General features: G+C 47.8%; 5 protein-coding genes and 1 long non-coding RNA gene across 7 annotated transcripts; 2 read left to right on the top strand and 4 right to left on the bottom strand.

Annotated features, from left to right (window-relative positions):
- Positions 1-1,070: 1,070 nt before the first annotated feature.
- LOC135828783 (ribonuclease P/MRP protein subunit POP5-like) lies at positions 1,071-6,295 on the bottom strand. Its single transcript, XM_065341219.1, has 5 exons — positions 6,159-6,295; positions 4,776-4,939; positions 4,299-4,436; positions 2,770-2,853; positions 1,071-2,278 (listed from the first exon to the last, which is right to left on the bottom strand). The coding sequence occupies exons 1-5, from the start codon at positions 6,176-6,178 to the stop codon at positions 2,241-2,243; spliced, it is 444 nt and encodes a 147-aa protein (XP_065197291.1). The 5' UTR covers positions 6,179-6,295; the 3' UTR covers positions 1,071-2,240.
- A 4,523-nt stretch (positions 6,296-10,818) lies between these two features.
- Positions 10,819-25,991, top strand: LOC135804869 (uncharacterized). Its single transcript, XM_065318844.1, has 5 exons — positions 10,819-10,888; positions 14,936-16,070; positions 19,650-19,763; positions 21,544-22,353; positions 22,694-25,991. Exons 1-5 carry the CDS (start codon positions 10,819-10,821, stop codon positions 25,098-25,100), a joined length of 4,536 nt encoding a protein of 1,511 aa, XP_065174916.1. The 3' UTR covers positions 25,101-25,991.
- Positions 25,992-26,608: 617 nt separating this feature from the next.
- On the bottom strand, positions 26,609-42,867 carry LOC135828776 (hemicentin-2-like). Its single transcript, XM_065341207.1, has 13 exons — positions 42,414-42,867; positions 42,002-42,283; positions 41,485-41,584; positions 38,940-39,350; positions 38,007-38,264; positions 36,341-36,649; positions 35,574-35,641; positions 34,605-34,743; positions 33,737-33,865; positions 32,453-32,608; positions 30,428-30,473; positions 28,753-28,884; positions 26,609-27,612 (listed from the first exon to the last, which is right to left on the bottom strand). The coding sequence occupies exons 2-13, from the start codon at positions 42,005-42,007 to the stop codon at positions 27,609-27,611; spliced, it is 1,758 nt and encodes a 585-aa protein (XP_065197279.1). The 5' UTR covers positions 42,008-42,283; positions 42,414-42,867; the 3' UTR covers positions 26,609-27,608.
- Positions 42,868-44,944: 2,077 nt separating this feature from the next.
- On the top strand, positions 44,945-76,639 carry LOC135828768 (uncharacterized). 2 transcript variants are annotated; one of them, XR_010555747.1, is made up of 4 exons: positions 44,945-45,599; positions 46,099-46,262; positions 58,104-58,333; positions 73,975-76,639. It is a non-coding gene; the product is annotated as an uncharacterized LOC135828768 (long non-coding RNA). The 2 variants fall into 2 exon arrangements; XR_010555746.1 differs by having other exon boundaries at positions 58,101-58,333.
- Positions 76,640-77,250: 611 nt separating this feature from the next.
- Positions 77,251-79,903, bottom strand: LOC135828758 (dual specificity protein phosphatase 2-like). Its single transcript, XM_065341187.1, has 3 exons — positions 79,429-79,903; positions 78,475-78,957; positions 77,251-78,285 (listed from the first exon to the last, which is right to left on the bottom strand). Exons 1-3 carry the CDS (start codon positions 79,787-79,789, stop codon positions 78,017-78,019), a joined length of 1,113 nt encoding a protein of 370 aa, XP_065197259.1. The 5' UTR covers positions 79,790-79,903; the 3' UTR covers positions 77,251-78,016.
- Positions 79,904-90,341: 10,438 nt separating this feature from the next.
- Positions 90,342-108,596, bottom strand: LOC135828750 (protein lin-54 homolog). Its single transcript, XM_065341176.1, has 12 exons — positions 108,109-108,596; positions 106,574-106,993; positions 105,415-105,497; positions 105,092-105,166; positions 104,488-104,590; positions 104,203-104,287; positions 100,452-100,504; positions 100,002-100,101; positions 97,985-98,087; positions 97,310-97,394; positions 96,859-96,956; positions 90,342-91,075 (listed from the first exon to the last, which is right to left on the bottom strand). The coding sequence occupies exons 1-12, from the start codon at positions 108,379-108,381 to the stop codon at positions 91,069-91,071; spliced, it is 1,485 nt and encodes a 494-aa protein (XP_065197248.1). The 5' UTR covers positions 108,382-108,596; the 3' UTR covers positions 90,342-91,068.
- Positions 108,597-119,750: the final 11,154 nt, after the last annotated feature.

Below are 119,750 nucleotides of genomic sequence, written 5' to 3'. Positions count from 1 at the left end.
AAGCCTTGGAAGTGCACAAATACAGCCACGACCGCCACAAAAATTGGACGACCGCCACAAAAAAATTCTCATTGCTCTACCTCCTTGAAGGGTGAAAGTTACCAGTTATCCTATAGCGATGTCAGTTTATGCCTGTTGGAACCCCCCACAGCCCGCACGAAATACCTTTCAAATAATTCCAGGATGCAATTGCAGCTCCAGACAGGAGGAAGAAGAACACAGTGAAAAATAACGGCAACGATGCCCAAACTCTCGGGAAACGGCTGAAGTCTTCCTGAAGATGTTAACATTGAATAGCCATCGATTACCAGCGTGGTTTGGTGACTTTAGAACTGTTTTGAGACTTAGAACGAAGCGATATCTCAAATTTGATGGAATTGTTACCTGTCAAATGCGTGGGCGAGCAGGCCAGCTGACTGCTTATGCATGAACAATGCATGAGCATGCATTGATTTTTCATGGTTCACGTGCAGAAAACTAAGTTGCCGCGATCCAAGTGCAGCTAACAGCCGTGCTTGGTGACCATCCCGGTCCGATATGCCAGCGATTCATAATACTGATGCTGGTTATTCATGATACAGGCATAACTAGCAATTAGCATGGGGAAAAACTGCCCTTGTTTCTATGGTGGGTATCCATGGATACAAGGGACTACAAAAGGAGACAGAGCTTCACTGGCTTCAGTCAGACACGAGTCAGAGACTGAGCTATGATGACAGACTGAGAGGAAGAGAGATATGGAGAGGGGGGGGGGGGGGGGGGGGCACGAGAGAGAGAGCAGCAGCAGGGTCTGATCATTGGCACACACATACACCCACACACACCGAGCATTTCAGCAATGTAGTGAAATGCATGATTGTATTGAAATCCGATCGCATGAGTCAAGTTTGTGTCCGTCCTGCACTACAAAGTAACTCACTACTAATACTACTAACGTAGTGCTACAGATCTGGGCTGCACAGTGCAGAGCACGCGGCATGACATTGAGTCATTGACTCACATGATCGGATTTCATTCAGCTGCACTGTCCATTTTGCACACATTCTCTAGTATAGGTGGGAACAGCAGGGTTGAATGGAAATGAAAATTGTCATCCAGTTACAGTGACCAGTGATGTGGTTGTCGTTGCTGCTGCTGCTGTTGTTGTTTGTTGTTGTCGTTGTTTGTTGTTGTTGGTGTTGTTCGTGATGGTGGAGGGGAGCAGTGAAAACAAACAAAAAGCGGGTAAACCGTAGCTAAAAGTTACAGCAATGCACAAGTATTTCATAGAAGAAAAGGGTGACCCTGTAACTAAGTAATTTGCAGAGAATAACTATTATAGCCACACATGCAAGAGAGGTCGGTCCAATGTTATAGTATAATAAGTATAGTCATGGGTGCGCCTTAGATACTGCCCATAGCTGTATTTAAAAAAACCTGCTGCAATCCCGTTTTCATCACTCTATAATTCGTCATCTGCGTAAATGTCGGCTTCCATGATGGGATTCACCGGAACTTCCGTAAGATAGCCATTTATAAACTCAATAAAATGTCCAGTCAACGTTCGGCTGAGAACCATGATATTGTTTGCTAATACAGATAATTCGGCAAAAGCACTGAGATACAGTGTGCACGGTCATGTATGGCATGGCTTCAAGCAATTCGGTGGTGCACAGAGCCAGTGATCACGGTCATGGTGAGTTGTGCACTGATACACTGCTACACTGTCTGCTGCAGTCAATGATGGATAGCAGTAACAACACACGGTCCCTGCTCACCGAAACAACAACACAACAGCGGTGACAATCCACATACACTTCTTGTACATGGCTGCATCATGTCTCCCGTACGCCTACTTCAAGGCGAATCCCGGCCGGCGGCAGGTGGCACATTCATACAGTGTCGGCACACAGGAGTTCAGCACCGACAAACGGGAGTTCATCACATGCCCGCAGCACTTAGCAGTGATGAGTTCAGCTGCATCGCCGCCACTCATTCTCAAACTCATCCAGAGCCGGTAGTGAGGCCTAGCCATGTAGGATGCATAGCCTGCTCAAGATTGCCCATTGATTGTCAGCAAGCAGGGCAATTCCAACCAACTCTGCAAGGGCCTGCCTTTTTTATACTTGCTAGCCATTGGGTGAGTCTCACCACATTCGACTTGTGCTTCACGGGCACTCCCAGCCTTTCGATACGGCAGTTGATTGGAGTCATTGACTGGGTACAGATTCACGTCTCTGAGCCCAGAGTGAGGTGAGGTACTACGCAGCAATCAGATCCATCAACTCTGCACGTTCAACTGCAAAACAAAAAGGGAAAAAAGAAGGGCATAACCGACCACAAGTTACACTAACGCACTGCTAGCTTGTCCTATATTCTCCAGCACAACCAGCAGGCAGCTTCTCGTATCCACTTGGCCAAGTTTCTCACTGTTTACACAGCATGGCTAACAAAAACGAAAACTCCAAACAGATTTCTCTCCATCACCTGATTACCTGACAACAGTTTCCACACCGGAGAGTGGACATCAATGTTCAGAGCATGAAAATTCAAGTAGAATCGCATCTGAAAGATTCCAATATGTGCACATACGATTATCCGAACATCAAGTACACGTATCCGAACGCAACCTGCAGCACCTTTCAAATGGTGTACTGGATGCATGGCGGGTTGTTGTCAAAACGTCTCTCTCTCTCTCTCTCTCTCTCTCTCTCACACACGCACTCACACACTTACACACGCACGCACGCACACACACACGTACATATTCAAGTGCAATGGCTATCATACCAGGTGTAGTCGCTGTTTTCAAGCATTCCTGAAGGTATTTGCGATTGTGAGCAATGAGAAAGCGCTGGCAGCTACGAATAGTACCTGCAAGAAAAAGCAAGACATTACGGATTAAGGGTTAGTCACTTTGACACACACACACACACACACACACACACACACACACACACACACACACACACACACACACACACACACACACACACACACACACACACACACACCATTGGACGCCCATCGCCGGAGGCGATGATAGCGATGCTACAGCAGAAGCCATAGCAACTTGTGCTGGGATTGCACCATTCAACAGCTTGCAAGATTGAAGAATTGGCCGCCACTATTCAGCCTGGTCTACACCACACAGCTATGAAGTGGCTTTTTCTGGCCAGTGAATCCCTACTTTTTGGTCTCTTTTTTTTCCCGCACACACATCACACCACATACTCCGGCATGCACTGGCTGTTGGTAACCACCCAGGAGAATGAAAGAAAAGTCAGGAAGAGTCTGAGAAAGAGAAGAAAGGCGTGTGTGACCATAATCGTCGGGAATCGAACCCGCAACCTGTCGATTGGAAATCGCTGCACATACCACTGCACCATATGGGACACACACACACACACACACACACACACACACACACACACACACACACACACACACACACACACACCATTGGACGCCCATCGCCGGAGGCGATGATAGCGATGCTACAGCAGAAGCCATAGCAACTTGTGCTGGGATTGCACCATTCAACAGCTTGCAAGGCTGAAGAATTGGCCGCCACTATTCAGCCTGGTCTACGCCACACAGATATGAAGGGGCTTTTCCTGGCCAGTGAATCCCTACTTTTTGGTCTTTTTTTCCCGCACACACATCACACCACATACTCCGGCATGCACTGGCTGTTGGTAACCACCCAGAAGAATGAAAGAAAAGTCAGGAAGAGTCTGAGAAAGAGAAGAAAGACGTGTGTGACCATAATCGTCGGGAATCGAACCCGCGACCTGTCGATTGGAAATCGCTGCACATACCACTGAACCATATGGGACACACACACATACACACACACACACACACACACACACACACACACACACACACCACACACACACACACACACACACACACACACACACACACACTAACACACACACTAACACGCACACCTGGGATGTCACAGGGTGATACGAAGTGGTTCGACCAAAGGGAGCCATACTTCAGAGGGTGTCAGGGGAAACTTCCCCTTTAAAGTTTAAAAGTTGGTTTCACCAGAGCAGCTCCCAGGGCATCTCAATCAAGCTGTGATTTAGATGAATAGGGTGGACTACCTCGGACAAAAGGTGGTATGACCATGGTCGTACCGTCTGTGACACACCCCCCCCCCCCCCCCCCGCGGTGACACGCAACAAGCTATTCTTGTGAGTAAAGGTGGAGGGGGAGCACAGGGGAAAGAGAGAGAGAGAGAGAGAGAGAGTGAGAGAGAGAGAGAGGGGAGGGGGGAGGGAGGGAGCAGACAAAGAGAACCATACCTCCCAGATGTAACACCTTGATGCTGCACTCAATATCCCGGAGTTTCTTCATCAACGGAAGAGCAGAGAGCAGGAGCTTGTAGTAGCCGCGAGAAATACGGATTATGGCAATGTTTGTTTGTACATTCAGGTATTTCACTGCAAGGGAGTGCAACACGACAAGAGGAACCCGCATCAAACAGCGCTGATGAGTGTCAGCTTTTGAAACTGCCCAGCATTGGGGAACAGTACACAAGAAACATAACAATCTTGCTACGGACAACAAGCATGCCTTGACACAAAGAAGACATTTACTGGCGGCGGCTGTCATCATTCAATACAAGTGCTACACACTATTAGTATTAGAGTACACGCTGGCATAGAGCACACCATGATTATTCAATACAAGCATTACACACTATTAGTGCAGTACACGCTGGCATAGAGCACACCATGATTATTCAATACAAGTACTACACACTACAGTATAGAGCATACCATGCAGGGATCTCAAGACGCATCCCAGACCATAATCACCGTGAAGACATTGCACTGCCTTGCGCAGCTCCTCCACCATGCGCTTGCTGCTCAGCTGTTCGTCGTGCTGGCGGCCACCACCACTGTCACTGTCGCCGCTGTAGCTCAGCTCCACGGTTGCATACCTACATGTACACGTACACACACACACGTACACACACACACGTACACACACATGATTGTACAACCACACACACACAGATCATACACACATGAAGTGGAAGAGCGGAGTAAAACACCACATCCCAACATGACACAAGCTATCAAGGGAACTAGGCTGAAGTGTATGTTGACACTCAGAGTTTCATGGCTATCCACCAATCCTCAGACAACAAACGATTGATTGAATATGATGTACAAGACACATTGGTGGGAGCAAAAGGAGGCACCCTGTGTGTCAAGCATGCCTCTTGTGCTGATTCTGTACACAGTACTACGATCCTGGGACCATTCTAAAAGCTGCTTCCATGCTAATAGTGCGTGCATGGACTTCAAGGCCGTACAAGAACATGTTTGTGTGGGACAACCCAACCGTTCAGAAATCTCAGGGATTGAATTCATGCGGGTGTCATTTGACCGACCCGTTATAAGGACATGTACCTTACGGAAGCTCGAATGTGAGCACACTTGCTATGAATACACAATCATCCAGGTCAAATTGGCTCTGGCAGCCCCACACCTAAAGTAGCACATGTAGATCTGCCACTGACTAACTGACTACATGTCCCAAGCAAACAAATTGTTCTATGGCATAACCTACGAATCGCCATTGTCTTTCTATTGCGCCGCGATGTGGCAATTTCAAGGAATCCAAAGGCTACACTACACATGCGGTACGTCTGTGCTCAAACTGTGACATATGCGGAGTGATCAGGGCACTACACTATATTCCCAACAACTAGCTTTCAGTGTTTCAGCCTGATGAGGGGCTCTGCCAGGAAATTTGGTGAATGTTGAAGTTCTTGCAGTGAACAGACCACTCTGTGTGTGATAAATGGAGAGGCTGTTGTGATGTACGCCATATTGCCTAATGCTATCAATGCATCAAAAAAAGTTTTTTTAGTAGTCTGTTGTCGTCGCTTGATCTCTCATTAGCCGTGTGCTTCCTTGTTATCTCCTTTTCACCTCCCTCTCTTCATTTCATACCCACCGCCCCAGTAAAATATCGAATCAGGATCCATCTACTATCGGGGGGCTTCAAATAAAAATTAATATGAATCAATGGATGAATTCATTATGGTAGTTTGAGGGAGTTGAAAAGTAAAAGAAAGTATTATGTTTCGTTTTTCTGTAAATGTTTCACTCGTCTCGCACGCACATTCAAAATCCCCTACTGTTCCTTACCTGTGCTTCAGTCGAACCATTTCGGATCATCCACGAACAACACTACTCTCCGAGTGCTGATAATTTGGCTACTGAGCTCCGCTTTCAGCAAATGAATAATTAATAATTTATATTTTGAAAACTGTGAAAACCGGCCCAGCTATGCGCTATAGCGCTAGCTCAGATCATGTTTATCACATGCAGGAAACCTCTTTTTTGCGTTGATGACGTCACAACTCGAGGCCCTCCCGTAGATCCTGTACAAGGCTGTAGACCACAGTCAGTGTAGTGTTTGGGAGATCTTCCTCCATGCCTCCAGCCATGCGCCAGTCCAGGCTCCACCTTCACGCACGGTCGGTATTACACAAACTTCTCTCGCCAGTACAGTGGATACGGATGTCAACTCGCTGTCGGAAAAGTTTGTTCATCGCCGAGTTTGTAGAGAGTACAACAGGGAGTCGACAATAATATTTAGTACCAAATAAATGTACTGCGACCGCACTCAATAGGACAAGTAAAGCGGAATCGACATGGAAACTTCATTCGTGCAGTATCAAAACAGTGTGGAAACTAAGTGTAATAACAACGATGAAAAGTAAGAAGGAATGGTGAAGAGAACTATAAGTATGGATCTCTTCACCATTCCTGCTCTTCAATATGTCGATTCAGCTTGTCCTTTTGATTGCTGTCATAAAATTGTTGTCTCCTCGCCGTCTCACCAAAATACTACACTGATGTTTGCTCACAGGCATTGAACTGAATACTAAGTTTAACAAAATAAGCGGCAACGAGCTGAACACAAGCTACATTCCGGAATTCCCATGCTCCATGGAATGCTGGCTTTGTAGTAATTGTACTATAACGGGACGGTAAGACCATTGGACAATGCGGCGGTCTAACCACGCAACAAGTTCACAATAACCACCCAACTTGTGAGGCTCAATTTTATCAAGGATAAGAAATAAATGGGAAGCTGAAGCCTGGGAATGTAGCTTGTGTTCGGCTCGATGAATCGATGACGCTCACCGGCCTCTGTGGAATTATCACTAATATCCACGAACCTTCCAAGTAAGTTGGAAGGCCGTTGGTTAGCGCTATCGAGCAATGCTCAAGCTCACTTTCATGCCATGGAATGCCTCAGTACTCCTTGTCAGCCTGGCCAGTGCTAAATTGTCTACGTCTGACTGTTCAAAATCTGGTCTAGTTGGTGGACTCTAGCACATACATGTAACTAACTTGTGCTCCACTGTTTCCATGTTTTCACTTTAGTATTTCCTTGGCTCACCATCTGAGTTCCTATTGGATTCGTCAATGGATATCACCAAGACTTCATAACCATGATAACCCCGGGTTGCAGCCAACAGGAAACTACAACTTGTACAATATGTAGCTTCCAGTGCACCGTACCTGAGCTGAACGGTCCGGTGGACCTCCAACCGTCCAGGATAATCATACTTCATGCTGTCAGAAAGCAAGTACACTGTGCATGGATACAATTACACTGTATAACGGCCTTGTTAATATGCCGTGTTATACAATCACCCCGGTCACTAAGTGTATTCCTAAGCCTATGGTGTTCATGCATGATCAGATTGTTACTTCAGCAAAAATAAATAAAGGGCAGCTGTTCTACAATGCCAGACTTGGAAGGTGAAACACAAACTGGGAAGGCGAGGAGAGCAATGCATGCTTTAAAAAAAGAACTCTCCAAATCAGGTATTGGAATGATGTCCATGGAGGTGAGAAAGAGGAGGGAAGGCTTCCCTGTCAGAACAATAACTGTTTCTCTGTAATCACTACATTTGTGTCTTGTATTAACAAGAGTACATAACCCCCCGTACTCTTGGTATTAATAAGAGGTAACTACATTGTAACTGTTAGGCTAGCGGTGACTGGTAGTTGTACGAGTCCGGTAGACGCAGTGTACATGGTATCGATGGCTCACATTAGCACCTCATTATGTCCAGGATAATGTACAAATTGGCACCAAAATCATGATTTCCACTGAAAATGAAAACTATACAAGAGAGAGAGAGAGAGAGAGAAAGAGAGAGAGAGAGAGAGAGAGAGAGAGAGGGGGGGGGGGGGGAGGAAGCTGTGTTACAACTCCGAGTTTCACGTAGTCACGATCATCAACCACCTGCTCTTGATATTCGAGCAGTGGAGCACGCTACTTGTATGATTACGGAAAGTGAAAACTCAACGAGGATTGCTTCCTGAAAACTTACAAGGTAACATTCGCCTACCGGTACGCGGTATCACCGTTACCAGTGAAGTCAGTTGAAGAAACCCTCATAGCCCGCACCATAATTGCACGTTGTGTACGTGTATCTATTCTTGGTAAATGGGGAGGAGGGGGGGGGGGGGGGGAGGTACTTTGTAGACAGTATAGTCATGTACCTAGTATAGTAGTAATCCCGAAACAGCTAGCATGGTTGTCCGGAAATGATAATTTAGTTTATCTACAAGTACAGTCATGTAACTTCGAGAGTTCGAGTATACATGTATGTACATGTACATGTATACAGTGTACATGCATTTTTAACCATGTCGTGGCAAGAGTAAAGATCCCGGGAGCTTACGTGTACATGAGTCAATTGTACACACGCATGTACGTGTACGTGACTGTACATTTACATGTACAATGTACACTACATGTACAGTGTATCTTACTGATAAAAGCCACGTACACGTACATGTACATGTACGTGTACGTGGGCAAGGGACAGGCTATGAATCAAAGAAAAAAGACGAATAAAAGCTCTAACTCTGTTCCCTCCTCCATTCACTTCGTTGACTCTCTCATAACCTTTTATTGTGCATACTTTTCCCCGTAATCCCCAGTTATCTACCCCCCCCCCCCCCCTGCGTATTTTCCGTAATCTTTTGTTTTTGTGGAGCGCTTGGGTTGCAATGAAGCCGAGACCCTATGGTCGGTCAAGCTGCCCCTGCCTCTCCCCCACTGTGACTCCTGCCATTCCATATGTCTCATCGCTGCCTTGCTGCTTTGTGCCGTCAAATGGTGTGTGTTTTTTTGTAAAAAAAATAAATAAATAAATAAACCATGTACATGTATGCGAAACATCGGCAGCCATATGTTTCTCGACACCCTCATAATTATCATTAGATTTTTGAGCAATCCCAAATCTTTCTAGTACTCCAATGGTACTATTGGTAGGTGAAAGATGAGTGGGAAATGCTGGCGAGCAGACAGTTCTTCCCTAGCACTGCACAGTCAAAACTCATTTGCTTTCGCTTGTAAGAGCAACAATCATCAAGTTCATTGGACAGTTGGTGCAGTGCCAGGGGAAACAAAAAGTATGTCTGTTCGCCAACGCCCACTACTGACCTACGATGTTGGAGGACACCTCACCCCTCTTATACATGTACAGTACCTGCATACTAACTACACTGTAGTAACTACATTGTACTTCTGAAGTAGTTAGTAGACAAAAGGAAAGACAGCCCATAGTAAATTCTGGTGGTGGGGCAGGAGGTGTGGGAAGAGGTCTCTTTTTTCATTCAGCTCGACATATGACTGCAGTGCTCATCTACTCTCCTCAATCGCCTTCTTGCCTCCCCACTCAAAAGCTGGGACTCCTGGGATGTCGGGAAATGATCTTCGCTCAAATTGAAATCGAACCCGAAACCGCATGTTTTGAAGGCCAACACTTTTTAAAAATAACCATTCCGCCAACACCGTACCCCATTCACATGCAATACGAGGCAAACACATTGTGTACACGAGTCATGACTCAGTAGGTAATACCTGTTCAGTTAGGGGTGACTAATCCGTTGGTCCCTCAGCTTCCAAGAGTGCTGAATATCATAGGCAGAGAATAGAACTACGTATTAGCAGACTCAGCGGAGGACGTTCGGGTTCGTTGTAACTCGCAAAGCAATTCAGACCACTTCAGATATCTGACGATTGCCTCGCGGCGTGAAACTCGGAGTTACAACGAACCTGAACGTCCTCCGCTGAGCTTGCTGACAGTTCTATACTCTGTCTATAAGAGTATGTACTCCTTTCGGTATTGTGATGAGGTTGGCCTTGCGATTGACCGCAGTTCTTTGCCACTCTGAACTTCATGAAAACTCTCATTGCTGGATCAGATGATTGTCAGGCTCGCATTCCTGGGGGGGGGGGGGGGGGGGGGGGTAATAGTCAAAGTGTACATCGCACATGAGTTCCAATTCATCAAAACCAGCAATAGCACCCTACAGATGTACTTGCTACACAAGAAGGTACGTCCGCCACGTCACCGCTAAGCAAGTTGTTTCTCCACTTCTGCCTGTCGCGGTGTCAGCGTAAGCGATCAACTTTGTTGAAGGATGGCGATCAGTCAGGACCGGGAAGCTTCCCATTATGTCAACTCCATTTTAAAGGCATTAAGCTGCATGGTCGGAGGAAGTCGTGGGAAGCTTCCCTCCGGTGTTTCGCATTCTCCTCCAGATTGATAAGCATGCGTCCTTTGCTTGGTGGCCTGGAGTAGGATGTGCCCAGGCAGCTGTCATATCGTTCAATTCGCCGTACGCCCCAAACCCGTATAGGCTATCTTACAATGTGCATTTTGGTTCTAGCATTTCAGCGATGCACTATTTCCGGCGGTTTTCACAACACACCTGCTTCTCCTGAAGAGGACAAAAGCAGCTCGCATGCCACATGTACCACCTTTTGGCAATGAAAGCTGGTGGCGGCACACACCGAACGTGTCGTTTCAGTGCATTGATCGTGGTCGTGCTTGCTGAGGGTTAGGCGTTGGGGGCTACCAGAAGGAATGGTGAATTTCGAGTCGACTCCAGGCGCTGTCTAGTTAGTAGTACCCTCACCGACAACAACATTTTGATACGAAAAATCGAGACTTGATGGAAACAGATCAGATCGTAGGCTTGGTTCAATCGTGCCTGGCATACAAAAACCAAAATCTTGACAAGAATTAGATAAGATAGACTCCATCCACAAAAAAGGTTTCTGACTTAGCGATTATCGCTCGTGTGCGTAATTTCTAGTTCAGCAAAGATGTTCTGTCAAAGGTGGTTGGACGTTGACTTGAGCACCCGGGTCTACTCCCGAGTGAATACCGCCAGATAAGGCCTGCATTGATTATCAGTCCGATGTGTACATGTATTTAATTAAACTGTAGTATGTTGTTACTCTCCATTCCATACTTTCCACATTCCGAAGTGTTATTTGAGTGCCATATTGTTACCAGGAAAGAACGGCTGGTCGCGAGGCTCAAAGGGAAAGAAAGCGTGCTGCTGACCAACCGCCCCAAAATACTCCAGAAGTAATTATTCAGCAGAATTGCAAAGGACCGGAATGATGTACAATCATGTACATGGCATTGCGATGCTTGCATGCCACTAACGGACTTATGGTGCATTCTCTCTGAGGTGATTTCATTTAATAGTATTTACGTTATTTACCAAGACAGCGTTTGCCTAGCATACATACATGTACATGTACATGTACATGTACAATCATGATATAATCCAAAACTGGTAAACCAGTATTAGATAAACCTTGTTGTAGTTCACGCAATTGTTAGATTGACAGCATGAAACAAGGAGGAGGACACTGTGTTCGAAAACAGTGACCTTACTACAACATTCCGCGGTTGGCAGAGCCCCGGTCCCTGCGGACCATTTGAACCATTATGGGTATCGCACCCGGTTCTGACCCTCGTTATGCTAGGGGGTTAGGAGACTACTCCTGATGTCGTCTTGTTGTCTTCGCTCTTTTTTAACTTCTATAAAAACTTCTTTTTCTTTTTCTGTTTACAGCTGACGAGCTGAGAGAAGGACGCCATGGGCGGAAGTTGGAAAGAAAAAGAAAAAGAAGTTTTCATAGTTATAGAAAAGAGCGAAGAAAACAAGACGACATCAGGAGTAGTCTCCTAACCCCCTAGCATAATGAGGGTCAGAACCGGGTGCGATACCCATATTATGGTTCAAATGGTCCGCAGGACCGGGGTTCTGCCAACCGTGGAAGGTTGTAGTAAGGTCACTGTTTTCGAACACAGTGTCCTCCACCTTGTTTCATGCTGTCAATGTAACAATTGCATGTACAATCATGTACATGTATGTATGCAACAGTAAATTTCAAAGTCAAGAACTGCAATTTTCACAGGAAGGTGGCCAAATGCACTGTCTGCATGCACGTATGCTTCTAAATAATTATAATACAGTCATGTACATGTACAATGTACAACCCATGGCAAGCCGATATTTTAGCTATTTATCTTTAAAAGTACATGTACTTTGTTTGTCAATGGTCAGGTACAATCCGAGCATTCTCACAAAACGACACAGTAACAGTGCGCAGGCGTGTACATGTGTGTGTGTGTGTGTGTGTGTGTGTGCGTGCGTGTGTGTGTGTGTCAGTGTATGTGTGTGTGTGTCAGTGTGTGTGTGTGTGTGTCTGACTGTGTCACGTGTATGTGTGTGTGTGTGTGTGTGTGTGTGCGCGTGTGTATGTGTGTGTGTGTGTGTGTGTGTGTGTGCGCGTATATGTGTGTGTGTTGATCACTGTCTGCAGTGATGGATCCTCGTCACTCGGTAGGGTCGATCCGAGAGAGCTGTACCCCTCCCCCCCCCCCCCCCCCCCCCGATGCGGAGACTGGCGGGTTCACATCCCTGTGTAGGGCAACTTCCCCGTGTCATGTCTCGTGCACTGCCAAGGACACCGTCAACTCCACCTCACCATCATGATACCACTGGATCACCATCGTCAAGCCTCAAGGTCCAATGCTGCAAAGTGCTTCCAACCGTTACATGGGAACGGACACACATTCGCTTCTGCGACTCCGGACACGCGAATGCGACATACATTTATACAGCAGCCTCAGGCAAACGTCTTTGCGATGGCATGATCAGTCTGTGCCCCGGAAACTGGACACGGGACAGAGCTAGAGCATCGTCGGCGATGGCATAATTATTCCTTTTTGGCAATAACGTTAGAAGCTGATATATCCCTGTACTAAGTTGAGCACCACGCTTTTCCTGGTTAGCACAGCTAGGTTCCGCCGAGAGTTGAGAGTTGACACTGCTGTTCTGCACTTGTTCACATCTATCTACATGTATGTACTAATGATAGTAATGACTATTGTAGTCTCCTGGTCTCCCTGACCAGTCACCTGGTTCCTCATGTCCCAGTGACACTTTCATCAAAAGTCAGGCACAATCAAAAGCTTTATACCTGCCGTCCCAGAAAAGGCTGCATCCGCACCATCATTCTCACAGTCCGGCTCACCCTGCATCTGTACGAGCTCGTACTACGCAGTTTCGCAGATGTTGCCTGGCCCAAGGCAGTGCAACGCAAAGCGGGTCTCTGTCTCCTAGTCTCTGTCTCCGAAGTCCAGGTCTGCCAGGCATAACTAGTATGACTACATCATGTAGTACAGTGATGATGTCTGACTGGCGATGACCCTGCACTGTCTTTGTCTACTACATGTAGATCTACATGATATTCTGGGCTACTCGGGTCGGGACTCGGGTGGCCTGCGTCGCAAGCCCAGCCCTAATTGCTAACGGTACACCGTTCCATTTCCGTGTTATCATTTTGAGGAATGCGTGTCCTCATATTCATAACATAAGTGCGAGATACGATCGCTCAATTATTATTTCCAATGCTAGCTGCTGCTGAGTGCTGGTGCCACAGTGCGTCACGTGAACCGACGTTGAAGAGGGATTTATCGCCCGACTCCTGTCGTCCTGAGACTGAGTCTGATCTGCATCTGACATCGACACAGCACACGCGGACACATGTCCAGGGTGCTGGAGAAGGTCCCGATTCGGACTCAGTTTTGCATAGTGTCGTTGCATTGACCTCGTTTGTGCGTCACTGCATCATTCTGCCTTCTGCCAGTTCTGGTCTTGTCAAGCTTCATGGATGTTCTGACCTGATGCATCGGCATGCTGGGTGATGGGATTTATTGACTTTATTCCGGCTGCAGCAGTGCAGGCGCATGTGATCATGGTGATACACATGTCCCACTACTACTGCCGGACTGGTGCTAGTGGCGTAGATCTACCTGCCACTACTGCACTGTAGTCTGGCTGCTGAGCTGTGTGAGTCTGTGACTATGCATTATTGCATATGCATGCAAGTGGCGACCCATTCAAGCAGCGTCACCAGACCCGGACCAAAGGCATCGTGGTCCTGCATTACTGCGTCTGCACCGGAGCAACACTAGTCACTAGCAAGGGTAGACTTACTGTACTGGCTGCCTGCGCCGGAACAGCACGAGAGTTCCGATCAAGGATCGGCCTACAGTCCGCTGCCACGCTAAGGCCTGGCGGATAAACTCAAGGAAGTCAACACAGCTGTCCCTAGGTCCCTGCTCTCGCTCCCTTCACTACATTAATAATAGTCACTCGGCAGGCAGCAGTACCGGCCATGATTCTGTCATAGCACTCCAAATCTAAGAAAACCAGCGGCAGAAAGGTGTCCCTGACGTACCCCCGTGTAGACCTACAAGCTAGTATTGACTATTGCATCTGACCGAGCTAGAAATTGTCAACCAGTTCGCAGGAGTTGCGAGAAAAACGTAGTAGTACTGCTAGTTCCTTGCTCGATGAGAGGAAGGTCCTTGTAAAGACCTCGTCTTCCCTTCCTGACCAATGTTCCGAAATCCGCACAAGCAATTGTGCTGAGCCGGTGGATGCACGGACGAGCCGGGTTCACACCTAGAGCACTGTGAAGTGCACCCACACCCAAAGTCTTGGACTGCAGCTTTGTGGCACAACCCGCGTAGGCTGAGTCGTCGCTATTTGGCGGCGCTCAGCCACCTGAGCAGCACCGAGCAAGCTGGCTCGCCGAGTTGCCATCGGCGTGGTGGTGATCGGGCTGTCCGGCAGGGACGCTGGTGAGGAAGGTGTAGGAAAGTCGTGCCTGTGCACGCGTCTCGTCAACCCAGGTGTTGATCAGTACGACGCAGTGGGTGAAGCACATTCGTCCGTGTACACGCATCGCGAATTTCAGCAGAACATCATCAATGGAGATCATTTCCTCTTCTATGGGACAGGTGAGCGAAGGCTGCCTGGTGTGACGGTGGATTTGCAGGTCGTTGAGCACACGGAGATACTGGATGGGGGAAAGGATGGCAAGGTGGCTAGCCCCAAACCCTTCTCTCCACCAGGCCTCAGACGCTACAGCGACCGGGCGCTGGCGACGAAGCTGAGCTCGGCGGGGAAGAAAGTCTACTCCAACCATGCCCGCACATCACGGGGCATCACACAGCAGCCGCACGCCAGCTTCCCGGGCGAGTTTCGCCCCACGCACTACATTCTGGTCATGGACCCGACGGCGTCGTCGAACAGTCAGCAACGGCAGCGTGCGCTGATAGCTCTGCTGTGCAGCTCGCTGGGCAGTAACACGCGTAAGGCCGTGATAGCCGTGAGCAAGTGTGACCGGCTGAGCGCGGACAAGATAGCCACCATGGAGCGCGAGAACGAGCACCTGAGCAAGATGCTGCAAGTGCCGGTGATGTGTGTGTCGGCGAGCAAGAACATCAACATCAACGAACTGGTGCTGCTCCTGTCCACGCGCGGCCGCGGCAGAACCTTCCGCGGTGGACCGCCGTATGCCGACACGGAGCTTGCCATGAAACGGCAAACTGACGACGCCAAGGTGGCACTGACGAGTTTGCTAAGGCAGCGGGTCACCGTATTCGAGGTGGAATGGAAGTCCGTGCAAGCCGAGCTCAATCAAGAGCAGCCGTTCTACGTGACGTGCTATTTGGCCGGTGTGCAAACAGCACGCACTCTCTTCCAGGAACGCCTGCTGGAGATCAAACTGGACGCGGTCAAGGCCATTGTCAAGGAAGAAGCACGGCAGAGCAACAACAGCGAGTACGGTGCTCTGGCCGCCAGCCTCCTGATGGAGAAAGCAAGAGACATTGAGCAGTCACTCAGTTCCCATCCGGAGTTTGCGTAAGTCATGAGAATAATATGTGTATAAGTGGGAGGATCAGGAGCGGAGGGGGGGGGGGGGGGGGGCACAGTGAGAACAAGGAACATGGCTTACAGTTTCACATAGATTCTTCCAAATGTTATCATGTTGTAGAAAGCCCGTCATCGTGGCCGTGATGTTCGTATTCTCCTTGAATGGAGCTGGGTATGTGTGTCTTGAGGCATGGTGTGTGCTGGTGTGGTGTCAGTGTTCTCACTGAGCCTATTCACACTACCAGCAAGTGATATCCTAAAACTGAGTCTTTTTATCGTCAAATTGGTACTTGAGGCTAACATGGCTTTTCAGGTGATATGAGTTCATATGGTCGGAGATTTACATGGCCACGAACCCACTGACTGTATGGCACAATGCTCTTGACTACAGGCAGAAACCAGCTGGTGCATGGCCCCCGGTCTTGCAACGGTATGAACAGATGAGACCATGGGTTTGCAGGATGTAGGGTACCAACTTGTACAGGGGCGTAGCACCCGCTACGACTGGTACGACCATGGCCGTACCACTTTTCGAAAAGTGTGGTCCGTCCGGAACGTGCAAAACCGTAATAAAAAATCAGGATCCATCGATGCATATGCGCATCATCAGACTTTGACCTTTTTCTAGACTCGTAGGTCTACGCTCGTACTCGTACTCGTAGATCTGCCATGCATCTGTGCATGTCCATGCACGTCTCTTCTGACCGTGAAATAATTCTATGACTATATAAACTGTGCCAGAAGTGTGCCAGAAGTTCCCAGAACGCAGAATTTTGTGTCTTTTTTTACAAAATTTTCCCGCGGGAAGTCCCCCGTACCCCCTCCAAAACGGCCTTCAGTCGTACCACTTCCCAAACCCCTCCTACGCCCCTGTTGTACTACTGAAAGTCTTGTCACGGCGGTGACTTACATGTGCCCAGGGTTATACAACTCGGAGTACTCAGTAGCATAACCAACTTACAGTAAATACTGCTAAGCCTGGCACCAGTGGGATACTCATGTTGTGGTAAAGTCCCGTTGCCTCCCCGATTGGCGGCACTTAGCCGAAAGCAGAAACAAATCGTCTGATGATATGCTGTGGATATGTCATAATCATTGTAAGATTGGTAGTTGACTCATGTCTGGTAGGAGTCGAGAAGCTACCAGTATATGGCTATGATGGCATGGTACTCAGCACTCATTACACAGAGCCTCAACAGCACCAATACACACATCCACACACACGTGATTATGGCCAGATCACCCCAGCACTAGCACTGAGTTGTGGGGGTACCAACACAAATCAGGCTGCAAGCAGTCTTAGCTCACATCGACTGCACAATTTGTTGAAGTGCTCATGCCCCTAATCATTCAGCATCATGCTCCTTGCAGCATCTTCCTTTGCATCAAATGTCCGTGCGTGGTGGTGATCTGCGGGTTATTAGCATTAGAAACTACACCTGCATGACTACTACTTGTCGTCAAGTGGCCTGACACGTGTGACAGATGCAATGTTGAGATGTGCAGTCCAGCAATGAGCAGCATCGCAGTGCACCTGTTCATACATCACGTAGACTACTGTTTAGAAAATCCCCACCCGTTTCCTTGAATACATGTACCAGCATGACCAATACTATTCGTATACCAAATATGTTGCCTGATGATTACATTTTGAATTTTTGGGCGTGAACATCCGAGTTGCAACAAACTAGCCGGCTTGACCTACTGTTTCATCGCATGCACAAGTGCATGACTGCACAATGTTCTACTGTTTCATCGCATGCACTCGCGCATGACTGCACAATGTCCACGTCACCTTTATTTCAGGCAAGGCACACTGATGATTCTGAGCACTGAGTTCAGTACAGGATGCTGAGTATTACGACTCGTATACTGAAATTCCTACACGTGTAGGCAAGCACACCCCTCACCGGATTGTTTGCTACCATGCATGTAGCGATTCACGCTTGTGAGGCTTTTAATTTGTCACGGTTGCATTCAAAAACTTGCCCATGGCGTACTCCGAGTGGCACTGACAATCTCAGTAAACAATGAAAGTAGTTGTGATACTAAGCACCTGCTGCCAGTAGTGAACCGACTTTCCTGAAACTCAGAGTTGCCACAAGCTAGTCTTGGTCCACTGCTGTAGCCCATACACTAATGGCACATGACTGCACAAATGATAATGTCACGTTTCTTTCAAGCAAAGCAATACTGAGCACTCAGTGAGCACTGAGCTTACAGGATACTGAGTACTGGCATGCTGCACTTGCTACAAGTGTAAACAAGCACACCACTCATCTGATAGATTGCTACACTGCATGTGGTCACTCACACTCAGTGGGAATTTTAAGTTTGTTGCAGTCCAAAACATGCCCGTACCGGGCTCACTCACTGGCACTCTAGACAATGGTAGTCATCATGATGTTAAGCACCTGCTGCCAGTAGTGAACCCCTTTGAGTCCCTAACTGTCATGACTTTTCTGTGTGTTTGGTTAGCCTGCATAATGGTGATATTCAAGTTTTTGCTGTATACAGTTTCAGAAGTGTGTTGGCGGGGCAGTGTTCTAGTATGTACTACTGTACCAGGCGATGGTGAACCTATGAAAGTGAATGTTTGCAGTTATGTCCAGTCGAAGCGGGAAAAAGAAAGTTTGTGTGTCGTTGTGATAGTACTCCGAGTGTTCTTACCCATGCTCAATCACCAGCCAGCTGATAGGTCAGTGTGAGAGAAACCCACCAAGCAAAAGAATAACAACTAGTGAAGGCATGTGAAGGCAGCCATCAAGGCTGAGGCGGCGATAACCACAATTGTATATGACATTATAGTGTACGAGATACTTACAGTACATTGGGTGTGAAGGAGTGGATGATCCGGAGTAGCAACGCAGTTTCTCTCTCTTCCTTCTACGGTGTGCGCAAACTCTACCTGAAGAACGTGGTGTGATCAAGTTCCACTGGCATACCATGACAGTCTTGTTGCAGGTGCAGGTGCAGGTGTACGTTATATAGTGTGCATGTATAGTGGAGCGGCATACCAATTATATGGGCTTCAGGATGCCATGGGCAGCGCATTCCAGACCAGAAGTAACTTGCAATTGGTAGGGCAGAGAAAACTAAAAGGGGAGTTGTGTGATTCTCCCAGAAAGTTGAAGAATAGAAGCAAAACTGTGCATTCTGGACGTAATCAAACCTTAGTGCACAGCTACGCTTGTGATTTTCAAAGGGGTGGCTGAAACATGAAATGGGTTCGGTGTGTGGGGGGTGGGGGGTAGGAGCTGGTGTGAATGTTGTCATGATTATGTACCAGCACTGCTGTGATGGAATCACTTCAGTGTGCTGACTGTGGGTGGGAAACCAAAAATGAAGAAAAACGGGTAGAGACTGTCAAAGTGCTTCAAGTATAGTTTGTCTGTATAAGATGTACCGGCAGATAGTATCATTCTATACATTCTACCGGGACACATATGTACACGGGTGCATGCAGTTCACGTGTAGCATGAACTCACATAGTATGACACCACATACGTAGCAAACATGCTGCGACTTGAGAATATCTCTGTTTTCATTTCGTTTGGTCTACTGCAGCAACGCCAAGGAAGACATCATTAGCCCGTACATGAAAGTGTCGCGAGATCAGTTGACGGAAACCCTGGGCCTCGACCCCAGTACCATCAACACTGTAGAAGAAGGAGGTTATGTGTAAGTCATTCCAAACTGACAACTCTCTCTCTCTCTCTCTCTCTCTCTCTCTCTCTCCACTACTTTACACGGACACAGGTGTCAATCCACGCGTGGACCGTCACACTTCATTTGCCACCAAAAGGTTGCTTTAAAAGAATATGTACATGTCTCCACAACCACAAGCAAGTTAGGCAAGGGAACAGGACAAGCGACCAAACCATGTGACTGTATGGTATTCATGAACACAGGAGACATGAACACAGGAGACATGAACACAGGAGACATGAATACAGGAGACAAGAGTGCATGGTGCTGTAAGTATACAAATTTTCGGCCCATTCAAATTTCGGCCTCCCAGGACTAAAACCCATTTGGGCCGCATCAATTTTTCGGCCTGTACTGCTGCCGCCTGTATACACCGTCACACTGAACGTTGCAAAACAAAATTTCGGCCGCAACCAATTTCGGCCAAACATGACCAGGCTGACAATAGCCGAAAATAAATAAATATGCGCCGAATATTTGTTGACTTACAGGAATACAGTAGGCAAGATGCTGTTTTCCTGTAGCTTTGAAGTTACGGGGAAACAGCCTCTTGTCTCCTGAAAATATTCACGCACCGGGCGATCACCGGACAGAATACCGTATTTCCACAAATAGTAGGCCGGTCTACTATTTTTTCAACCTCGTCCTAACCCGGCCTTATAATCGAGGACGGTCTTGTATTCGAGGACGGTCTTTTATTCTTTCAACCCAGTTTGACCCCCGGTCTTCTATTTCTCGCCACACAGTTTTACCCCCGTTCTTCCATTTTCTTCTACACAGTTTGAGCACGGTCTTCTATTTTTTCCCACAGTTTGAGCACGGTCTTCTATTTTTAACACAAGAACAAAGACTCATTTAGTAGGCCCGGTCTTCTAATCGGAGACGGTCTTTTATTTTTTCAATCGCCCCCTGCCCCGGCCTTGTATACGAGGAAGGCGTTGTATACGAGGACGGCCTTTTATTTGCGGAAATACGGTATGTATACCACTCTGGACCCGGGTGCGTAGAGCTATTCATCAGCGGCGAGTCTGTCCAGACTGGCATAGCCTTGATCGTGTTGTACGGTATCATAGTTAATGTCCCAAGCATTTATAGAAAACCTGCTTCAAGCAGATTCAGTTGGATCATGAGAGAACTGGATTAACGAGGAGAGGATAGGCAAGGTCTCGCTCTTACTGTACTATGATGCTAAGTTTCTCCGGGAACAATCATTTCACTGTCATTGGGGTTGGCTTGAGTGTTGCACGCTTGCACTATCCAGGGTCAACACAATTTACACAATTTACACAATTTACACAATTTACACAGTTTACACAATTTACACAATTTACACAATTTACACAATTTACACAATTTACACAATTTACACAATTTACACAGTTTACACAATTTACACAATTTACACAATTTACACAATTTACACAATTTACACAGTTTACACTATTTACAAAAAAAAAGAAAAAAAGTTTACACTATTTACACAATTTACACAATTTACACAGTTTACACAGTTTACACAATTTACACAATTTACACAATTTACACAATTTACACAGTTTACACAATTTACACAATTTACATCTCACTTTGTACATGTATAGTGTGGTGTCCAGAATCAAACAGTGACCAGAGCTTTCACTCCTAGATGTTGTGTGTGTGTGTGTGTGTGCGCGTGTGTGTGTGCGTGTGTGTGTGCGTGCGTGCGTGCACGTATGTGTATGTGTGTGCTATCTGCTCTTTATATCTTCCATAGGCAATTTGTTCGGAATGGCTCTGACCCCAAGAACAGGCCGGGCAGGAAGACGTCTACTGCGACTACTTCTCTCCACTCAGAGCCTATCCCGCCTCGTCGTTCTCCATACGAAATGCGACGTCCGCATGCTCCTCCTCAAATGCCCGGCAATACTGGTGGCGGAAATACCAGGAATATTGAGACAAGCCCACCAAGTCACTCCCTGACCAGCATGAACCTTGACTCGCCGCGCCCGGAGTTACGTGGCGGTCCCAGCTACGAACAGCACCACCGAACACTGTCCAGTAGTAGTAGCAGCGGTGCTTCCACCGTCGACCGCGCACCGAGTCCAAACACCTACAGGGCTAGCGAGAACACACGGCAGTCGCCGGAGATGACGGCTCTGTACGGTGGCAGTGGTGGCAACACGGCGGCGGGAGCTAGTACAGCCAGCACAGCTACCTATGGCAGTGCAGCGAGTCCAGCTACCTATGGCAGTGCAGCGAGTCCAGCTACCTATGGCAGTACAGCGAGTCCAGCTACCTATGGCAGTGCAGCGAGTCCAGCTACCTATGGCAGTGCAGCCAGCACAGCTACCTATGGCAGTACAGCGAGTTCAGCTACATATGGCAGTGCAACGAGTCCAGCTGCCCCAGATAGCCACTCACGCACTCATTCCCTGAGCAGCACCTCACAACCGTCACAGCCGCCCTCAACCATGTATGGCTCATCTAGCACTCCGGGCAAGATGCCAAGAAGCGCACCCAAGAACAGCTGGGGCTCAGCTACACTTCCTGCTAATATGCACGGTCCAGGCAGCAAGCCTGCAAGGTAGTTGAGCTCTTGTCCATTCACTCATAGCCACATGTACTGGCACAACTGTACACTCATGTTTCCTCATGTTTGTAAGGTGGTCATGCCTGTGGTTCATCCAACAGGCGGCAGGTGATCATTGAGATATTGTCTTCAACTCTGGAGAGCTACCATCGGTCTTGTGTTTTGCGTTCGACAGTCGCAAGAACATGGATGAGGTCACATACGTAACTTTCCGACTACAGCACACGATGCATGATGCGTAAATTATACTTTATTGTGATAGCCAGTGTGAAATACGAAAGTTCTAATTCAGATTATCCTCCTGCTGTTGCTGCTGTTTTTTTCTATTTTCCAGGTTTACTGGATCTTTACCAAGGCCAAGGTCACCGAGTGCTGCTAGTGATAATAAAAAGAGACCTATGCCATATGAAAACAGGACACTGCCACGGTCCCTAGCGTCTGGGCCCAACCAGGAATCAACACGCCCCATGCCCAGTCCCCGTCCTTCTGTAGAGGACGAGGTGAGACAGCAGCAAGAGAAGGATGCGGAAGACCACTACATAGAGTTCACAGGTGAAGGCAAGGCCAGGGAGCCTGACGGCTACGATGACGACAGCAAGATCTACGAGGATGTCAGCGACGAGGAGGGCGTCATGAATAAAGACGTGGAGGCGGAGACCGAGGATGGAAACTGTGTTTACATTGTGCCCAACAGTGCGAGGCGAGGGGAAGCTACGCGTTCAGGACATGACAGTGACATCTACGATGACTTAGATTTTGCCGAGGAGCAACTGGCCATCGATCCTTACAGTGAGTTCAGCAAAACACTTGCCGAGTGTGATGAAGAAGACGATGGCAGTGATCCGTATGCGCGCTGCAAGATCCGAGGACCGTCCCTCAGGAAGCAGACATTAAGTGCTGGTTACTCGACAGTAATTACACAGCCGGTGCCAAGCAGCCAATATGGAACTACGAACCGAAGCAATAGTGAAGCAGATGATGTCCATCATGACAGTGACGAGTTTGAAGGTGACTATAGCGTTCCTGGGGAGCTTTCGTCGCCGTACGACACACCACTCCCGTTCGATCAAACTGAAAGTCAGTATGGGCAGCCTGTGCCAGGCTACAGCACAACTCGGCAAGACGGTGAAGTAGCTACGCTAGCCAGGCGCTTACCTCTGTCAAGCACAGGCTCAGCAGAGCGCAATTCTAGCGGATATGACAATCGGGAGCTGGTCTTGGCAGAGGCAAGAGCCAGACATCATGCTCTTGCCAGCGAACAACAGGCTGCCGCTGCTGGTGTTCTGCCAGTTAACTACTCAGCCGATCAGGCAGCTATCACCAACGTGGCTGAAGACGTAGGTGGAGAGGAGGAGGAAACTCCATACGATGACGTTGAATTTGATGCCGAGAGCCTGTACATGAATGTGACTGAATGGATCGAGTCCGGTGGTGGTGCACTGCATACCGAGAGGGGAAATCCCCCTGTCTTGCCCAATGCCGTCCCCAGGTATCCCAAACCTGCTCCGCGTGGTTCAACTATGCCCGGCAGGAAAACTACGTCTGGTGGTCTTAAGTCTCCACCGCCACTGCCTGGTGAGGGAGATGCCATGTCCCCCAGCACACAAAGTCCCCCGCTGCCGGGTGAGGGTAATGCCTCGATATCTATGTCACCACCAAACAGATCGGGTGAATATGGAGAAGAATGCCCGCCACCTCTGCCAGATAACACTGCTGCTGGTGTGCCTCCACCGCTGCCACCCGATGGCCAGCATGGTGAGGAGGAGAGTTGGCCTCGCACTCAGTCGCAACGAAGACCAAAGGGCCCGCCACCTCTGCCAGGAGACGAGAGGCTACCACACGAACGCGTGATGTCCTCACCGCCACCGTTGCCTGAACAAGATAGTGACGGAAGTAGCATGCCGCTGCCACCACCACCGCCACCACTGCTACCTGAACAAGAAGACTTTCCACCGCCTCCACCTCCACCGGATGATGGTGACACAGTGCACCAGCAGCAATGGCTCAGCAATGCAGCAGTACCCCCACCTCTGCCTTGTGACACCAATGCTCCACCTCCTCTACCAGATGACTGCAATGCTCCCCCTCTACTACCAGCTGCCTCCTCTGGTCCTCCACCTCTGCCCGGGGAGGACTATCACGGACCACCACCACTTCCTGGAGAAGACAACAAGGCTCCACTATTGCCTCCAGATCCTGACAACAATCAATCCACACTGCAAGTTAGTGCAAGTGACGGCTCCCAATCTAAAGCAAGACCGATCGCACCTAGTGCAAGGCTTCAACAGCCACTTCTTGCCACAGCTCCCAGACGAAGACCACGAGCAGCAACATCACCACCACCATTACCCCCCAGCGAAGATGGCCGACCCGCAACGGTCGCTGCTGCTGCTGCTGCTGCAGGGAGACGGACAGCCGGACCACCAGTGCGCCTCCGACACACAACACCAGAAATCAGCGCAGTTCCTCCGCCATTGCCCGGCGAGAATGGAACGGACAGAGTGCACCCAAGGAGCGCTTCGGTGAGTGAGGCTCCGCAATCCATGGGCCATTCTACATCTTCTCTGCCGGCCAGCAAAAGGCTTCCCATTCGCAGTACACCTCGGGGAGGAGGAAGTGCTGGTGGCCCACCACCACTACCTGGTGAAGAGCAGCCTCAAATACCGGCATTACCCAGGGGAAGGGATAGTCAGCCACCCAAAGCTAGACCGGGAACACTGCCTAGGTCTAGAGCGAGCTAACACGTTGATGAAACCAGTTGTAACGCCGACCGCATCCATCTACTTGTCAGTGGCATACAGTGACCTCATCCTCTGCTTGTCACTGCACATTTTGTAGGAGCGGAACTGGATATCAATGCACGCTCGTGTGATGATGCGGCGGCCATTCTTCGAGAAAGGGAGAGATTGGTCACGGCAACCATTCACCACTGACTGCAGTGCTTGTTTAATAACAGTTAATGCTTACCACGTGCAGTGCAGTAGCACTGCCACAGCTGGCCTTGTCTGCACCGTGTGCTTTGTGCTACGTGACTTTCATCAAATTGTCAACGAACCGTTTATGCCTGCCATTGTATCCATCAATGCAACAACTGTCTTCTGTTTATTTGGCATTTTCGTTTCTATGTTTTAAAGCACCACAATCATGAGTCACCCTTGACACATCAGAACTGATAGATTTACAGTGGCTTGATAAATTACACACCGTTCGCACTCGCTGTAACCATGAACTACTAATAAGATTGTCCTGCATTTGGACTGGCAAGTCAGCATTGCTCGTTTACCGTTTCGACGTGATAACTCACAGTGACAAACACGCACACACACACACACACACACGCACACGCACACACACAAACACACACGAACACACACGCACACACACACGCACACACACACACACGCACACACCAGCAATTCACTTGCTTAGTGTTAACTCGGGCCACAACCCTGGCCGACTGTACCTGTACGTCTATCACCACTTCTCTATGCCGGATATACTGCAAACTGCCAGATTATCTTTTATTTTACCTGGCAAGCTTCTGCCAACAAAACGCACTGTCAAATGTCAGACTGCACATTCAAATGTCAAAACGCAATAATGAGGTTCTGTTCTACGTGGAACGTAGAGAACATGTGTCTGAGTTTAATAGAGGCTACGGCTTCACATGTTTTGAGTCCAGATTTCTATGCGAAGATGAGGTTCTCTACGTTGTGGCCCATGGAAAAGATATGCACGCGCAGATCTGCTTCGTATCAGGCATGCAGTGGTGAAATAATGGTATTCTACTACTCCCTAGCCCTGCTTGGTACCATTCTATCTACCGGTACCGCGGTATAGAGTTGTCTCCCATATTTGTCATATGACCAAATTTGTGCTGAAAGTAATCATGTTATGTGGACAGCGGGACCAACATGACCGACCGGCATCATGTGACCTGAACATGCAGGTGTTGCCGTAGAAGTGGAAGCAACATGGCTGCCCTGCCAGGTCCTGTGGCAGGTGTGAAACCATTCTAGAGTTAGAAAATTGCCAAATTTGGAACTGCAAATTCTCAAAAAATATTCCACGCAATTTCTTTCCGCAAACGTAGAGCAGAACAGATTTCCTTTACGTTACGGGAACGCAAAGAGTGTTCCCAAGATTCTTTGCGTCACATTCCTGTGAGCAAGCTTTCAGCTCACTTCAACCCAACACAACCGCAAGGCTTGTTTAGGACTCACGGTTTCCCTCTCATGCCCGGTTCAGACAATATTGGCACAAGAACCACTGAGAACATTGCTACTTTCAAATGTTAGCCGGGTCTGATATCTGTTCTGTGACGAGAAGCACTCTTCCAAGTAGTAGTACATGTAGTACAGGATAATAGTTTGTTTTGTATGACTGTGTGGATAATGCACGACGTATAAATGGTGTAAATTGTGATCAGCAAATTAGTTCGACAAGACGGATTTAAAGTTGGGGTATAAACATTTTGCATTTTCAGAAGATGCTTCTAGCTGAGCAAGGCCATGTAGAATTCCTTCCATGCACTCCATGCATCCATGTGGAAGACTATGCGGCAAGGTAATAGAAATAATTATTCAAAATGGCAGCAGGAGAGATAGAATATAGGGCAGAGGCAGTATAGGTACACGACTGGGCAGTGAAGCTTTGAAGACAAAACAGGCAGCAACGCAACAATCGAGACGGAGAGGAAGCTATAGTACAGCAAACAGGTTATCACACAAATAGCCACATGCACACATGCACATGCACACATGCACACATGCACATGCACATGCACAATTCACCCAGATCCGGCTACAGCAGGCAGTAGGTGATAGAGATCATAAGACAATGCTGTACACATGTAGAGATGAGTAGAATGCAACTGATACAATACCCTTACTTACTTTTTTTCAACCGACCAGGACATCACTGTACATCTGTACACGTTTGTGAGAACATTTTACGGGACTTTTGCGGCTTAGCGGCACACTTCAAAGATGGACCGGGCCAGTGACTGACAGAGTAGGATGCCCGGTGTGGGTTGGCTATCTGAACACACACAACCAGCCGAGCCCACACTTGCAGCAGCTAGAGCACCGTCAAATATACTCTGTACCGTATTGGGCTAGGCTCAGCTGGAGGACATCCACACTCCGATACAGACAGCCCGGTCATGAGAAGAGGATAAAGTTCTACTACAATACTGCTCGTCTTCTAATCCACTCTGCCCACTATGTATGCAGCATCTTACTTGCCAATTACCTGCAGAGTGAGACAGAACAGGCACATGGAAACCTTGATCCGTGTTCAGGCGCGTAGTGCCCCCGTTGGAGGTGGTCCGGTTGGAGGGGGGGGGGGCGGGAAAATTGAAATTAGGGTGCAAAATCCTGCATTCTGGGCACTTCTGGGCGAAAAAGTGGTCCGGCCTAAGCCGGACCGGCTGGACTGGCTGCTACGCCCCTGGTGTTCCTGAAGTGATGCCGTCACACGTGCTCAACACTGCAGGACCAACAACAATCTGGTTGCAAAAGAACTAAGCGTCTTCTTTTTTTTCCAGAGCATCAGTCTTTTGATAGTTTGAGGTTTCTCATTGATACTGCAATTGCTTGTGGCCAGCCTGAGCTTTCCTACCTGACTGAGAGTGATGCAAGTTAGAAGCCAGCATGGCGGTTGTAGCTATACCAGTTTTGGGAATTTCCAAGGTGGAACAAAGCAGGCGCAATAAAATGGCACTCGTTTTACAACTCTGATGAGCGTCAATTTCCATCTCACTCGGTATCTTTATCCCGGACCAAACAGAGGAAAAATCAGATACCCAAACCAAAGTAACCATGGAGATCACAGCCTGTAGAAACACCACCATCATCATCATCAACAGGAAATATGACCTGCACAAGTAAATCGATCCTGGGGCAGGGAGCTAGGATTGTTTGCACCCAATTGCCTGGCAGGCCTGGATGACCTGACTTCTTAGCCCTATCTAGCTACGAGCACATCTGCATGACTAGATATACCTGGCAAGCTGCACACGATGCCCGCAAAGGCGAGGACTCAGTTCGCACGTGTGGTTTGCATGTGGCAAATAATGTAAACTGCCTAATATTCGCTGCGGATTAATGTTCGCTATATTTTTTGCGAGAAGAGCATAACGCGAATATTAATCAGCATGAAATCAAACTTCAACAGTGGGTGTATGTAAGTAGCCATAGTGCTTAGCGACCTTTTGCCCTCGCAAACTCGCCGGGTCCTAAGAAATCATGAAAATTTGGTGACGCGCACATTGGGCGGTTTACAGAACTACATTTAGGACTGTGGTGCCTTAAGACACGGCATGGTATACCAGTGTGGTAGTGGTACCTTAAGACACAGCATGGTATAGCAGTGTGCCAGTAATCCACTTACACAGTGATGCCGAGTGGTCTACACAAAGTACTGTTGTCATAGTCTTCCATTTGAGAGTATGGAGGGGTCCGAGATACTGGCCTTGGAAGTGGCTCTGCGACCATTTTCATGGCAGACTTCAGCATAGGATTGCTGTGAGAACAAGGACACAAGCAACGCCAACAGTAGTATGGGGTCCTTGAGACAATGCCATGATTGTGATCATGTGATTCTTGAAGCGATGTAAAAGACGTTATGTTAGTAGTGCCTGGCGCTAGCCAGGGTCCACAGCTCTTATATGTGTGTGTGTGTGTGTGTGTGTGTGTGTGTGTGTGTGTGTGGTGTGTGTGTGTGTGTGTGTGTGTGTGTGTGTGTGTAACTGTGCTTGAAGGGGACGGTTGCACTTTCTGTAGCTCCGTTTTATCTGAGTTTTCAGTCGTTCCTCTTACTAGTCTTGGGCCACGGGGTGGCTCTGGGTCCACCAGAGTCGCCCCTGGCGTGTTTCTGACTTTTCATTCGCGGTGGTGTAGCTGACCCCCGAATGGTTTCAAACTGCGAAGCTCGGAGTACAGTGGTGGCAGAGACATGAGCTGCGAGTGGAGACGGTTGCTGGATATGGATGGTGATGCAGGGAGAAGAGTTATGCTGCCTGACGACGCGTGGGAAATTGTTTGATCCTGCAATTTCAGTTCGAGCGCGGTGGACTTCTAGACTTCATGGCTGTTTTTCAACGCTTGGCCTACCGCTGATATCCCTGCATGGAATATTCTTCCAGTGGAGTCCAGGTGGGACTTCGGGTGCCCACACTCCATCACCTGGTTGATTGTTTCGGAACTGCAATAATACAGGTTCAAACAATTATTGTTTCCTTTTTGTGCATATCTCTTGTCATCTCTCTTTTCTTTTTGATACGTCGCACACCAGATGTACTACTATCGCTGTCTTTCTCCTGCTATCTCTCTCTGCTTGCAGTTTTTTTGCTTTTGTTGCCACTGCCCCTCATCATACCCATGCTTTGGTGGAGGGCGGCGTGACCCGTTAGGGTAGCTGTCAATACAGTACAGTACAGTACAGTGTGTGTGTGTGTGTGTGTGTGTGTGTGTGTGTGTGTGTGTGTGTGTGTGTGTGTGTGTGTGGGTGTGTGGAGGAGGGGGGGGGTCATCACGTGATGCGCCATGCCTGGCGCGCCCCGTATATCTCCCGTACCGTACAATCTGCTAGGCCACCAGCGTTCTTGCATTTTTTTACTAGCAAAATTGCAGACGTTTCTGTAAGTAATGACCTAGTTGAGAACAAAGCATAGCGAGGACCTCGAGCTTGGAAGCTCTCTCAGTATCCCTATGCTTATTATACTAAGCCAAGGATTCGCCTATCTAGGGGGTCAAGGATTCGCCTATCTAGGGGGTATCCAGGTATGACAATACGCCAGATACGTAAAGGGCACTGACATCCTTGATTGATTGATGCCTGAGAGAGAGAGATTGAGACAGTGAGAAATGCATGCATGTGACTACACAAACCACTGTACGTGAGAAGTGGCAAAACCAGAGACCACACATGCAGAGCTTATCAGTAACATTGGGACTGGGGCCCGTGTCACGGCCAGTGGCATTTGACTCATTGCAACATCTCAAGGCTACCGTACTCGACAGTGCAGCCAAACAGTGTTGTTTGGTTTTAAAAATGCAGTTCTTACTTCTGCTTTGCATTTCCAGTCCCCGGTGGCTTGTGCGCTGGGATGGCTACAAACACACAGGAACAGAAAGGCGAATACATTTCTCAATGAGTCCATATGAGACCGTTCTGTATCACTTGCACACTTCCTAGGACTGGCGGTAGTGACATTGACCTTATTCGAGCATCTGCTCTACGTCTGCGCTAAGAATCACGTAGTCCAGTATTATATGCGCATACAAGAACACAGTCGTAGAACTAAAATATTCTGGTGTTGGCCCTTTGTTTATTTTATCACAATCATTAACTCACGTACTTTGCCGAAAAATGCCAGTCAGTTCACCATAGGGACCATAAGGATTTGAGATTTCCGAGCCTTTGCCGAAAAAGGCCAGTTTACCAAAGAGAGCTTGTCAGTGCAGCACATTGCTACTACCAGCGTTCTTCTGCATGATTGTGTTAATTAACTGGTTTGGGGATTGGTACAGAAGCCATGGCTTGATGGCAATGATATTGTAGAACTCACATACAAAGGGAGTGAGCAAGAATTACCTGCTCCATGCACTACAGGCTGCACACACCTTGACCTCGAACCCGGTCATGGTGGTGTTGTGAGTTCATAGCATATGCCATTAGAATTGGAGGTGGTTGTATAATCGAGAACAGGAAGATGGGTTGTATGCATGAGGTTACAGCGTTAGTCTTAATGCCTACAAAAACGGGAATTGGACTAAGAAGAGCTAACTAACAAAATCAGGAACTCTTGGGACTTCTCCGAGTCTCTGTAAAATTGAGATATTCAATATTATGCGGCTACATACTATGAGATGATACCTTCTAAAACCACTACAGTCAGACCTCGCTTAAAGGGGAAGTATACCCTAAAATCAAATTTTCACCAGTTGTAGTCTTCGGGGTGCTGAGTCGAATGGTCTTGGTCCGAGGAAGCTGAGACGAATGGTCTTGGTCCGAGGAAGCTGAGACGCTCCCTTCCTACTTGAATCCCAATCAAACTCGCGCACTTCCACCGAAACTGGGTGACTGCGCCCTACTAGATGGGGATTTGTATGCAAAATGTCACTAAAAGCGCCATTTCGTTCTTATAAAAGCACGGATGACCGCGATTGGCCCATATGTTGTAGTCTTTTTGACGCTGAGTCGACTGGTTTTGGTCCGAAAAGGCTGCGATGCAGCGTTCCTCCTTTATTCCCAATCGAACATGGTTGAACAAGCGGTCACGTGCTCCTGCGTACACCAGTCACCTGGTCACCGTGCCTGCAGGGTACAACTTACTAGCCTGTTTGACCTTTTTTGGGTGCAGTCCTGTCACTCGAGTTGAACTCGAGTTGAACCTTGGTGTGAAAGTTGTCGCCTGCTGGCGCGGTGACCAGGTGATTTGGGCACCCAGGAGCACGTGACCGCTTGTTCAACCATGTTCGATTGGGAATAAAGGAGGAACGCTGCATCGCAGCCTTTTCGGACCAAAACCAGTCGACTCAGCATCCAAACGACTACAATATATGGGCCAATCGCGGTCATCCTTGCTTTTATAAGAACGAAATGGCGCTTTTAGTGACATTTTGCATACAAATCCCCATCTAGTAGGGCGCAGTCACCCAGTTTCGGTGGAAGTGCGCGAGTTCGATTGGGATTCAAGTAGGAAGGGAGCGTCGCAGCTTCCTCGGACCAAGACCATTCGACTCAGCACCCAGAAGACTACAACTGGTGAAAATTTGATTTTAGGGTATACTTCCCCTTTAACCGCACACATCCGTTTCCACAAAAATATCCGGATAGGCGAGGGAACCGGATAACCGAACACCGGTTATGTTGGATGCACTATGCGTACTGTAAATCTGTAAGCAGCTATGTTCTTCCGGATGGCGAGGGATCCGGATAAAAGAGGACCGGATAAGCGAGGTCTGACGGTACAATTGGTCGTCACTTATTGCTTGCCTAGCGCATCCATGTTGTATCGTTTAGGGTAAAGAACAGACCAACTTTCGGACAAATTACTTGTTCTTGGGCTACTTTACTAATGCCATACCTTGCAATTTATACCGCTTTCGGTGGCACGGCATCCGGTGACGCATCCTCCACAGGATCGCCGTGCCAACAATGAGCACAAGCGCCAGGATGCACAGCGGGATGATCAGTGCAAGGTTAGTGGAAGACTTGCCCTTGCGTACGTTGCTGACGATGGCTGCAAGCCGGGGTTGAAGAAAACAAATGAATGGAAGCACCAATGCATTGCAATGATATCTATGCATTAAACATAGCCGCATGTTTTTAGTGGAAAGTGCTCTCATCCCTACCATTACATTTTGTTATTGCAGGGCCCTCATCCATATCTGAATATAGCATGCATTGCCTCTTGTAGCGCATGAGCATCCCATGCGTATGATCTCGCATATTCTGTGGACCTTGCTGCCACAGTCTAGTTATGTCGGCGACGGTGTGTGGAATAGCAAAGCTCCACCTCCAGCAAACCCTCATCCAGGAATAGACCTATTATCCTTCATACACTATACAGGTACGTCACAGTTCAGTATGTGAAGTATTCCAGGAGAATCGTATGTGCATCAGGAATTTGATTCAGAGCAGACCTAGCAATCATCCAATCATGCAGTCAATTGTTTAACTTTGCAGATCTGCGTATGCTTGTTGCGATCCCAATAGGGATTTGTCATGGTTACTAAACATACTCTCTCACCGTTGCTGTAATCTTCTTCAAATCCGTGCATAAACTCTCAGTGCTCACAATGCGCTCCGATCGGGGAGTCGTATCACTGATGGTAGGTCCGGGTGCAAATTCATGTAGGTCTCGTTTGTTGGCTGCTCGGTACAGTTGCCCCAAGGCCAGGGCCAGATTGCATGTACGCCCAGCCCAGTCATCTGCTAGTATGCTCAGATGGTTATGATTTTGACCGTGGTGATGGTGAAGTGATTTTTCAGGGACCCAGAGGATCTCGTGGAAATGGAAATTCGTACAATTGAAACAGACCACCGGTTGAGATACACACATTATTCTCCAAGCCCCTGGATGAGATCACCACCAATGTACACAAACACATGTACAGTAAAGCCTGTGACTAACGACCACCCCTTGGGGCCTGAGAAAGCGGTCTTTAGTGGCAGGTGGTCCTTAGTTAGAGGTTTGCACCGCACAACCATATTACGTGAATGTGAGACCGTCCATGCGTGGCGAAGTGGCCTGTAGTACCAGGCTGGTCACTAGTCATGGTGGTCTTTAGTTACAGGTCTTACTGTGCATGTATGAACGTATGCAAAACGTTTACGATGTTTGACAGTAGCACAGAGAAGTCCGTACCATTGCTGTTCGTGGTACCCAGTACCGATGCCGGCCGCCCATAACCTGCAGCATTGATAGCTTGCACTAGAAGCGTGTAGGTTGTATCAGCCTTAAGATCCATTATAACACCTCTCATTTGTGTCGAGCCTATGGCATGGAAATTGAAATTGAAATTGAACAGCACATACCCAATTGATTAAAGTAGTTGATGAGAAGACCCTACCTGGACGGTATACCAGTGGAACATTATAAATTCAAAGTACAAGGGACTTTTCACACTTTCTTATGTGCAAGAGATAAGCACAGGTTGTATAATATGCTCATTCGTAATCAGATTCTGACCTTTAGCTTATCTGTAAGAGCTCTGTTGAAAGCCTATCCTATACAATCGGATGGTTCTTCACTCAAAGCCTATCCTATACAATCGGATGGTTCTTCACTCAAAGCCTATCTTATACAATCGGATGGCTCTTCACCCGTTTGCTGCTCAGAGTTGGATTCATCTCGTACTCGTTTTGTCTCCACAGTTGGGGAACTGCTCGCAATGCACTGCAGAGAATTACTGTCTGTTCATCATTAGGTATGCTAGGCAATGTAGTAGCAGACTGTCCTTATTCTGTAGCTTTCTTAGGCATGTCGTGTGCAATCCGGTGGCAATTTTGACTATTGACTTGACTAGTATGTGCAGCAGACCTTCAATCTTGTTACTGAGTCTTGCTACTGAGTCTTGTTACTGAGTCTTGCTGCTGTGGATTCCGCTTAAATCGTTTCCCTGGGTCAAATCCGGTTAGAGGGCCTTTTACGAATGTCCGCACTACACAGGAAGATTCAAATGATGAATAGAAAACATCAAGAACCTGGTGTTTAGAGGCAGCAGCAGACATACCGGTATTCGTGATAGTTTGGTTTCCCAGGTAATTCTTCGGCAGGCATGGACAGTCAGCTGTGTTGTTGCAGCCGGCTGACTCACAGTAGTACACTCGGTAGCCACTGATCACTCCAAACGAGGAATTCTCTGCTGGTGCCTGCAGCGCAAAGGCAAGAAAAGAATAAGAATAAGACAATACATTGTTTGTGCAGTTGCAGCAATCCGTTAACGATGTATACGACATTACGACATCATCTTTGTTCGTTTTATACGAGTATATCGTATTCAGTAGACTTGGGATAGAAGTACAATATACAAAATTAATAGTCTGTCCTATAGTTGAAGGGAGCTGATAATTATACCCGGGACGGTGGACACAATTTGTTCCGTCGCATTTCATATATTGCTAGACTATCTGGTTTCTGTGTGTGAGCCGACAATAGGCGGTTGTGCGATGACAGTCTGGTTCTTTTCATTACCTTCGTAATCTGTGTCACGCTCACTTGGTTGCGGTTTCATTCATGTCTGTCATGCTAGTGTTAGTAGCCGCTGAACTAGTATCGTACGCTGCACATATCTAGAGTGCAAGAGTTCATAGTGCGTACGGGATCTTTCCATGCCTGCTGCTTTGGCTTCCTTTGTTTCGCTGCTTTTCAGGATATGTTCTGTGCATAAATTAGCTGGTTTTAGTTGATAGTACTTTAGTGTGTGTGTAAGGATTTGTAGAGAACAGGAGCTGTTATTGTATCGTCTTGCAAGAACGTTGTAAGACAGATCAAGCCCCACAGTTTGTGTGATGATTCGAGTGTATGAGCACTCGAGTGCATGAATATACAGTCTTCGAAGGGTTCGTGTGCGTGTGAGTAGAAAATACGAACACAATTGATTGACTGCCTTGCCTAAGACATACACAGCACTTTCTGTAACTTGTCAGGCCTTGACCAAGCAACTGAATTGTGAGATACATGAAGTTGCTCTATCGGTTACCTGGAACTGGAAGTCAATAGTCAAAGGCGACACGGATGCAATTTCGAGTGACGTCGGTGGATCAGAAACTGAAGGAACAGAAACAAAGTACAAAACCAGGATTGAGTTCCGGCCGCTATCTCATTCCACTGCAGTGATACGTGTTATTGTGATAAAGATACTGCCCACTAAAAATCTACTGGTGAAAAAATCATACTGGGAGACGAAATTCGTCTGGATTTTCTGCATCCATCGGAACACCACTCTCAAGCCTTCGGATCAAGGCGGAGATGCAGCCCCTAAGGTGGCACGGTGGGAAGTGAGTAGATCAGACCCACCACCAAAGTGGTCAAAGGCCGAAAATTCTATCCAGTGCATCCATTTTCCCTCGTGCCAGGCCTCGGGTTCCCAATTAACTGTGCGTCGCGGCACGGCTGGAAAACTCCTTCAGCTTCCAAGAGGACTTGAACCTGGTACTCTCAGTTTCTCAATCATGATCTCAGACCATCCCAATATGCCGGTCTGCACACAGGTGTTACATTAGCTGTTGATAGGAAGTTCAGCTTGTTGTTCCCTCATCTGGAACTAAACTATCAGACAGCTGTATCCTCAGCCACATGGCAACATTGAAGGGACTTGATAACCTCAAATTGTTATCTTCAAGAGTTTGTAAAACGTTTCACACTTCCGAAATGCAATTGACTTTCAGCAAGTACATGCAGTGGAATTATAGTAGTTGTACAGAACAGCATCTGCACAAAGCAGTCTACTAGCAGGGATCAACTTACTGCTTTCGGCTGTACATATTCTCAGGGGTGAGCTCAGCCTGCTGTGACCAACTGCGTTGAGGACTCTGTATGCGCACATATACTCCACGCCGGGATGCAGACCACTCACTGTGACTGTCTGCGAGGTTGCCACCGCGGTGCGTGCTTTGGCGTACGCATACATAGAGGTGGGAGTGCAGGTGATGCTGTAGTGGATCACGGTGGCATTGCCGTTCGATGCAACGTCCGGCAGGCTGAAGTTAGCACTGGTCGATGTGAGAGCGCTGCTGATCAACGCTGGAGTGGATCCAGCTCGAAGCACTGGAACCTCTGCACAAGAGTAGAAGAATGTTTGCAGGAAACATGCACTGTTGTGAATATGATTACGTTCAACATGCCGAACAGCAAGAGTAGATAAACAAGAGTGTGCAACTCCGGATCTCTCCTGCACAATCTGCAGATATCCCGCCCACGGCGGAATTTTTTGTTGACGTCACCTTTTTTCAGAAAAATGCACATCTTGCCGCTGAACAGCGTGAGAGCACGTGCTGGGCACTGACCTTGTAATGTAAAGCCAGACCAAGTGCATGAGGCAAAACTTTCCAAAAGACTCGCAGCGCGTGGGTCGTAGAAAAGATTATGTCAACAAAATTTCCACCGTGGGCCAGCCGATCCGGGAGTTGCACACTCTTGTTTATCTACTCTTGCTAACAGTTATCAACCTACGCCTGGCTGTTGATCAGCACAATAATCCTGCCACTACCAGCTCCACCCTCTTGCCCTACAAAAACATGTCAGTCTTGATCATGGTTCGGAAAACTGTGGAGAGACTTGCACCACAGAGCATGGCATACTCATAAGAACTTAGACGCAGCTTTATTACTTCAAAGTGCTTTAGAGAAGCTTAGCATCACGATTGCCAGGACAATTTCATCATCATTGGACACACAACCCAGTAATAGCTTGATGAAAAGATACTGCTGGCCAAATAACCAGGCCAATGTGCACAAGTGATACTAAGTAAGCGTTTGGTAATCCTCTGCATGTGGGTGCTTATTACGTGAATACAGCTTGCGTGATCAGCCATTGAGGGCGAGCCGCTGAATCAGTCCAATTGGGGACACTGCGCTAGGCATGCAGTAGATAGAATGTTCAGTGTTGCTAAGCAACATCACTGACATAGTGCACAGCCAGTATACTGTAGTAGCTGGTATGTGGTGCGATTGTCATTAGGCCATTTGCCTGTAGTCTGGTTGCCATTCTAAACTATCACTATCATCATATTTTCAACTGACGTTACCTCATAGCCTCATATAATCACCATTATTAATTGCATCTCTCTTATTGGCCAACGGCCACCGTGAGAAATAATAATAATAAGAAATAAATATGACCGTGATTGGTCCCCTGGGGGAGGGAAAAAGACCCAAGTGCCATCAGTATGTGTGGCACGTGTTGTGAGCTGCCTTTGGAGTGAAAAACTTGTCAGCGCCTTCTAGATTCAGCCTGGTCCCATAGCTCAGTGGTTAGAGCATTGCTCATGACAAACAAGGTCCCGGGGTCGAGTCCTGGTGGGTCTGGCGTTTTTTTCTCTTTTCAGGCAGTTCACTTCCCAGACTGATCCTTTGAATAAATAAATACAAAATACAATATACATGTACACAGCACACAGGCACTGCCATCTCACCTTGAACAAAGATCACCAGGTCACGTGACTCGTTGCCATAGAGATTGGAAGCAACGCAGCGGTACGTGCCGCGGTGCTGCGCGCTCACGTTGTCCAGCACCAGCTGAAGAGAATGGGAAGTGGCCGACATGATCTCCGCTCCGTCCCTATACCAGGACATGTGCACGGGTGATTCGCCTTCCGCCGTGCAGAGCAGAGTTGCACTGCTACCAGCCAAGAGGGCCGTGCTGGAGTTCACAAACAGTATCCTGGCGGGGACTGGAGTTCAATGGGTTGGAGAAACAGAACACGACCCGCATACTGTATGATGCAGGATACAAGCCATGCATTGAGATACCATTCAATTCACCCAGGCGTCCGACTCAAAGCAATTACAATTACACCTTTTCACCATAATTTATTTGGCTCACCATCCGAGTTCAAGTATGGATTACATTTGAGCATGTCAAAACAATATGCGTGTCATTCGTTAGTGGATATCCTTTGTTCCATCAGCGGGCATGTTGCCACAACTGTGAAGTTTTGTGTTGATCATTTATTTCGGAGCAAAGGCACAAAGCTCAGTTCAATACAATCCTTTAGCACCGTGATATAGTCACCGCTCAATGGTCAGGGTTGTTGCCAGCAGAAAGCAGAAGAAGCTAGGGAACGTGTACTTGCGCATGGGTGTACTTCAAAGTACACATGTCTGCACCCTTCCCCACACGGAGTACACCAAGACAATGTGGGTTAGTTGCCATGTATTACTCGACCACTTCCCTGGAACATCACCACGCTATGCCAGTATAGCAACAACCAAGATGGTGGTGCTACTAGGACTGGAGCAGCCGATTATCCACATGAACGAGTCAGAGAGACTGTAAAACATGTATTCACTTCACAGAACCGTCCGCTAATGCATATTTCAATAAGACAAAAGTATAAGAAACTCACCGACCACATTCAGGAAGAACGACTCTGATTCATTGCAAACGCGGCATGAATAGACGCCTTGCTGAGACTCGGTGATGGTGTCTGGCCAGGTTATTGCCGTGGATGCAAACAGCCGCTGGACACCGTCAACTGTGTCCTGATACAAGCTGGCCGTGATGGAATAGTGAGCCCTGAGCGATTCAATGGGCACACCATTGAACAGCCACCAGGTGAACAGCTCGCTGATGGTGACATGTGTGGCGACTTGAACAAGGCAGCGCGGGGTGCTGATACTTGCCGCTGAAGAGGAATTGTTGATCACGGTGATATTCTTGTCAGCTTGAATACCTGCAGGCTGAGACCCTGGACCTGTAGCTGTGCTACCCAGTGATCGCAGCATTGGAACGCCCATCGACGAGCAAGAAGCGGCATCTGCAACAGTACAGGAATAACGCACGTTATGCATCTACTTTTAACTGCTTTTTAAAAGTCTTTAAATGGATACGTTCACACTGATCAGCCCCTCCCTAGCCATCCTCTTCTCTCGTCCATTGAACAGACAGCAGGACACGTAGTCGGCAAACCGGAGGGCTTCTCAGGCAGCAAAGCCTCACTCGCGCCAGTACATCCCGGCCCAAGGTGGCAAGTGCTGTTCTGTGGAACCATTCTGCTGGACATCGCAGGGACCATCTCTTGGCTCGCTACAGTCCATTCAGAAAACGATACTTCTAGCTTTTGGCCATAAGTGGGTCAAACGTTGAGTTTTTTAGAATTTTTTCTGCAATCCCCTATGGAATCCTCTTCCAATTATATTTCTGAAGTCTATTTGTCCAAAAAGCAAGCCGTTGCAAGAGTAGGATTTCGGCCAGGTTTTGCCCCAAGAGTACTGAATTGGGAAAAAACATCAAAATCCAGCCGGTTTGACCCTGCGGTTCGAACCCCAGTTCAGGTACCCTTTTTGGCCCCTTTTTCAAATTTCGCAGCACTGCACTGTGTACGATAAAATCTCGAAAAATCGCCAAATACGGGAGCTCGCCAAAGCCAGGGCCCATCTTTTTGTGAATGGACTGTAGGCTAAAACTAATTTGCCTGCCATATTGTTGCAATGTATGACTATACTGCATTCCTGAATAATGTCTGGTCGACTCTTCTGTGATACTACTACTAGGGCTTGAAAGTGATGACGTCAAAAACGGCCAGGGAGTACTGAAGTAGTAAGTTCACATCAGATTTCTATTTAGGATCCACTAAGGTGACTTTGCTATTGCCTCAGTGTGTGGGTACATATCAACCCGCTCATGTTGTATGCAGGTGTGACTTTTACTTCGCCACCAGTTGTCATCCCACCCCCATTAGCCAAATCAGTCAATTTCATCGGCTATATCACCGTGCTGTGAGTAAGACCGCTTGAAATGTGCTTGGATCCATACAAAAACTGGATCCAAGTGATTCCAGTTTTTGAATTTTTTGAAATTGTTGCCGCTATGCTGTGACGTAGTACTTTCAAGCCCTCTTACCATCACTACCCAGTCAGAGTGCATACAGACACAACAGTGATACACCTTGCCTACTTTTTTGTTTTGTTTAGTCTTCTGCCCATGCCTCTGCTCTTTTATCCCTCCTTACTGATACATCAGTCTATCACGACACACATACAATGTTGTGTGTGTGTGTGTGTGTGTGTGTGTGTGTGTGTGTGTGTGTGCGCGTACGGTGCGGTCTCCCTCCGTGCATGTGTAATGGTGTGTCGTACAACTGTGTGTGTGTGTGTGTGTGTGTGTGTGTGTGTGTGTGTGCGCGCGTGTGTGCGTGCGTGCATGTGTGCATCATGTGTGTGTGTGTACAAGTGTGAATGTGGAGCACTACTTCAGCACCAGTGCCTGCCTGTTTGCAATGTACAGGAAATGTATAAACTATAAACATCTTCGGAAGGTCAGACCATGAACAAGAAAATGCACATCAGAAACCGTATACACATAATACTCTGGGTACTTCAATCCCAGATTTCCCTCACGCAATGTACAAGTGATGCCGCAAAGGCACTGAAAAGTGGGTAATTGAGGAAGGGACGCGTTTCGTGACCAACTCGAGTCATATCGCCTGCTACTCTCAGCGAAGCACACCCGAGCACCTCGTTCACGTAGCCAGCCTCTTCTAAGTTAGTCCGGTAGCAGTGGGTTGTCTGGCCTTCGGCGAACACGTTACAAAACTCACGATATCATCTAGGCATATGCGGATAATGCCGGCAGAAAAATTGGCAGAATTCGGTACTTTTTCTGGTAAGTTTCATGCATGTTTGGTATGTGGATAAAGAAATGGAGCAGAATTCGAGGAATTGCCCGCCATAAGGTTTGTATGGTTCTGCCAATTTCACTGCTTTTCGAGCAGAATCTGCTGCACCTTTTCGAGCATTATCCGCACACCCCTAATATCATCACACTGCAGTATGATCGGGTAACTGTCCGTATGTCGTCTCAGTGAGTGACTCCGATGTGAGTAGAGGTGAACTATCATAGAGCCATGGTCCCAAGCAACAATCCAGGTCACACGTTACAAGGCCACTCACCTACAACACTGCCCAGCAGTGGAAGCATCAGCAACGTCGCTAAGAGCAGCGAGTACTTCCGTGCGGCCAGGCCCATGTTCCCCGCACGCCGGCTGTGAACCTGCAAATCACGCACATGATAATGATTGACGCGTGAAGACTCCGCTCAGTCTCAACAACAAAAATAATTTGATGAAACGAAGACTCAGATATTCTCCACAGCCTTTTAATTCCTTCGCACATAACATGAGATACAAGGCAGCGACAATATTATTACTAGTACATCGAGATAGGGGAAATACTGTGAACACAGCATAGGCATATTGCCAATATTGGGAGGAAAGGAGGTTACGGAGTAAAGTCAAAGACCCTTGCACTGCACAGGGTCTGTCACAGTGTCAGCATGGTCACGCAAAGCGCAAGCCCGGAAACAGGTTGCGGTGACAAGCTGCATGCTATGCAAGTGCTCGGTAGCCGGTGGCCAGAGGCACTGTGACTTCCGAACCCTGACTGGGACTAGACTGTCGGATATTCTCACCTTCATCTTGCTCAGCTTTCAAGTAAGTAAGTAAGTTTCAGCTTCCAGACAGCACCGGCACATGCACCATCGATGTACAGAGAGTGCGAGGTAGAGAACTCAGATCGCTCCAACCAACAGCAGACGTGCGAACCGACCACTAACGACGGAGCAGACAAGAAACCCACGCACTTCACAGATATCTGCGCGATGAGGTTCGGAAAACTGCAGCGGGGCCAGCGGTGGGCTGTGATCGCAAGTCAGCAGCTGCAGTGGAAATGCGAACAGAGAGGCAACCTGCAACTGCACCAACAGGTTATGACAGATGACAGCACCAAGTATTATAGTTATTGCGGAGGTCGTTGATGAGCTCGACTTCCAAGACCCGGAAGAATACACTTGAAATAATAGGTTACTGCACTTCTCCACGTACCTGCTGCAGAACCTGCTAGTCCCTCGCGAACAGAGTCGAATTGCCGCCAAACTCAACCTAGCCTCGGCAAAAGAAGGCTGGACGAAAGATCCACGGTCGATTCCTTCCTTCACAATCTTAGCTCAGGCTCCTCGAGTTTGCAGTCGCGTGCAAGACAGATTCACACGACGACTGCGTTCAACTTGAACCCAGCTACCACTAGTACCAGTGGCAGTAACAACAGTCAAAACGCTTGAGAATTGAACCACGGAACAGAGGTACATTCGAGTACGACACAACACAAACGGGGAAAATCGAGGACAAGAGAATGCGATTACATTTCAAGAAGGTCAGCGGTCGGAATGGGAACCGAAGGCCAGTCGGAAAGCGACTACAGGGATTTATTCTTCCGTCAAGTGCCAGAAGAGAAGTGCTAGATCGGGCTATCTTTGCGCTCAAAGTCGGTCATCACCGTCATTCAAAAGTCAACACTCAGAGTCACACTAGCACTACCTACTGCCCTAGAATCCACACGTGCGCACGTGCCTCACAGGCACGATAACTACACTGTTTAAACCAGTCTGCAGATCTGGGACAGTGACGCCTCATAAACAAGTGCAAAGGCGAGTGTAGCTGGCGAGCCGTCCCGTGCCACCTTTATCACTAATCATGGGCGTAATCACTTCACAATTGGTCGACCTACACTGGCACGGTCCCGCGTGCCGGCTTCTCCTTCTTGTACTCGAGAAATCTATGGACCTGGTCACGCCGAAACTCGATCATATTATCGTGCACCTACAACACAACACAACTATAGACCCAAAATGTGAAGATATGATGTGGGTATGTATGGTTGTGACTTTTGAAACTTTCAAGTGACAAGCGCACCTTGCCCGCTACTATAAATAGTGATAGTCTACCTGAGCGTGGCCGGGAGCTTATGCACTGTAGACAAAGACAATTGCCTGGTAAAAGTCATACAGAACTCATAACTCATAAGGCAGCAGCACAGTTGTGTTGGCTTTCTCTACCCTGCGCTAAAGCCTAGTATTTTAAAAAGACTAAAGGGCTGTTGATCACATCCTATGCCGGGGAATGACGTCCCTTCTGGGTACATGCGGACACACGCAGCGTGCATAAAGCCTACATTGTAGCTCGTTGACCTACTGACGAGTACTCTGTGCTGGCCTGGGATCCCGATCTTACAGGTTGTTATCATACTGTGGTCGACGCTGCCGAGTGCCGAGTCTGCCGACCGGCTTGCATTGCCAGTGTTGGACAATGTCATGTATGTTGTACACAATCATTGCACATTGTGTGTCCAGAAGTTCAGAACTGAGACGTTACCGTACAGATTTTCTCATGCCCCCCCCCCCCCCCCCATGCCTCCAACCACATAATACATTGTACATTAGTTGTGGGTATATCTAGACTGACTAGAGATACGTAATCATTACTCTCTTGTGTGTGTGTGTGTGTGTGTGTGTGTGTGTGTGTGTGTGTGTGTGTGTGTGTGTGTGTGTTTGTGAGCGTGCATGTGCATGTGCATGTGGAAGTCCCAATGCGAGCTTTCTTTGGCCACACTGTGGTTTGCATGCAGCATGAATATTACTCTTGACAGTTGGTGTATCTTGGAGCCTACAGCCTACAGCCTACACTACAGGACTAGACTGGTGTTCATACATGCTGTATGATCGAACGGCGCTGGCCGGGGGACAACGCTTCGTGTAGGTCACTTGTATGGTTTGAGTAGCGATCAGCACCATATTATCCACGCAGCTTTTGTTAAAAACACCAAAGAGCGCCATCGCTGATACTGTGATAGTGACTATCACTAGAATTATTGAAATATTGAGCTCTGGTAATAAACGTGATAATTATAAATAACTTTTAGTCTAGTTACGGCTGTGCACCGTAGGCGTAGCTCTACAGTGTACCAGTGCTGTAGATACGGTTTGGCACTGACACAACTACGACCCAAGCACAATCCTGACATTCATACACAACTGGAAAGAAAGATCTGTATCCATAATGTCAACAAAGACTATTCTAGTATAACATCCATTCTTTATCTTGACAGCTCGACAAGACGTACATGTACGTCGTTGCCTTCCGCATGTCACAGTCTAGCGCCACAGAGCATGAAATGTCTGCGCCGGGCGAGCAGATTGTACCAGATTGCCTCTGCCTGTCACCAGACACCAGGTGCAGGTCACAAATCGGATGCAAATCGGAAGGGGTCGATCATGTTGAGAGTAGCGCGCAGAGGTCATTCTGGAAGATCAACATGCAACTGGAGTGATGTTTTAGCGACATCAATGCTGCTGGCTTATCACTGGCCTACGTAGACCACTCTGTTCGCAGGGATCGGAGTCGTGAAGGGAGTCGTTTTCATGACTCTTATCTCAGGTTCGGACTTTGAAGCACCATAATACGTTTTAGCACCACCTGCTGCAACGTCGGTAGACAGTTTCACACCTCTGTTTTTGCTGGAAATCACGCAATGTTCACACTTGCATGTCTACAAGTAAATACATGCAAGACCTCGACAGAACGAAAAGCGCATCAAACTCCAAGTCGCTCATTTGCCTCACCCACACCAGTCCGTCGTGCGTCAGTGTGGAGGAGGATTACTCCGATAAGAAGAGCTGCCGATGATGTACAGCCAGGAGGGGCTGAACTACTTAGCAGTCTTTGGAGGCCAATCCGGCAAGAAATGGGAGTTCTTGTTTGCCTTGTAACGGATAGCTTATCTGCGCCTTGGCACTTCAACGGAAAAGCCAAAATTAATAATTAGTCAGTAAGCGAATACTCTTCCGTGGCGTTGGGAGCTCCCGGGCATAACAGTAGCACTAGTAGTAGGGAAAATCCTATCTTAGAAGTCTGCGAGTGAGTATATTCGCGTTCAACGATACCGAGTCTCGGCTACAACGCACCAGTAGTATAGTAGGGCACGAAGCTGGAATTGGTCGAACATGTTGTCGGCCGAGTTTCTGTGTCGTCTATGAGCGCAACGTCTACATGACTTTGTACTGTTTATCGTTGCTTGCTCCTGAACCGCATTACGGCAGCTTTTGTTACTTACACAACGGTAGCGGACGGGGCACGCTTTCCGAAAATGTCTCGTCAATGAGTGAAGGAAAGGGATGCCAGCGCTTTGGCTTCGTAACATTACTGCCACCCAGAACGTATGTGGACAGGTCTGAGGTAAGTGACACAGGACAGGTGGCTGTCCGCCGAGAAGTGCCAGAGCAAGGCCAAGAGTGCCAGTAGTGGCGCACTTGCCTTGCCTTGGTATGCTGGAACTTGTGGAAGTTGGGCCGGAGGAGGACGTTTGGTATCACCTGTCCTGGTTGCCTGAGGCGGGGCGTTGTGAAGACCTGCCATATCCATGAGATGCTCATGATAATTGATAGAGGATGTCTTGTGACGGCCACTGCACTGCTACAAATGCCTGGCAAATGCTGTGTAGCCACTGCACTGTAGGGCACTCCCTAAGAGGCTATCACCTCGGATATGCCCACTGTATGATACCATTGTTGTAAGGAGACTAGCAAAACAACGTTCCATGAATGAATTGTGGGTGATTAGTTAATAATTATCCAACACCTCGCTTCTGTTGCCTTTGCCTTCATTGTTGGAGAATGTAATAACAGATGCTTATTCACACCCCCTTTTTCACCTGTTGTTGAATGCTCCTGTGCAGTCAGGCGAGACCACAGCACTATCTTACGTCAACGCCAGCAACACTTGCCCGTCTGTGAAAAGGTCCAACATCAGAGGGGTTACCCTGGTATCCCTAGTGCACATGGGGAGGCCTTATAGCATGCATGTCTGACCCAATGACAGACATGTCACTGAGTACTTGACGTAAGTACATAATACTACAAGTATAATTATTATTATTATTCCCTATGTAATTGCCCTTGCAATAAACAATAAAATAATTAATAAATTTCATGGTTCGTGTCAGATTTCATCATGCTACTGTCCCGTATCCTATACTCAATTCTGACATGGTACAGTTCACATGTCACGCCGCAAGGTGTCGAGCCGATATTGCCCTGAAATTAGAACTTAGATACAGCCGAGTGCCGATTATAGCCGCACCCCTCGGGATGCGGGCTGTCTCCAAAGGGGGGGGGGTTTGGATGAGAAGATTGTTCGGATAAGGGATCAGTCACGCATCTATCTAAAACATGCATATTCCCGCATTTTTTCACCATTTTTCATTCTCTTCGGCAGTACAAGAGGAACTAGGCACACTCCAGCTCCTCAAAAAATGATGACACTATCGTTATACATTTTGACTCCAACCTGTTGTAATACAGTCATCTCGTCATTCTCTTCGGCAGTACAAGAGGAACTAGGCACACTCCAGCTCCTCAAAAAATGATGACACTATCGTTATACATTTTGACTCCAACCTGTTGTAATACAGTCATCTCGTGTACCGCTTGAATGGTGCTCCAAGTGGCGAAAATCAGCAAAACCCTCGAAAACCGCCTAATTTTGTTTTTGCCCAGCCGGACCAGGCGATCTTGATCATGTTGACGTCCGGATAATCGGCGTTCTACTGTAGTGGAGGGCTGAAGTGGTGGCAGACTGCTTTCTTTCCAGCTGAGATGTGTTTTTTGTGAGTGTCATGTAATCACACATAGAAAACTTAAACTACAGTCCATTAATTAAAAAAAACATTGACAATCCTGGTGATCGCCCGGGGAGTTTGTCGTCTTACTGTATGTGGTGCCTGGAAAAACTCGCTGTGAACTCGAAGAAATATTCCGCACGAAAGCATGGAAAATCACAACTCACGCACGCAGGTACACGTACGTCTGGTTTACAACAAACAACTAATTTCTTGCTCGTACCGATTTCAGGGCATAGCTTAAGGATTTCATTTAGCTCGGACAAATGTCCTTCCGTTTTGAAATCTGTCCGGACATGCCCGGACATTTTCCACAACACATTTTCAGGGTGTTTCTTCTTTTTTTTAGTAGTACTGAAGTATATTCACAATGACTCATTATGTGGACGTATCTCACACAATGTACAATTCGCCAATTTATTTGTATTAGAAACTGAACTATTTACAGACGACAAATGTATGTACAAAAAAGCGTTGCAGTCAAGAATTTTGCGAACGCGATATGCTCCTTGCAGAGAAGGTAAGTCAGTTCGAATTTGCGTCGTGCAATAGCGGCAGCACCATCGTCAATCTTGCACAGTGCCTTCGCAATTGGAGCGAATTCGAGGGCATTTCGAGCGGGACACTCTTGCCTACGGAAAAGATTCATTGCTCGTTTATGCATCTCCGTTCCAGCATGATCCTTGAACGTTGATATTCTCGGGTTCTTGGATCCGGTTATGAAAGCCTCGCTGAAGTTTTGACAACTGTGGACTCAGTCTACAAACTTGATGCACACGGAACACTTCAAACATTCTGCTAACAGCCGATCGTTCTTCTGCCGGTCATAAATCAGCCTGGCGGAAGTAGTCAGCTCTGCATCATTGTCCGAGATCCACTTATCGCAAGTAACGGCCTTCACACCACGGACTTTTTTGTCCGGCGGCAAGTCCTCTGAATCTCCCTTTCGCTTTCCACAAGACATTCTAAAAGACTATCTGCATTCCTGGTCAGTGAAAGAGTGAAAAATAAAAGATGACATCTTCCTCGCAAGAGCGAACAACTGCACTGCAGATCAGACTGCAGTTCAACCCATCGATTCAAGTGCGAAGCCGACACCATGTACCAAAGGTCGAAAGTGTGAATTGACTGTAGCAACCGCGTTGCTACAGGCGGATCAAGTAAATCTGGTGAAGTCTACGCCTGAGGCTACGGTGTAGACGTGTTAGTTGTACGATATGCAAGTCGCATTTGGCACGAAGCTCCGAAGAAAGCCCAAATCTGCATAAAAAGGTCGAAAGGTCGCTGCTCTTTTTTTCCTTTTTTGACCGGACACTATGTCCGGTGAAATTGAAAACGTCCGGTCAGTGGCCGAAAATGGCCGGAAAATGTCCGATGTCCGGCCGTTAATCTATGCCCTGGATTTAGAGGACAAGTGTTAGCTACGCAGTTTCGCAGATGTTGCCTGGCCCGAGGCAGTGCAACGAAAAGCGGGTCTGTGTCTCCTGGTCTCTGGTCCGGTCGAGTCTACATGTAGTTGTATGGAAAGGGTTTAGTAGGGCATACAATGTACATACATGTATAGCTGGGTTCTAGCCAAAGGGGTAGGGGGGGGGGAGGGGCGCTACTCCCCCCCCCCCCCCCCCTACTCTGTTTGTGCCTCCCTGTGAAAAAGTGCCGCTCCTACTCATTTTCCGATTTTTGTGTTTTCATGCAACTCTACGAAAATGCAGTCGAAAGTCACTACTGTAAGACATGCATGCGTACATGGTACGACCTACAATAGGGCTTGAAAGTGCTACGTCACAGCATAGCAACAATTTCAAAAATTCAAAAACTGGATACACTTGGATCCAGTTTTTGTATGGATCCAAGCACATTTCAAGCCATCTCACTCACAGCAAGGTGATGTAGCCAGTGAAACTGACTGATTTGGCTACTGGGGGCGGGGTTACAACTGGTGGCGAAGTAAAAGTCACGCCTGCATACGACATGAGTGGGTTGCTATGCACCCACATACTGAGGCAATAGCAAAGTCACACCTTAGTGGATCCAAAATAGAAATCTGATGTCAACTGACTACTCCCTGGCCGTTTTGACGTCATCACTTTCAAGCCCTATTGTAGGCTCATGGGCTTGTACAACGAAGCTTTGCGATGTTCGAACTTGGCCTGGCCTTATGCGCGAACATGGGCTTATATGCGGGTGGGCTTATCTGCGGGATTCTACGGTATGTGACATGTGCGGATATGCCAGAAGATTGCAAGATTGTTATCGTATGTTCTCATTAACCTATGGATTATAATTTTTGCACAATCGTTAAATTTGCGACTCGTTATAATAGCATGTCTTACGGTATTAGATGATTCATAAAGGCACATATGTCCGGGGGCGAAGTCGGGGATTCACCCCATACGTTGCATTTAGCGTGGCAAGACAATATTGGAAAGTGGAAAAATGGTTACGGGGTAACTTTTTCCCATGCCCCCCCCCCCCCCCCCCCTACTATTTTGACCTGGCTAGAACCCTGATATAGGTATATGTAGCACATAATGCTTCAAAGAAGTTCATGAGTACAGACGAGAAGATCAGCCGGGTAAGGCTATCGGCATATTCGAAATTTAGTTTTAGTTTAGTTTTATTCCAAGCAATGCATGGCTGGGTAGCCAATGACCACTTTGCATGGCGATCGCAGGGTTTTTATAGCCAACCACTGCTAGCAAGGAAAAGAGTAAGAAGTCAAAAAGAAAAGGAAAAGAAGAAAAAAAAAGCAAACATGGACTATAATAATATTATAGCAAATATGGACTAAAATTGTGGTCTAAAGCAAGGCGTTCCTGAATGCTGTTTAACCTCTTTAGCACGCATCACGTAAATGTACGTGATCCTGGATGCTACCGGTCCACGGATCACGTACATATACGTGATACGATCTACATCACGTCGTACAGTTGTTTTGGCTTCCGTGTACTAGTACCAGGCCTGTACCGTGGTCCCGCGGAGCTAGGCCTGTTCAGGAGACGTATCACGACAAGTACACGTGGAGTTCGCCATGTATCACGGCAAGAGTAGGTCGCGCAGTGCGGAAATAAATCAGAAATAAATTTGTTGACAATTTGTTGACATTTTCAACCATGGCACGACGTAGATACAGCGCAGAGGAGATCGACCAAGTTTTAGAGCAGGTCACGCTGAGTTTGGATAGCGATAATGAGCCAACTGTCTCTGAGAGCGATTTTTCGTCGGCAGATGAGTCTGTGTCTTCATCTCCTGAACGAAGTGCGTCACCAGAAATTGGCGATGCTGCTGACGATGTTGAGGGGATGGAGAGCACGGAAGCAGCAACAGGTGGTACGGAGGACACCAGTGCTGGCGACGAGGCCATGTCCTTGAAGTCGCATGTGGAAGCTGTCGAGGTTCTAGCTGCAGGTGACGATGGAAGCGAAGGTGAGTTGGGTGCATTTACAATTTGAAAATTTCACTAATTTTGAATTTTGAAATTTCAAATATTCATGCATTGTTGCATGCTGTTGACTATATTTTTGCAAAGGTGGGCTAACTTAGTGGTATTTTGAATTGCAGATATTTTGTGCCCGTTCTAGCATGTCACTGTTGATGTTATGGACACCAAGTACTGAAGTACAAATAAATATGCAACAGATATGTGAATTGATACTGAAATACACATTTTCTGCACATTGTGATTACATGCATCCAGGCATATGGGTGAAGCAGAGTATTGCACCTACCGCACTGCCATTCACTGGCAACTCCGGTCTCCAAATGCCGCTTCCAGACCATCCAACTCCACTTGACTACCTGAAATTGTTCTTCAACGAAGATTTCTTTGAGTATCTTGTGACGGAAACCAATCGCTATGCACGCGCATTTATCGATGCCAACCTACATACTCTGCCGGCTCGCAGTTTTGCCCGCTCGTGGAAGCCAGTTGTTGTTGGAGAGATGAAAGTTTTCCTGGGACTCTACCTCAACATGGGCATTGTCAACAAGCCGGAGATTGACCAGTACTGGGCAACTGACCCTGTGATAGCCACACCATTCTACAACCGCACCATGAGCCGCGAGCGTTTTACATCAATTCTCAATTTCCTTCACTTTGCCAACAACGATGAAGTTGACGAATCTGACAAATTGACCAAGATCCGGCCCTTGGTGACTTTCCTCCAAAACCGTTTTCAGCAAGTGTATGTGCCGAAGGAGTGGGTGTGCATTGACGAGGAGCTGGTGGCATGGAAGGGCCGTATTTCATTCCGCCAATACATTCCATCGAAACGAGCACGGTTCGGAATGAAGATAATCGCCCTGTGTGAGGACAGCGGTTATCTCCACAATTTCATCATTTACACGGGCAAAGACAACGACACTTTCAGCCCGGACACGGTGAAGAAGCTTGGAGTGCCTGGTGCCGTTGTCGACAAGCTGATGGACCCGCTACTCGGCAAGGGCTACAAGCTCTTCGTCGACAACTGGTACTCCAGCGTGCCACTCGCTACTCACTTGGCTGAGCACAACACCGGCGTCTGCGGCACTGTTCGCAAGAACAGGACTGGCCTTCCAAAGCAGGTGGCAAAGCACAAGGGCCTCCAGAAAGGCCAGTTCCTGTATCGCTGTGGCGGTGGCATGATTTTCATCAAGCTACATGACACGAAAGAGGTACATTTCCTCTCCACGCTCCACACAGCCACGGTCAGTGCAACTGGCAAGCGCGATCTCCAGCGCCGGCCGGTACGGAAGCTTGATTTGGTGCAGGATTACAATAAGAAGATGGGTGGTGTGGACAAAAACGACGGGATGATTTCGGTGTACACTGCTGCTCGGAAAACCAGAAAATGGTATAAAAACTGGCCACGCACCTGATGGAGCAGGCCCTGCTAAACGCATACTATCTGCACAAGATGAAGGTGAAGATGTCGCATTATGACTTCGTGAAGGCAGCCATCAAGAGTTTGATAGCAGAGGGCAAGTTGGAGATCACAGAGCACACCACAGCTGTGGCTGCTGCAGCCGGTACCGCAAAGCCACTCGACACTCACTTTCTACGGCTCATCCCAGCGACTGCCAAGAAGGAGAAGCCGCAGAAGATGTGTGTGTTCTGCTATGCCAACGGGAAACGCCGAGATGTGCGGCAGATGTGTGCTGATTGCCCGAAGAACCCAGGGTATTGCCTTGAGTGCTTCGAGACATCGCACCGAGGAAAGTAGCTGTTCCACAATTGCCGAGTGGTTCCTAAACGCAAATTTGTTCGAGTTTGCGGACATGTAGAGTGTCCTAAACCGATGTAAATATGTACATATAGAGGGTGAACCATGAGTATACATTATATATTTTATCATTCTGACTAGCAGTTGTTGATACCTGTAGCTAGAAGCGATACTGCATGCAGTAAACCCTGTAATAGCTGTCCTACTTCTATAGATGTGCTGGAAATACGTAAATTTGCTGCGCTGATTTGCATTGAAATCTGTGCAGTAGGGTATGTTCACACCGACTTTACTGCTGAAATAAGTCATCACAATGATAAATGCACATTGTTAGGTGAAATTCACAAGCTAGAATCGAATTTTAGAAAAAAAGTGAAATTTAATGAAAAACGGCCCGCGGGCCAGGTACAAACCCCTGCCGTGCTGAAGAGGTTAAGTAGAAAGGCCCTTTGTCTCCTGGTGCAGCAAAAGCCACTGAGAATAGCCATTTAAAAGGGGGGAGTGTTGCAATGCAGAAGAGAGATGGCCATGATGGCTGCGCTTCATTTGCTGTGGCGGCTCTGTTTGCACGCCGTGCGAGTCTGCAAAGAGCGCCAAGTTGACGGTAGAGTTACCGGTGATCAGATACATGTTAGCGTACATATAGTACATGCAATGCGTATCCAATCACATGCAACTCTATGCATGATCATGGGTGGCATACAATGCTGCATTGTACGTGCTTGGCTCAAACGATGTACCTCCCCTGGAACAGGCACAGTCAAACCAAAAACACCCGCAGCCCCATATCTCCGCCCAGACAGGCTTATGTCAGCACATCCTCACGGGCATGCTTGCTTCCTTCGGTTTGTTTCCTACCATAATATGGTCTATTACGACGTAGAATGAAGTTGAAGACACCAATACAGCTGTACTTGTGGTTGATTCAAATGGTGATAAATACACACCTTGCAATATGACGGTAAATACACGCCTGCCCACACACGCTCTCTAGGCTGCAAAGTTATTCTGGCACAGAGCTCTCCTTCTCACCGCTACCACCACCACCATTAGTTCGCGCCTGGCGCCTAGTCGATGCATGGTTAGTGGTATCCGACATAGCAGGCTGGTACATCCAGCTCTAATGTCACGTCGGGTAAATAAGCACCTACTGGTTACTGCTCTCCTTGGCATGAGCACAGGTCAGCACTCGTCGTTTAACCCTTTACCGGCGTACCATAAGCGAATCGATACTATAGTATCGGTACGTTTGGCCCTCATTTTTTTGGGGTCTTGTTGCTAGGAGACAGCTAAAATGGCGCTCTACGCGTAGCTGAGGTCCAAGGCTTTCTGACGATGTACAAAACAACCATGCTTTCCATACAAATTTTTGCCGTATCGATCGACTGAAGTTTGTTGAAATTGGAAAAGACGACCATCCGCCATGCGCGCATTTCGAGAATGCGAGTGCATCTCTTGGGGCCGTGTTTGACAAGCGTTCTGAGAGCAGTAACATCACCAGTCCAGGCTGGATCTCCCGGGAGGTTTTGCAGTGTAGTGTGTTGAGAAAAAGAGCTCCGTTGAGTCCTGCTAGTTCAAAAATATATCGTCCACGAATGAAGAAACAAAATTCTCCAAACAGAGAGGAAGCCTTCTTGCTGCCGTCATGGCGACAGTGACTGTCACAAGGACTCGTCAGGTGCGATCAGCTGATTCGCCTCACCGTGAGAATCACGGCATGCGTAAGCTCGCGCTTGAGTACTCATCTGAGCGAGAGTGAATCTGACGCGAGCAGCGCTGAGATGAACAAACCGAAACTGCGATATCGTGGAATGGGAATTGCTGCTGCTGGCGTATCGCCAATGGCGAGGTGTTGGTGTTCAATGGCGGTATTGTAGAGAGCCTACATTTCTTGTAAAGACGTATCCCTTACCTGATTTTTTATCGTACGACTTCAGCTCCATCACGAACTTGGTATGCCCTTCGTGCTGTGATATTCGTGTATTTCATTCGCAATTGTATTTTCTCTCAACTTGAAGGGCTACCATGGGCCCTATCCTTGCCTGGACCTAGTCATATTTGAATTTGCTGGACGCGTTCAGGCATACAGATTTTTAAAATATATGGTTTACCCATACCTACATCACATGGTTCTTGAGTTATTGCTGGTTGTGTGTACATGTATTTGCGTGACCGCCCCTCACATACATTGAGTTAGACCGGCAAAGGGTTAAAACGGGAATCCGGTCGTTGGTTCAGATAGCATTGGTTTCTTCGCGATGCTACCCTGACTCTCACTGCACACTGTGCCACCTCTGACGAGGGAATCAATAATTGTCGGTATCGTCTGACGGTATTTCAAATACGTGAACAGTTTCCTCGGAGACAAGAATGCAATGACATGCACTGATACGGACATGTTCAAGAGTCTGAAGTGTGTCCTTCTCAGTATCATTGTCTGTATTGTTCAGCCTATATACTGTCCACTGGGCATGTCGTTAAGTACGCTCGATGCCTTGGTGTGCCGTGGGAATAGCTAGCGCTTGTCGCTGTAGCTGTTTTGGTACCACTTGCACTGATCCTTCAAACCTAAGCCATTCTCCAATGTCAAGTGTTCTTGGACATTCCAGTATGGCCTGGAGGCCGCCGCGGCTACGCTTCACTCCTGGGGAATACCTTCGCAGATTTTGTGGAGCAATGTCTAGTACTCTGCATCCTCCTCAGCCGCCTTCTTCAGAGCTGCTGTCTGGATGTCGGGACCTTCTTGCTGAGGGGTTCGATTGCATTGGGGCTGCAATTTCTGTCATCGCCGTTGGCACCGTTGAACCCATCTCGCCCACATGATCCCTCTACACTGGCTGATCCACTGGCGCCCTGGACAAGGCATCAGCAAGGAAATGGTCCTTCCCTTTCCTCATTTCTGCCGTGAATTGGAATGTCTGGAACTTCATAATCAGGTTACCATCCTATCCTGCTAAGTTGCCTTTAGGGTCCACACCGCTTTAATTCGGTATGTGGGCCATAGGCCATGTAGGGCCTGGTGTGACGCAGCGAACCTTGCGGCTGGTGCACTATCCCGCACTTGTCCCGTGCCATATCGCCAAAGACAGCTCGCTATCCCGCTCTTGTCCCGTGTCATATCGCTAAAAGACTGCTGGCCACCCTATTCAAAATTCAATAGGGAGTTCAAGGGCAGGATTGCGTATTTTTGTTTGTTAAAACAATCATACGACTGTGTCGCATTTTGCTTCGAACATTAGCATGATGAACATATGAGGGCCTAGGTAAAAACAAAGCATAGCAAGGGCTCCTGACCGTTTCAAGCCCTCTCGTTTCATATGTTTGTGTGTACCGTGCAGTGCATGTTTGCATGTCACGTTACAGGGCCCAAAGGGCCAGCAGTGTGCCAGTACCACAACACAGCTAGCTCTTTGATTTGATGTCCGCCCTCGTGCAAAGCTCTCTGTGTTCATCTCAGTCAGAGCACTCTGACTGAGATGCTTTGCTCATTAGACTTCATTGCAATAGTTCCAGCCAGTGACCCTGAGCAATAGGTTCAGCCAGTGACCCGGAGCAATAGGTTCAGCCAGTGACCCGGAGCAATAGGTTCAGCCAGTGACCCTGAGCAATAGGTTCAGCCAGTGACCCTGAGCAATAGGTTCAGCCAGTGACCCTGAGCAATAGGTTCAGCCAGTGACCCTGAGCAATAGGTTCAGCCAGTGACCCGGAGCAATAGGTTCAGCCAGTGACCCTGAGCAATAGGTTCAGCCAGTGACCCGGAGCAATAGGTTCAGCCAGTGACCCGGAGCAATAGGTTCAGCCAGTGACCCTGAGCAATAGGTTCAGCCAGTGACCCTGAGCAATAGGTTCAGCCAGTGACCCGGAGCAATAGGTTCAGCCAGTGACCCGGAGCAATAGGTTCAGCCAGTGACCCGGAGCAATAGGTCCAGCCAGTGACCCAGAGCAATAGGTTCAGCCAGTGACCCGGAGCAATAGGTTCAGCCAGTGACCCGGAGCAATAGGTTCAGCCAGTGACCCGGAGCAATAGGTTCAGCCAGTGACCCTGAGCAATAGGTTCAGCCAGTGACCCTGAGCAATAGGTTCAGCCAGTGACCCTGAGCAATAGGTTCAGCCAGTGACCCTGAGCAATAGGTTCAGCCAGTGACCCTGAGCAATAGGTTCAGCCAGTGACCCTGAGCAATAGGTTCAGCCAGTGACCCTGAGCAATAGGTTCAGCCAGTGACCCTGAGCAATAGGTTCAGCCAGTGACCCTGAGCAATAGGTTCAGCCAGTGACCCGGAGCAATAGGTTCAGCCAGTGACCCGGAGCAATAGGTTCAGCCAGTGACCCGGAGCAATAGGTTCAGCCAGTGACCCGGAGCAATAGGTTCAGCCAGTGACCCGGAGCAATAGGTTCAGCCAGTGACCCTGAGCAATAGGTTCAGCCAGTGACCCTGAGCAATAGGTTCAGCCAGTGACCCTGAGCAATAGGTTCAGCCAGTGACCCTGAGCAATAGGTTCAGCCAGTGACCCTGAGCAATAGGTTAAGCCAGTGACCCGGAGCAATAGGTTCAGCCAGTGACCCGGAGCAATAGGTTCAGCCAGTGACCCTGAGCAATAGGTTCAGCCAGTGACCCTGAGCAATAGGTTCAGCCAGTGACCCGGAGCAATAGGTTCAGCCAGTGACCCGGAGCAATAGGTTCAGCCAGTGACCCGGAGCAATAGGTTCAGCCAGTGACCCGGAGCAATAGGTTCAGCCAGTGACCCGGAGCAATAGGTTCAGCCAGTGACCCTGAGCAATGGGTTCAGCCAGTGACCCTGAGCAATAGGTTCAGCCAGTGACCCTGAGCAATAGGTTCAGCCAGTGACCCTGAGCAATAGGTTCAGCCAGTGACCCTGAGCAATAGGTTCAGCCAGTGACCCTGAGCAATAGGTTCAGCCAGTGACCCTGAGCAATAGGTTCAGCCAGTGACACGGAGCAATAGGTTCAGCCAGTGACCCTGAGCAATAGGTTCAGCCAGTGACCCTGAGCAATAGGTTCAGCCAGTTACCCTGAGCAATAGGTTCAGCCAGTGACCCTGAGCTCCGCTAGTGAGACCTAACAAAGTCGAAACAGCTAGCTGTTCGGGATTGAGAACTGTGAAACGAGAGAGCTGGCAAGTCCAGGTCCCTTGCTATGCTTTGCTATACCTAGGTCATCATGCTTGTTATTCGAACTGCTAGAAAAGCCTTTGCAATACGCCTAAATGTATCGGGTACATGTTCTTGTATTGCGATGACATTTATAGCCGTTCGACTAACAAGCGTGGTGACCTAGATAAAACAAAATATTAGCGACGGCACTGGGCTTGGCAGCTCTCTCGTTTCTGTTCCACTGGATTTTCGTTTGTAGTTTGTCTAGATTTGCGGCGGGAAGTGGCGTAATGTGTACAGCCGAGCTGCAGTTGTGCAGGAACGGAGATCTGCTTGAGTCCTGCTTGTACGAACTACATCATCATTAAAATGATGTAATCAGAGCCAGCAATTCAGCCGAGCTGCACATTCTGGGTTTCATGCCTCTCTCTTGTTATGATGCTCACTGTGCAAAGACAGCCGCCGGTGGTGCAGGTGTACTGCTGACTGAGAAGTTGCCTGAATGCGTACAGTATAAGTATCATGGCTGCAAGGTCAGCACCCCGCGGCCGCTTGACTTCTCGCCGGATTGAAATGTCCACAACAGTACATTCCTATGTCTACTTCAAAGTAATGCTGTGCAGTAATCTCCATACAGATGTGCGGGTGCCGAGGTGCTGAGGTCTGCAAGCAGTAGTATGCCATGACGGCCTGGATTGCATGTTACTGTACATGTCCTTGCTTGTGCTTTTTCTGCATGTGTGTTTAGCAGGACACCATCTCTCTGCACAACCTGTGGATTGTGCAGTGCCTGCTTCAATACCTGGCTGCCATAACCAGTATGTGTGAGTGCACCTTCTTCCACACTGCCAGATCACCTGACCCATCATGATCCGCCGTGAGAGTAAGCGAAAGTGCTGCCATCTTCGAAGAAAATAGATTGTACAGTTACGAGGTCAATCAAATGCCAAGTCCTCAGGAAGAAAATACACTCCAATATTGGTAAGCAGTCAATATTTCTTGCTGTGTTTTGTGTCTCTATCAGTAGGTACTCCAGGCCGGGTCACGTGTCGCCTGTCAGGGTATGCAAGCACGACACGACAACAAGTATGGGGACGATGGCACAATAACCTAATGGTGCAGAAAATCGAAAAATTGAAAAGCGGGGTTTTACTTTGGACAGCTAGAAGACCTGGTCGGAACTAGTGAAGCTTTGCTCTTTTTTGCGCTTCCAGATTCCAGCGCTGTGCGATGAGGAGAAGTTGGCTTTTTGTGTACGCGATATTGACGATGTGTATTTGAGGTAGTTTTAGGCGGCATGCAATGCTGATTGTTGTCTCAATGTGTAGAGCGTACCCTAATTTCTCTAAATCCAAATGTTCAGCTTCGTAGCTGGCTTCGCTCCAACTCTGTTGAAGTTTTTCTCACAGCTGGAAGCCACTTGGACTCCTGTGGCGTTGTCGTGGATCTTTGACCTACGGTAACACCGATCCAGCTTGCCGAAGCGAGGACGGTGTTAGTTTGACAAACGGAGCGGTGTTGGATCTTGACAAACTGCGCAGTGAGTTCTGGAAGATGGGGAAAGATTGCTCGTCCTGACTGCGGTATTTGTACGGAGAGGAATGGCCGCGTGATGACGAGTTGCCGCCACAGACTCTATCAACGGCTGTGAAGAGAATGGAACGGATGGTGAGAAAGGATGCCAGTGTTTTTTTAATTATACTTGGGCCAAGAAGAAGTGAAAGCCATATTTCTGAAACCAAACCTGTATCAATGATCCTGGCGGCGGTCCCGATGGCGGCCCCGGCAACAGTCCCGGCAGCGATTCCGGCTGTGGTCCCAGCCAGTAGTAGTAGTAGCAGCGGGAAGACAGTGGAGTGGACGCATCGCCGCCAAAAGCTATACGCGAAAATTTCGAAATCTAACAAAAAGAATAGAGCGAAAAGAAGAAGCCATAGCCAGAGTGGAAGAGCAGCTCGGCATGGAAAAGAACTTGAAGACATGAGGACTCGGTCGAAAACTGTTTCTGCTCGCCTCTATGATGCCCGATATAGGCTGAAACTCCGGCAGGAGTCAACTGATTTCAACAACAGTAGCTCTGAAGAAGAATCCTCCAACCCTGAGCCCGGGTCTGAAGCCGACGGCGCGAGCAACTCAAGACGGATACGAGAGCAACTCAAGACGGATACGAGAGCTCTAATCATCATTATTGTAGCGTGATCTCATTATTGCTGGTCTTCGGGAGGAGCTGGACAATGCCAGTTCTCAGAATAGCCCGGAAGTTGATGTTTTCCATTACGACCACAACAGGTACTCAGACAACACTTGGAAGTGCTGCTATGAATATTATCGCATAACACCTGTGAAGGTAGTGTTGTTCCTGTTATACTCAGCGTTACCCATAATGCATTTCATGTGGATTGAGAACATTTACCGTCAATTTCTTCTGTTGCCGATAATTATGGTTGTTGAGATGAAAGAGGGTGACCAACAAAGGGCAGTGAAGGATGTGCAGGATGACGTGGCCACGACACTTCATACTGACACCACAACTAAACACGGACACAAGTACGCAGGCTACCAAGTAACACTAGCAGAAGGTTCGTTTCACTTGGCATACCAGAGATGAATGTTGGCTCGGCACGAAGAACGCTTGATGGGATGAGGCAGATGCTGTTAGATGATACTGATACAGTTTGCTACCAAGCATTCCGGATTTTTAGCAGACGCGCATGAACAAATCGTGGCCAATATACGGAACACGATGGGTGACTGTGGATCGGTGGAGAACGCGTGCAATGCATTATTTGACACCTACCAGGCGGGTACTCTGCCAAGCATCATTGGTAATTGGGACAACATTATCTTGTTGGGCTGACCGACCAGGCTGGATAATCGCTGCTGTAGTGGGAGAGACTCGCTTTGGTGATGAGAAGGTTGGAGCAGCCGCTGAAAACAAAACAAAAAGAAAAGAGTGAGGCTGGATGCATCAGGCTGGTCCGCACAGCATGCAAAGCCCTCTGTAAGCATGGCAGCCACGTTAGGCACCGATGTTATCTATTTACAGTAAAACCTGTAACTAACGACCATCGTGACTAGCGACCAGCCTGGTACAGGTCGTCCCTCGTTAATACATAATCTCTGGGACTTGACAAATGTTATGTATTAACGGGGTTTATGTACTAAACGAAAGTGTACATAACTTGCTTGGGTACCAGAATTTTTCACTTTTTTCAACTTTTCTGAGCGTTTCTTGCTACCATGACTTGGGAGCGAGATATTCTTGATTCCCTCGATATAACATAAACATTATGTTATAACGGTCACAGTCAGCGACGATTCTATAGTGCACATGATACATGCCCAGTCTTGCCTGTACAGTCACTCGGAAAAAAACAGAGCTTTGTCGGTTTGTGATGTGGACTCTGATTTCTGAGCTAATTGCGCCCACAAGTAGAAACTAGAACACGATGTGTCTCCACTGGAAGGCCAAAAGACCAACAAATTATGTACTATTGAGGTAGGTGGCATGCGGGCACGGAGAAATGTTATGTACTAACGGGGTTTATGTACTAACGAATTATGTACTAACCGACAAAATTTGTATGGAAGTGATCACGTTTCGTCCGGGACTTGAGATTTCTTATGTACTCACGGGGTTTATGTACTAACCGGACTCGTATTAACGGGGGACGACCTGTACTACCGACCACTTTGTCAGTCACGGACGGTCTCACATTCAAAATGCACTGTGACTAGCGACTACCTGCTGAACGCGACCAGCGACCGCCTTTTCTTGTCCCAATGTCGAATTTTGACCCGTAACTAGCGACCGCGATGTAGGAAATCAAACATTGCTCGAAGCTCCTTCTCGAAATGTTGATGATTTTCCATGATCCTGAAAGGACTGTTTCGATACTACAGCTGGACAAATGAACGCAGTCTCATTTTGACTGTGGAATCAGTGTGGACTGCACTACACCTGTCATAATTTCAAGTGCTGTCAAGAACAAACATGATAGGAAACGTCTTGGAGAGCGTATCCAAAGCGCTCTTTGATCGATGTTACTACTCGAAGGAGAAACTAAGACTGAGCGGCTCTCTGTCGAAGTGCAATCACACAGCTCAGTCACCACACCAGGTCACACTGAGTCCACAGAAGTCAGAGAAGTATCCGGCAAAGAAGCACTGTCCTGCATCTCAACATTGCAACAGTTTACGTTGCAGCGTGGCTTGTCTACCATGGCAATGGATGTAGAGAAACTTGGTGCCTTCATGAACAAACTTGAAGCCCAGCGCAAAGAGAAGCTTCAACAGGGAACTCTTGACTCCTGGCTTCAGAAGTAGGAGCTGAATTTAATGTCTGCAATAAAACTTGATTTCTTTGTCTCCAAGTGTTGTATGATCTGAAAGAAGAATGTCAGTGCGCAAGTGGTGGGGGATTGTATTATCTGCATTTTGACATACATATCATATAATGGGATCCATATATGGTCACGCGGTGCAAACCTCTAACTAAAGACCACCTGCCACTAAAGACCACTTTTCCGGGCACCAAGGGGTGGTCGTTAGTTACAGGTTCTACTGTATTCCCCGTGTTGGCGGCGTTTCGCACACACATACTACAGATACTTTTCTATTATTCTGAAGTATTATTATCCACAGGAACCTGACAATAACTTTACAGAAATGGAGAGAAAGAGAGAGAAAGCTAACAAAGAAACGAACTCCACAAACGTAAGGAAAAGACTGGACTGCTCACAGGTTACGTAACTACTTCCTCCGTATTAAGAATCTAAACTTCGTTGCGTTTTATGTGTTCTTGTCATGATCTCTCTGTCGGCATTAGACAAACATGTCAGTGATCTATCCCCTACATAGGGTAGCCGCTGTGGGGCACATTGTTTTGACAGGCTTTTGAACCTCCATAAAGTGTGGGGTCCTTTCGAAAAATATCGGCGGAGCACAACTGTTTCTTGACAGAATGTCACCAGAACACAACCCCAGGTGCACGACACCAAGGCTCGAAAATGAGAAACAGAGCCTTCCTAACCATCATTCTGGTGAGTTCCTTGGAGCAGAGAGATTACGAAAATGCCTGGCAAGAAAGAAAGAGTGAAGGATGTAGCCGCTTGTGTGCTGAAAAGCAAAACACTGCCAACAACGCCAGTTACTGTGCACACCGGACAAAAAGACATCAAGACCCCAAATCGAAAGGACGTCACTCTGTATGCCGCAGAACTCACGGCAGGTGGACCGCTGACAAAGAAGCTGTTCGCACAGCTCTGCTTGGCAAAGTCTCAAAACGAAGAACACGACGTACAAATTCAAAATCTATAACTTGAAGCAATAAATAAACGTGAAGTATGGTATCAAATACTTGTGGAGAGAGAGAGGCGAACTATTCTACTTCAAGTGCGGCCGAGGCGTTCAAAAGTTCACAGCTGAAATCGCACAAAAGCTGATTAACATCAATAATCGGAACTGGGGTTGATTGTCTTTCAAGCGACTGGCCAGCAAGCTGGGAGAAGAGGGAGTAGATGCCTTACCTGTGACAGTTCGGACCTGGTGCAAGGCTCTTCAAATGCGGAGACAGCGGCGATATATCAAGCCAAAATTGACAATCGAGCACAAAATAAAGCGCATGAAACTCGTCCTCTCTCAACTGGACAAGCGCACAAGGAAATTCACTGACTTGAAAAACGAAACGCATGGAGACGAGAGTGTTCCCGAACGACAAAGGAGAGTATTACGTTCCTGCTCTGCCGCGTGTGTTCCACAAATCACGCATGCCAAAGGTTATGGTGCTCGCGGTTTGTGCTCGTTCGCGCCCCGAGTATGACTTTGAGGGCAAGCTTGGTCTGTGGAGTTTTACGCTGGAGAGGCCTGCAAAGCGCACCAATGTACGCACAGGCACCGTGGTCGGTGAAGCCACGCTTCTGGAGGACGTGCGAGTTGACGCGGAAGCATACAGGCAGAAGATCCTGGGTAACAGTGGCGTGTTTGTGAGTATGCGACAGAAAATGTGGTGGTTCCACAAGGATGCGACGTACACAAGCAGCGATGCTGGGACACGTCAACTATGTGGAACGCTCGAGGCTGGAAAGTGGAAGTTTGAGAGACCGCGTGGCTTGAAGAAGTGCCCAGAAGCCGGCCAGCCACTGCTGTAACAGCACGATGGCGCACGCCCGCACACAGCCAAAATCAACGCACGTGTGTTTGCAGCGCATGGGGAAATCAAAAAAAGAGTTTGACTTTCAGGTTGTTGTTCAGCCGGCGCATAGTCCCGATCTGAACGTCGATGACTTGGCGTTCTTCCACAGCCTTCACTCAGACATGTCACTCGTGGCGAAGGAGACGAGAAAGAAGCTTCTGCAGGTTGTGGAAACGTGCTGGTACGAGTACCCCGCTGCCAAGATGAGGAGTGTTTGGCTCTGTTTGTATGGCTCGTTCCATGACATTTTGGAGAGTGGCGGAGACAACAACTACCAGCGCCACCGTGGAGGTCATCAAGCTCACAGTTCGAGCGAAGAACTTGGCGATCTCCACGATCAAATCGTGTCTCGGCAACTTGTGAAGGCTGCGGAACAAAAGCTGACAGCGCTGGAGGCGAACGTCAGTGAGGAGGCAGACGCGATGTCATCGGCGAGTGAGTCATCGTCAGATTCTGACGAAGAGTGAAGCTGGACCGCCTTGAAACGAGCTGTGTGACATCTGTAAATAACTGTCTCTCATAGGCTGCTTTGTATTCCACTTTGCTACACTTGTTTGTAGCTATAGAATGCTTTGGACTGAACTGTAAAAACGCAACGAAGTTCTGCTTAACGGATTCACGGAGGAAGTACTCTCCAGCAAACATCAAGAGTGTACTCTCCAGCAAACATCAAGAGGAAATCCTCAATATACATCAGGGGGGGGGGGGGGGAAAGAGAGAAGATTGCAGCCTGTTTATGGAATGTGTATGTACGTACTGTGTTCTGTGTGGGCGCGCCTAATTATTTGGTGCGCATATATGGCCCGGCTAGCTCAGTCGGTGGAGCATGCGACTCGGGGTCGTGGGTTCGAGGCCCACGTTGAGCACTAATGTTGCAAAAGAAGGATGCACGAGCGGGATTCGAACCCAGCACCCCTGTCTTTCCGGGACAGTGCCCTACCGATTAGGCTACAGAGGATCACGCGCACCCGTGGCTTCTTCTCGCTGGACAAATTGTGCCATCGCTTGAATGCGAAATGTCTTTCTGCTGCTGAGTTTGAGCAAACTTCACCATACCTTTGGTTTCCCTTGGCCGATTTCAATAAATTATTCCCCCGTGCAGGGTTTCAGGTGGACTTTCTTGTGGCACTTTCAAAGTTGGCAAATGCACAAATCGGCAAACGCACAAGTCGGCAAACACGTGACTTGAAACATCTGCTTGGAGTACCTACTATCAGTGGTTTAGTAGCCTATTCAGTTGTCTTGCAAGATTCCTTCTGAATCTCTCTGTCCTCTACCGTGCACGCGCACGCGTGTGTGTGTGTGTGTGTGTGTATGTGTTACACTCTGGTACTGAATCTCACTGTTGGGAACAAACTGATACTGTGAAAAACGAGGAATATCTGTGAACTACGTCAACTCTGAAAATACATACTAAAAACTATGCGTCAGTGCAGTGACAAGTACGGGAATAGATGACTTGCACAAAGATCCGAGCCGCGAGTGAGACGGGGCAAGTGCAACCTGTGCACCCACAGGCTACACTGCGGTCACCCTACACCGTCTGTAGTGTACTTTTTTTGTCAGCATGACTGAACGGTGCACGGCATGTACATGTACATGATCAGTACCGTCAGTCACTCACTAGCTGTCTTCAGCAGCTCAGTCATGAGTCATGCACGTGCTCTTGTACTTGTAGGGTTAGTGGAAGTACATGACTCACTGTGTATTATAATGTGAAGAGAAGCCAGGCGTCCAAACCAACCCAAAATACTCTTGCCTTACTCTTCGGTGAAATAGTTATAAAAAATTGTCTTACCAAACAACAGTGAGCATAGAAGAAACCTCGATGCACCCAATAATATGGCATCCCGGAACAGCAAGTGTTGCACGAGGATCCCAAGAACACGTCAAGTTCCATGCTACCCACCGCCATCAAAAGAATGAAGGATAACTGTGCTAGCCTAGTTCATATTCAATGTAATGCTAACAGTACGGGATATAGGAGCCTGTTGGGAAGGCGTGGGTGAGCTGTAAAATCTTGTACGGTTCACACAGCACAACATACATGCAGCAGTTATTGCGACGGTTAATGTCGATGGACGAGAGTCATAAAGCACCGTCCATGGGGGTTGACGTTTCTGGGCTTCCTTTCCGAAAGGAAAGTTTTATTTCTTCTCAAATAAAGCAGAATCATGCTGATTATACCAGTCTGTTATGAAGACAAGAAAGCAGCCATGGACATTGTGCCATTCTAAAGGAACGACAGGTAAAAGATACAGCACTTCATCTGAAAACTCAAGGACTATCCATAAATACAGCAAATGATAATCCTAGCCTGGTAATGTCCAACTCCGTCATGTGAGCCATTCGGTGAGTTATCATGGGAAGCATAATGTTCGAAATGCTGAAATTTGAACAGTTGCAGTTGTGTTCGTCGCCACACAATGCCATCGCCAGTTCACATTCGAAATGTAGCCATTTTACGCTTGTGTCCCTGTATACGGCATTGAAGGTTGAACAGATTCAACTCTTCCATCGCTTCCTGATCTGTACAGTAGTGCGGTTGCGTTCCCGTTGCTGACACTCACATCCCTCTCCGCTAACCAGCATCATGAGCACTCCAATGGTTCCCGCCGCTCCTTCCGTATCGTCCCAGCGCGGCCCGTCAAAATGTGAACTACTGTAGGCAACGGAGCCAGTGTATGATGAAGGTGAATGCACTGTTTGATGATGCTCTAACGAATCCTTTCACCGTTGTATGGAATTTGTAAGAAGAGTAGTGGCTCAACTGTAGGTCCAACGCAGAAGGTACCTCGCAGCGCAGTTCTGTTATGTCCACAATAATGAACACACTCAGCAGACTGTGATGTGTATCAGACACACTCTGGCAGTATTTGTTCCACCTTCTCCCAGGAGGAGATAAAATGTAGCTCAATCATGTCTTCAGTACATGGGGTACCGTTGCCTCGTTGCAACTAAACAGGTATGCAAGTTACTTTCCCATGAGACCCAGCCGGAGCCGCATCGTCGTCATTACCAGCTTATCATGGAGAGGTATAATGTGACTTTCCACCACTCCCTGATTCAATCATAGTTTGCAAGCCTGCGCCAAACTGCTTTCTCACTAGAGCCAGGCATTGGGTACATATGGCTTCAGTAAAGTTTACAATGCTATGTCTCTGGCCTAAGTCCAAGTCTAGATACAGCTGGTCAGAGTCAGGGCAGATGAAATGTTCATATCGGAACAAGTGAAACTTCAACAGTAGCTAGTACACATCAGGCCTGAGGACTTCGCAGCGTTTCTCCAGCACACTTGTTCTCTCCTTCGACTCAGATACTACTTGAAGTACAACTAAAGGCCATCTGGCTCTCACACTCAGTCCTTCCACCCTTCATTTTCGTGGTTTGGGCTTCCACTCGTGACTCGGCAGGTTCCTGGCCTCTCCGCAGTCTGTCCTCAGGAGAGAGTCGCTCTGGAGCTAGTGCAGCCGAATCAAAGGGAATCGAGTTCTTTCTCAGACGTCCACAAACTTTCGTTGTGCTTGACTTCGCTTCCACTGCGGGAAAGTAGTCACACTTCAGGACCACGACGTGCTTGTTGCAGCCTACACTAATGATACTAAAAATATAATATTCCGCCTCATTTTTCTGCCTCCCGGCCGGCCGGCTCGGAAATAAACGTATGGAATGGGAGCCTCAGTTCCATCTCTCGTCTGCTAGTGCATTCAGGAGCGCAGCAGCGCTTCGGCATGACGATACAAGCCGAATCAAAACAACTCTACTCTCTAGCCAAAAAAAACTAGCCGAGTGTTCGTCAGGCAAAAAGCGAAAGTCACGAACTCAAAGGTGGGGAAGTCAGAGTCAGAAGGTCCACTTGCCCCGTCTCGAACCCAGACAATCTTTGTGCAAGTCATCTATTACAAAAGAGTGCCCAGAAATCATAAACGGTAGCACGGGGTCATCCGTGACAAATACATTGGTTGGTGAATAGACTGAAAACTGACCCACCATACTGGAGTCAGCAGAAAAGGGTATTATTGCACATTCGATTTAGTAATGTGTGACCTATTATACTACACACTGTGTAAGGCTACAGATTCATGCAAGTACAAATGCATTACTGCAGAAATGGAGTTTTCCAGCACAGCGTGTGTGTGTGTGTGTGTGTGTGTGTGTGTGTGTGTGTGTGTGTGTGTGTGTGTGTGTGTGTGTGTGTGTGTTGTGTGTGTGTGTTGTGTGTGTGTGTGTGTTGTGTGTGTGTGTGTGTGTGTGTTGTGTGTGCGGGGAAAAAAAATGAAAAGACCAAAAATAGGGATTCACTGGCCAGAAAATGTCACTCCAAATAGCTGTATGGTGTAGACCAGGCTGAATAGTGACGGTCAATTCTTCAGCCTTGCAAGCTGTTGAATGGTGTAATCCCAGCACAAGTTGCTATGGCTTCTGCCGTAGCATTGCTATCATCGCCTCTGGCGATGGGCGTCAAAGGTCAAAGGTCAGGTGTGTGTGTGTGTACCAACCTGTCGGAAGGCTACCTTCTTGCCAAAGCATTTGGAAGTTGGACTAGTTTCGGCTCCACAATCCAGTGTGTCGTTACTATAATAGCTTTCATGGCTGAGGTTGTTGGTATGTCTGTTGGCTCTGGGTTCCCAGTACTCAGTAGCCGAGGCTGGTTGGTAAAGTAACTCCAATTTCACTTCAAGGTACCAGTGCATCTAGTGTCTGCTTCTATCAAAGTAGCGTGCTGTCTATACTGGTTACCCCAGCAAGTGTAGGGTGTGCATAGGTAACTGTCTTGGCTGTATTATCCCGATGTACTCCGGGTGGTGTAGACCAGGTGTGCATTGGTGGTCGATTCACATGGCTTCGCCAGTTGTGTGCAGTAGACAGTTATCTAGCGCAAGTCTTGATCTGTCTCATTCAGATCTTGTTCGCTATCGTTGCTATAGAGGTTTTTCGAAAAGTGGTCACGTGCCGGTCCCGCGTGGGCTCAGGTGACCTTGAGTGGCAAAAAGACCGTGACCTGGTGACAGCTGCACTTTTTGGTTTGAGTTTGCACTATTCCAGTATTTCTTTGCTGATTTGACGATCAGATTCGTGCTTGTTTGTGCGTTCTTGAGAGGGTACCTGCTTGTTATGACTGCTGAAATGGAGCCTAGAGAATTTGGAAAAATCTACGGTGAGCTGGACGAAGTAGCCAAGAAGCGGTATCGCGAGAAGCTTGACCGAATTGTTTCAAATGTGTCCGATCCGTACGTCCTCTCCAAAAAGTCTGCCGTGGAGTTTTTCCCGAGTATCGAGTGGCCTGATGTTTATAACTATCTTGTAAATACTCCTAGTCCGTACACCAAAGAGTCCTTGAAAGCCTACAAAAGTCTGGATGCTTCTAATTTCGTAAAATCTGGCTGGGTTGGAGACGTCCTGTCGTTTCCTGCAAATGCTGACAGCACGAAATTTTTCGTGACAGCTTCGGTCAGGCATTCGCAGACTGTGTCTGCAGATAATCTGAGGCCTTGGGTAGCCGCGGAGAAGGACGGAATCGTGATTTGTGCGCATTGTAATTGCATGGCTGGCCTGGGCGAAGCGTGCTCGCACATCGCAGCTTTGCTCATGAGCTTGTCTGTCCGTACGTCCATGGCAGTGGAGCCTGCATGTACCTCCCTGCCTTGTCAGTGGATTGCCCCAAGCATGAAAACTGTGGAGTATGCTAGGGTCATTGACATTGATCTTGCTGTGCCCGACCCAAGGAAGGATAAGAATAAACAACCAAGAGCTACCAGCAGTTCCGCCAAGAGCAAGCCTGCTCCGTTTGACAATCCCACAGCTGAGGAAGTTGATGCCCTATGTGCCTCTCTTGATTCCGCCGGCTCTTGTGCGGTGCTGAGCACTATGCCTGCCTTCTCTGACCGGTACGCTCCAAAGGATCAGGACGGCTGCCCACCATACCTGGTAGACGAGCTCTACAATGACGCACTGTTGACAGCCAACTTTGCCGATGTGCTGCAGCACTGTGAAAAAGTGTTCAGCGCAATAACTGTGACTGCGGAGGAGGCAAAGGCTGTGGAGAGGCTCACAAAGGACCAGGCTACCTCCAAGCAGTGGTTTCGCTACCGTGCTGGCAGGGTAACAGCATCCCGCTTCAAAGCTGCTACGCGCACCAATCCCAGCAATCCATCCGTGTCGCTCATCAAAGCCATTTGTTATCCGGAGGCGCAAGCGTTCACAACTTCAGCCACTAAATGGGGCTGTGAGCATGAGGCCAGTGCGCGTGAGCTGTATGTAAGGAAGCAGGGGGCTGTTCACAAGGAGCTGTCTGTGACTGAGTGCGGTCTTTGCCTGTCTCCTGACTTCCCGTATCTTGGGGCAAGCCCAGATGGCTTTGTCAGTTGTGCATGCTGTGGGGCCGGTGTGCTTGAGATCAAGTGTCCCTATTCATGCCGGGACAAGGCATTCGCTGATGCTGCTGACGAGAGCAAATTCTGCTTGGAGAAGGACCCGTCTTCCTCCGGGTTGCTGCCACAGCTTCGCCTAAAGCACGACCATGCCTACTACTATCAGGTCCAGCTCCAGCTGAAGGTCTGCGCTGCCAGACACTGTGACTTCATAGTCTGGAACAAGGAAGAGCTGCACGTGGAGCGCATACTTCCTGATGCGCCGTTTATGGCTAAAGCCTTGGAGGCAGTTGTAGATTTCTACAAACTTGGAGTTCTACCGGAACTAGCCGCTAAATGGTATTCAAAGAACTTTGATAGCTTACCTGACGGACCACCAGCAGCAGCGGGCGCATCAGCCACAGTGGGTCTGCCACAGACTACATTGTCATCGCCGGGTGGTTGTTACTGTGACGGGAAAGAGGCCGGTGATGTAGCGAAGTGTGCCAATACTGATTGCACTCGCCGCTTCTTCCATGTGAAGTGCCTAGGCCTCAAGAAGAAGCCCGGTAAGAGCTGGCATTGTCCTGAATGCCGCAAGGCAGCTCGCCAGAAGAAGTCGAAAGCTTGAGGAGTGGTCCTGTTAGAATTATGTGCATGCATCCTGAAGATTGTGTTGGTGCTTCTCTCTGCTCAAGTAACTGTATCTGGCTGGACTTGTCCCCTTGTCTGTATTGTGTACGCATCACTTTGTCTGCACTGGTGTCGCGACAGTCGATTGCTTTGATTCATGCTGGCTGGCTCTTTATGATAATAGTTCCGGTGTACCAGCGCTGCAGCTAGCGTAGGCTGTGTGTGCAGCCCTATATGCACTTGCCTTTCACTTTTGTAAGCTCCTTCACTGCGTGTGAAAGGATGAGATTTGTTTTGTAGTTCGTGGAGTGAGTTAGCCTTTTCTCCCATGCAAGTAGCTTGCCGTGTTCTCGCTCCTTTTCCTTTGCTATAATGTATTTTGAAACTCGGGTATTGAGCCAATAATAAAAGTAGAAAGGAAAAGGACATACAGTGGTGGAGAGTTACTCTTAACTCGTTTCCATATGTCCTTTTCCTTTCTACTTTTATAATGTATTTGTAATGTATTTCAGTTTGCTGATAACAAGATGAGTTTACAGTCTTCTCTCGAGTGGTAATTATTAACAGGTCCTACCTTTCAGGAATACTGATACTGAGGTATTGTCCAGCATTCACTGATCATGCCTGTTCTTCATTTCACAGTCTGCCGTATGGTATGTACGTTGCTCAAGTCTACCCCTGACGATGCCGTCATCCTGCAACTTGTACAGTTACATTGTATACGCATGACGTCGCTGGATATCTTGTGTATGGAGTATGGCATAAACTAGTTTTCTAATTTTGAGGTATTCAAATCGTATGTCAGTAGCGATTACACTGTTGTACCTCATCAATCACATTCTGTATAATTATTGTGTGAACCAGTGTCTTCTTTTAAACCAAGATCCTCTCCATAGTGAAAGCCATTGGACCACCACTCAGACTTTGTTGTGCCTGTGAAAGGCAATTGCGGCAACAAGAGAGATACACTAAACTCCCAATTTGGCTGAGTTTGACTCCTGGGAAAGGGAATGGAACCCCAGCATTGAAGTGGATTTACACCCAAAGCTCATCCACAATCGAACAAGTTCAACTTGTCTGGGTGCCGATAGTGTTAGTTTATATGCAAATATTGAAGTTTGATCCTAGAGGGTGTTGGCGTTCCCACGGCGGATGCGGAAAACTCGGCTTCCAGCCGAGTCTCACGCGAACCGTGAAATTTTATTTATTGAAGTTCACATTGCCGAACACAAAGACAGTTTCATTAATCATGGTGTACAGCAGTTTTCCATTTGATGCTATTAAAAAAATAAAACAATACATTCACAGTTCATCGCATAGCCGGCCAGTTCAGGCATCCAATGGACATTGAAACAGGGTGCCACCAGACATAGGCAAAATAACTGACACTCGTTGATATGGCAAGCAGAGCTGACATTGCACGACCATGGTGGCATGATGAGTTTCATGACCAAGATAATAACGGCAACGTGAATAATGAGCAGAGTACCACAATGCATAAACCCGTTGCAGCAAATCACAATCATCTACAAACTACTATCACAGTGCTCAGTTGAGTGGCACAACAGATTTGCAGCAATTGCACAAAGCACAGCACACACTAACAATACGATCAATCATGGACTCCTTCTCATCCGTATCATGCTTCAATAGGGTGATAGGTAGGGTTGACTGCAAGATGGTATACTTCTGCCGAAGCAGGCCGATCACCCTCTCAACGTGGATACGCACATTCGCGATTTGGCGTGACTGCTCGAGCTCCTGCCTTCTCAGCTGCTTCTTCCCCCTGGTGAAGGAAGGGATGACTAGTTTGGCACAGTACATGCCAACGCTGTCTTCGATAGTAAATCCACGATCCGCCATGACTTGATCTCCCGGATTGAGGAGCTTCAATAGGCCACAGTTCTCCGTCAAATGCTTGTCAGGTGTTCGTCCGCCCCAAGCCTTGGAGATGAAGGATATGGAGCCTTGGGGTGTGACAGCAACCAAAAACTTGACAGTGTTGTGGGATTTGTAATGTGAAAAGGTGAGAGCTCTAGCCATAAGATTACGTGGCCTCTCCATAAATACCTCGAAACAGTCGATTATGCAGACGCAGCGACCGAACTGTCCGCGGAAGCTCCTCGGCATGGTCTTCTCCAGGTCACCATGGTTTGGCCAGCGGATAAGTGGGCGTAGCCGGACGAACATCACTTGAATCCACTTCTCAAATATCTTTGTGACAGTGGCCGGACTGATGCCAAAGCGGTAAGCCAAGTCCTGATGCGCGAGGTTCAGTCTAAGTTTCATGAGCACGAGGATGAATTGTTGGAAGAGGGACAACTTGCTATGACTATGGGCAGAGAGAGGCTTTGACACATAAGAGAAGACAGTTGACAGGATTTTCACATCAGGCAGGCCAGTGTAGTAATGGACTTTGGCAGGGTCATTTTTGAAATTATCTTCAGTGTACCCATAAGACGGCTGCTTCAGCTTCAAGGTGGCGTTCTCCAGCTCCAACTCCGTCACTCGGGCCTGCAGTTTCGCTACTGATGCCTTCAACTGCTCCTTTTCACTCTCCAAATCGTGAAGCTTGCCCATGGTGAGATCTGTTTGGCAAGATTTTGAAGTGGACGCGGATTCAGCAGGATCAGGAGTAGGAGTTGCTGCAGTCGATTCCACAGCCTTTGTAGCGCTTTGATCAGCAAACAAACGAGTCCGCTTTGCACGCCGGTGGTAAGCCTCCAACTCCTCCTGCATTTTCCTCTTGACTGGGGACCGTACAAACGTAAACACACGTGGCACATAGTCTGGTGACAAAGGCTCATCACTCTTCGCCCCGCCGATAAAATGCACTTCACATAACCAGCTGTGCTTTCCTGGTGTCCAGTTCTCCCTTCGCAGAGCAGTTATCCACTTTTCCCTGCGCTCAGGTTCACTTTCTTCAGAGGGCAATCTTGTCCAACCTTTGTCGCCCTTTTTGAATCGTCTCGTACAGCCAACAGCCGAGCAGCTCTTCCCCATTCCGACCTTGATCAATGTCGGTTACACAAACAAAGCGCTAAAGATAAACCTGAAGATCAAGCGTAAAGCGAAAATGGCCAGTGTGGACTGAGTGGATAGCAAAGAAAGACGACAAGCCGTCAACAAAATAAATAAATATTGAATTTGGCGGCCAATCTCTATCTCACTCGATCTCATCTTTTGCCACTCAACACGACAGCAGCTGCGCCGCGTGGGGGCGTGTGACGTCATTCGAAAAACCTCTATAAGAGAAAATCTGTGGGTGCACATCCAGTACATTTGCAGATTTCCGTGCTTCCCTTGCGATGGGTGTATACATGGTACATGGTGTGTGTGTGTGTGTGTGTGTGTGTGTGTGTGTGTGTGTGTGTGTGTGTGCACATGCGTGTGTGTTTGTTTGCATGTGTGTGCGTGAATCTCTCTCCCTCTATTTGCTCCTTCAGCCACCGACCTGAAACACTGATCGCACCGGTTGCATTGACTGAAACAATACTGTACCCCAACAAGTGGATCGGTCTGCAGCCTGGGGTTGTGCCATCATCACAGATGCCGATGGCGATGATGACGGCGACGATGATGACGACGACGATGACGACGACGATGATGACGACGACAGGACCTGTGCACAATCATGGACTGCCAGATCACTGCCTGCGCTGCGCAGGCAACAGGGTATCGTCTGGTTTCCAGCTGTTCCTGGATGGGCAGCTGGAGGACATCAGGACATTTGTGGTGCTTGCAACCAGAGTCGCTAAATGTCCTGTCACTAACCTCGCACATTTGCGATGCACTGGTAGACTCACCCGGCACCTCTTCCCGGTGCTCCAAATGCCAATCTTGTCGTTCTGTGCGCTGACACCGGACCAATCGTCTACCACCAGCAGTCGCATATCCTCCTGCACACTATACCTCCACCGGAGGCAGGGTCCATGAGCTGGGCGGGTCTGAGAGAGCCATGCAAATAGTGTAACTGCTTTGGCGTCCGGTCTCGCGGCATCCGCACGATATGGCTCAACCACGCACTGGAGCTGTAGTCTAGTGGAAATATCCGACGCGGCCAAGTCTGGCTCACCTCATCGAGATTTCGGAGATCAGCATTGGTGACTTGATCATGTCCAGGTCCCATTGTGATGCTCAAAGTACAGCCCTGAGGCACTGGTGGTGAAAACTGTCCGGTCGCTGCTCATCACGATGAAGATGCGGCCGGCTTCCAGCGCCATTCAGCAGCAACGTGGTGACACGGGTCCTATAGAGCGCGCGTTTTGTGAAAATATTCTAGATCATGTAGTCGTTCGTCTCTTTTTCTCTCTCCCCTCACCGTTTACCCCAATACAAATGTCGGCACCAACCTACCTCCTTGTACGTTGTGTACTCAGTTCTGCCCTGCGCAGCGCCTGTTTACTCTCAGCACATTGGGTAGTGTCAACATGGTTCTAGAGAGGCCACTGGCACCGCCTGCATTCCGGAATCACTGCAGGCCAGTTCGATGGCTGGTCTCTGAAATCAGTTTTTGCATGCAGCGTCTCGTACAGTGTATTCTAAACTTGTTGAACTTTTTTAAGAAGTTGAGGTCAATAGACAGTGGGACGTCACAACTGTTCAGCAAGGAGTCGGAAAATACCGGTATTTTTCAAATCCCTGATGAACAGCATCACGTGAAAAGTAACTTTAATTTTAATACTGGTAATATTCACATCTGGGATTTTTTATTTGGTGAACACCTCAACTCTCGCCATCCGCACATACGATTCACAGTGGAATACACATGCCCCGCCAATTCTCACACGATCAGTTATTTGGACCTGTCCATATCGTGCTCCAGTGGTAAGCTGGGTTGGGAGCTGTTTGTCAGGCCGTCTCATAGTGGTGTACACTTGTCGTACCTGTCGTCTTTGCCGTTAGACACCAAAATCGCTGTAGCGAACAACCAGTTCAGCAGAGCAATCGCCAACTCGACAACAGAAGATGGACGTCACAGAAGCATCACCAAGATAATAACGTCACTCAAGAACAACCACTATCCCACTGCGATCATCCAATCAGCCATACAGCACGCCATACAAAGACACCAAGGCACCACATCACAGCGGAGTAGTCACCATCTCATTCAAGCGCAACTGGAGAAAGAGAAAAAGAAATACAGATCCATCATCAAGATGCCATACATCCGAGCAATGAGAGGCTTGCTAACAATGTCCGAAAAATCGTCAGATCATTCAATTCAGTAAAGACGTGCGTGTTATCTTCACGTCCGGACGTTCGTTGCGTGATATGTTGATGTTGTCGTCACTCAACCGGCCTATTTGCCCATGAACGGTACAGCGGCAGAAGAAGAATAAGAGGGGAAGGAGCAGGCCTGCTGCCGGAGTGTCGTGGACGTGATGCTGGCCTTCAACGGAATACATCATGGTGGTAACAGTTATGTCTAAGGATGTTGTGTATTTGTTGAGGTGTGCTGTCTGTGATGAGGCATATGTCGGTGAGACTGAGCGGACGGTGAGAAAACGCAGCGAGGAGCACCATGGGTAGGCGAAGAATGCCACACAGGGAAAGCCTTGGGGTCAACATTACCGGAAGAAACGCCACATTTTCCCCGACGGTCATCTTTGCCATTCTCCCAAGCCTCGATTCTCGCCCAGAGGCAGAGATCCTACGTAGACCGCCGAATCGTGGAGGCCCTCTTCACAGAGGAAACCGGCGGTGAATATGGACGAGGGCTGGTGTTTGTTGGGCGGTGTTTACATGGTTTAGGTGCTTAGGCGTGATTTGTCACTTATACTAGAGAGGTTCTGCTATACGTGAAATGTAGAGAAATCACGTAGAGAGCAGGTGTCTGGGTTAGAGTCTACGGCTTTGCGTGTTTTGGCAGTCCAGATTTCTACGCGGAGATGAGGTGCTCTAGTCGTTGTGGCACATGCAGAGAAAATGCGTACGGATTTGCTGGGTATCGATCAACTGCATGCAGAAAACTGCCAAATATGGAAGGGAAAATTCCCAGTACACATTCCACGTGACTTCTCTACGTGAAACGTAGAGCAGAACAGGATTTCTTGACGTTACCTCCCTACTGATGTTCAGTTCCCAAAACGTAGAGCAGAACCTCCCTACTGATGTTCAATTTGTGCTTTTTTTTACTTCACATACATGCTTACTTTTCAAGTTGCTGGGAATGGTGTGATGCTACTGCTTCCAGTGGTTTGGGGGATTGTGATGGTCTAGCCTGCTTCGTGTGGTTTTTCTAACTGCTTCTGCTGTGGTGTTTTCGTTCCCGCTATCCTTTGCTTCCTTTTTGCGCTATCTGTGATCGTTTTTGTCAGATAATAATAACCATAGTCTTTGTTCTGGACTTTCAATTTCAAAAGGGTTTATCGGGTGTTAGCGGCCGTCGTGAGTTCCCTGTGGGAACGAACACGATAATAATAATTTATTTTATTTTATATTTTAAACAAAATCCAAATTTTCGGGCCCCTAGGATGGAATTTTAAATTGGTTGTGTTTTAGCATTGACCAAAGGCTGTGACGGGATCCTATGAAGGAATAAGTCACGTACATTATGCAGCAGCAATGAGAAGTTTTTTGGAGCATTTTTTGCGTAATTCATTTACAACACAGGCAGGCCTGGCCGACATTATGACGATCATGCAATTTATCGACATTTCCTGGAATAGCTATAAATTCAAAAAGCCCCCCCCCCCCTTCCTTACAACAAGCGAGGTGAGTCCAGTATATTTACCTGATTCATTCATGGTAAACGATGATGGAATGAAAGAATATTTCCTATGATAAAATATAACCTGATAGGCCTTGGAAGTATGATAGGGTCAGCGATTCTCTTAGTTTGAGCACTTTCGGTCACACAGCACACTACACAATCTACAGTAGAATGCAAGCTGAAGGTCTGCTATGCAACTACGACACAACTACAGCTAAACTGAAGGTCTGCTATGCAACTACGACACAACTACAGCTAAACCGAGAAGGTCTGCTATGCAACTACGACACAACTACAGCTAAACTGAAGGTCTGCTATGCAACTACGACACAACTACAGCTAAACCGAGAAGGTCTGCTATGCAACTACGACACAACTACAGCTAAACCCTGAAGGTCTGCTATGCAACTACGACACAACTACAGCTAAACCAAGAAGGTCTGCTATGCAACTACGACAACTACAGCTAAACCAAGAAGGTCTGTGGTTACGAAAAAAACACACACTAGATGGATAAAAGCTCTGCTCAGCGGAGGTGCTGGTGAAAAAGAACAAGTACAAAGATGACGGACTAAGCCTACCTACAGATTTGCTGCTTATGAGATTAAGCGGGAATGGTTGCCAGCGCTAGGTCTGAAATGAACATGCATATCTTCAGAATTACGTCAAATAATAATTGCTTGAGTTTTGACCAAAAAAAGGGTACTGGTAACAGCCTTAAGAAAAGTTCCATGTGGTTGACCATAGGACGAGGGGTGAGGGGGTACAGGCTCCTATGCTGTTGCCGAGCCCGAAACGCGGGGAGCATGGCCGGCCATTAGTTGGTGATCTTCTTGCCGTAGTCTTTTCTCCAGCATTCGCAGCTCGCCCATGAAGCTGAAGTTTGGATCCATCATGGGCCGCCGGTTCTTGACGTGGGCGTACGCGTCGTCCACCGACATTAGGTGCTTGAGCACAAAGTACGCTATACAGACCGTGGGTGAGCGAGACACGCCGCCTACACAGTGAACCAGGACAATGCCATTGGCTTCACGCACCGATTCTGTGGATGAGCAAAGAGACCACAAGAGACCACAAGCAAACATGAGAATAATTCACTGGGCGTACGTACTAGAAGCACATAAGCAAAGGCCAGCCATGACTAAGCAAAACAAAAGTGAAATTCACCACAGAAGGGAGAGTGCCACATGACAATCACTAGCCCACACAGAAAACAGACGGAAGAACGTACCGATGAAGTCAGCTGCCTGTTGAAAGTAGGGCATCAGAGACGAGTTTATCTTGTCCTCGACGGGGATCTGCATATATTTTAATCTGTCGGAGAAGTAGTTCTTGCACTGCGTCGACACATTTAGAACCGCCGTTACACCTAGACTTGTAATCAGCTCAGAGTCAGACGCATGATCGATACTGCCCAGGAACATGTGAGGGGCAAGCTGCGCAGGCGATTTCGTCTCACTCAGCAATTCCTCCGCCGATGACTTGGCACAAGCCCGACCACTGGGCAGACGCAGATTGAGATTGGAAGCATTCCTGCACTGCAACGGGTGGCTCTGAGCGAAGCCGGCAGCAGGCGCACTCGGAGCGCTAGGGTGGTAATGGGGATGAGCCTGCGTTGCGGCCAATCCGTGTGTACTGCTGCCACTGCTTGCGTTCTCTGCTGCAACAACTTTGCACAAGTCTGGATAAGCACTCTGAAATGAACTGAATCCACCTGCATACCAGCAACACATGAAGAGCACAGGAAGAAGACATGACAAATGAGAACACACACACAACAAAGACATACAATGCACAGGTGACCATGGTGACAGTCACCACCAAAGACAAGCTACAAATAATTGAACAACTAGTTTTAGTATCATACCGCCACAGCCACAGACAAACAGCAAATGCGTGACCGTGTAGATCTACCGACTTGACCAGAGACTATACCACTAGACAGTGCACTGTATACAATCTCGAAAACAATACAGGTACGTGGGATGTATTGTGGCTGAAAATACAAAGTTACGTCATGCGTACAAATCAGAGGCGAATCGCGAAGCGAAATTCGAGATCCGAGTCGCAGAACTCAACCAAAGGGAAAGAGCTTGTTGTGCCGTGAGCGCAGGGCAGTGCGAAGGGGAATTGCGAACGTTGATGAAGCTGACAGCTGAACACACCTCACAAACTCAACACTTACCACAGAGAAAGTAAACGGACATGGCGACTGCCTGAACAGCTTCCAACATGACCTTCAGGGCCGATTTTTGATCCGCTGAGCGCTCGACATCTTCTGTCTCGGCGTCATACAGCACAATAGTTGAAGCTCTGGCCAAGCGCTCCTTGACGTATCCTGGTAATATGCCAATACCGTTAGCAGCCACTCGCCTCAGCAAAAGATTCGATAAGGAAAGGCTAATGGCATCCTGGATATGGCTCTGCCTATACTGCAGATTCGGTCGTAAATCCAGCACACATAAATTTGAACTTGCCTGTAGTTGGCTGGCAAAACAAGCACTGGATAGAGCCCTGGCAGCCATGGCAGCTACATCAAGAGCCATTCTGAATACTTCTGGAGAGGAATACAATTAGAAATGAACCCCATCCTGCCGGCGAGGGTAGATAAAGGATGGCTTCGAGACCGAAGCAAAGGTGGGAGCTGGAATGAGGTTTCTGGAACTGCTGCTGTTGAAAAATCGAACATACCACGTACATATCGTGCTGAAAGTTCGGAGGGGAGCATGATGTCATAAAACATTACATCATACAATTCATCGTACGGGATGACGCGAGATGGAATGACTATTTTTGGCGGCTTTCGCATCCACCGTCGGACCACCGATTCGATTCCACATCGATGATGGGAGCCTACATGTATACAGCACAGGCGGTGCTAGCCACGCATGCGACTACTTTGTAGTACAGCAGTTTTCGAGATGTGTCACTTTCCGCATCAGATTCTAGAACTATTATTATTAGTATTTTATACTTAGAAGTACACCATGGTACACCACGCTTATCTATCGATATCTGGTCTACATCAGTACATGGTCTATGGGCGTAGATCTATGGCAGCCATGCACGGAGTCATGGTCATTGTGTAGGTAGGATTGTACACTGTATACATGTAGTTCGCAGGTACATGTACTGTGAAAGCACAAGTAAAGCAACATCAACATCGGTCGACCTGTTTTACACTGAGACATAGCCTTTGTTTGAGCTCAACGATCGAACGGTACGAAAGGACATGGACCAAAAGATCTACATCCATGTACTACGTAACTTACTTCAAAGTGGAAAAACACCTGAATTTAGTTTTTCTCCTACTGAGCATGAGGATTTGTATAGCATGCCCGTCACTGGTGCATGCACGGTCCGGCTATCTACACCACACTTTTGAAAACCATCACATATACACGTACATGTCATATCGGTCAGGTCCAAAAGTAAAACAGTCATGTGTGAGGCCGTGTATACATTGTCACGATACACAGCCTCACACTGCACTCATGATCAAGTCGAGCAGTAAATGATACCAAAAGTGCAAAGAATAGCACGATTTGTGGGAAGTTCTAGTCGATCGGAAGCTGACTCCCTGAACTTAGGCTGAAGTAGCAGTTGAAGTCGGAGGTTGTCAATGTCACACTCACACTCAAGACTATCGGCATCGTACACCAGGTACACGTTGTTGACCGATTTGGCAGAGCGGTAGAGCAAGTCAGTTTATAGTGGTATACGGTACTCGTATTTCTAGTATACCGGTAGACCTGCATATACATGCATGTGGTAGCCCAGCGTTATTACATGTATGGCAAATTGACGACATCGTGCTGGTTAAAGTTGTAATGCCACCGGCGTGCCTCAAAAAGGATTTGTTGAATTTTGTTCACACGCCTCACAACCACCCGTCCACTGCATGCAGCACGGTCTACTAGTAGTCTAGAGGACTCGACATGTGCTGTCGACATGTCTAGCCGGGTTCACTGCACCGTGGCCACGAGTGTTACTGTCACACAAAACACTGCCGGCTAGTTAACATAGTCAGTGACCATTCCATGTCCATGTACCGGTGCGGCGGTGGGAGGCCATTGCCATTGGTCCAAAGGCCAAGTGGATGGATTGAGTGGGCAATGCCAGTGAGTTGAACACTGAGGTGAAAGTACATCCACCGCAGCTCATGCTCAATGTCCGTGTGTCACTGTCACTGTTATGGCTATGTGTTCTGTTGCTTTGCTATCACCCCTACAAATCGTAACAAAAGCTACTTGACATGCCGGTAATATCTTTATTCAAGCTCAACATGACTGTGAGAACAGAAAGGAAGCATAGACACGCAACACATTCAAAATAATAATTTTAATGGAAACACATGCCCATGTACATGTACATGTACATGTATGTCACGTATGCATGCCACTCTGGAATGGGTGATGATGTAGAGCACTAGATCATAGACCCCATGAGGCTACAATGTAATACACTAATAAGGCTAGGATATAAAGAAGTGCGTGTGTGTGTGCGCGTGTATGTGGTGTATATGTATTTGCGTGCGTGTTGTGTGTGTGTGTGTGGGGGGGGGGGTACATGATGTGTGTGTGTGTGTGTGTGTGTGTGAGTGTGTGTGGTGTGTGTGTGTGAATGAAAAAATGTGGAAAATGAAAAATAGGGATACACTGGCCAGAAAAAGCCACTTCAATCAGCTGTGTGGTGGATACCAGGCTAACATTAGTGGCGGTCATCAGCCTTGCAATTTGAATGGTGTAATCCCAACACAAGTTGCTATGTGTAACATACATGTAGCTGTTCGCTATCATCGCTTCCGCGATGGGCATGTCTGAGTCTGAGAGTGTGTGTGTGTGTGTGTGTGTGTGTGTGTGTGTGCGCGCGCGTGTGTGCGTGCGTGTGTGTGTATGGTGGTATATGTACCTGAAACGCCATCAGTCATTCTGTCATGGACTGGAGAAATAGCAATGGGCTGTCATTGCTACGCAATGAGTAAGGTCAAGGTGGTGTGTGTGTGCGTGTGTTTGTGCATAGGTAACTGTCTTGCCCATCCTATTCCGATGTGCTCCGCGTGGTTTAGAGACAGTTATCTGGGGCTAGTCTTGATCTGTTTCATTCAGATTCAGATCCGCTATCGTTATTGCTATACACGTATAAGAGAAAATCTGTGGATACACATCCGGTGCATTAATCATTTGCAGTCTATGCAGATGTGCATGCTTCTCTTGCGACGGGCGTATACATGATACATCTGCATGCCTACTACATGGTACATGGTGTGTGCGTGTGTGTGCGTGTGTGTGTGTTCATCAGCCTTGCAAGCTGTTGAATGGTGTAATCCCAGCACAAGTTGCTATGTCTAACGTAGCTGTTCGCTATCATCGCTTCCGCGATGGGCAGGTCTGAGGTCTGAGGTCTGAGGTGTGTGTGTGTGTGTGTGTGTGTGTGTGTGTGTGTGTGTGTGTGTGTGTGTGTGTGTGTGTGTGTGTGTGATGTGTGCTACGCTTTTGGAAAAACGCATTGCTATCGCAAGTGAAGTTAGTTCAAGGACAAGGGACTGAATACATTGTGCACACGAAATAGCAATTGGCGCTCGCATTCAGCACACGAGCCTGCACCGAGCTTGCCCGAGATTCTCTTGCAAATGTGCTGACGCGTGGTCCATCTTTGTCCCACAAACCGTGTTCTTGCTCAAGACAGGACTCGAAACATTCCTAGTGACAGTTAGAGGTACATGTACGTGCTGCATGGCCGCAGCAGCGCTAACCGTCTCATTCCAGGGTTTGGCACCGTTTCAAACCGAACAGCAACGGAGAATTACAGTGCATTCTGCATCGAGGTGCAATAAATAGTTGTACTTGACAGGACTGGATCCAGAAGAACCCTTGCGGCCTTGGTCTTGAGCTTGGTAGACCCTGGACCGGTCTACCCGTACCGGCCGTGTAGGCTATGCTTCGCGTCATCGTCTACATGTAAACCATTTTTACGCATTAATTTTAACCACGGTTCAGCGGTTGTTGCCTGTACTCACAACAGTTCAGAGGCACTGACGTGACGGTGAGATCCCAGTGCTTCTCGGCATTGGATGGAGCAAACAGCGCAGAGATTGACAGTTTGAAGTTTTCAACAGACCTCTGTCCTCAGCAGCATTAGTATTATTAATAATAATTGTAGTGTTGGTTCTCGCCCAGACCCCTCAGTGTTCCCTACTCTGTGTGTACACCGTTGTAGGTCCTGCTGAGGCCTGATGCTACCACCCGTGTCGTCCACAGGCTCAGTACCTACCAGATCAGAGAGAGAGAGAGAGAGTCTATCTCTATACTCTAGTCTAGTCTAGGGATCTGACTGTGGTCGGACGGAGGCTGCCAAACTTGTACACTGACAGTGACAGTTTGTAGGAATGAGTATGTAGCCTTGTAATTAAACTTGTATAGGTAGTTGTAAGTAGTTGTAGGGCTGCAAATGTCTGCATGTTCCATACCACCGGTGACTGGCACCACTGCACTAGTGGTCTTCATGCTGTGACCATGGTGACGTAGTGCAAGAAGCAACAAGTCATTGACATTGCATGGAATGTGCTGTCGGTTTATGACGATTTTTTAACGGCTGATGATCTCATGTGCATAGCGATATCGGCATGCATCGACCTAATAGTACCGGTATGTACGCTAAGAACTAATACTTACGTAGGTTGCTTTTGCGGCCTATGCTTCCGCGAGGCTGGTTTGCGCGTACAGTATGGATACGTAATGCTCGGAGTTAAGATTTTGGTCACGAGATTCTATGCTGTTGACGTGAATCCTTTAACGTTGACTTTCGCATCTCCACTGACAAGGTGAAGGACTTGCCAAAACGCGGACTTGTACTTGTCGTGTGAAGTACGTGATTGTAGTAGTGACGCCTACCCCCGCGTTCTCCGTGCACGCACTAGCTGTCAAAGTTCTTGGCTGCATCATGTGCATGTGAGCTGTTACCCATTTTTGTCTCAAGGCTTGCCTCATGAGTCATGTAGATCTAGATGTTGTTGAGCTGAACTGAAGATGTAATGAATCAGAATGCCAATGACCATTGCCAGTCTACCAAGAACAGGAGGAGTTTACTTTAGGCAGTGGGCTGAGCGGCTGTCGCTGAGTGCGAGGAGGAGTTCAGCTGCTTAGTGCGCAACTACATGTACTGTGAGTTGGTATTAGATATGCTGTCAACCCAATGTCTGCTCTAGGATTGTAGGACAGCCAGGTACACGTGTACCTGGCGCAACCATTTCAACCGGGTCGGAGCCGGGTACACATGTACCTGGCGCTGTCTCACCAGCCGAGTCACATGCTTTAACTGGTTGGTTGGTTTATTTTAATTCGGACAATAAACGGGAACTAGGCCCAATTATATATAGGCGAATGGATAAGCCGCATTTAGAAAAGAGAGGACAGGAATTAGAAAATTACGAAAGAAGAAGAAAGTACTGGAGTCTGACACATACAAGCCATGCAGTCAGTCCTTTCAAAGTTCGAAAGTGTAAAGTACCAACCGGGTCACAGGTGACCCGGTACTATATTTTCAACCGGGTTCAAGCGCCGCCCAACCGGGTGGATTACCCGGCTCACCCGGCGCTGGAGCAGACACTGCAACCAACAACAAATGTAGTGAGTTGCATCATCTTTCTTGCCGACCACAATGCGCGCACGGCACAACGAAGCAGGCACAACGAAGCAGGCACAAGGCAGGCGCAGTGTAGCAAGTGATACTCCTCATTACACGTCACGACCTGAGATCCACATCATCAGGCACATGATGACAGTATGATTGTACAATCATGTATTGTATAGAGCTCTAGAGGTCTACACTGACTACAGTACAGTTGGATGAGCATTCGTTGTCTGATGAGCCATGACACTCTGAGTCACAACGGAATTTGCCCAAGCCAAGGTTTTCACTGTGTGCCTTTGTGTAATATGGGAAGGAACAAAACAACCCACGTGCCACGTAACCGTTCGATCCGCAGACTGACTGAGCTACATACAGGTACTAGTACATGATGTATACAGTACAGGCGTAGTTGTGTACAGTCGACAGTCAGTCATGCTGCAGGTCCGTTGGCAACCCGGACTAGGATAGCTAGACGGTGCGTTCTGCACTCCCCGGAAATGTTTCAAAATCAACACAGCACACTGCTGTGTTTTAATACATGCAGTCACGTGACTTGAACGTTTCTCTGTGCGTATTTCGCTTTTCATTTTTGCTTTTGCATTCTGGGTGCTTGGAGTCTGAATGGCCGCATTGTGGTACACGATGTACAGGACCGTCAATTTAAATACCTACTAAGTCTTTTCAATGGGCCAGGGCATGACTGTGTAGAGATTATAACATTGTGTACAGTACCCGTACATGTACATGCAAACAATAATAATACTGGTGACTGGTGACTGGTCAATGCAATGTCAATGCAATGTCAATGGTGACTGGTCAATGCAATGTCAATGGTCACATCAATGATGTACAATGACATTACATGTACATGTGTAGTAATAATAATAAAACCCCTAACAACATCATTCGGCTCACCAAGTTTCGAGCTTTGACCGATCTCAACGTCCTGATCACTTGTAGAATGCCTATTGCTGCAAATTCTTTATTGTTGTTTTGATATTGGAGTTCAGATTGAGGTTCTTTCCTTTCTTCCTCTTCCTTCCCCTATTTCTTGTCACTTTTGGTTTTTAGGTTTGTATATTGTTTCACTTTCTTTTGCTATCCCACCCACGGAATTATCTTCCCGGTGGGACTGGCGTATTGCCTTCGAAAGGAGTGAATAAAGGAGACATGATAATAATAACTTTATTAGGATGACCCAAAGCTAGCCTATCGTGAGGTCCGCCGCATTGAAGGATGATGGTACAAGAGAGTACAGATTGGGGGTACTAGTACTAGTATGTTGCATGCAGGTCAGTGTGACTGTAGCCTAGGCTATGATGTGTACACATGCTCATTTAGAGCAGCTGAAACCGGCCTCTGCACTCAGTCTGCACTCAGTCTGCACTCAGTCTGCACTCAGTCTGCAGTCAGTCTGCACTCAGTCTGCACTCAGTCTGCACTCAGTCTGCAGTCCCAACAGTAGCCTACTAGGCTACACAGCTAGAGCAGTACACACAGGCATTCACATTAGCATTCGCATGATGTGATGTGAGGAGTGCATGATGCTGTCGTGCTACACCAGTCAGACCTCGCATAACCGCACACATCCGTTTTCCACAAAAGTATCCGGATAGGCGAGGGAACCGGATAATCGAACACACATACTGTATGCAAGCATGGCACTGATATGCTGTAAATTCGTAACCAACAATTTTCTTCCGGATGGCGAGGGATCCGGATAAACGAGGACCGGATAAGGGAGGTCTGGCTGTAGTATCAATTGATATGCGGCTACAACATGTCCTTCATACATATTGTGCATCTGCCACCTTGGTATCTCAGGCATGGTGGTGGCTGACACAAGCAAAACTTCCTTAAGCTGGTTGCGTTTCTCAACACAATTCAATTGTATAGCCGGTTGTAACACATGCATACGAACTTTACTTTACCGTTGTGCACTGCTGCCTGCTGGTGCCAGTTGGTTAAAACATGCCGTGCCGAATAGTACAACTATTCTGACCAGTGATACTGGTGTGACACTGGGAAGGATTATCAACAATCAGATAATGCACGTTTCTCCAAAACTTGCCACTGATCAGATATGCATGTGCCATGCAAGACATTGTCAAGCATTGGACACACACATATACACACACACACACACATGCACACACACACGCACACACACACACACATACACACACACACACAAAACACACACGTGCACACACACACACAAGGCAACTGGCAGCTGCAGTCAGCGGGCATGTCTTATCTAGCAAAGTATTCAGCTTGAGGGTGAACTCCTCCTGGAGGTGCTGACAGGTCTGGCACTGCAGCCTGAATTGAAGAATGAAGAGTGATCACTGGTGATTGCAAAATAATCGTACGCAACTACAATTGTAGTGCAGTCACCAGTCCTACTCAGCAGTTCTGACTCTATTAGGTACAATGACTGTATGAGTATGCCTCTTCCACTGTGTAACCCAGTGCCACTTACCTTACTCAGTAGTACCCGGAGCCAGCAAGGAGTACTAAAAAGGCAGTGTAGCCTACATTGTACGGACACGCCAAGCCTCTTGCGTGGCTTGGCAGTCTTGCCCAGTTTTCGCCCAACAAGACAAGTGTCGATCATCCTGCTGCATGTCACATGTCACATGATGTGCGTAAGTGTGTGTGTGAGTCAACGCATGACGTCATGACCATGCAGCAGCAGCAGCATGTCATTATCATAGTACATGGCCAAGTCCCTATGCACCTGTCACATGCATGTCAGGTCATTCACATGCACGCGTCTAGTAGTAGTAGATACCACTGGCCGTGACTGACCACGCTGTCAGCATGCAGGTCTGAGGTCTGGCACTAACTCACTGTCAGCAGATAATGCAGCCTTACCCCTACCACTATCAACCATGGGAAAATAGATACAGCTAGTCGATAACAACATCGACACATGCCGAAGCTCCACGGGTGGTGCATCCATAATCTTCAGACTACGCACAGGGCAATGTTTACAAAAACAAAACAAACACTGGAAAAGCAGACAGTGGTATTACCAGCCAACACAACCTTCTACTCGTACATGTTTGACGACAGTAGGTTTGTTGACCTACACACCACCTGGATAACATGATTGTATTACAACTAACAGTTACTTTAGCAGCTTATGCCGGATGCCTACGAGCCCAGTAGTTGTCTTGTCCTACGAGTCTAGCTACAGATGCAGTGCCTGCTGCACTTCAAAGATTTATAAAAATCCTTTTGATGTCGGAGTCGTTGCATTGCACAGCACACATGCTGAAGCACAAAGGCTGTTACACGTCACACACACACACACACACACACACACACACACACACACACACACACACACACACACACACACACACACACACGCACACACACCAGGGGCGTTGGAAGGTATTTTAGTGAGTGCGTTCGATTACACACTTGAATCGATTCATGAATCCATTCGCATGCATTCAAGTCGTTCGATTTCATGTCATGAGCCCTGGAATCGATTCGGAATCCATTCACTCTATTCATAAGGGGTGATGTGAATAGCGCGAATCGATTCATGAATCGATTCGGGAATCGATTCGCGTGCATAATCGAACGCACTCAGTGTGGTACGGTCAGCCATCTGAAGTACAATTTACTCGTGAGGGAGTGGTGGCTGAGCCGAAAATTTCGGAATTTTAGATCCCAGATCAGTGTATTTTGTTGATTCACGGGGTATCTGGGGCAAAAGGTGGTACGGTCAATACCGTAGTGACCGTACCGTGTGCGGCGCCCCTGCACACACACACACACACGCACACACGCACACATACACACACACACGAGCGCACACGCATACACACACACACACACACGAGCGCACATACATGTACATACTTATTGTTAGATTGCCAGCATGAAACAGGGCGGAGGACACTGTGTTCGGAAACAGTGACCTTACTACAACCTTCCGCGGTTGGCAGAGCCCCGAACACAGTGTCCTCCACCTTGTTTCATGCTGTCAATCTAACAATATGCGTGAACTATAACAAGGTTGATCTAATACTAGTTCTGAACAAGTATTGGGTTATATTATACCATGTACATACCATACTTCCATCACCATGTACATACTGCCATCACCATGTACATACTGCCATCACCATGTACATACTGCCATCACCATGTACATACTTCCATCACCATGTACATACTTCCATCACCATGTACGCCTATGGCAAGCGAATCATGATTGTCTCCTATAGCGAAGATAGCAGACAGTTAAGTTAGGATCTGAATGTTAGAGGTCAAGGCTACATGTACTCCAACACTGGGTATAACTGCGGTATATCTGCCTGGTCCATATGATCACTTCTGTACACCTAGCTGGTCTACAGCACATGGAATACGATAATAGCAGGCGCGCCGGAGCCAGTACGGTTGGTCAGGTCATCACCGGACCAACTTGTTGTCCACCAACTCATGTTTACTGCTGAGGAGGTTACACGTACCCATGCACTATATCAAACACAAGGTATGAAAGATTATGGTACGGCCGGACCAATCAACAACAGTGCTTCCGGCGGTCCTGGATACGATTGATTGATTTTATTTTACTTCGCAAGTTCAAACGGGTTCCTGGCCCAGTTATATGAAAGCGAAGGATAGAATTTGCCAAAATCCTAATGAGCAACAGCATAGGCAATATTACCATAGAAGTGGAGTACTATGCGAGCGAGAATACTGAGAAGAAAAGGAACACGTCAAAACCTGACGAAACACAACCTATTTCAGGCATACATAAGGAAGGCAGGCTAGCTTAAAACCTTGCAATCTGGATACGGTGCGCACCTCTCTAGGAAAAGTGTTCCACAGCAATGCTCCTGCGGTGGCGAGGATACAGTAGTAACCATCAAGAGAGTTTACATGTACGCACCCCCTACACGTATGACCGGCGGAACCATCAAGCTGCCTAGAAACAGAATTGTAACGGCACACTCTCCAATACCTTGAAGGAAAATTGGAGAGTTACACGTACTTTACCAAGCAGACTTGCAACTGAGTACTCGTACGCGTAACCCAGAGCCAATAGGCATATCAGCAACCCCCGACCATGAACGCTATCACAGTAACCCCCGCACACGAATTCTGGATCCGAATGAGTCCCATTTCCAAATGCTTAGCCCGTATACTTACAGGTACACCCACAGAGAGATTTACTGTTCAGCCTGGACTCCAAACTTCACGCGCAACTATACGTTTCTTTAGCGAGTCAAGTCGACGTAACCATACGGACATTACTAGTACACCATGCATGCACAAATAGCGTTACCACATCCATCGGAGCTTCTGCAGGAAACAAGGGGGGGGGGGGGGGGGGGCAGGGAGTTAACCACCCCCACATGGCCCTCACCAAGCAGGGCCGTGCGCAGCGTGAAACAATACACACGGCCACACACAAAACTCAGCTTGGACAACGGCTCATAGGGTCATAATGAATGGACTATACGTGCACATTGCGGCAGGGAAGTACACATCACCAACAACGAACGCATAACAATTACGGTATAATCAACTCCTAATGGGTGGGTCATCATGGTCAAGTAAACACATGATCCCCCCCGGCTGCTAGTGAGGATCTCTAGAACAACGAGAACGACAAGAACGACAGAATAATAATAAAAACTGAAAAGGGAGTAACAACAAAAAACAGAGCTATCGAGTAAAGGCAAAATACAGGACGGACAGAATAGTGAAGGTAACGGTAGCATATTGGCGTTTGGGAGAAAAGTAGAAATATTTGGCATGCGCGCTACTGCACAAGTGAGCCATGGGGAGGGGACGGTTATCAGGACAAAAAAAAAAGAAGAAGAAAGACCTAGCATGATGTTATATGCGATCATTTGGCAGTGAACAGAGCCACGCTTATAATGGGATGAAGTAACAAAACGATGAAAAACGATAGCTGCTGTGTCAGATGAATACGTGCCCTTGTACGTAACTGTATCCATGATGGGAACAGTACAATACCGTCAGGCCCTAAAGTCTAAAATAGTATGTCAACCGAACTAGGTGAATATCATGTCATTTGAAGAGAAATACGTGCACAGAAATATGGTTCCTGTCCTGATAGAGCAAGCATACAAGCAAAGAAATATGGTCGATGTCCTGATAAAAGGGCAGACTTGTCAGAGGGGGTCAGATGAAGGGATCAACTCCTACACAGCACAAAAGCAAAAAAACCCCAAATAAGACACCAATGTTGGAGGTTTAGTACGACATCTACTCTACAACCAGCATATCCTTTCTAAGGTACAGTATCACCACTGGCTGGACACCCATCTTACATATTTATAAGACAACGGAAATCGGCACAAACAAAGATAGGGAGTCAAGGGCAGGAGCAGTGCTCGCTTCCAGTTAAACCATCAATCGCCTACACGCAGCCACATACTCGTACATGTATTTAGCAGAAACCGGAGGTTTTTCCTCTGGTGAGAAGGCAGAATTGCCTGTGCTCTAAACGAATTCAAATAAAAGAAACAAACAAATGTATACACTGGACAAACCACAGAAGCCCTCCAACCGACCCAAGTCCAAGCAGTGATGAACCCTTTCCAGGAAGAAGTCTCCCCAGTCACAGGTGGCCAGGGTAAGCCCAAAGCAATCAACACGAGAACCTCCCACGCGCACACACACAAGAAAAAAGCCAGAGACGCAACTCCAACCCCTACACCATAACTTCACTGCCTATACATGTACTCGTACTCAAACACATCACCATTTCATTGGCTAGTGCCACGTGATTGTGAATAAATAATAATAATAATAATAAAAGTCTGTGAATGTTGCAATAGCCATAGCATAGATAATATGTGGATGCAATGCTCGTGTTCTCAACATCCAATTGACACAATGTAAACCAGACGTGCTCTTTAGATGTCAACTAAGCGCCCTATCAGTTCTCGCTAAACAAGAAAAAAGGGAATTCACACCCAGTGGGCGACACAGATGTCACACCAGGATCATAGAAAGAACAGCTTGCACGGAAAGAGTGTCACGCGGCATGATTGCAGATGCCCATCGCACCATGTACAGTAGTACATGCATGGGCATACTGTAGTGTAGAGAAAGAGTGTCATGGGGCATGATGGCCATCACAATCATCATGACTGTACAGTACAGTACAGTACAATGTACATGGGAATACTGTAAGGCTTTCAGTGGCCGTCTGCACTCCACACTTGTCAGTGGCCGTCTGCACTCCACACTTGTCACTATTATAATGAATATTATTAAAATGAATATTATTAGATTAAAACTACAATACGAGATCTGCTTTCTTCCCAAGCCAAGGGTAGCTTTCCCATCACACCCGCACACATGCACTGGTAATCCCTGCGGCACACATCATAGGGCGATACGGATACACACAACGCATCCATGTGTGTGTGTGTGTGTGTGTGTGTGTGTGTGTGTGTGTGTGTGTGTGTGTGTGTGTGTGATGTAGGCATGTAATACCACACACCCCTGATTGACAAATCTATGTGAAACAATGGCCCTGCAGGGAACCAAATATGGAAAACATGTTTACACATACGCATGCCTCTGGCTGGCATCCAGCATTATTTACGAGCTTGGACACTTCATTATATACATGATGACTTCTATGAATAAGCACTCTAGCAGCTCATCAAGAGAAAAGAGCTGTGAACACAACCCTTATTTAATCAGCAATGAGTCAGCTAAACGCAAATCCACTGAGCTCTAGCAGGCAAGCAGCTCCAGTCTTGACACCAGTTAAAGTTTGGGCACTGTTTGGGCATTGTGTTTACACTACAGCAGAGCTAGAGCTAGAGTGCAGTGTGGGCTCTGGCTAGACATGTACATGTACATACATGTAGTCTACTTGCCCCTGCCATACAGCATCGGTGGTCCACATGGTTGAATGTTTATATACAATCATGTACTGATACCATACATGCCATAGCACTGAACACCAGGCTACAGTCAAACACACCCGTTACAGCGTTAGTAATAGTACAAGTACTGCATACTACATGCAGTAATTCTTATTTGCCCATGCTATGGCAAGTGATAACACCTGTCCCATGCCAGGCATGGCACAGTGCCACACACTTGTTTCACAGGCACAGACACATGTGCATGTCCATTCTGGACATTCTGGACACTAGCTAACGTTAAACTGGGATGCAGAGTCAGGCTGGAATGTCCATGGATAGCAGCACTGGCTATGAAACACATTATATTACATTACATCTAAGCTCACTATAAACACTGTTGTACATGACGGATCCAGCAAGGGATTCTGCTGCCAACAAAGTCTGAGTCACAGTGAACACTACAGTACTGAGGACGGTGACTGTGTGACTGTGTGAGTAGAGATGACACAAGCAGAGCACTGAGCAGTTTTCCTGGGCATGCTGACAGCACTCACTGACCCAGTCCCATGGATGGATAGTGCAGTGCAATGAAGTGAGTACATACACTGGTGCTCAGTAGTGGCCACAGCACTGCCCCTTGCCTTAAGTAGGGCCTTTAGTGCTTTACTCATAGTCATACAAAATGTCATTGTACCCTTTACTCATACTCATAGTCATACATATGTAGCCTTTACTCATACTCATACAGATGTAGGCAGTAACCAGTGCTAACTGTCAGTAGCCAGTTAGCAGTGAGCAGTGAGCTAGAAGAACAACGTCATTGCCACTGTGCTGGTGCACCGGTGGTGTTGTCACTGTTGAGAGAACAATCCAACAATCCACACTGCCAGCCCAGGAATGAACCAGTAGTCATTGCCCAATTATTTCACGGACACCAGCTGAGCACACCACTTGACCACTTGACACAGTGCACTTGAGGAGTACACTTGAGGAATACACTTGAGGAGTCAAGCATGAAAGGATCACCACATCAATCACTCAGCTGTGTCGCTGTGCTGTGCTGTGCATGCATCGGACCACTGCACTGTGGCCCATACGGCCATAGTGGGCCATACAATGATACACTATTATCAGTAGAACAAGACAAAAACAAAATGGCATTGTGTCGATGATACTCTATGCATGCCTGACAACAGGTATGCATTGCTGGAACACACTAGAGTCCAGTGAAACAGCGTGCTTTCTGTCACCCATGGCCCAGTACAGTACAGTACATGTACCCGTGTCCGTGGTCCGTGGAGATAACCAGCCACTGTGTCCTCATCAGGATGACTTTAAGGAATCAGCAGTAGGAAGACAAATATTGTCACTGAGTAATAGCACTAGCAGGGTACTAGTAACTGCTCAAGTGCACCATAGGCATAGATAGCAACAGCCAACAGGACAGGATTTTCCCTCCATACCCACACAGCCCATACTCACACACGTGACCTTCAAGAAGAAATACTACTTATCTGCTTTCCCCCCACACCGCAACACTGGATGTTGACAGTCAGGCCAGGCTGGGCCAGCTTTCAGTACGCAACAAGCTAATACAGTACTTCTCTACTGAAGTTTGTGGCTCCTCAACAGCGGAAATGCCAACATAAGGAGCCCTTGGTACAATGTTGAGGCAGCAAACACACACACAACACAGAACTAGAGCCTAGGCTCTAGCTGTAGGAAACTGGACAATGACCCAACTCTAACAACAAGCATAGCATGGAAAGTATGGAACAATTCTAGTATTCCAGCATTCCTCCATACATGCACGTGGACGTTAATTTGGCCATGTCAATCTGCTTCTATTTCGTTCTAGTTATCAGAAGAAAAAATACGACTGCCACAAAGACAGTGCCATCGCCATCACCATTGTGTGTTCTAAAGGTTACGTTCCAACACTCCAGAGTGCGTCCAGTACAACAGCGACGATACCGGCAACACACCGACAGTAGGATGTCAGGTCATCAGTCCCATCAGTCCCATCACACATCACACATCAGTCCCATCACACATCACACATCAGTCCCATCACACATCACACATCAGTCCCATCACACATCACACATCAGTCCCATCACACATCACACATCAGTCCCATCACACATCACACACATCGTCAGAGACTACTGTAAACCGCCCAGTATCTAGAGTTCATATAGTGTTATGCATGCTTTGACAAGTACTACTGAACGTACCTATGCTACACACCACACAGAGCACAACACGCACGCACGCGCATGCACGCACACACACACACACATTAGGTATTGGTTGTGCATATTCTACCGATAACGCTACAGTGCACAGTACACACACACACACACACACCACCAGAGTTATCACTATGAAGACTTTTTTAGTCCAAATAGCGGCTGTTGCCATCATACAGAACTGAGTGATCTCTGCAACATCCCTACAGGCCAGATACAAATACAAGGGACACGCACTCATTGTCACTTGCTTCGTTAGTCGCCATACCGCCACAAAGCCGCTCACCCATGATGACCGACGCCTCTTGGCAATACCTAGCTCCACTAGGCATTGTAGCTGCTCACACATGACCCATGAGGAACATCCCTCTGCAATGTCCGACTGGCAACACCGGGCGTTGCAGCGGCCCACCCGTAAGCATGCCGCCTACAGTGTATGTCTCCACACAGCCTCCCGATGATGACTACCAGGGTACTGGTGTACGATAACGATTGGCAGCCGACCTCAATCCGAGTAACCCTGTCTTCCATTTTGTTTGCACCGAGGTAATTCTGACCAAAACAACACTAGCCTGGCCCCATGGTGCCTTCGGTCGATTCTATTGCAACCATTCAGATGGCTAGCCGCCATTCCAGAGCCGAGAATGAAACACACCTAAGTGTATCGAGCACACGAGTTAGTAAGGCTGCTGTACCTTGCTTCCTCTAAACGTATTACTTTACCATGTGATGTCATACAACTTCGGCAAATTTCAGGAAACAGGCTGGATATTGAACACGCACAAGTATCCATGTGTGTGCGTGTGTGTGTGTGTGTGTGTGTGTGTGTGCATGTGTGCGCTCGCTCGCACGCGTGTGTGTGTATGTATATATGTATGTATGTATGTATGTATGCATGTGTGCAAGCGCGTGTGCGTGCATGTCTCTGACTTTCAGCAAATAGCTAGATGATGGGGTAGGCTGGGAGCAACTACTCGAGTTTCAAGCCACGACAAAAGCAGAAAAGCACACCAGCTAAGTGTTGTAGATACATCTGGAGTAGGGGTGAAACGGTTACCCTTTAAGGTAACAAACGGGTATCTGGCTTAACGGGCGGGTTATCGGGTACCCTTTATCCGCCATACGTTTTCCAAAAACGTTGCATTTGCTTGGGATCGTAAGCGTAACATGTCTTTTACAGGCATTCTGATAGGAGAGAGATTTTCGGGCAACAATTGCTACAGTGGCCTTCCGGATTTCATGCCAGGAGGATATGCGAAGTCATGCAAGTACACTACACCGCGACAAGCACAGCGTGCACAATCACTGCGCTACATGCAAACAGTCAAAATTGTCGTAGCTACAATGGATACCGTGATATGTAGCAGGATTGAACGAGGAAAAACACACTCAAAACTGTGCACTGAACTGTACAACTGTACAAGCAGGCTTCTAATACTGTACCCTACAATCCTACATGACTATCGGGTACTCGTTTGCTAACGGATCAGCAGCTAAACAGACGGGTACCCGGGTTACCCGGATCACCCCTTTCGCCCCTAATCTGGACTCTAGTAGAGTCGTGGCCAAAGAAATCTGACCCACGAGACAAAATCAGTGCCGCATTTCCATTTCAATTACGTCACGCATGTTTCAAAACCCATCCGAGGGTCGCAGGAGGTGCATGGGCCTTGCCACTGCTCTCACCTCACGGGTCAGGTTTCTTTGGCCACGGCTGTAGTAGTTGTTTGATATGCCGTAGCATCAAGATGCAGCGACAGCAACTCCGAGCAAACTCATCAACTCATCATATCATCACATGCTAGAACAACAGTACACGAATCTCCAACTCGTGTCTACACTCACCGTAACCGAGATGGCTGGCTGGCTTTCAGTATCACCGAGCGAAGACACATGTCCACCTCCTCCAGTATGGCCCGCTCAATGGCAGCATCCGTAGCATCCTACGGCCAAAGAAACGAACAAAATAAGATGAAGTGTGCGAGAAGGAAAGGTTACGAATCAGGCTGGTGCCTCTATGATTGTCAACATACGGCTGAATGACTTTGCTGGTGAAGCTCAGGCCGTTGACACAGGCAGAGCTCATACAATAAGAATAGTTACAAAAATCATGCTTTGTGTGACACTCAATTGTTCGACTGAGTTCTGCATGCGCAGGAACACCACCACTTTCTTGGATCAAAGCGCAGATGCCTGGATCCTAGAGGGTGGTGGCGTAAAAAGAAAGAATGGTTAGAACTGGACATGATAATCCTGGCCTGGCACACCTAACCACTGTGTTACACAGTACACCTACCTGTTGAGCTGCCTGCTCTGCACGTTGCATCCAACACTCACACATCGCTGTTGTGACCTCTTCCCGTAGCATGGTGTACGGTAACCTGACAGAAAAACAAACAAACAAATGCACATGTAACGACAACAGCAACAAAAGCAGCAGCAGCAGAATCAACAACAACAATTAGACACCCCCACAACATGAAATCAGTGTCTGCTCTAGGATTGTAGGACAGCCGGGTACACGTGTACCTGGCGCAACCATTTCAACCGGGTCGGATCGCGGAGCCGGGTACACATGTATTCGACGCGCGCCTCTGCATGATCTGTCACACATACTTATAAAGAAACAACAACATACAAGCCATGTAGTCAGTCCTTTCCAAGTTCGAAAGTGTAAAAGTACCAACCGGGCCACAGGTGACCCGGTACTATATTTTCAACCGGGTCCAAGCGCCGCCCAACCGGATCGATTACCCGGCTCACCCGGCTCTGGAGCAGACACTGGAAATACACTGCATGCACACACTGCAGCACACCTGGACACCAGCACACGCACACTGATGGCGTGATACAAGTCCTGTACACGGAAACATCCTCCTGCTCCGGTTTTAAGCACCGATGAGGAGCACTTGTACACCCAGTGTAGAAAGAAGAAATAGAAAGACAACACAAAGAGCACAGTCCCACTGACCTTTGGCCAGACGCTGACATGCTTGTCAGAGGTGTTGCATTCTCTGCTTTGGGCGTGGGCAGGTGCTTGCGAGCTGCTGCGTGTTGTTGCTGAGTCCGGACTTCTGCAAATCAGAAGAGAAACCAAATGAAACGACATGGGGTCAGAGAATGCAGTAGTTTCAAACTTAGTACCAAATGCTGCTGCACAAACGTTGCATACTGGCACCAACAGTTACTTGTAACCTGTATGACAATAGAGACACTTCACAGTAGAGTGGTTTCACATCTTCCGTCATGTGACTAAATTTTTGTAGAAATCGATCACAGCGTGTGTACAGTAGAACCAACATGGCCGACATCATGTGACCCATAGGTGCTAGGGTTGAGTGGAGTTGGAACCAACATGGTTGTCCCGTATGGTCATGTGACCCATAGGTGCAAGGGTTGAGTAGAGTTAGAACCAACATGGTTGTCCCGTATGGTCATGTGATGGATGAGAAACCACTCTACAGTTCATTATAATGTTTCAGACACAGACACACCATAAGTAAGACACTACAGAAAAAGACCCAGCAAAGAGGGTGGAATTGCCCCCTACAGCTCTACAGCTGCAAATGACTAACAGGACTTGAACAGATAATGGTTCAGGTTGCAAACTACTATTTCTTTGAGTACTGTAATGTATATCCTGGCCAAGTCACAAAGTGTAAGTACAGGTTCCTGCACGAGTACGAGGGCAGTACCGCGGAATCCAGCCCGCGCCGCGATAGCGGCAAGGGCTGGATGAACAGCGGTACTGGCCGAGTATGAGTGACTGGAACGTATTTCCCGTGTGCACCCAAGCCAAATAAAGAGATACATGACAGACACACCTGCATTGTGTTTTGTGATTGTTTTCTGGTACAGTTTTTTGTAGTAGTCCATAGTGCTTTTTTTTCTCGCGGTGCCATTGACATTGTCGACTGGGCATCGGGCATTCTGGCTGTTCTGTTCCTACGGATTTTTCCCACGTCTTGATCGGAAACCTCGGCAAATTGCGCGGATCCTGCAGGTTGCTGAGCATTGCGCGCTTTGGTTGAGGCTCATCCGGCTCGTCCAAGATCTCCTTCGCGAGCGACTCCGCAATAAAAGTTTCAGTCTCTTCCTCAACTTTTCGGAGGAGCTCATTCGCATCGCCAATATCGTTCAACAAAGGGGCTTCTTTTCTCCCAGTTCCAGATCAAATGTTGGAGCGCCATGATGACAGTTGTGGTTGCAAACAGTCGCTCTTCTGCTTTAGTTATTTTATTAGTAACCAATGAAAGACCTTGAAGTAGAGTCAGTCCAGTGGCTACTGCCAGTACTGGCACTGCCCGACGGGCAGTTGAATCCGTTCCTGCCCGTCGTCAAGTGACGACGGGCAGTGGAATCCGTTCCTGCCCGTCGTCACTTGACGACGGGCAGTGGAATCCGTTCCTGCCCGTCGTCACTTGACGACAGGCAGTGGAATTCGTTCCTGCCCGTCGTCACTTGACGACGGGCAGTGGATCCAGTTCCATCACCTTTGAGCAGGCAGGACCGCGCTTTCCAGCCCGCGCTGTTTGATCTGTCATTGGTCAACTCCAAGGCGACAATCACGTGACATACGGGAATTGTCATTCAGCAGACCACCAAAGACCAGGGGCCAAACAAACTCTCCCAAGTTCACACATTTTGTATGGAATAAATGAACGTTGCAGGATACCACCCTTGGTCTATAGAGATTTCATTGAAAAAATACTAGCTGGAATTTCCTACATCGAGACATCGCATATCATTATTGCAGGATGAGATGACTTCCGGAACACACACTTGACCTGTAGTCCCTTCAGTTTCTATTCTTGCTACATGTATGTGCACTATCTGGAGTTATATTTCAAAGTACATGGTGCTTAAGCTACAAAACTCAAAACAGTCTGCATTTCCACTCTAGAATGTTATCGAACACTTGAATGTTCAAACTTTCCTTTCATCCATGCCCAATACTGAGGACTAAAAGCTGCACTAGTTCTTCTTACCTGCTGCCGTGGCCAACTGTAACAGTGTTTGCCGATCAGGACTCTCTTCATAGTTCTTGCACTTGATACACTTACAGATGCTGGTGCAGGGAATGCGCGCCTGAAACAACAGCACACATAACAGATAACGTCCGGCTTTCTGTCTCCCTCTCCATCCCAATAAAGCCTCTGCGGTGAGATACGTGCATGCTTAGGTTTGGCAACCGTTCACTACATGATCCTTTCCTCAAATCAATGAATTTACTACATTCAAAGAACATCTAGTGACTCTCATCACACGACTACACTCTGTACACTTGTACAACATTGCCTTTTTGGTTATGCTTTTAAAAACACAATATTGATCTACCTGAACACCCCCCCCCCCCCCCCCCCCCCCCCCGCACACACACACACACACGCAAGGCGACAGTACCACAATATTATTTATAATATACATGCAAAGCTCACCTCATAACATTCACAGTAGTTCTTCAGGCAGCCTGATCTCCTGCAGTGACAGCCTATCGGCACACACGTACGCACACACACACACATGGACACACACGCGTGCACACACACACACACACACACACAGTGAAGTGTTCAGTGATTTCGATGGCATGAGTACTATTACATTAGCTTTTGTTTCCCCTGCCCCCCCCCCCCCCCCCTTCCACACTATTTTCCTGGCTAGAACCTTCAACATGGTACCAGTGTGAGCCGTCAATGAGAGGTGGGGAAGTGTACAGTACCGATGCGAAGATGGCTCTCTTTCCAGGATAGCACACTAGCAGCAGGATCGCTTAGAATAGGCATCCCAGCGCATGCACTGCGCAACCAGTTTGCGCAGGTGAGATGTTTCGATCTCAACTGCGGACACTGCACTTTGTCAAGAAAAACGAAATTATTTTACGAAAAAAATAAAGTCGAAGAAGAAACAGGAAACGGCTGAAAGTTGCGTCCAGTGAGGAAGTTGCAAGGCTTACCCGTCAGTAACATGACGCAAGGCAGCACCGCGGCCACATCAAGACGATGTCTGGCTCTCCACTGCAATACACAAGCTGTGTACGCCAGTGTTGTATTCAGCTTCTAGCACATAATGTTGGCGTTCAGCAGGTGTCGCCCGTCATAAAAAAACGTATATCTACATTAACGTTTACCATATTGAGCGGCTGCCAAGCCCTGCCAAGCAGTGTGATTTCCTTGGCGAAGCAAAGCAAATCGTACTTACACACCTTGGTGAGCAGCTCATGGCATCACAGAACCTGACGCTCCACCGAGATGGTACGACCAGACATGGCAAAAAGTACTATGGTACACACATGTCTACAGGCGAAGGCACTTAAGTTAGATCTCGGCCTTTCACAAGTGAAATCAGGGTCGGCACAGCATTGTTTCGATTTGGTGCTGGACATGGTGCGAGACATCGAGACAGCGACACAGAATGCAAGTTACGCTGGTCCAGTGTTAAACCAAATAGTCACACACATCAAAACACTATCTCCGATTGTGGCAGCGTAAGACGGTGATTCCTAGCTTTGTTGCCGCCTGGAGTGAGCTCCCTGAAGATGCGAAGGCAAGGTTGGGAGAAGTTAATAACTTCTACTGCGGGCTGCATTACATTGTCGGGCTAGCAGAGCAGGCCCAAGAAACTCTCCGTACTTGGGAGAAGGCAGAGTACACAAGCAGTGTTGGTGCAGCAACAGCAGCCAGCTTCGACACTGGAGAGCCTGGACCAGTTTGACTAGTGCGTACTGCTTGCAAGGCACTTGAGGCACATTGCAACGAGCAAAGCGGCAACCATGCCCAGTTCAAGTCCTACCTCGAGACGCAGGCATCAGCACAATACCGCTGGAAAGGTTTGTTGGAAATCGTTTCAACATTTTGTTCTATAACAGCCAGCGTCACCACCCCCAACGTAGCAAGTGAGCGAGCATTCGCCCAGCTGGACAGGCTGAGCTAAGAGAATTTTCACTTTGGCATGTTACTAATGGCCAAGATAGCGTAATGCTGCACTATCATAGAGGTAGTCCTACCCACGCAACCCGCTCAATCACAGTACATAATTCTCTTGAGTACCATGTTTACATACTTGGAAGTAAAGGTGATCAAGAATGGCAGCCGAGTACAATTTAAAATACTTTAGATGATATCAAAGCAGTGACGAAAGAATTAATATCTGACAAACTCTGCAACGGAAATTCCCACGACCAGAACAAGGAATTAATGAAGAGCCGTCTCGATGGAGACACGTTTCATGGAAAGGATGGCACCGCCTTGGCAGTGCTAGAAGAGAGATGGGTTCCTGGAAGGTGCATTCGCACATCTGTGTGCCCAATTGTGATCGAGACTGGAAGTCAATGTGGGGCCTGTAAAGCATTCTCGGCAACTCTCCGAAATGCACGGTCACGACTATCTAACCGCACAGCCGAAGACAGAACTTCAACAGCATACACATTTCTCTCCCATGCAGGGTTTTCCGAAAGGCTTCATGATTCGCAATCACAAGGTTGCACCATGAGGAAGCACATATCCAGGCTGGAAGAACGCCATGAGCGAATGGCTGAAGTGTCAAACAGCAATGAATATGCATCCATATTCGGGGAAACTACAGGTTGGAATGGCTGCACTCAAACAAAAAGCAGACTATCCACACTGCCAATGGAATAGTTACAACAAGAAATGTTCCATGCAGAGCTTTCTGAAAGGCTTCATGGTTCGCAATCACAAGATCGCACCATGAGGAAGCACATATCCAGGCTGGAAGAACGCCATGAGCGAATGGTTGAAGTGTCAAACAGCAATGAATACGCATCCATATTCGGGGAAACTACAGGTTGGAATGGCTGCCCTCGAACAAAAAGCAGACCATCCACACTGCCAATGGAATAGTTGCAACAAGAAGTGTTCCACTATCTCAGAACTAATAAATTAGTAATAGTTCATATCAAACAGGTCCACTCAGTACTCGGCTGGACGCATGGCACCGAAAGAAATTGTGGTACCTGCTTGCTGTTGTGTACCCTCATCACATGTCAAATGCTACGGTGTACTCCTCAACGCGACAAGACCCAGTCAGCACTGTCTGTCGCAGACGTCGACTGCTCTGGCTGGGTCATGTTGTTCGCGAAGGACCTAACTCAGCGTCCTACCAAGCACTAGTTCGTACGTAAAGTGTGTGGGTACAGTGAGGGCTGCGTTTTTAGCAGAGGTTCAGCTCCATTAAAGAGAGCTAGAGGTACATTTAGTCTTACTGTCATAAACGGGCAGCACTGTCCTTTCCGGGATGTTTCCTGCAGCAGCCACACCACCATCGTCATTATTTCCACGGATATCCTCTTCCATTGTCAGCTCCTACGTCGTCGTTATACGTACATGTAGTTAGATGGTGGGCTTAGAGATACATGTAGAACCAGCTCATCAAAAAGAACGACTTCAGCACTCCAATAAAAACAATGCCAAAATCCCACAGAAAGATCAAGCTTCGCGGGTCAGGCGCGTCGATTCGCGTTCGACCTTTCGGACTGGACTGGACTAGTCGAAAACAACGTGTGCGAGGCAACCCCCGAGACACGAATTCCCGGGCTGTGTCACCTCCCTGGTTTGGGTACGACTCCCTGTTGTACATACATGGTGAGTTCAAATAAAGTAAAAAGCTGCCGTTGTTGCTGCTTCAAAAGTCAAAAACAACTACAAGTAGACTTGTAAACAGCTTTCCACTCGCGCTTTCTAATTATTTATTTATTTGAGTGAAAAAATGATCGCGTCAGGCCTGCAATCAAAAGTGCAGTCGCCATTTTCTAGTGGTGACCGCGAGCTCCACTTGACATACAATGACGCAATCGCGAACTGGCTGCGCAGTGCATGCGCCGAGATGCCTACTTAGAACACCCAAAACACCATGGCCCACACAAGGCTTCATGCAAGCACAAGTTGTGCACAGTAAGGCTAGAAAGACCGTTTACTCAATTACTCCAGATCTGTGTGTTTTTGTTCGCTTTCGTTCGGTCACAAATTACACCATGCCTCAGAGTTGCAAGTCGCATAGCATCCGCACTCACAAGCAGTGCTCATAAAATCTGTACACGATGCGCTGACCTCTCGGGCCAATCCAGCTCTCGCTGGTCACTTGTAATGTTGCCAGGAGAATAGCAAGTGCCACTTTTAATATGAGAATAAGTTTGTTGGCCGAAAGGGCACGTCACTAGAACATGCTTACCCTTTGTATGACGTCTCTCCTTTTCACCTTGGCGTTTCGTCTGAATTTTCGGGTGGAACGCATGGGGATTTCTCTCCAGACAAGCCTGAAAAGAAGCAGGGCATCAATGCAGAGTGCAGCCAAGTCAGGAAAAGACAAAATCAGCAACAGCAGAAAGAAGATGAAAGGGGATGGGGCCGGATTGTTTCTGTAGAGGATGATACTCGCCGCCTCACTCTGCAACAAAGTCATTGGACGAACATGAGCACCGTGATTGTACTCAGTAGTCGATCCATGCCTGCTCACCTTGATAGCAGTACTGCGATCAGCTTCATGCTCCATGCTGTTGTGACAATTGTTACAGTTACAGTTGCTGCAGAACTCTCCATTGGCAAAACATTCACAGTAGCTACACACACACACACACACACACACACACACACACACACACACACACACACACACACACACACACACAGACGCACGTGCAAACACACATACACACACACACACACACACATGCACATGCACACATGCACACAGGGCAAAAAGAAAGAAGGAAAAAGATTTAGGATTCGCCAGGCATGGTTGGCTGACCGGCTGTTGTTCTGAGACCCTAAGGACAGCCAACTCTCCCAGGATCTTTGGGATCTGAGTTGGGGCGTGAGCACCTTGCAACCCACCTAGAACCCATTGCTATTGATCTTCATCTGCGCCACATTGAAGACAATAGGAGTGTGTGTGTGGGGGGGGGGGGGAGAGAGAGAGAGAGAGAGAGAGAGAGAGAGAGAGAGAGAGAGAGAGAGAGAGAGAGAGAGAGAGAGAGAGAGAGAGAGAGAGAGAGAGAGAGAGAGAGAGAGAGAGCATGCGTGTGTATGCGTGCATGTGTGAGTAAGAACAAGCAACTTACAGCTTCAGGCACATGGATTTAGAGCAATTGCAAGGCTTTCGCTGTCGACCTGTCACAGCACCAGTCTCGGAGTTTCTACAACATGGCACCATGACAAGAACACGATATCAGCATAACGGGTGCGCACAGAGACACAACAAAAACACTATATCAGCATAACCACATGTGAGCACAGAGACATCAGAAGACAACAATTAATATAACAACACAACTAGTCATACATACAAGCACGCAACAAAGCAGAGTAGCCCGTCGTAGCACACGTTTAATAAGGGAAAGGATTATCACACAGAGCTCACTACGGCTGCAATGCAGACACTTACCCTCGTAAAGGAGGAGCTGCTACTGGCTGCTGAGCTGTCGATGTCTCAATTTTAGGAGGGAGAAACGGATTGATTCCACCCATCTGCATCAACACAAGAGGTAGGTGCATACATGTACCAATCAGCATACCAAACAAGGATGTATATTATATGTATATTCAAGTCCAGGACAATAACTACTGTGTTTTACAAGTGGTGAGTCAACCTCGGTTACAAGTCGACCCCCCCCCCCCCCCCCCCATAGTGCTTGGGACCTCAATACTCCAGCTTAATCTTACGGCTGCCAGTCGACTATCCCCTGTTTAGTTCGGCGTTTAGGTCATAAAAGGTCAACTTATAATCGGTAAAATACGGTACACGACTATGGAATACGGAATCATACAGTTGCGCTGAGTAAAATCCAGCCTTAAGTGCAAAGCTGGCACCTTGGACCAATTCCAGGATTCAGCCAAAGCGACATAGCATGGCGCTACGCCCTCTTTAAAGTGTTGACTCCCCCCCCCCCCCCCCTCTTTCAAAATTGGAAACACCATTGTACAATGCGTAGCTTATCAATACAGTCAGACCTCGCATAACCGCACACATCCGTTTTCCACAAAAATATCCGGATCGGCGAGGGAACCGGATAATCGAACACACACATTGTATGTATGCATGGCATATGCTGTAAATCGGTAACCAGCGATTTTCTTCCGGATGGCGAGGGATCCAGATAAAAGAGGACCGGATAAGCGAGGTCTGACTGTACACCCCTTTCCTGCAATACGGCGTATGCAAAAGCATTGGGTGTAAGCACTAAAAGGTAGACCACTACTGTGCTGGCTCATTGGGGGTATGGTCCAATTAAAGTGGCATTAGGGCTATATTATTATCATGCCGGGTCCAATTTGTAGAGCGACGAAGATTGGTACAACTACGCACAAACTGCCTCTGGCACCCACCACCCCTTCAATCTCATGCTGGATACAACGTGGAGTACCAGTCAAATCCATGAGTGCCAAGTACATCACTGTAACTGATTTGTATATTTGTACATGTGAACGTCTAGCAGAATCCATAGTTGTTTTAAATACTTTTTTCGTACCACTTCCAGCGCATCTAGACCATGCATGTCCAGGGTGGCAAAAAATGCACTTTGGGTGGAATATCGTCAACATACCTGCAGCAAGCTGTTGAGCAGCTGGGTCTGCGCCATCACATTCAAACTGGCAGCGGCGCCGAATGGCGGTGCGGGAGCAATGGGAGCAGGATGACTGATGCTGCTCTTGGCTGGCTTCCGGGAGTGGCGTGGAACGGACGCCGTTCCGGCTGCTGCTGTCGTCGATGCTACCGTTGGGCCCGCCGTCACCACTGCACTTGTGGCTGACAATCCTACAGGTGGCGGTGCGGACACACTTGACGTTGTCGCTGAAGACAAAGCAGCAGTAGCGTCAGACAATGTCACTGTAGCTGCAGGCAATACCTGTGGTGGCGCCGACTGGCTAACTGAAGTGGCTGGAGTGACCGCAGGGGTCAGTGATGAGGACTGACTGGATAGCTCAGACCTGGCCTTCGTTGACGGGGCTGCCTTTCGAGTTACCTGGGAGATGGGAAAGGGGAAAATACAACATGCCATTCTAAGTTCAAAGCACCTACAAAAGGGAACAAGTATCGTTAGGGAACTATTGCTCTGGAATGTAGGTGTATCCCTCCCCTCCCCCCCCCCCCCCCCCCCCCCCCCCCCGTTCACCGCAGCATTGTATTCTGTATATATATGATTCAGTTAAATTTAGTGTTCAACATACCGGTAACATTCGGGATGGTGACAAGCTCATCCCTAACCTGCACTATACTTTCAAATAATTTGGCATGACTTCATTCAGCGTGTCCGGGCTGTCTCCAGGTTGAGGTAAACTGGTAGCACATGTCAATTCTGACCGTAGGAGCAAGAGGTGGTAGAGACCTCCTGTTTCAATGAGCTCGACATAGTGAGGACGGTACTCACCTCCTCTCCGTTGTCGCAGGTTGCGGTAACTTCCTCTATAAAACTCGGATACGAGGCGTGGCATTACCTGCGGACTGTCACCAAGCTAGATCCCCAGCTGAATTTCGCTGCCACATTAAACACACACCTAGGGTTCCCTGTCAGAAGGCGGCCCCGCCTGTTGGGAGTCCCCTAGTAAAAAATAAGATTCAATAATAATAGTGGCCACGTGACGTGCAGAACAGGACGGACGGACGCTATCAGATAGGCATCCAGTTTTCACCACGTAATATTTGAATGACACGAAGTCTGCTCGCAACTCAGGTGCCCCTGCGAGATCAACACTTCTGTTGTTTCGACTCGCCTGAACTCCCTATGTATAGAGTTTGATCGACAGAGCGCTGCCGTGCGTTTGACAGATCGGATTAGTGGGTACTTTATTGAGATACCTACATGGATTTCACGGGAGTCAATAGTGTTGATTTCTCAGCGGATCCGAATTGGCGGACAGAAAACAGTACCTACTAGCATACTGTACGTGTACATCAACACAACAATTCTGGATTCCTGGCAGTGAATGTAATAGTACTGAGCACATGCACTTGTGCCTTTCAAAAGTCTGGTTTCAGACTATGGCTCATGTGTTCTTAGTTACTAGTTTTATGGACGACATCCAGTATTCCACATGAAGTCTTTTTTTTCTAACTCTCCACAATAGGGTCCTGTCTCACCTGACTTGTTGGTTGCTGATCAATTGGTGGCATAGGTGGCAAATTGATCAGAAAAGACAGCCCGCCTCCGCTGGATGTGGGTGTTAGGGCAGGAATGGTCAGAGGAGCACCAGCTACCGGCGTTGATGATGTGTCCATCGGAATAGGCGATGCAGTTGTCACAACGGGAGCAGATGACCAAGAAATTACTGCATTTCCAGAGAGACTCACTGGGGGAGTTGTGGTCGGTGCTTCAGGCTCAGCGTCTGCTCCATTTGTGGGTAATTGCGACATCGCCTGTTCTAGTAACAACGGTGAGTAAGATTGTAAGAAAAGTTAGCTGATTGGCTTACTAGTATCAGTAATGCGCAGGTTGAATTTCCATTCCATCAATTCTCTCAGTGAAGATCCAGTGTTCAGAACTGCTACAGAAAACTACTGTGTGTGAGTGTAACTAACTTCAAGACAAAGCTTCCCGACGCTGTCGTACATCGCGTATTTTTTGAAAGGTGTATGATTTTTGGTCGTCTTTCAAAAATCAAAATTTAATTAATTCAAGAATATTTTCAGTCCCAAGGTTACGCATAACGCGCATGCGCTCATGACCAGGGAGTCGTAAAATACGACTCCCTGTGCATGTACATTGTAATTATTTGTACAGATCGCGCAGTGAGTCGCCACTGCACTGACAGACTCAGTTGTTTTTTTACTCGATGCGGCACAGTACTCACTGGAATCGGAAACGCCCAGGATTAGGGGTGTGCGGATCATGCTCGAAAAGGTGGCAGATTCTGCTCGAAAAACAGTGAAATTGGCAGAACCATACAAACCTTATGGCGGGCAATTCCTCGAATTCTGCTCCAATTCTTTATCCACATACCAAACATGCATGAAACTTACCAGAAAAAGTACCGAATTCTGCCAATTTTTCTGCCAGCATTATATTATCCGCATACATTGTATGCCTACCCAGGATGGGACGCGGAGCGACGCCTACTTTTTCCACGTCTTGGGCCGGGCTTGGCAAGGGATCATAGGGAGTCGTCAAATAAAATGGTCTCGCCAACTCAGGCAAGACTCTTCAAGAAGGTGCTGAGGGACATTTTTCGAAAGTCCAGTAGATGTTACTGTACTGTACACTTCTCCGGTATGCCGGGACGAAAGCGAGTTTTCCTGGATTTTCCCGGAAATCTGGTAGGGTTGGCAAGTATGCGTGGAGTCTTGGCCTTATCAAGTAATATTATTATTATTATACGCATTCCCGCGTTGAAGTGTAGCAGCAGTATGCTGCGTCCACAGCTTCGCTTATGCAGAATGGCTTGGGTGAGAGGAGAGGGGAGAGAAAGCAACAAGGCAACCAACATCTATGAAATTGGTCACAATAACATGAAGAGAACCAACCTACATACATGTACGCATGATTGCACAAGAATGGAGACGACCAAATATAATGGCTATAAATAATCATTGTGCCACAAAACCGGTACACAGGAGATCTGACGACAATGTAACGAAACATAAAACTCAGTTACTCAATACAGGTTCCACTAAATTACAAGAGAACAACGCTACAACGTTAGAATTGCCGCTAAATTATCGCAAGTGTAGAGAACGAGTCCAATACAAATGAAAACCATGAACAGACTGTCCCGAAGTTATTTTGGGAACAAATTGTACTACATGACTGTACTTGCTGATACTGACGCTGACGGAACACGAATTTGAGTTGAATACTCACGAAGTCTTGTACATGCACATCATTATGCGCCGGTGTTGTGGAGTAAGCAGGTACGTCAGTCACCAATCCAGCTTCAGCTCCACGCTCGCTTCAGCAGAATGTTGCCCGCGTTTGCTTTGCCTCCACACGGATAGACGACCAGCGCAGAGTCCCGCAGCTCCGTGGCCGTAAGGTCTTGATATTCGCCGTTAGCGCCGTCAAGTCTCAGTCCACCTCTCACACCAAGCCGCCCTATAAAAATCTTTCTCTCTCCATTGGAGTGCTCCCCAGTTGCGCGAGGAGACTAGAGAAATTCCTCCGGTGAGCGAGGAAGAAGAGCGGAGTTACCCAACTCAACCTAACAATATCAACCTATCAAGTAATAAGTATTACAAATAGCGGAGTCACCGTGGGGCCTCCGGATCGATAGAGTGCTCAATGCGGAAGCAGAGCAGTAACACACGAGTCACAGGAAAACCACGCGTCTTGATTGTCGTAACTTTTAAAAGTTTCATGCCATATAGCAATCTTCAGTGAGTTCAGACAACTGATTACGGTGATGCACAGCTAGTATGGTATTTATACAGCAGCATAGGAAGGAATCTGTGAAGGTTTGAGGTCTGGTGGGTGCAAAAGTCCTGGATGGAAAATGTGCCAAACTCACATGGTCCGTGAGTGAGAAAAAAATGTGATATGGCAGGAAGGCAAGCAAGGCTGTGTGAAAGGATGATAATGATAATGTAATGTGGCTTGCCTGTAATCACAATCATGCAGGTGCAAGATGCCACACACTTTGGTAAGCGCTTAAAATAAGTTAAGTTGGAGGAGGGGAGATACTTGCTCTTCAATGCACCAACAAAACAGGTGCAAGATGGAAATTTCCACGCGCTGTGATGGCTATAGGTGCTTAGAATGGGCGAGGAACATGAAAAGAAATGACCACGATGACGCGACGTCAAGCGAGGCTATATGCAAGATACCACACCCATAATTAGAAGGGCTGCAGACGGGTGCAAATGGCTGTCGCGCGTCATGTAGCTGCAAGTCACGTGACTCCGTACCCACCAAGCAGGAACTTGGCAGAGTGCCTGCACTTTGATACGAGCTCCGTTCGCTTATTGAGGGAGGTGCTGCGATCGGATATGCTGATGTGATATTTCTCTGCGATACATAGGTTGCAACGCTTGGTGACATTGGTGTAAGCCCGTGCACGTTCCTTGATGGACCAGCCAATCTCATTGGCCTTGTTCTGGCGTTTTAGGCTCCAGACATACTTTGCCAGCTCCGTACTTGCTTCATACCGCTCGTGGCGCAGCGACGTCATATGATTTCCATACCTGGACTTGAAATCCGGTGCCGACATTCCAGTGTATGTCTTCAGGGCACTGTCCGACGTTACTTCGGCCTCATACACCACATTGGTCGACTTGCATTCACCTTTCAGTGGACAAGATGCAGCGACTCGGCAGTTGCAGGGGACTCTCTCGTGCTTTGGTTGCATCATTTTCTTGTTGTGGCCTTTGATCCGCGTTTCCATATTAGGCATGCAGCTATAGCCGACTTTCAAGGTGTTTCTGTTGAAGAGCTTTCGCAGTTTGGCGTTCTTGGGGAAATGCTTGCTTACTAGTGCGAGAAACTGGCCTCCGATGTTTGTCCTGACATTGGCGCTATACGGAGGATTGAACCAGATGATGTCTCGCCCGCGTTTCCTCTTGCGACTTGGCTGGGTGTTCACATCGTCGTACACAAGCACTCTGGGGTGGCCACTGGCAGCTAGCGCGTCGGCGTACTCAGGCGCGCGGCTTCCTCAAAGACTTCCTTTGAGCTGGAAATCATCGCCAGACGCTTGTTGATGCCAACGGGTAAGCTCTTCAACACCTGCGGTGGGTGGTTGGACTTTGCGCTTACGTAAAGCGGAGTGTCGTTTGGCTTACGGTATGGCTTGAACGTACCGGATTCCAGGCACATGGTTATATCCAGGTAGTTGACCGTGCGCAGGTTGCTTTCTACCGTTATCTTCAGGCCGCACGACTTGAATACTTCGATTATTTGTTTTCTCACTCTGTCCGCTACGGGTCCACTTGCATCCTTCAGCACTGCAAGTCCATCGTCACGGTAGAGCCCCACCGACGTCCAGTCCAGGTGCACAGCTAGCTTGTGGAGGATGTAGGCTCCAACAACTAACCACAAGCCTCCGCACCGTCGTATGCACCCATGGTAACGTCAAACATATCACCTCGGTCTTTCTTAGACCATGCCTGACCCTGGGCAAATAGCAGTGACTTGCGGGCATGCATAATCACATTCATGTCGTCGTCGCTGACCTGCACATGCTGCTTAGCGAATTCCAGGGCGTCCTGCAAGAGCGACTTCGTGATCGACGGGTAGAAATTGACAATGTCAAATACTACAAACGTATGGCGCTTTTTCTCCTCTATGCTCTTGAACCAATTAGTTACATCGGCCGTGCTTCTCCAAAGCATCGCCCCTGTAGCGTCACGGAGCTGCCTTGTAATGTTGGCTAGGGTGCTCTTGCTGACGACACCTAGCTCACTTTTTGCTGGATTTATTAGGCGGCACGGTAGGGCACGGTGGAAATTCTCTTTATGGTCTTTTAGCGTTATGACACATTCGGCCTTGGCGAGTACCTCCGTCCTGTCCGCTATGTCAAGTCGTTCCGCGATTTCCCTTGCCTCCAGGTTGATTTGACTGTAGTGTACGCACCAGGGAGTAGTACAATACCGGTATTGTACTACTCCCTGGTACGCACCCTCCGGTGCATGCTGATACGTCTTGGTGATGTTGTCGTGTAACAGTTTTTTTGTAGTTATCGACCGTTGTACTATACAGGTTGCGCGTCTTGTCGGCGGGTACTATCACGTCTGGCGAGTTGCTGATACGCTGCAGGTCTTTCTTCATCTTTGCTTGGAGGTCATTTGTTGTCGCTCTGAAGCTAACGTTTTCGATCATTTTGTACAAATCCTCCTCAAACGCCTTTAATTCTTCCACCTGCGGAGGGCAGTTCTTGGTCTTGAAGCCAAAGGTGTTGCGTTCCGGCGCCTTTACATCGCCTTTTGCAAAGATTGCCTTCCACCGCATCCTCTTTATAACGCTTTCCACCTTCTCAATTAGTCGTTTCCGGTATTCCTTGGCCGTTGGCATCGGGATGTTCTTGAGCGAGTATCCCAAGTTGATGCGCGTAGGTGCATCCATCGTCTCGAACCTAGGGGAGAGAGTGCTCACTCACTTGAAAAGTGAGAGCAGGCTACAAAGATGATTTCCAGCTCAAAGGAAGTCTTTGAGGAAGCCGTGCCTGAGTACGCCGACGCGCTAGCTGCCAGTGGCCACCCCAGAGTGCTTGTGTACGACGATGTGAACACCCAGCCAAGTCGCAAGAGGAAACGCGGGCGAGACATCATCTGGTTCAATCCTCCGTATAGCGCCAATGTCAGGACAAACATCGGAGGCCAGTTTCTCGCACTAGTAAGCAAGCATTTCCCCAAGAACGCCAAACTGCGAAAGCTCTTCAACAGAAACACCTTGAAAGTCGGCTATAGCTGCATGCCTAATATGGAAACGCGGATCAAAGGCCACAACAAGAAAATGATGCAACCAAAGCACGAGAGAGTCCCCTGCAACTGCCGAGTCGCTGCATCTTGTCCACTGAAAGGTGAATGCAAGTCGACCAATGTGGTGTATGAGGCCGAAGTAACGTCGGACAGTGCCCTGAAGACATACACTGGAATGTCGGCACCGGATTTCAAGTCCAGGTATGGAAATCATATGACGTCGCTGCGCCACGAGCGGTATGAAGCAAGTACGGAGCTGGCAAAGTATGTCTGGAGCCTAAAACGCCAGAACAAGGCCAATGAGATTGGCTGGTCCATCAAGGAACGTGCACGGGCTTACACCAATGTCACCAAGCGTTGCAACCTATGTATCGCAGAGAAATATCACATCAGCATATCCGATCGCAGCACCTCCCTCAATAAGCGAACGGCTTCAAGGCAGCTATCATGCCGGATCTACTGTATGGGTCCGTTGCGTTTAGCCCAGGTCTCACTCAGGCCCAGACCGACCGGCTCCAAGTAGCACAAAACCGTGGGGCAAGAGCAGTTTATGGCCGGCCGGGGTTCTCTCGTGCCAGTGATCTCCTGGAACGCATGCAGGTGTTCAGGATTGGAGAAGTACATCGGCAGAAGGTCCTGGTCTTTGTCTGGAGGTGCATACACGCCAGTGCGAGTCCATATCCCTCCAGGAGCTCTTCGTACGCTGCGCGGATCGTAGGACGCGCCTGGATCTCGCCCTGGGGCTCCGTCTACCAGCTACACGAACCCGCGCCGGACGATCTCGCCCTGCCTCCCGAGGTAGTGCCCTTTGGAACGTCCTACCGGATGCAGTCAGAGTACTGTCGTCTCTCAGCAGCTTCAAAGCTGCCGTCGTACCGTATACCCTCCGATCTTCCTGATGTTATGATTAGAAACTTGCCCTGAGACAGCTTCCTGTCTGTGATTGATTTTCACTGTTTACCATTATTATTTGCCATGGCGACCCCCCGTAAGTCCGTAACTGGCAGGGCAGGGTTGGGCCTTTCATCCTCCCGATGTTAGTAGCAAGTACTCTCGTTAGCAGTAACTGTTAGTACTTTGTTTGTTTGTTTTTTATTTTATTTTATTTTCTCTATTTTATTCTCTTTACCATGCGTGGGCCATCCCCTGGACAAACAAAATGGGTGCCTTATTATTATTATTATTTTTCTGTTTCTGTTTTAATGACAGTCCACTGCACGCCTGAAAAAAGTACTTAGTTTATTAGGCGGGTTACAGAACTATCGACTTATCGTTCGCTGGCTTACTTGTAGTTTGATAACGCTTCGCTCTTCATTGAGATATCTACCATTCTCTCTTTTTTCTCCTTATTTTCTCCCCAACCCTCCTTACCTGTTACATAATAACATATTCGCTGCCTTGTCATTGAGCATTTGTGCTCGTTTGGATTTGCGAATTCAAATAAAGTATACATACATACATACACACAACGGAGCTCGTATCAAAGTGCAGGCACTCTGCCAAGTTCCTGCTTGGTGGGTACGGAGTCACGTGACTTGCAGCTACATGACGCGCGACAGCCATTTGCACCCGTCTGCAGCCCTTCTAATATGGGTGTGGTATCTTGCATATAGCCTCGCTTGACGTCGCGTCATCGTGGTCATTTCTTTTCATGTTCCTCGCCCATTCTAAGCACCTATAAGGCTATAGCCATCACAGCGCGTGGAAATTTCCATCTTGCACCTGTTTTGTTGGTGCATTGAAGAGCAAGTATCTCCCCTCCTCCAACTTAACTTATTTTAAGCGCTTACCAAAGTGTGTGGCATCTTGCACCTGCATGATTGTGATTACAGGCAAGCCACATTACATTATCATTATCATCCTTTCACACAGCCTTGCTTGCCTTCCTGCCATATCACATTTTTTTCTCACTCACGGACCATGTGAGTTTGGCACATTTTCCATCCAGGACTTTTGCACCCACCAGACCTCAAACCTTCACAGATTCCTTCCTATGCTGCTGTATAAATACCATACTAGCTGTGCATCACCGTAATCAGTTGTCTGAAGATTGCTATATGGCATGAAACTTTAAGTTACGACAATCAAGACGCGTGGTTTTCCTGTGACTCGTGTATGTAATAAGTATTAGTTGCATGTATCTCACACGTGACAATGTCACATCGCCTCATATCATCCATGCTGGAGTGGTGCCCGTGGTGGTGGTACACGGTGGTGGTGGTGCATGGTGGTGGTGGTGCATGGTGGTGGTGGTGCATGGTGGTGGTGGTGCATGGTGGTGGTGGTGGTACATGGTGGTGGTGCATGGTGGTGGTGCATGGTGGTGGTACATGGTGGTGGTGCATGGTGGTGGTGGTGCATGGTGGTGGTGGTGCATGGTGGTGGTGGTGCATGGTGGTGGTGGTGGTACATGGTGGTGGTGCATGGTGGTGGTGCATGGTGGTGGTGCATGGTGGTGGTACATGGTGGTGGTGGTGCATGGTGGTGGTGGTACATGTAACATGGTGGTGGCACATGGTGGTGGTACATCATGTACATGGTGGTGGTGGTGCATGGTGGTGGTGGTGGGGTGGTGGTGCATGGTCACAGTGTGCACTAGTGTTTGTGGTGCACCGGTGGTAGTGCCTACTACTACTAGTACTACTACTACTAGTACTACTACTACTACACTGTACTAGTACTACTACTTCTTGGAAGCGTGTTTTTATTGACCACATAAAATGATGATGCAAAGAAAGAAAAGAACACCGGAAACATAATGCTGGATTTGAAAGAAGAAGAGAAAAAGGAAGACTAAAAGAAACCTGACCAAGAGAACTCAAGCATTGCACCCAGGAGGCAAAAAATGAACTCAATCCCTAGCATAGGCTCAATGAGGTCGTGTAATTGCACAAATTTCAACGGATCCAAGTAAAACTCCAACCAACAAGTGGAACGAATTCAAATATTACAAAGCAACAGCGAAAATAGAATAACAACACAGTGAACAAAAAAAGAAAAGAATACTATTCGATAGACAAGTCCAGTCACTGCGCACGTGACATGTGCGCCAGTGCGCGGCACTCGGTTACGAAACCATGACGGCCTGTACCGGAGACACCACGGGCATACGACGATCTCGACCCCCGAAAACACGTAATCTGCCACCGGATTAGGGAGGTACCTATCCTCGATCGCAAGTGACCAAGGACAAGGGCGTATTGAAGATCTCGATTCTTATCTAGTACTACTAGTAGTACTAGTACTACTAGTCTAGGCACTTCAGTCACGTGACAAGATCTGTCAAATTTTGCTAAGGGCTTAGGTGAGAGTGCGTACTTGCGTGGTATCACTCAAGTGCCTGTGCAAAACTGTACAGGTACGCGCCATGCTTCGTTGTACGGGCCTGTAGTTCAGTGCATCGTGCTGCTCTGGCGTTCAGCTTTCAGTAGAGCCTACATACGTCATAGTGCGTACATTTTTGCGACTTGCAGATCATGTATACTTCCAGCAAAGAGTTTTTTCACAAGGAAATGTTGTTAGTACGCGTTGGAAACGTTGCCTATCGTCTTCAGCGTCGTGTTTCCATTCAGAAACAGTTGAGTTCTTGTTCACCAGGGTTTGCGCATAGCTGCGCAAGGAGGAAATATGGACGTAGATAGTGAGGAGAAGGGCTTGAAGCGGAGGAGAAAGATGCGTCGTCGTCCTACCTGAGCCAGTTTTCAAAGCGTGCTGAAAGCCAAAGTTTGACCCTGTTGTGCTTGAACGGCTACTGATGTTTACGAACAATCAAACGGCACAGTGGCTACAGGAGAAATCCGCCGACGAGAGGGACACTTTGATCGACGCATCCCAGGCGCGTGCACCGTATGAGTTTTTTGGTGTCTGGAAACCACCTTTTTTCGGGCAATCTTGCCAAAGGAAAAGCGTGCCTACTGGATTGGTTATCCTGCATAAGCGTCGATCGACGGGCAGTTTACAGTACAGTGTCTATGTCCTTATTTCGAAGTGAGAAAGAGTTGCTTTGCATGCAGTTCAAAATACATTATTCTCTCTTTCTTCAGTGGAGAGTAGCGACAGAAAGATCGATCTCTAGCTCTGGTTTGCTCCTGGATTGGCGATGACGCATGACGTTCAAGAAATCCGTTCTGTCTCGAAATTTGAGTCAAGCACGCGCGTTGCAAGTCAGTTCAAGGATATGATTGACGATATCTCCTTCCAAACTGTTGACTCAAATCAAGATCTCCACAGCCTTTCGTTCTCACTCATGTGCGCAGCAGAGATGTTCGTCAAAAACGTTGTCGACTGGAAGACGCAAAAATGCGCGTCCATGATCCACTTGTGCTGCTTCAGAACGAAGCGCTGCTCCGGCTGCGACTCAAGGACGCGGGGCTTCGATTTTCTTCCGCGAGCTTCCATCGAAGCAAGGCCCATAACTCTTTATTGAAATCATGTGGAACATTGCCAACACATGCACATGCTGAAAACTTCGTCATAAGAACAGAAAGAAAGATCCGTCGAATGTAAATAGACTGTAGTGTCGCCTGGGCGGCTAGGCCTATCAAACTTTTACGTGTTCAATATGACAAACATGTATATGACTCATATACATGTTTGTCATATTGAACTTATGAGTACATTGACTTTTGCACCCTCTTTGCAAATGCTTTTTGAAGTGCTGGTATGTAAAAGGTAACCCGTTTTATGCTGTTACCGGCTATACATGTACCAACATTTTCATGCAACATCGTCCCCTCCCTCCATTCCTCATTACTCTTATTTCTGTCTTTTCTTCCTCTGTACCTGGTTCCCTCTCAGGCGTTTGTGCCCAGCCCTCGCCGTTATCTCCGACGGGATGTTCGGGGGATGCGCATGTGCACAAAATACATAATATACAGTGGGTCTCCAGAAATTTTTTTACCAACTCTAGAAACCCCCCTTTCAAGACTCGGTGCACGCCACTGCATCCAGGCGCGCTGCACCAAAATTCTGTGAGAATCTCGAGGCTCGCCAGCAGACAATTCATGACTGCTGTATGGAGCAAGTGAAGGAGAAGGAGGCAGGTAGCACACGCAAGAAAGAACAACATCAAAAGAAAAAGGAGACTTTGACGGAGATCACGGCTGTAGGTGGGCTCTGGATCTCGAAGGAGGCAGCACAGGAGCAGCTCTCAAAAATGTTCTTTGTCACTGACGAACGCCTTGCTCTCAATTCGCAGCTTCACTTCTGCAAGTTTGTTCTGCTGCAGAAGGTCCAAAGTAATTTAGTTTGCACTTTCTACTGGTACAAAGGAGCTGCCAATAGAGAAACTGGTTTCCAACATCGAACCTCTGTTTGAAGTGGCGTTAACGTGTGCATGTGCGTTGTGTATGCAGAAATTCCGCTTTCTATTCATTTTGCGTATGCTATCTCGGTGTGCTTACCTTCTGAGTGCCAGAAGAATGTCTTTTATAGCATTTAGCAGCAGCAGTGGCCTGCTGGTGAACTCTATGTCGATATTAGCTAATTTCACAGCAAACCGAAGCTGTTACTATGGGGTTGCCATGGGTTACTATGGGTTGCTATGGGGTTGCTATGGTGATTGTGGTAACAATTGCCGTATTCTGGACTATTGTGAACTTTGATCAGTATTTTGTTCATCCATAAACACTTGTTGGTGTTTGTGAGAGCCGTGTGTTCGAAAATGCCACTCTGAAGTTTTGTAACTATATCCACTGATAACACTTTGGGGATGCTGTTGGTACCACAAATTGTATTGTTTTCGCCTTATGCAATTGCCTCTCTTCAACCCTTCATATCTCACTTGTGTCTTTGTGGATTTCAATGAAATTTTGTGTGTGACCTTGTGATATCCACCACTGTCGATTTACGATGCTAAACCTGGGAGAAACCCGACTGGAAAAAACCGGCTGAAGTGCCTAGTACTACTACCACTACTAGTACTAGTGCCAGTACTCTGGCAGTAGTGGGGAGGCAACACCTACCGCCAGCCAGCCATCAGTTCCAGACCAGCGCCATCCCCAGACATCGTGTCACCACGGTAACCACTAGAGCCTTTGGGTAATCCTTGAAATACAACAAATACTAAATACTAAACTTTACACCAGGACATGTAGGCGGTGCACCGGTGGTGTCCCACTCCCTGGCCCAATCGGAGGAGTGTACCCGTGCCCGAAAGGCCAAGCCAAGCACAGCTACATGTAGCTGCAGTCAGACTGAAACTAAACACTGTTTCGTGTTTACTCGGAACTGTTGAAAGCGGCTCTTCGACCAGGCCAGGTGAGACCACAGGACGCTAGCAGACACCAACACGAACAGTTATTCACCAGCCAGTAGCCACACTCCACGATAGCAAGTATACAGAAAATCGAAAGAAGTAGTGTAACTCCTGACGAGTC

This window comes from Sycon ciliatum, chromosome 1 (assembly GCF_964019385.1).
Source record: "Sycon ciliatum chromosome 1, ocSycCili1.1, whole genome shotgun sequence".
Lineage (NCBI taxonomy): Eukaryota > Metazoa > Porifera > Calcarea > Leucosolenida > Sycettidae > Sycon > Sycon ciliatum.
This window is presented reverse-complemented; position numbering and strand designations above follow the sequence as displayed.

Bases quoted from the DNA above. Each gene is read 5' to 3' on its own strand.
- LOC135828776 (XM_065341207.1), bottom strand. The intron at 38,265-38,939 runs GTGAGTTTCTTA...ATTGAACTCCAG, and splicing joins GTTCTTCCTGAATGTGGTCG to TCCCCGCCAGGATACTGTTT. The intron at 33,866-34,604 runs GTATGTCTGCTG...TCCATGCCATAG, and splicing joins CCAAACTATCACGAATACCG to GCTCGACACAAATGAGAGGT.
- LOC135828783 (XM_065341219.1), bottom strand. From the start codon at position 6,178: ATGGTTCGACTGAAGCACAG. The intron at 4,940-6,158 runs GTAAGGAACAGT...GTGTACATGTAG, and splicing joins ATGGTTCGACTGAAGCACAG to GTATGCAACCGTGGAGCTGA. The intron at 4,437-4,775 runs GTATGCTCTATA...ACTCCCTTGCAG, and splicing joins CGTCTTGAGATCCCTGCATG to TGAAATACCTGAATGTACAA.
- LOC135828750 (XM_065341176.1), bottom strand. From the start codon at position 108,381: ATGTCGCAATTACCCACAAATGGAGCAGACGCTGAGCCTGAAGCACCG. The intron at 105,498-106,573 runs GTATGTTGACGA...GTGTTGATGCAG, and splicing joins TGCTCAACAGCTTGCTGCAG to ATGGGTGGAATCAATCCGTT. The intron at 97,395-97,984 runs GTCAGTGGGACT...TTTTTCTGTCAG, and splicing joins ATGTCAGCGTCTGGCCAAAG to GTTACCGTACACCATGCTAC.
- LOC135828758 (XM_065341187.1), bottom strand. From the start codon at position 79,789: ATGGCTCTTGATGTAGCTGCCATGGCTGCCAGGGCTCTATCCAGTGCT. The intron at 78,958-79,428 runs GTAAGTGTTGAG...GCTGGTATGCAG, and splicing joins GTCCGTTTACTTTCTCTGTG to GTGGATTCAGTTCATTTCAG. The intron at 78,286-78,474 runs GTACGTTCTTCC...GCTCATCCACAG, and splicing joins ACAGGCAGCTGACTTCATCG to AATCGGTGCGTGAAGCCAAT.
- LOC135804869 (XM_065318844.1), top strand. From the start codon at position 10,819: ATGAAAGCTGGTGGCGGCACACACCGAACGTGTCGTTTCAGTGCATTG. The intron at 16,071-19,649 runs GTAAGTCATGAG...GGTCTACTGCAG, and splicing joins AGTTCCCATCCGGAGTTTGC to CAACGCCAAGGAAGACATCA. The intron at 22,354-22,693 runs GTAGTTGAGCTC...TCTATTTTCCAG, and splicing joins CCAGGCAGCAAGCCTGCAAG to GTTTACTGGATCTTTACCAA.